The sequence below is a fragment of the Plutella xylostella genome, chromosome 16 (genome assembly GCF_932276165.1).
Source record: "Plutella xylostella chromosome 16, ilPluXylo3.1, whole genome shotgun sequence".
NCBI classification, from domain to species: Eukaryota; Metazoa; Arthropoda; class Insecta; order Lepidoptera; family Plutellidae; genus Plutella; species Plutella xylostella.
Window position 1 is genome coordinate 3,418,867 of NC_063996.1, and position 144,179 is coordinate 3,563,045.

A 144,179-nucleotide genomic window follows, 5' to 3' on the forward strand; every position below is an offset into this window, starting at 1 on the left:
ACAGCTCCATAAAGTTCCCTGGTCCGGCCTGACCAATCGTTTGATCCCCCATATTGATTCGAGGCTCAGCCGCGACCTCCGACCCGATGCTTATCATTGTTTTAAATGAACAAGTTAACTGACGACTGAATGGTGTCGTGGTTAGTGACTGCTATGCCGAAGGTCCCGGGTTCGAGTCCCGGCTGGGACAGATGTTTGTTTAAAGATAGATTGGTAATCGGGTCTTGGGTGTTGATGAATATGTGTCTACCTGTGTATTTATGTAGATAGTCAGTAGCCCGATACCCTACTACAGGCTCTGCCTAGTTTGGGGTCGGATGGCCGCGTGTGAGATCTCGCCACATATTATTATTTAAAAAAAAACTACTGCCGCGGATAACTTGTCTAAGTCTTTCAACATTTCCGGGTTGGTTCCATATCCATAGTAGAAGGAGCTCAATATGTTGGGTGTATAATGACTAATCTAAAACTAAAATAAATAATAAAAATCAATTCAATATTTAGGCAGTTTAAAATTGGCTTATTCGTGGATAGTCAGGGGTAAAAAAAACTGAGATCTCTCTATCATGTACACTCTGAGAGAGGTCAGCTCTCTTTTCCTTAGACTATCCACCAGTCTAAGTGCCAATAACAAACTTGTTATCTGTGCGAGTCAGGAATCAAACTCGGGACCACAACCAACTGGCTACTACGCCAACCGGTCACGATCAAAGTCATTAGTTTTCAATTTCAATTCAAAGCTAAAGTCGGCACTTTTGAAGTCTAAACTAACAGTTAAATTTACCAGCCAGTAGGTAAGTGCCGTAGTTAATTCAGAGAAAAGGAATGTTGTCTTCAAATCAATTTCACTTCATGGTTAATTGATTTAATTCTATCGAAGTCATTTGTGTTTTCGTCGGTGACTCATCGGAATGAACCGCCTAGGTGAGATCTGTGTGAAGTTTATCCCTTGGACTGGCATAGACTTCCGAGGCCAAAAATACAGCCAAAACAAACCCTTGCTACGTCCAATTCTCTACCACACGCCTTTAAAGTCGGCTGTGAGTGGCACGTGATATTGAAATAATACTAGGGACCAGGGGACTAAGGGGCAATGAATTTTGGCACACGTTTCAAAAAGCGAGCAAATAAGAACTAGGTATACTAGATCCTCGTTTTTTTTTAAATTATAAATTTTACGGGATAAGCCCCAGGTTGTTTCGCACCCCACCTAATTTGAAATTCTCAATTCCAAATTTAGGTAGGTACCTACCTACTTCCTTATTTTAATGCGTCACTTCCTTTATTGATGACAGTGTCGGTCACATTAATCTAACTTAGCCAAATGTTAGCGAGCGTCGACCAAGAATTATGTAAAATGGTATCCTGTGAAGTAGCATTTTAAGGATTATTATTTATTTTTAAATGTAGATGCCTGGATATAAGTAATGCAAAAGTAAACTACCTAGCTAAGAGCTATCGTACTGTAAAATCTCTATTCGATTTAGTTTTCAAAGGTGTAAAACGAGAATTACTGGCCTGAAAGAATGATCTTGAAGTTTGTAGCCTCAAATGAAGCCTCGGAATAATAACTTATTCGAGCCTAATCTCTCCTATCGTGTTTATAATAATTCTTGGTTCTTAACAGATTGCCTGACATAATTAATCACTCAACTTACAAACGGTGATGTGAATCAGACATGGAACTCTTCGTGTTTTTTTTATTAAGCCTACTTATTTGATATTTAATTATGTGCTAACCAATCGTTTCTGTGCAAATCTGATTGTGTTTTGTAGGCCTATTCCAGATTTGGCCCTGTGATTGAAACTAAAGAATAATCGGTACGTAAACATAGCGAGAATTACTTAGATGTTTGGGCACGAATCATTAGGTAAAAAATCATAAAACAACTATTGAATTCGAAATGTATGATACTTACCGAGGTTCAATTGAAGTTGAAAAGTAAGTAATTAGGTATATGCATATGCAATCGTGGATTCCAATTGAACGTTTGTAGTTTTTAATGGTTTACCATTTTCCGGAAGATTTAGTATATACCTAATTATATGTATTGAAGACAGTACTTATATATACCAACTTATATAGGTAATTTTTTATCACGTGGTAAACAGTAAATAGGTACAGAAGTTGAAAATCCAAATTAGGCTCAACGGAATATCCGAAGAGAACAACTCTATGCCTCTCTAATGGCGTGAACATGATGGCAAATTGCTTCTTACAACAATGAGAACTGATACGATTCCCACCGCGGCCTATCAACAGCATTCCTGCTTTTATTACGGCAAATTAAAACGCAGATTTTTCAGTGACAGATTTATAACGTAATTTCATTTAATAGTCGAAATTTCTTAAGGTTTTCATACCATTTTCCGGAGTAAAATCCCCTTTTCCATAATCTAGCCTGGGACACAATGCGGCGTCATAATGTAAGACGATCTATTGTACGTTTTGAGGAATCGACAAATTGAATAGGTACCTATTCAACTTGTCGATTCCTTTACATCTTTTTGTGTTATTTAGGTATAAAACCCACGAGATTGAAATAACGGGATAGCGGGTAAAAACGGGATTAATGATAAGGTTTTAATTAGGAAAACCTCTTAATGCGATGCAAAGCTCGGGTTCCGCTCATCTGGCATAATCTTTATTGACCAAAACTCATTTCGCATAACTCGTATGGTCTAAACTTTTTTGGCCGAACCATCACTTTGCCAAGACTTATGTGGCATAAGGCTCGTTTCGTCTAAAACTCTTTAGGCACAATCTTTAAACACCTAAGTTTCGTTTGCTCAAATTTATGTTCGTCTATACCTATGTATAATCTTGTTTCTCCTAATGTTATCTTAATAAATAATATATTAAGTATGTAGTAAATGTACAAATTGTGGTATTTTTCTCCTACATCCCGAAAATCACGATATTGTATGATCAAAAAATCGAAAGTTAACGACCAATATAATTATTACAAACCCCATGTGATCGAAACCTAAAAATAGGTGCGACGACGAGCAAAGCGAGGAGGAGCGTGTTAGGTGCACATGTTCATCAAAACCAAAGCGGAGCGCAGCGAAGCGGAGCGGAGCGACTTCCAAACAGCGGAAACAATACAAGGCACCAGTTTGCGCTATGTAGGGAGACGCTCCGTCAAAGTTAAAGCCAAACGAATATTATTACTTTGTATAAACCTATGCCATAGCATTATTAGGCTATTCAAGATTTGGCCATACCATTATTAGGCTAAACAATGTTATGCGAAATAACTTTTTACTAAACGAGATTTATGCCATACGATTTTCGGCGTAACGAGACTTTGACCAAACGTTACTATGCAAAACGAGATTAGGCAAAAAAATCTTATGCCAAAAAAGGTAGAACCGCAAAGCTCACGTGCATGACCACTCTAGTAATTTATACAGGATTGAATTTTACAAGCGAAATTTCCGTTTCCCGTTAATGTAATCGATGTAAGCACTTACTGAGCAAATCAAAAAAATATTATTAGAGTGCTTAACAATTAATCTTTGTTATTTCTAACGACCTCGACAGGTTTTTGCCTCAATGGCAGAAGGAAGCACATGATCGGGAACGGTGGTCAATTCATAACGAGGCCTTTGCCCAGTAGTGGGACACTCACTACAAAGGCTGTAAAAAAAATCAAACACTATAATGTGGTACCTACATTTTACTTAAAAAAAAACTTTCACCCGTTGCAAAGACAGGCTGATTTATAGGACTCTATTCTGTCTCAGACGTTACAGAAGAGTAAAAACTCTCCATGCCTGACTAGGCTTTATAACCCTAACTATTCCGTATTTATTTATAATAAATTAAATGTTGATAGGGTTTATTTTATTGCTTTCAATGCCTACTCACGCTATAATTTACATTTGAACAGTGAGGGACTATAGTGTCCGGTTGATAGTCACAATCGATAGTATTGTTTATTTGATTTTATTGATCCATATAAGTATATAGGTATAAAGGGTAAGTTTTACACATGACTGAAAATGTAAGTATAGACCGTACGTAGGTGTTTCTACGTATTCCATCACTGACTCTTGATATTTCTCTGATCGTCACAGTGGCAGTCATTGCGTCACACTTAGATTAACGATATACGAAGATGATGTCTCACATACAAAAACAAAGCAAATACACTGTCCGCATTTTATTTACTATCAAACCTAACTTAAGTTCAACCTAATGACAACCATGAATAGTTACAAATATGTTCTAACCGAACTAATTCAATTTAAGAGCTCTAGCTCAGTGGTAGAAGTGGGATATTAAGTATTTGTCCAGAATTTTGCACTGACACTCTATCTAGTTCGTATATTATTAATCTAAGGCGTCACGGCAATAAATACAGTACAATTAGAGGTTATAAAGTGTCGCATCCCGCCGGTTGGCGCTAAATGGGGACGGGTAAAAAACGCTCCCTGACCGCTCGACCGCGCTGATTGTGGCTTGCGCCTTATGTTATTTCATACTACCTTCACGATAATGAATGAACGTCACCCTTTTTCTAAGAATTATGCGCCTAATTGTTACGTCGGCGTAGTGTAAATACCCGTGGTGCTGCCGGCTCTATGATTAAATAAAAGTGGACAGTGTATTTTGATTTGTGCCACTGAATACTTAAGTTGGGTACTGCAATTTGTCCTCAGGAGGAGATACTATTCTTAGATTTATTATTTAACTATTCTAAGTTACTGTAAAAATGATTTACCTCAGAATTTCTTAATACACTTATAAATCGTTCCAGCTACCACTCCTACAACAAATGTAAGTAAAACTCAAGTCATATGTCAAAAATCTACTATATACTACTATATAGAGTTCTAGCCACAACATTATGTTCGAAAACCTGACTAAAACCAACCAACCTACACACTATCCTCAAAATATGTCAACAAATTCACATCGACACTTGAAACAGGAAGCGAGCAGCAATTTGTTAGCATTAGATTTATGTTCTGAGCAGCAGGGCTCGGCCACACTGCCGTCGTCGCGGTTCGCAGCGCCAGTTTTCACGCCTGGCTGCAACTATTAATATTCAAATTGGACCTATGTGTCGCCGTTTCGATGACATGACGCGATGCAACGCGTGTGAACCGAACTCTGTAATTTGTTTAAATGTAGGCTCGTTTTCAAAGAGAATATTGTGGAAATGAGTTTTGTTGACGCGATTGTTAGTTTCGCTTTGTGTCAAGTGTAATTGGTAAGTAAGATACAAAGTTGACGTATTCAATCGAAACGGAAATTAGTTTTGTCATATTGACTATTGTTGTAACCTATATTATAACTAATGTAGCTGATAGATAGCCGGTTATTTATCTGGTTGTAACATGCGGACTTAATGAATAAATGCCGTAAAAATAAAGTTGTGTGATACAAACCTAAAGATTAGTTGGAATTGTAAGTAATGTTAAGCCGTATGATGGTACCTACTATTTTAGAACTCGCGAATTGGCTGAGTCAAAAGCAGCTAAATGTGTCTGACTGGTCAGAATTGGCACAGAATAGAGAAGATTGTCGCAATTTTTTGTCGGAGGCCAAGATCCACTTCGGGTCGCTGAGCCAGCAGAGTAAGTACTTAAGTAAGGTAAATGTGTTATTTCCTGGAGTTTAAATCCTCTATAAAATTTAGCGGACTTCGAACCCGATGCGTCTTTAATAAACTGCCGAAGAGAAGAATATTTAGATGATGGTGACCTAAATTAAAGTTCACCACAAAATTCTATCCGTCAGTCCCAAAAAACATTGCTCAAATGAATATGCTCTCAGCAGTCCCTCTCGCCAGTGACCATTGAAGCGTGTCCACACGACGCGCACCACAATGCGAGCTGGCCGGTGCCGGTGGCGCGTGAAAACCGTCGCATTGTGCGGCGGCCGTGACGCCTGCGCCGCGCGATTGTGGCCGCGCCCTTATGTGTGTTGCGGTGAGTCGGTGACTGCTGCGCCGCAATCAGGTCTGTATCCAACTTGGTACAATTGGAGAAAATACTTTGCGACAGTAAATACTATACCTTATGTACTTATCTAATCTTTTATCTGTAGGTAAATATGTACTCGTATGTACCTCACTCCACTGATCCAGACTCACGCCGAGAAGTCTCGGCAAGAGGTTCGTCGAGACTTCTCGCAATCTCGGTGAACTATCCACACTAACGGTGTGGTCTCACTTGTGTTAGTGAAATCCCTTTGTCTCGGGCCAAAAGACCGACACCAATCGGAGAACACCCGAACGAGAAGGCGAGAAACTCGTGACACTATCGCGTCTCGGGTCTTCTCGGCGTGAGGCTGGATCAGGCATGGATTAGAAACCGGGACTTCCGATACAAGATCCTCCGTCCTCTACTTTTCTTGAAAAACCGCTTCCCTCTGGAGATTTACGAATAACTATGAGCATTGTGTGATAGTTTACCCCTTTTTTAACTGACTTCGAAAAAAGGAGGTTTTCAATTTGAGTGTATATTACAAAATAATAATGTCTTTACATAAAACACCTATACATGTAGCGTACTTAGTATTATTAGTCTACCGCATCCCAGAGTAGACGGGCACGGGTGGCCCGATCTATTTCCGGCGGGCTTACCGCGAAGAGCACTCTACCACAGATTAACCGCCGAGATACACAAAATTAATGGCTTTCAGACCCGATAGATGTCGCTCAACGCGCAGACTCACATCGGTGTAGACGCAAGATCCACTATCGGTCCCTTAGATTGACGATATACGGACAGATGGTGTGTCACATACAAAAACAAAGCAAGAAATTGACCGCATTTTTAATGTAAAACTATTTTAAGTTCAACCTAATGACATCCATAGTGCCAATGAAGAAAGTCACACTTCTTCTAACCGAACTAATTCAAAATAAAAGCTCAAGCGTGGTGGAAGTGGGGCACCATGTTATTTGTTGTGACGTTTTCTTTTGCGCTGACACTCTATCTAGTTCGTAAATTGTTAATCAAAGATCGGTCCAGTTTAGCTTGACCCGTTATGTTTGTAATTTTCAAACGATTTTCTCCTGTAAAGTTAAGGAAACAAGATCTAAGGATGACTTTAATGCCGAGACAGACTTCACGGATGCACAGAGCAGATGAGAGAGAGAGAGAAAGAGAGAGGGAGAGATGAGCAGATCTATCTTATGTGACTTATTGGATCAGTGATCGTGAAATAGAATCATGCTATTAGCACTAGCCATTGTTCATGATGTTAATCTAACGCAGAAGTATTTAAAACGTCGTCGTCGCGTCGTCACCAAATAACTGTAAGGTCTTATTCTAACGTCTGCTGCCGCAACACGGGTTGGTTATCGACTTAGACAAACGTTACCATATTGCGAATATCACGTTTCACCATGATTACGGCGCTATCATTGATGGAACGTGCATTTAACGATTTTATCGACCATAACGAATCCGTGTAGGGGCCGCAGACCGCTTCTATCTCGTTGCATTATACCTATCTGTGATTCGTTACGTTCCTCATGCAAACGTTTTCTATACTTACCTAGCTTTAGTGTTTGTTACCGACCGGCGACCCGCTAAGAAGAACTTAACATTAATTTGTTAAAAATAACTCACAATAAACGGTTGGCGACACTTGCCGTGTTCCCGGCTGGAGTAATTTCTACTCTTATCAATCACCCGAAAAAACAGGGCTTATTCGTTGGGTAATTCGCTAGAATTCCGGCGGAGATTTAGGGCTTTCGGCTCGTGCTAACCCGGCGGGACGCCTTCTGCTAACCAGTTTCCCACGACGGACACCACACTTTCTCAGCAAACAACTTTATCATCATCATCATCAGCCTATAGCAGTCCACTGCTGGACTGCAGGCCTCTACCAAAGCAAGTTACTGGATGCGATCTATAGCTTTTCGCTTAATCATAACCAGCCACCTTTCGCAAGTTGTCAGCCCATATATATAGCCGGAGGGCGTCCCACACTGCGTTTGCCTAAAACAACAACTTTATACAGGGGGAAATTTTATCACTGAACTGCACAAAGACAGGTTAATGTGGCCGACATGGTTGGTATATTGCATAGGTATTGGGTAAATCTTGACGACGAAATTAATAACATTAGTGTATTGATAAAGATCCACCTTGTATACAATTTATATTATGTATTAAAATATTTATCACAGAAGGAAAAGTATTTGCTGTAAGAGTAGATATTTGAACTAAGAAATAAGGTCATACAATATAAACTGTTCTTAGCTAGCAGTGAACAGTGACTGCTGTGGGTGTGATTCAAACAGCGGAATCGGATCCAAAGACGAAATAATGAGCGGCAACCCAACCTCATTGTCCAGACTTAAAAAGAGGAGATAAATAACCAAATGAGAAAGGAAAAAGGGCAAAAATGGTAAAATAAAGGAAGCTTCAATTGGACAAAGGCGCCGAAGAGGGATAATTCGTCGGGGATATGCACCAATTGTCACCGTTTTGCTTGATTTTCCCCAGACACTGACAACTCTGGGAACGGAGGTACGAATGCGTTGAAATTATCACTCTAAGGCCTGTGAGGATCCTTGACGTGTTTACGCGGAGTGTTGGAGTCTTGATGGAGACATGGTAAGTGTTGTGTGTCGCGATTTGGTTTCTCTATTGGAGTGGAGAGCCGAGAATTTTAAGGCAATTGTCATTCATTTGGTCGTGTCTTTTGATGGTTATATTTGGTGACGCTTCAAGATGGTTTCTTTGGTCTGCTACAAACGGCGTGTCTACGTCATCATTTGAATATCTATTACATAATCTGCTATTAAAAATTAAGACTACTTTATATTATTTAGTGCACCTATTGTAACTAGGTAAGTGGATATTATAAAGAATATGATTAATACCTAATTATCCCCTTTCAGTAAGTACTGTTTTGATAATAGATTTTGATAATAAGTCTAAAGATAATTAAGTAAATCATTTAATAAACCAAGTAGAGTTCTGAAATCTCTGGAAAACAAACCATTTTGCTGGATCCCCCCAGTTCTTATTACGTTTATCCCAAAAACCATGTCTAATCGATGCTATTGAAGATATCAAATAAAAATAACGTTTAATATTCGACACCAGACGCCACTAACAATAAATGTCCAAATATTTGTCACACGGATTTTAGTGAATCCGAATAAAAGTGTAACGAAATGGAGGGTTACTCTATACTGACGAAAAACGAGCGAACGAGAGCTGTCGTGCAATCGGTACTTTTATCACAACGAGATAGAGTCGTGGCTCGCGCAGCAGCGCTCCAATACTTAGTTTTTCGTCATATCGAGTGACACCCTTGGTACGAATCCCTAGTGACGGGTCAAGCAACTGGGTAATACGGACACAACTTACTAAAGCATTTTCAACTTTAAGCTAAGCACCTTTACAGTACAAAATCAAACCAGCTTCACTTACTTGATGGTATACAAAGAATATTGAACCTTCGTAGTAATGAAACAAGATTCTTTATCATTAGATAATTCACTTTTAGGTCTTCTTCGTAGTCTAAAGAAATAGCTACCCTATTCGCTATCGCGTTAGAGGTTTAATTTTCTTGACACATAGAATTGGTCAAGTTATAACCTCAAAGATTCGTCTTGGCTAATATTTCGCGGTATATTGGCTAGTGCAAGGAGACAGATAAGATTTATTCTGTGTTCCCGCAAGTGGTCACGGTGGGTTACATATCGAAATTAAATATCTGGATGGATGGAATTTGTTTATTGCACTTTCGGGTGCGTGTTTATTCGGAGGGTGGGAGTCTATCTCTACGAGATTGCATTTAAATAAAATAACCTTTGTGATACTTACCAAAATAGTAGCAAACTGATAAGTTTATTAATTGGCAATAAAGGTAATCATCAAACATTATACTTAGATCAAAAGAAAATAAAACCTGATGTTCTTGAAATAAAATTAAAATTCAGGTCTCGATTTTAGACAAATAAGTGAGCACATCACAAAAAAGCAATTCATTAAAATTGACGGAAAACAGCGATATACCTGACGAATTTCCAAAAAGTGCACTCGATCGTACATTATGCATGACGCGGCCATTGTCTCACAGATGCGGGCAGGATGTCTATCTAAATTACTGGACGATTAGTTTCTGAGTAAAAATGTCCCGGCCAGGATGACAATCATGAATGTATAGTTATACTCTTGTTATACAACGGCTTTTTAGGTTAAAATTTGCTCTTTGTATCTTTATTTGCTTTGGTTTCCATTCACATTCTAAGAAGGTAGGCTAAGGTAAGGCTATGTATTGCCTAGGGTCTCAACAAAATGTATGAATGTAAGTACTTACAAAGTTCTGGTTCAGTACAGTTTAGTTTTATAGATCCACAGTAAAGATGCGTGTAGACGTGAAACACATCACGTGAGAGGAATCTTTATATGCACACGGGTGACCGAGAATTATTGTGAGAAATATTAACAGTCAGAGATCACCACGCTCCCATCTGTCGTGACGAGACACTACATCACGATCAACAGCTCAGAACGTGATATAAACCTACAGCCAACATTCCGGCCCCGGCGAGACAATCTCTAATTTTACGGGCCATCGGCTTCCAGCAAGAAATGAATAACCCCCCTTACATAATAAGACAACGCAACAATCGGCTTCCTCAATAAATTTGGCGAAAATGACAAAAACGGCTCGCTGACATCGGAAAGTGTCGACGACGAACATTCGTTTAAACCCGGCGAGGCGAGAGTCGGAGCGCCTCCGGTGAAAATGTCCAAAAATTCATATTAAGTTTTTGTGTCACAGCAATTCGTCCACGCAAAACGGTTGAATACGTTGCTCTGTCATTTTTTGCGCGGCAATCGCGTATTTTGTGGCGGGAAAAAGGAGCCTTCTCTTCTCCCTGATGTATTTGATGATGACTTTCTGGTATCAATCACGGGAAGCATCGCAGTTTACGTGGTTGTGTTTCTTTACAGGAAATCCCCTTAATTTCTGACCAATTAAAAGGGCTGACAATTTGCAAGTGAAAAGGAATTTCGTGGTTTTCAAAAGTGGAGTTGCCGCCTAGCGGATTCAGATCAGATAGGATTTAGGTATATTAAAAATACAGCAAATGCATGCAGTTGTTTCTCAAAACAGAGTCAATATGAGTTCATTTTAGTTCTATTTTTATTAATATGACAACATATTTAGGTATCTAGGCACTAAAGTAGGTACTATCGAAGTAGTATTTCATGGTAAAATTGCACTTTTAATCAATCTGTTGATTTTTTCCGCACTTGATAGCTCTCTATAGGTCTGTGTTCTCTGCAGTCTACGCTAGATCGCCGGCGGGGTCCACTCACTTGTCAGGTGTTTAAAAAAACAACAACCGCTCGTCTTCGCCTCCGTCGTCGCCGCCAACTTTATTTACTTTTTCTGCGACAAGTTTTTGCAGCCGCGCCGCCGACCACGCTGACGCCTCCGTGAAATATCTTCAATAAAACCTCTTTACTCTATTTTTAGGTGAGAATTAAAAAGTTTTTTTTTATTTTTTTATTTTTTTTTAGGTTAAAATTAAAAAGTTGTGGAAATTAAGTAATGAGAACTCAGAAATTATAAGATTAGGAGTCAAATTGCAACATGAATTTAGCCCTACACGTACTAACAATCATGTATAACAATCTTACACGATGTCTATCAAAAGTTGTTTCTATTAGTGAGACCCATCTGAGCTTACCGGCTTATACTACCACTTTCCGAAGTTACGCCCCGGTGCAGTGTAGAGATAGAGACTGATTATGCTTTGGCCATTGTCAGCCTGGGATCTGGGATCATATTGACGCTGGAAAGGCGATTAAGTAGATCTAAATAGGCTAGAATTTTATCAAAATATTTGCTCTTTTAATTGGCAATATTCAGACGCGCGGTAAAAAATGTTTTTCAATATTGCAGACGCCCGTCATTAAGCTATTATTTTCGGTTTAGGAGTAATATGTGCTATTGTCACTGGAACTTTTTCATTACTCGTGTGTATTATCATAGTATAACGAGTACTACTGTACTTGTTATTCTATGGTATTATGTATATTTCAGAAAAAGGAAACAATATACGACTTCGCGGCCTCGAAAGACAAAAACGGAAATAAACCAAAAATTGTTAGTCGCTAAAGACAATTAATTATCAACCACCATCGCCTATCGCTTATTTCATAGTTTTTTTTAGTTTAGTTTTGTTTGCGTGAGAAATCGGATTCCTAAAATTCCCATTCACACTGAATTTTAAATTGGCGTCCGACTTCTGTCTGATGGATTTATTATGTTGGCTACCGTTGTTGTGTTTGTGTTGGACTTGCGGATTTGTAAAATAACTTGGAGTGTATTTGATTAGATAAGAATTGGGATAAAAATAGTGGTTGGCAACAATAATAATTATTATAATGGTAAGTATGAAATACCCGTAATACCGTAACTTATTTGTGAAGAGAGCTTTTGACACCACCTAGGTAGTGGTGATCGACCAGTTGGTGACCCCAACATGAACACATTAACATAAAACTAAAACACTTAAAAGTACGGGGCTCACTCTAGGTAAAAACGAAAGTTTTGGAGCGTTAACCATGACTTTATTTCGTTGCAATAAACATACCGATTGCCAGACCGCTCATATTTTGTATATTTTATTAGTTCATATCTTGTATAAGTACCTACTTAGATAGATAGAATATTCTTTAGTTGCACACATACATGAAATAAACTTAAATACTAACACATATGTACAAAAATGGCGGCCTTATCGCTTAAAGCGATTTTTTCAAGACAATCTTAGGGTGGAAGGATATTTATCATCAAAGAGGGGTCAAGTGTACTAAAGAATAAAAGTAAAATTAGCTAAAGTAACCACCCAGGGTGTAAAGGTGCCTATAATCTAAAAGATCACCAGCAAAGCTTGATGAAGTCGCAACGTGAAACAGATGCACAGAGATACCCTAGAATCATCGTCTTCATAAAGTAATAAACACGGTGAGTCGACATGGTACTGAGAAAGCTGCGTGAGTCACCCAGAGATGGCGTTGATTTGGAATACGTGGGTGGCAGCAGTAGCTGGATTGTAGTTAGTAGGTAAACACATTAAATGTTGATAAAAATAAGTACAATTGGCGATGGTAGTGGGTGTCTTACTGAGAACCCTAGCTGACACAGGTCGTTTTGGCTTGGGAGGGAAGTCGCCCACAAAATGGACGGTGAACCGGTAAAGTCATGTTGCTAACTACCCTCGACTACAAAAATAAATTTTTAACAATTTAAATAAATCTTCATAAATAAGCAAAGAAAGACTACTTACTTGTTCTATTAGGATTAACAGCCGCAACAACTCTTCTCCACTCTTCATTCACAAGAATTACAATATAAATGAGTTCTCCAACATCCATTCATTCACAGAGTACACCAAACATTCTCGTTCTAAATTCAAACACTTGCTCCATATCTGCACAGTTTATCACAACGACACTACAGAAGGGTCACTCTAGGTTACGAAAAACGAAGTTGCGGTGCGCTTCTGCGTTTACCACGACCACGACTTTATCGCGTTGTATTTGACTTAACGATTGCATCAGGGCCGCGATCGAGAATCGCGAAGTCAAAACGAAGTATAGTGCCACAAACTTATCTGTTCCGGTGACAGCTGAAATAAATCTCTCATATTTCTTAATTCTATAAGATTTTAAGTTTGCTCGTATTGTTATTTCGCTCTTGCGGTGTTAATAAAGCCATCTAATGTTTTAAAATATACAATTCATTAGGTAAGTAATGAGATATGGATCAATTTAGTTCGCTGTCACCGGAACAGATAAGTTTGTGGCACTATATCATTTACTTTTACGTAAAAAGTCTCAAATTCAATACAATTTGAATCTGAAAATCGCTGTCAAAACAAGTTCTCGTCACGATAGTGTGCCAATTTTAATTCGTTCGTTTTTTGAAAAGCTAGAGTACCCACACTTCCAAGTTTATCAGTTTCGATCTACACAACGTTTCGCGTTGCACCTCATCGTTTTTATCGCTAGTTGGAGCCACTCATGCAGAGACAACTGGTTTAGCATACAAATCTGGTAACTGAGCCCCGCGCCGGGGGTCACAGTGCATTGATGGAGAAGACAAATAACACACGTTTGGGGGCACATATGTCACAATGAACAAAATGTAGGTATGATTTCTTGAAAAATACAATCAGTTTATTAACTGTATTTTCCAGTTTATCGTGCTACAAAATACTGATCTAGATCAGTATTAGCGATGGCTGATGGCTATGACGTGACGGGCTTCTGCTGTTAGTAAAGGCAAAGATAAATGAGAGACCCTATAAATTGAATACCGATGCATATTTTTGATAGCCATTAATTCACTATTAGTATATGTATATTCAAAAGTTTCTACTTTTAAAATTGGTAACTAGGTACAGTAAGGTGCAGATAAACCTGACCCCCCTCAGAAGCATTGTTACTATGAGAGGGGGGTCAGGTTTCTCTGCACTTTACCGTACAAGGTAAGTGTAAGAAAAGCTCAGCCTCTTCTTACTTATGCAGAATAGGCGATCAACTCTTAAAATAAATCTAGACAAGATCGAAAGCAGACTTTAGCACGTAAGCTCCGCGGAGCCTGCCCTCGCCATCAGATTATGCAAACGCAATTAAGTACGTGACGGAACCACACCTCACACGTCACGTAACTGTGACGGATGAGATGGGCATCTGTGCTGTGTGACTGCAACCTTAGAAAGTGTCACTCCGCAAGCTAGCATGCGAGCGAAATGTTGCTGAGGTCATATGACCGCATAAAAGAAAAAAAGGCTCGCAAACATCATTGGTGTAAAAAGTATTCCCTCTAGTGAAAACTTTTTAACAGAAGAAACTCGTTTTTGCAAACTATAAAACGACTAACGATTACTAGATCCTCTGAGTCTCTAGTATGGATTTTTCAATTTACGAAAACAGAAATTACGTTGTCTCCTGTCATCTGCATGCATTATCTGTAAAAAAAATAATGATAGTTACCGCTAGAAACGCTGCTTTGTATGCGAGAAAATCGAGAAACTATCAAATATGTACTAGACGTAATGTCATGCACTTTTGTCAGTAAGCATTCAAGTTAGGCTGTGGCTCGCTGTGAGGTGAAACGATGTTCGCTCGCCTAGCTCGATCGCATCGCTGGCTTGCGGTGTGACCTGCGCTTTAGGGCCCTTATTCGCTATCAACCATCAGGAGAGATGCTTATGTCTTTGGCGTAAGGACTATTTTAGTCCAAGTCATATGGTTTTTACTTTTTATCTATGTTATCGCGAATGGGTGTAGTGTTGGGAGCGACGCCAATTACCCGCAGTTTTGAGGCGATCTGCGCACGCGCTTGTTAAAGTTAAAATAATAAAAATAACGTATGAGTCCGCTCATAGAATTTTACGGGGCTTGTACTGCTAGTACCAGTACGTAAACCAGGGATGCACAGACTTATCAAGACTAGGGGCCACTCGGACAAATTATGAACTGATGGCGGGCCGCCAGCAGTACTTATAGGTAATTAAAGACAATCAAAAATTGAAAATAAGTAGGTACTTAATGTTAAAATTGAAAAATAATTGATTTATTTTGAAGCGTGGCAGGGCTTTATAATCTTTTATTTAATTATTTGGCTTCAATTTACACGTAAAACTGCTTCCAAACATTCCTTTGCAAGGCGGTTTCGATTTTTTTGTCGATTTAGTATTGAAAAACCAACCAAAAAGCTGGCACATTTATAGAGCAGAGTTTATAGGCAACTCTTTGTACGTATTTTTATCAATGCAGTGGTAAAAGTTCAGTAATTTTCTTTCGTTGAAGTAGCTGCGTAAATCTTGGTCGTTTTGAATGTCGATAATTTCTAGCTGCATTGATCAGGATTTTTAGATTCCTGGACATCCCTTTGCTTTTCTGCCAGAAAAAATCGAATTTCTTCTTATTAAATTAAGAAATCGTTCCAGTGTCAATCCACGACTTAGCCACCTTATTTCTGTATCCTTAATACAATAAATCTCTATATTCGCTTTCAATGTCATCAAGGAATTGTTAGAATTTCCTGTGATTAACTACTTTTCGAACATTGTTTTTAGAAATAATATTTTTCGAATGTACGAGGGTAACTATTATTTTTGCTGTCGGCGGGCCACTAGTATTTGACCGGCGGGCCGCATGCGGCCCGCGGGCCGCGGTCTGTGCATCCGTGACGTAAACCTTTCAAATATGAAAACCAAAACTTATTTAGGAAAAATAAAGTAGGTAAAACTTGCCATGTATTCTATTCTATTCTATTCTCATAGGGGGTGAAGTTCCTGTACGTGGCTCTCTCGAGTGGAACCTTTGTACATATCCCCTTGATTTCAGCTCAGCCAGCCTAGCTCCCGAGTAAACTGGAGTAGCAGGCCTGGGTGTTGTAATAGCTGAGGTAGGCGCTCTGTTGGTCCAAGAATAGATAATCTTGTTTCTGTAGTAGGTGGACAAGCTAACAAAATATGTTCAACCGTCTCATCTACTTCTTTACATGTCCTACATAAGGGACTAGTTGAGTTACCTATGGTATATAAGTGTTTATTCACGCAACAATGTCCTGTTATTAATCCTACCATTAATGATATATTACTACGGGACAGGTTGAGTAAGTAGCGTGTAAGTTTATGGTTGTATGATACAATAAACGCTTTACTTTGTCTGCAATCTACACGATTTATCCACTCCTGATTGTGTTCAGATAGTGTTTTATCGGTGAGACATTGCCTTATTGCCTTTGATGACAAACTAATAAATGGTTCTGGCCCTATTGGTAGGGTATTTGATCCCATTCTTGCTAGTCGGTCAGCCTCGCAATTTCCTATGTTGTCGTTATGACTTTTAATCCATTGTACTGTTACATTATTTGAAATGCTTAGGTTTTCAAGTGTTCTGTGACATTCTAAAATTAATTTAGATTTTGTTACAGTTCTGCCTAAGGCACCTAAAATTGCCATACTGTCTGTGTGGAAGCAGATATTGCAATTTTTTGTGTCTTTTATTTGTGTAGCTCCGTCAAGTAGGCTGGCAGCTTCTGCCTGAAAAACAGTAGCTTTGTTCCCGAAGCTGACAGAGTATTGTAAATTAAGTTCCGGGCAGAAGACACCTCCACCGCTGCCCTTCTTGTTCTTGGCTCCGTCAATGTAGATATTGATGTCGTAATTGTTTTCGTCTGATGTGCCACACTGATCTCGCTGGATAGTGTAGCTTCGGTTGAAGATAAACGTCTTTATAGTAGTGTCGCTGCATTCAGTGGACCCGGGAGCCGACAACTTGGCAATGTCAAGTATGCGACTGTGTCCCTGTGCAGTAGTATTCGTTGACCATAGTCCCATGTTACTTAGCCTTATCGCTGCCGCTTTAGCTTCCTGCTTGATGATAATATCGAGTGGTGGAAGTCCTAGAATTATTTCTAGGGCGGCTGTTGGGGTTGACTTCATACATCCGGTGATTGAAACGCATGCAAGCCTTTGAAACTGTCGTAGTTTGTTTTTCACAGTAATGAGGTTCGATCTTTGCCACCAAACCACTGCTCCATATGTTATTATAGGTCTGACCACCGCTGTGTACAACCATTTACACAGCTTTGGCTTGAGTCCCCATTTGGATCCAACAAGTTTCCTAGTTTGGTATAGGGATATTGTTGCTTTACTTAGGCTTGCCATGTATTTCGAACCCAGGCGCGGATCCAGACCTCAAAATAGGTGATGGGCAAGTCAAAAAAGTTCTTTTGCCTTACCATGCGTAAGTGATGATTATTATGGTTATGCTGAATGAAAGTTTTGCTCTCCAAGAGCCCTCCGTATCAAAAACATTGTTAAATATGTAATTCAAAACTGTAAAATTTTCAGTTCTTGAAAATTTTGACCTACAAAAGCCTGCCTCATTTAAATGAGGTTAATTTCATCACAATAGTGGCCTATTTATGATACCTACAGCTATTTCAAAGAAAGCCTTTTCTTGACAAAACAGTGTTCAGATTTCATAAATTTTGACCCAAATACAAACGGAAAAGACTATCTTAATGACGACGCGGCGTCTGCAATATTAAAGCGCATCAGAATATTACCAACTAAAATTAAAAATATTTTAATCAAATTAAATAGATAGGTAAGTATTTTTTTAAATTGGTCCGTTTAGTGACGAAATTTTATAAGTGGAACTTTTTTATTGCTCGTGACTCTCGTGAATTAAACTCAAGAAGGACACTTAAGTCTAAAAAAAATTGCACTTTGATGCTTAATATTTCGTAAACCAATCATAAAAAATGGTTTGAGGAAACCTATAATAATTTTGAAATACCTATTCAACGATATCCCACACTATGAAAGAAAGGGAAAAAAATATTTAACCCCACGACACAGCGGTGCCCCGGTGTATATCTTTGCGCAATAGAGAGAAAAAGGATGGTAACAAACAGACAAACGGACGGACAGCAAAGTGATCCTATAAGGGTTAAATTTTTCCTTTTGAGGTACGGAACCCTAAAAAACTATATTATAGCCGATATACCAAAAAGTAGAGATGCCACGAATATTCGGCAACTATTCGGTATTCGGCCGAATAGTAACAATAATAAAATATCAATCAACATTTTAATTAATATTTAAAATTCATTAAAGGCAAATTGTGGTGAATAAAGAAGATTTTTTCGGCATTTGTTCGTAAGAGACGAAATCGCTTTTCTTCATAAAAAATACAATACCTTCTGAATGAAGATTCTCTCAGAGGTTTTTTTTAACAAAATATATAATGTTGGCTACTGTTTCGAGTTCATTGACCACCTTGTATGGCCGTACGATTAAGACGAGCACTCTTTAAATAAAACTACAACTCCTTTGAATTATACTAGATCACCCGCCGAATATTCGGCGGCCGAATATTCGGTATTCGGCTGAGAGCGCCGGCCTAATATTAGGTATTCGGCCAAATCACTATTCGTGGCATCTCTACCAAAAAGGTTTTCTTTCAAATGACATCACAAAAACTACTTATTTTTCTTATCAAACTAGTCTCGTTGTAGGTATACCTACGTAAATTGTGGCTTTGGCCGTAACCCAGAATCATGGTATGACTGAAAAAAATATGGTTTTTTAAATCCTTAACAACTATCCGGACGACTTTCGGGGTGGAAATTTTTTATTTAGCATAACCCGAAATGATCACCACCGACATATAAAAAAATAGCAACACCTCTAAGGTGATAAAATCACTAAATTATAATACCTACCTATATAATAACCCCTGAGTTTGATATGGCCAGTCATTTAGGTGATGGGCATGCCCACCTTGCCCATATGGGTGGATCCGCGCCTGTTCGAACCTATATTTGAAATCGGGAAAATGTGGCACATAAATATTAGGTAGGTACTTCTCATAATCTTGTATGTGCTTATGCTATTTAATGGCTGTACCATACGATAGATAGGCGATGTAATATAAACTTACCTAAGTAGTCGACGTAAAACTGTGACCATTACAATTAACTAAGTTTGAAGGTACATAAGGGTAAAAAGTAAAAAAACTTGTTAATTTTTGTCAATAGATTTATCTATATATATTTTAATGAATAATTCTCAATACAGCTGTTGCACAATTTACAGTCATTTTCCATTTGAATGTACTTTAACAAGCAGTTTTATTTCTTAAGTAGAAAAATGGCAAACTAATGATTGAAATAATAAAGTATCTTTGACAGGCCAAATAAATATACGTAGTTATGCAAACAATATATTTAACATTCAATTTCAACTTTTATTGCGACATGATTCAATGGAAAATTATATTCATTTTATAATATATTTTGTATTTTAACTAAAATATTTATCAACTATATATTACAGACTTTAACTTATAATAACTTTTATCAATCGTTTTTTGCAAGCAATGAATTGGTAATTCTTATTTCTAAACATAATTTTGAATGTTAAATTCCTTTGTCGTGCAAAAGTTAATGATATAAATAAAAAATATGAAAGATAATTTACAGTATACATTAATAAATAAAAATAATAAGATTTTTAAGAAATAACAATTCAATGCCTGCGGTCCTCACAGCACAATTGACAAAACATAATTTCAAAATTTAAATCTATATACGTAAACACGTAAATATACCTTACAAATTGTATTTACAAAATTAAAATATAATAATATACCTTATTATAGTAAGTAAGACATGACATTAAACAAATCAATGATCAACTTAATTCCACATTACTAATTTGTACAATTTTAGATAAATTTACACATTCTTCTGGCAAGATATTTAATTTATTATACATATATAAAAAAACATCGATTGTATATCAATTGTAGTTTTGCTTTTTAGTACATAAGGTGCCATAAAAAATATGAATCATAATTAATATACTTAACGACATATTTCCAAAGACGACGTACTATGTTTAAATATACATAAGACCTAGTAGTTTTAAATATACGAATGACAATGATCTTACATGCACCTCACCTCTAACCAGAAAATGCGTACAAATATATATTTTATACAAGTACTTAGTAATGACGGAAAAAGTTGCGGAATGCAGCCTATTGCTATTGCAGTGGACACTATCGACTATTGTGGTTTTTGTTACTAGATGTGGCATATATTAGGTGTTTGATGTTCGGTAAAATGAATTAAAGATTACGTACGTTGTTGCGAGAATAAAGATATTAGAAACGGTTGACACTTAAAAACTTGAAATATTAATTGAGTATTAATTAAATTTAAAATAAAAACGTAAATGTTACTATGAATCCGAATTCTACCAACAACGTATTTATAAACAGTAGCATTTACTACTCTAGTGGTTTTAGCTAACCGTAACGATGACGCCGGGTGCTGTGAGCCAACTACGTTGCCAGACCCGGGGGATCTCCGACACACGTCCCACTTCTTACAGATGTCTAACAACCACGTAACGCTAAGCTTATATATTTACAATGTCTGTATAAGAACGACCCGAGTACCACTCGACAGAAAACAAAATAGGAACGATACAAAATGATGCCACCCGCCGCGGCTCCTCGAGATAAATACAAGACGCTATATACATACAGAGCACTAGGTGAGTCAGTCCTGCGGCTCCACGTCCAGGCCGTTGACCATCCGCTCGATGGACTTGAGGTCGGAGGCGGGCGGCGTGGCGGCGGTGGCGGCGGCCGTGGCGCCGGCGGGGGCGTCCGGCGGCGGCTCGGCGGACGCGGCGCGCGCGGGCGGCGACCCCCCGCGCCCCCCGCGCGCCGGCGACGAGCTGAGGCTTCGCGCGCGCGGCGCCACCTGCTCGAAGGCCGACCCGAGCCCGGGCAACGCGTAGGGCGCGAACCTGTGCGCCTTGGAGAGCGAGGGCGCCGGCGCGTGCGGCACGGGCGGCGGCGGCAGCGAGTACTGCTGCAGCAGCGGGTGCAGGTTGAACAGCAGGCCGGGCGGCATCTGGTGCGGGGGGAAGAAGGGCGGCGGGTACAGCGAGGGCGGGTACAGGTAGGGCAGCAGCGGGGGCTGCACGGGCGGGCCGAGCGACACGTCGGGCGCGGGCGAGGGGCGCGAGGGGCCGGCGGGGGGGGAGGCTGCTCGCGCGCCGCCGGAGCAGGACGAGTCGGAGCCCGCCTCCAGGGCCTCCTCGGCGCCCGAGTCCGCACCGCCGCCACCGCCGCCGCTACTCGTGGAGCTGAACCACGCTGTAATAGAAAAACACAGTCAGTCTATGTCTTCATCGTTGATGTCTTTTCAACACAATCATCATCATCATCACGACCCATCACGTCCCTACTGCTGGGGCATGGGTCTCCTTCCAGTGAAGGGTTTTAGGCCTAGTCCACCACGCTGGCCTAGTGCGGGTAAGTGGGCCACCCGACTGTCAGATGTTTTCAAGCTGCCCGAAGGCCTATGACTAAGCTTAACGACTGCCGCCGAAGCAGCAACCGGGACCCACAGCTTACTTAACGTGTCGTCCGAAACAAGGAAACGTCCAGAAAAGTACCACTTATACTAAAGTACCTCAGTGATCTAGCTCGACTACGAACGCTTCTTAAGGGTATTGTTCTCATTAATCATAAGTAAATATACTCACATGAGGAGTGTAGGGCGGCGGCAGCGGGCGGCGGGGAGCCGGGCCCGCCCACGTCCAGCGGCCGCTCATCGTCGTCCTCCCGCGCGTCCGCCCGCGCCGTCAGCAGCGCCTGTCTGCGGTACACGGACAAACTGCGACGGTTAGTCAACTGTTTGTTGGGGAGCTTTTTAGTTTTTACTAACCCCCAAATTCAAAGATCCCGACGAATTGAGAACCACCTCCTTTTTTTTTGAAGTCGGTTAAAAATTGGTTTAAAATTGATGTGATATACAAATTTACACGACTTTCAAACTCACGAGTCAAAACTCATGTGTTTGAAAGTCAATTTTAACATTTTATAAATTTATTACAATACGGTCTATGAATTTGAGGGTTAGTATAGTATTCAAGGGGGTTTTGGGTTATTGGTCCTCTTTTAGGGCTGATTTTTCAATAGACAGATACCTAAATGTTATACCTATGAGAAATACAATTATTACTGTCACTTTCTTGAACGAACAGAACAGAATTATTCCCCTTATAATTTATATCTAAGCATTGAGAAATCTGCCCTAAAATCATAATCATGTTTAGCATCTAGTGTTAAAAATAATGCTCTTAAAGAAAGTAAAAATATGTATCAAGGTTGCTAGTTTCATAAGAATATTTTATATAAATAAAGTACAGCTGAGGAAGATACGAAGATCAATGACGGCATTTTTGAATTTTTATTTACTCTTACTTGCACCAGTTTATGTTATCAATATATCAGCAAGTTAATTTTACATCCTGATTACCGATAGTGTGGGTTTTCCGATAGGTACTAGTACCTGCTTCACTATGTTCGGGAAAAAAGTGCTGCAGACATTGTGAAACAGGCCCTGAGTCATAGGGTTTCTATCTATCGCAAAACGGATTTATATTACCTAGTGTCTAAGTTAAAGAGCTTAGCAGCAGCTTAGTGGATTGTGTCACATTACCACCATCAATAAGCTCAGGTTGATGTACTTTGTAATCAAATGATTACAGAAGCTTGTAAAGTCTGCATTTTTATCTCAGATACTAAATTGACCGATTCTGAACGGTTCATCAAGATTCGATTATCGTTCCTTTGGCAGGACCATCGACTGTTGATGAACCATTCAGGCTCTGTCAATTTAGTATCTGAGACTACAAAACAGACTTTAATTGAAAATCTTGCATAAATATCAGGTGGTCGGTTTTGCCCTATACTTTGGTCGTTTAAAGAAGCGCAAAATTAGGCCTTTCTTATTATGATATACGGCAATTTGACACTTCAACGTCACGCATCGATTACGGAGGGTGTCAAACGTTTGACATTTGACGGTAATGATCGCGCGACCCTCCCGCGCCGCAAAGGTTAATCATCTCCTAATGATAGTGCTGAAATATTGCCCGTGGTGTGGCCTCACCGGTGTGACGCACATCGCTCGATAGAAGATTCAAATTAACTGTTTAAAAAAAAAGTCAATTAAGTCTTGGTTTAAATGGTAAATGTCTGGTCTGACCAGCTGCGTAACCATAACAAAATGATTGGTAGAGTTTTGGTAAAAATATTGATTTATTGATGTCTCAATTACATTAAAACGCTAGTCAGCCTATGGAGACGTTTAGCCAACAATAAAACAACCCTCTTTCCATAAGACATGCAAAACGCATACCGATAGTACGACCACTAACTAATAAAACAAACAGTTTTAATATGCCACATTGTTCTAGGGCGAGGCCAATACCAGTGTCACATAATTATATTAAATATTCCAACAGTCTTCATCTAGGTCCCTGATCAGTGGGGTCCCGTAAACTCATTTTATTAACTCATCTCATCGCGGTTTCACACAATTTAATTTGTCGCCACCCTTAAATTTATAGGGTTGGTAGTTTGACGGTGACGTCACCAAGTGAGCTACAATGTTTCGGAAAATAAAAAAGGTGGCAGAATTCAGTAAGTAACGTACGTAAAGGCAATCGTAATTATGTAGACGGTACTTACATAGTTTTTTTCTTAAGTTTGAAATCACCAGTAATGGGTAATTGATAGGCTACATTAGTATATAATAGGTATATTTATTCCTCAATTAACAAGGTATCAGAATATTTCTAACCAACTAAAAAAAATAGTTTGTTAATTTTTTTATTGAGGCTTTTACGGTTTTGTAATTTTTATATTCTATTCAATTTTATTATATTTTTTCATTTTCATAGCTCGCGAGTGTAATTTCTTCAATAGAATTAATGCCGTTTACACAATTACTGTAGAACCATAAATAATTTTATTTCGTACAAAAATCTGTGCCCCTACGTTATTATTTCGGAGCCAGCGAGCCGTAGCGCTAATAAATAATCGTCGTCACAATATCTGTCATACGACACTAAAAACTTATCGTCAATTTGGCAACCCTACCCGCTCCTACAGGGTGTTCGCATTACAATGTAAACTGTTAGAGACTGGAGGGTCCCCTCGCCTTGTAATTTGCCCAAATTTTTATCCCCAGAATACAGAGTTTAGTCACCATTCACACTCTACTGTCCCCTAGGGTTATAGTGGCATTTCCAAAATATACCTTATACCAAGCCCAATACGGCATCGAATAAGTTTTCCGTTCTATGTCAGAGGACTTGACATAATGAACGAGTGGTCTTGCATACCCCAGGGGATCTTTTTATCGACAATATTTTTATCTGGACACATGTTTTGGTTACTAAAGAGATGTTTTGATTATTTCCTTTGTATCCCTCGGCTTAGGGAGACCAAGAATCGAGAGAGAAGAGAAGGAATTTTGAGATGGAATACAATTTTTTATGCGTTCCTTGCACATTTCATTGGAAATACTTAACGTTGTCCGAATAGTTAAATAGAGAACGGTTGTAGAATGATGGAACGGACCAAGGCAGCTCGACCATGAGTCCATCGCAAATCATAATATATTTTTAATGTTTTTTTATTGTCACTTTTTCCTCTTCAACAAAACTGAGCACTCGCATGTTTTTACGTTTTGTCGCATAAAATGAAAAGCCACACAATGGCATTAATTAGCAACATCTCCGCGGTAACGTAATAAAGGGACATGTTCACGGCACGTTACACATTGTCAAAGTGTTGGTCCTTCGTCCCGCCACCGTCCCGCCGCCCCGCGTCCCACCGTAGGACGCAGTTGCGCAGGAAGCAGCGACCCGGCTAGACAATACTAGCGCGATATTACAAAGGAAAATGATCAAATATGCGCGGCATGTGTCTCCGTTTTTCCCGAGCGTGGCGTTTGTCAAAACGCTCACGTTTCCCGCCCTTTCGTCCGGCGGCCATTTTGAAAAGATCCGCTTCCGGCCGGTCGCTTCCGTCGCGGTCTAAAATTCGGAAGCTGCGGCGCATGAGCGCTTCCGGTGCAAAATGTTGTGTAAGCGAATTAAGAATTCCTTTTATTATTTAAAATGCCACGCTGTTAAGCCTTCGGCGTTCCGGTGAGCACATTCGGCTTGGAAAATTCAAGTCACACTAATAATGTCACAATGAAATCCTAGCTTTATCCATTTCAATATACTTAAATACCGGTTCAGGGGCAAACCAGCAAATTGAAATGAAACTTTCAATGTCAGCTCCTTATCCAATTTTAGTAAGCTGACAGCAAAATAGCAACTCAATTACGAACTTCGAAGAAAAACAGCTAATGGCGAGGAAAAGAAAAACTGGGCTCTAATTTAGCCCGAGTCGATGCGATTCGTCTAAACCCGGCGGAAGCGCTACCTGCCGGAGCGGCGTAACCAAATTACGTGGCGAAAAAACTAAAGCCGATTTTATCGCGGAAATCCAATTTTCTCCCTCGCACGCCAAAAGACATTGGAAAAAAGCGGCAAGGCGAATGACTCCGCCATTTTGAGCCGTTAGCCGGCATGTTTAAACTCGGAACACGAATAAGGAGGCGCCCGATTGGTTTAATTTGAATTTGGACCGGCGCCGGGCGTGTTGGCAGCCGCGGCTCCGCTCGGAGTCGTCCGCACTCCTGCTCTAATTAATTTGGAGAGATCCTCAGATAGGACGCTAATTTCGTTAGCTGTTAACTTTTCTTTAAATAGTCGGTTCTTTAAATGCCGTCATTAATCTTACCCTCTTCTTTTAGAACCCGCTGGGTTATTCAGCGATGTAGTGGGACTTTTCCAGTGGAAAACGGGAGGGTTTTATTTGGAAAAGGTTTAGATACTTACTTCTTTTCCCGTTTCCCCGCGCCGGTGTCCCTGAAACCTTTCGCGAACGGGTTGTTGTCGATTTTCAGTTGAGTTATCTGAAAGGAGGAAATACGTTAGTATCAAATTTGATATCGGAGAAAATTTTAACAAGAATGTCGTCAATAAAATGCTGAATGGTCGACTGTAACAGGAAAATTTTAAGTATTTTTCAACAAAAACTGATATCATTCATTCATCATTAGGGACTAGATATCTAACCATAATGATGATGATAAACGAAGGAAGATTCTCAATCAAGTATCTTACTAACCGTAGAATTTGGAATTTATGTTTTTATTTTAAATCTCATTTTACATTTATCCATATTAAAGTTTTGCCAACAGTGCTATTACAACTTAACATTTTCATAATATTATATTTGCCTAAACAATTTGCTTCAAACGAGTTCATTAAAATACACTTACGAGCAATGAAAAAGTTCCAGTGACATGAAATCAAAGGCAGCTGGAACATATTCAATGCTCTTGAGTGACAAATATTCTTCTCACCTTCTCATTCTGGTAAGCCGTGACGGCGATGAACTCGGTCTCCTTGAACACGTAGGTCCTGAACGTGGAGTAGGGCAGCTTGAGGATGTCGTTGGCCCGCACGAGATGGAACCGCGGCTGGTACTTGTGCATGGAGTTCAGGATCGTCTGTGTGACACACTATGACAGCTTAGGATGGTATCTATGGACGAGTCGCTACGAAAGGAGGGATAGCATGGGGCGCAAGACGCGCACGTCTAGACGTGACGTGACAAAAGTTTGGCATAGCGCGTCACGTCTTGATGTGCGCGTCTTGCGTCTCCAGGTCATTACTCTATCTCGTGGTTTTGGCGATCGCGGCCATTGCACCACAGCTCTTGTTCGTTCGTTTTTCGTCAGTATAGAGTAACCCGTCTACCCAGTGTGGTACTGCAGGATTGTCAATTGCTAATGTTCAGTGATGGTAACCACGCTACTGAGGTTTATAAGTACGATAAAGACGGGTATATTTTAGATTTAAGGAGATAGGACAGATCCGACCCACTTTGTGTAACATTATGAGATTAAGAGCTTTGAAATAATAAACAAAAGAACCAAAAATACCAATAGTGTAGTGCAGCATAAATTACGCGCGTATATTTTAATCTGCGCCATTGGTTTTTATCGGATGCAGTGCGACAGCTATTTAGATAATATCTGCTGACATTATAATTTACGTACGACATCAGGAAACAGAACTGTGCAGATAAACACTTCTGTTTCTATGTAATTTACTCAAAGAGGGACGTATTAAGCATTTAATACTACAGTTTCGACACGAATTGATATATTTTATTCACCAATATATTCATGGAGTGAATCGATGTCGGTTATAAATAAGTAGTTATTTTTAGTAGCTTTTTAATGCAACAATTCATCACAATAAGTAGGATGGCATGTCAACCACCTACCAGGGCAGCAGGTTAGCATAGGAAGTATTTAAAGATATCGATTTATAATTTAAGGCTGGCCGCACACTTGATGCATGGCGCTCGGATACGACAGCTGTTGAGAAGTGACAATTTTATTAGTATATTATACTCGGTCGTTAGTAAACTCAGCCATTAAGGGGGCATCTACCCATGTAGGCATTATTTTCATTTGAATACAATACGATGACAGTTGAGCGAGGAACGCAGACCGTGTTTTAGTTTAATGTCAATTGCGGGATTAATTTTAATTACTGTAAATAAATAAATAGTTCATATTTATCATAGTTTTTAAAGTAAGTATTTAATCGCATTAACCTAACCTAACCTAACGTTTATAATTTATGTATGAAGGCTTATAAAAAGCATACCTATTGGCATCGTATTGTATCGTATTTATTTGGACCCTATTTATGGTTATGCGTACCAAAATTTCACGAACTATTAAATATATCATTTGAACTAAGTAAAATACTCCATAGCTTAGAATAATGTATAAAAAAAAGCGATTCACTTAATTAGCAACCTTCCTTGAATAGTTTATCAGAAATTTACATGAAGGGTGACCCGATAATGATAAAATATGATGGCTTCCCACAAGGCGCCCTATTAGACTTATTACCTATCATTATTATAGTACTGCATCATGTATGAGCTAAGTCACTGTCGATCTCTTAACCGGAGCAAATGGTAGAGAATTACATGTAATTGTTAGCGATATAATATAACAGTTATCGATGCAGGAATTATGTAATTTTATTGTGGCGTACAGTAAGTGGGTTAGGAGCTTTAGGTTTTTTATGTTGCGTAGAAAGCATTCTGAAACTGAAAATAAATTAAGTACTTATTGAATTTATTATTTAAGAACGTGTTTGGATGGAACCTTGGTTTCAATGTAAGTATTAAAAACTTAATACCGAACAAAAGATATTCAAGAAGAATAACTTTTGGACGGCTAAGTCGATTTTGATAAAATATGGTTAAGAACACTCTGGTTCATATTATCTATGATCCAAAAACAACTAAACAAAAATTAGTCATAAACGGCACTAATTTGTCAAAATACATCAATTTCCATTATAAGCCTAGTCCCTGTTCAATAACATAAACATAACATATTCCTAGATAGGTACATTGTTAATAAAAGCTAGCTACTGAAGAAAATTGTCTCCTCGTCCGATGCTAAACAACGCATATTACGACAAGGTTCCAAAACGACACGTTAAAAAGGCTAAAACACTGTAATTTGGTAACAATAGGCCGGGGTCACCGCACCTTGTCATTATCTAACCAAAATCGACCGAAAAAACCCCGATTTCGCCCCACAGCCGCGTCCCGGGGTTATACTTAGCGTGGCGTAATGTGGGGGCACGTATGACCGATTTGAATATTAAATAGAATGTGCTTTGATGCTCCTGGTTATTGGGAAAGTAAAAAACTTTCTTTTTTTGTTTCTAAAGAAACGCACACGACACAGCTTTTAATGAGACGGCAAAATATAACATTTTCCTAAACGATAAAAACTGGATACAGACAAAATAAAAGTTTGGAAAATTTAAAAATAAGATAAGAATTTGATTTATTCCGGCCATTTACGCTATTAAATCGCTAAAATTAAAATTGATGCCATTAGAATCGCTACTATTTAATGATAATTCTAGTATCGTAAAGTTCAAAATGGTATTCATAACGAACTATATTCGAAGCAGACCACGACATAAACAGTGAAATACCAGCACATTGTGTTTACTATTGATTTATCAGAACATAGTTGTTCGTTGAATGTTAATGCAGTTTTTGCATACAAACGAAATTTTTGCATTGCATGCCTAGATAGACACAATGGGTGGTATGACATTGGGATTTACAGAATAACTATAATATCATTAGTTTGTTTGTAGTCTTGTAGAGTCATATAATGATTCCGGTCGGTAGACTAAACGGTTAGACTGATTTTTCTACGGTTGTTGAATTTTTATAGCCTAATTTAAATGCCAATTTCTCAATAGTTGGTTAGAGCATAACCAGGGAGCAGTGGTTGACTTTTGATACATCTGTCATGAATTTTATATGGAGCGATGACGTTTAATTTATAAATCAATCCCTGTCGATTAGATAAGCGACTATGGTAAAATTGGCACTTAAAGATGTTAAACTTAATTGTTCTTGTTATTATGTTTTTTAGTTAAAATTTCAGCATTAATTAATAGGCACATAGCAGTAAGTGAGACCACCAAAGACAGGCGAAATGGCGTAGAGAGAGCTCATATATCTACGTAGGTTTACTTAGTATACTAGTTAGTCGGTGTCAGCGCAAATAAGCGTGTTTATCCCACGGTTTCTCACTTAGGTCGCCATTCTCACTATAATGTTTAATTACGAAATAATGGCACTCCGCAAACGAGATTTCATTAATCTAATTAAGCGTCAACAATGCGAATACCTACTTACTTCACTAAAGAGACGAAAAAAAAACAATTTCGCCGGCAGTTTCCTTCGTGATAAAAATAATTATATATTAATATTGACGTTAAAATAGCGTTGTAGAAAGCCATTAGAGTGACAGGAACAATTATAGAAAAGGCTACGGCGATCGGTTTTGCTATTGTCTGTCGATTGTGAATTAATATGATGGCCGCAGTCCACGCACCGTCGACACAGAGGATGTCTTATACAGAATGTTCAAATGTGGTATTGCTAGGTAATCTAGGTATATTTACTCGGCAAGTCAGTGAGTTTTTTTTGGTTCTAAGATCACAATGTATAGAAATTATACAAAAGTAATGCGGCTAACAAAGATAATAATCGGGGAAGAAAAACTATCTTACACGAATTTCAAAAGTCATAGATGAACCTAAGTCGCCCCCTTTTCGGCTTACCATGATAACGATTTTAAAGACATCATATTTAAACCGTCAATACCTAAAATTCTTTGTTAAAGGTTTTACTCTAATTTGTCAATTTTTTGTTTATAGGACAAATTTATAGTTTAACATTCTTACAATCAAATGTTGTGCTTTCAGCATGATCATCATTAACTTATTTTAACACCCTGTATAACCGCGCCGGTCGCAGCCTAATATGGTTCTTACGAGTCTCGATATCGCGACAGTGTGCACACGACTGTTCATTGTTCATGTTTTATTAATTTATAATTTTTATAATGAGCAAACTTTTTATTGATGCGTGTGTGGCGACACCCTTATCTGCATCGTGATCGTAACAGTCCAAATTCTTAGTTTCTTGCGGCCATCCACCTAAACATGGCGACTGTATGCTCTCCTACCATATAATTAAAAGCATTTATAATAATAATTAATGTTGTCAAAACACCTTCCAAATGTCCGTGACCCCATTGTCCCGAGATGGTAACGACACAACATAGTATATAATAATAATATGTGGCGACATCTCACACACGGTCTTCCGACCCCAAAGTAAGCAGAGCCTGTAATATGGGTATCGGACAGCTGATATAGTAAGCCGGGGTGACTCATCTCGTCGTTCTAAACGACCTTTGTTCAACATGTTTTGAAAATACGTGAAAAAATGGTCGTGAGCCAATAGGTCCTTACACGATTAATTTCAGTGCCTTTTAGCCAACATATTAAAATAATTATACATATATGTACTTAATTCAAATCCTATTGTTATCGTGTCGATGAGAGACCGATATTACCACAGAATAATAACAAATATTACCTAGGGTATGTCACCGTAGTGAAAGGATGTAAATCTGTAATTTCTCGTTATGTCCTCACCCTACTCAAACAGTCATTATTGTCATTAATTTAAACTAAATGAAGTGCCTTATTGCTGGTAATTTGATTAAATAATCTAACTGATGGCCGCTTCCGCTGGGGTGCCTGTTGTGATGGGACTTAATTATTTTATGTCCAGATTTTGATTGAAATCTTAAGTAGTTGCATTGTGTGATTGATTAAAATTAATTTAAGTTTAAGTACTTGTTGATTGAGGCAATGAAGATGTATATTAAAGTACCCAGAAAATAATTTTATATAGGTACTTAGGCTTAGGATTTTTTAAAGCCAATTTGATGAAATATCACTTGAGTACAAAATGAAATGTAACTCTTAATTCACTTGGGATTACAGCAGATTCAAGTCTGGAGTAGGTACTTGTACAAAACAATCGTGGAACTAATGAACTGTTAAACCACTTTTAACGAAACAAAAAAAACGATCACAAAACAAAATGAGACTGTATTCACATAAAATACAATCACCACCGCTCTATCATCATAGCCCTGACGTCTTATTTTCTCCAACAAACGCCCATCATCAAAGGGTCGGTTGAGAATCATTTGACGACGGTTAGTTAACTAGCCTCCGTGTCATTCAGTCATTCACATTAGGGTGCCCGCACACGACCGATTTTTTTTTAGGACATACTAGTTCTGACCGATTTTTTGAAGGACGTGAGCGTTGCACTATTGCGCTATTTTTTCGGTTTTTTTTGTTGATCTCTTTTAAACATAGCAATCTTACCAAACATATTTTTTATTTTTATTTAACGTACACATGTACTTTATGCCCACTACCGCTTATCTATGCGTCGGGTAAACATGACAGCGACACGACTCCCGCGCAAAGTGGGTCACCGCACAAGTGGCGCCCCCGCGCGGCCGCTCGATAACGCGGGAATTACAAGTATCACCTTAATAGCCCCACTTTTAATCGGTCGAATTTCTTTATTTTACGGCCGACAACAAATTAATATGTAAATGGAGATGCCCGGTGGTCTGGCGCCGGGTTAGATGAGCCGGGTAATCGATTATAAATAATTAGTCGCATCGCAGCTGTGATAACTAATGAGGGAAGCGTTTGTCTTGTCTTTGCTTTTTGGGATTCGTGTGTTTTTTTGATTCGCTTGCCTTTGGTTTTGGATTTAGTTGTTACCTTTCAGTAAATACGACAACACCGAGGTACCTACGAGATTGTGGATAAAGGTAAATTGACAATACTAAACATCTAATTACTGCATGTATAGGTTTCATGGTAAGACCATAACGACTGTACCTAGCCGTGGTAAGCCTGCCAACAAAACTTACATTAAACGATAAGAGGCTGTCACATCATACTTTGTCTATTTGTTTAAAACCCCATTCTAAACTCTCGTTAAAGTTAATTTAATTTAATTGCGGTTTGAATACCAAGTGATCTATACGAAAAAAATACAGTAGGAAGAATGAGCTTGCGCTACTCCACAACAGATGGCGCTAAATGTAGTTAAGACTCGTGATCACACAGTGTTTCGACCATGTTAAATTGGGGATTCGGTTTTTTTTCTCTCTTGTTATTTAGTTCCGTCTTATAATTACATACACAATATATTTCAGTAATTCGTAAATAACCTAACCTGTTCGCATTGCAGGCCACCGGGCATTTATAATTACTTTATTGACTAGGGCACCAGCTGTTATTGCGATATTAATGACACAGTAATTAAAAGCGTTAATATTACTTAATATTTTTTAAATAAATTGCAAGATTTTATAATTGGCACGCATTTGATTATAGATTCAGAACGCATTCGCGTCAGCGGCGGCGGCGGCGGCGGCGGTGGCCGGCGACGCCGCCCCACACACTCGCGCCAAGTGGGTAATTTACGCGGGAACATACGCGCCATAACTCATATCAAGTAACCAATACACGCAGCCGACGAAACACTCTCCATCCCCCTCTAGCCCACGACAAACACGAGAGAAACCCACCGCAATGTTTGTATTTCCTTTTAGTTCCTTTGAAATCTTATTTTGAATTTTATTCCTACGGGGCGTGGATGCGGTGAGATGTCGCATTGTTTGCTACTCGCTCTCGCGTATGCAGTTGCAGCTAGGCTGTCCTTGTCTAGATTTTTGTAATTTTAATTCGCAGAACGCCATCGAAACGTGATTTGACTCTATAGGAAAGTTTTTTATTGCGAATGTTTGGAATTCGCTGAAATTTAGACGGCGATTCGGCAAAGTCGGAGGATGCTTGTAACATATCGATTGAATTTAGAGATATCCGAGTTGAGTTTTCAATTGAAGACGTTCGAGTCACTAGGTCCATACTACTCCATACCTAAGTTAAGTATTTATCCGAGCTAAGAGGATTTTCTAATCAACATTACGGACTTCGTGGAAAGTTTCGGGAGCTTTTTTCCTGCTCAGTTTTTTCCAACTACTTTTGCGAAGTACTTAAGTCGAGTGAGCTTTATAAATACTTTAACTGAAACTGGTTTAAAGGTAAATGGCGTACGTACCTACGTGGGTAATTGTCATAATTACACACATATAGGTTCTTATGTTTGTTTATGTTGTCTTGTATGGCTAGTTTGTTTTCTATACTTAAAGCAGTTGTTAGTGGCTTAGCTGATGTCTGAAAATAGAAATGAATGATCATAGAGAATTTTAAATTAGTCTAAATAAGATCACTTTTTTCATAATTTCAAAAGAAAAGATCCTTAATCTTGCAGTTAAAATGAATATTTTAATATTTGTGCATATTCTAATATTACCGGAACGCAAGCTGGACGATTTCCAAATGATGGCCGAGCACAATTTAGGGTTTATCTTTATCGACTAAATAGGTGCAATGTGCATACCTTGTATTGATATTTTTTTTTTATTTTTTTTTAAATAGTCTATGTGTTTTCCCACTGCTGGGCAAAGACCTCCCCTTTAATTTTCCACTTCTCCCGATCCAATGCGGCTACCTCCCAATCCGGCAAATATTTGACGAGGTCGTCCCGCCACCTCCTTCTCGGCCTGCCTCTCCGCCGGCGCCCGTCGCCCGGCACCCACTCGGTCGCTATCTTGGCCCACCGGTCCGGGTGCATTCGGCAGACGTGGCCGGCCCAGTTCCATTTGAGCTTCGCGGTCTCGACACCAACATCGATTATGCGGGTTTGGGAGCGTAGTGCGGTGTTCCTGACACGATCTGTCAATTTTACACCTAGAATACTACGCTCCATCGCTCTTTGGCAGACCTTCAGTCTGGTCTTTTGATGTTCGGTCAGTGACCATGTCTGTGCGCCGTAGGTTAGGACGGGCAAGATACACATGTCAACGAGTTTGCGCTTGAGTGACAGTGGAAGGTTGCCCTTCATCAACTGCTTCATAGACCAGTAGCTCTTCCAGGCGTTATCGATGCGTCTATCGATCTCCTTGTCTTGCCTGTTTTCGAATGAGACTAGCTGGCCTAAGTAAATGTACTCGTTGACATATTGTATATCCTGACCGTCTACCGTGACCCTATGTTTCACGCTGTTAGACATGATCTTCGTTTTGGACCGATTCATCGACAATCCGACTTGAAGGCTTGCCGTGCTGAGATCTTGCAGCATGCGTTCGAATGTTGATGCCGACGGGGAAAACAGCACGATATCATCGGCGAAGCGAAGATTGGTTAATCTTCTGCCACCGATGTCGATACCTTTGTTTTCCCATGAAACCGCGAGCTTTCTGAATACCTCTTCGAGCGTGCAGGTAAATAGCTTCGGAGATAGCGGATCTCCCTGTTTCACGCCTTTTTCTATGTCAAAAAGTGGTCCAGGTGACTGTAATTTTATTTTTGCCGTGCTATTTTGATAAATGATTTTGATGAGGTCTATATATGTGTTGGGAATTTTTTGATTTTCTAGAGCTTCGAAAATTGAAGAATGAGATAGGCTGTCGAAAGCTTTACTGTAATCTACAAAGGCTAAATATAAAGGTGTGTGGTATTCGGAACACTTTTCAACTATCTGGTTAAGGGTGTGGAGATGATCTGTGGTGGAAAAGTTGGGTCGGAATCCAGCTTGTTCAGGCGGTTGATTTGCGTCCAGTATGTGGGAAATGCGACTTTCTATTATTTTTATAAAAATTTTGTAAATGTGGGATATCAGGCTGATAGGTCTGTAGTTACCTATATCGGATTTATCTCCCTTCTTGTGAAGTAGTACTATATTAGAGTGGCATAGCTTTTTCGGAACTTTTCCAGTCGTCAATATAATATTGCACAGATTTGCTATATAGGGTATTAAGACCGACTTCCCCACTTTTAACAGATCTGAGGTGATTCCGTCATCTCCTGGGCTTTTGTCACATTTGAGGCTCATAATGGCGCGATGAACCTCAAAACCTGTTATAAATGGGATAGAGTCAGGGCGGGAGTATGTTTTATCTGAATCTAAATTTGTATTATTTTTGGCGGGATCTGAGTAAAGGGCTTTATAAAATGAAGTACAAATTTTAATGACTTTATCCCTTCCTCCTTGTTCATTGCCATTTTCATCTGTCAATTTTGTTATCCACGATTTGCCTTCGCTTATGCCATTTTTTGCTGCTCTAAGTGATTTATTGTTCTCTAATGCTAGTTTGATAACCTCCGTGTTAAATGCTCTAATGTCCCTCCTTATAGCACGCTTCACCTGTCTATCTAGGTTATTGTATTCACGTGAGCATTTTGGGTGGGATTCTCTTTCTTCTAATAATAACAATGTATCAGGGCATAATTTGTTTAAGTTAAAAATTTCAGCATTCATAATCAAGTCGTCTTTACTTATTGTGTTTTGATTGATTGATTTTGTATTGATATATACCTACCTAATCATGCCATTTGTTAGCCCATATATGCCCAGAGGGTCACTAACGACCTACTTGAGTTTTTTGCATATTTGCACTTAGAATCTGAATCTTAATCATATCCCAAAGTAAAACAACTAAATAAAAAAACTAATAGAATCAAATAAAATTAAGTAAATAAAAAGGGTTCTTATAAAAAGTTAAAGTAGGTAGTCATTTTAATTGATACCGGGATATGAAATACCACAAGTGACTAAAAGTTACACTTAACATTTTTATTAATAGGTAGTGGCTTGAGGTTATATTCAGGAGCGCTAAAGAAATATCTGCATTATACCGCCTACCAACTGTACCAACTCAATTAACTTCTGAAGTAAGTACTAACCTCAAATTTCCAAACCGACTGTGATAAAAAAACAAAAAGGATATTCCAATTTCAAAAAATATGTCCACTTCACTCCGCTTCCCGTGAACCCGACACCATAGTGTAAAAGAGTAAAACGTTTGGCGGCAAAAAGATTTACTTAAAACGGATTACGTTAGTCAGAGGAGCCGCCGATCGACCAATATTTGTCGAAACTGTTGACACGCAAACCGTCTTAACTGAGTGTCAATAGAAGGGTTCACTAATGCCCTTTTTACCGAACAAAAAGGTTCGGTAAATAATGCACAGCAGCGACACGGAAGCGCTGCGGCGGGTAGCGGAACTAAAATTCAGTTGTTTAGTTTGTTTATGATTATAGTTTAAAAACGCAGTGATTGCTTGTGTTGATAAGTTTGATAGACATGGTACTTATCTTATTAGTAATAAGTTATAAGATATAGAGAGGTATAAAACCTTCATTTCAATCATAGTAGGTAGTGTAGGTACTTAATATGTTTTTTAGTTTAATGATATTCGAACTGTGCGAAATGCTTACAAAAACCCGGTAGGTATTCAGTGTGTCTAGATATCTGCATAAACTGAACCGACAGGCAAGCGGAGTGAAAACAGGAAACTCCAGTTTTTGTCAAACAGTAGACGAGTACAGTCGCAGTGTAAAATATGTTACGGGCGAGAGACACCGCGTATTGACACTTCTTGCTCGCGACACGAAAACTCAATCAGCTATGTTGACTTGGTAGCGAGGCGACGATTTCGAGAAAAAAAAAACAATGTCTGCATTTAGCATTTTTCGACCCACTGTGCGACACCTGAAGATCACGTCATGACGTCATCACTCTGGTGACGCTGACGGTGACTGTGCTTTGTTTATGTTTTTTAGGCAAACTATAAAAAAGCTCCATATAATTTCCATTTGCCCATGCAAAAGTACAATTTTATAATATACTCGAGAAACGGGACCTCCTTCCCGTAACCCAATACAGCAATACGTAATGTATGTATTTGACAAATAAACAACAAGTACTAGTAATGAAGGTAACAAATGGACTGAAATTTCGGAATCGCATTTCGCCAGTGATATTGTTGTCAGCGAGTCACGTAACCTAAGTTTTTAATATATCACCCGACGATATAACGATGTTCTTCATTCATCATTGACGTCGAATACTACCATATTACCGTATTATTACAGGTAAATACGCTGTTTCCAGTTTACATTACAGTATGGAGCTGGAATGTTAGCTGGTAATTTTGTAGCTGAAAAAGTTTGGCAACTTTCAAGTTTGGTTCGAAGCAAAATACATAGGTTTGGATGGCGGTGAGCGATTATTCCGAATGAAAGGTGGCTGGTTATGATTGGATGCGGAAAGCTAAAGATCGCATCCAGTGGCGTGCTTTGGGAGAGGCCTACGTCCAGCAGTGGACTGCTATAGGCTAATGATGTTACCCTAGAAATTTCACTCTAGGGTGGATTCTTGGACAAACGTTTCCCACCCTATTACTTACATTCGTTTGGTTTTGTTTTACCCTATAGGGTAAATTCTTGGACACCGTACGTTTCCCGGAATCCACGGCGGTGAGCCTGCTAGCACTGTCAGGATCAGGATCAGGAATAGTCATTTAATCTACATTCTACATCCATTTTGAACCTACACCTTCTTCTTCTTCTTTCGTGTCAGTGAACATGCGCATTTATATATTTGTCTAGACCAAAAAGAAGCAACTTTGATAGCATTCTGGTTGGCCTGGAGTAAGCCTTCCCGTGTGCAGGTGGAAGGGCCTTCTTGGGAAATAATGCACACCCAGAAAAACTTTAAGTCATTATATGAACATTTTACAACATGCCTATTTTTTTAAAGAACTAAACCAAAACAATCCTTCTTTGCCTCAGTATTACGTCTCCATAGTAACGTTGGGTAAAACCTAAGAAATCCCAGCGTTTAAAAACAAGATTCCATTAGGTACTCATCCATCCTATCTAATGTATCATATAGCTACAAATCTCCTACCCGATTCACCCCTTAATTCACTAACCTAGAAACATACACGAAAATCCACCATCACTGAATGTCACATTTAAATCGTTCAGTAGCACGGACACATAAGTTGAGCAGTAAAGAACGATAAAGTATAGACCAGCAATGAATTGTGGCATTAGTATTCATATGTCGTACTAGAAATGGAGTTTTGCTGAATTATGAGGTTAAATATACAAGCTAAGTTGTCTCGGTAATGCCTACATGGAGGTTCGAAGAAGGAACTCAGTAGACTCGCGTATTAGGTAACTTGATTGATACTTGGATGATGGCATTGTGTTGAGAAACTTTGTTGTTCATGTATAGAAAGTAAGGTAGGCAAAGATCTATAACTAAGTAAGTACATAGTAGACTGCTTTTTTATTTTAAATAATAAATCAAGATACTTAGGTAAGTATATTAATTGTATATTATTTAAGTAATTGAAATAGTTTTCAAGTAACAAAAAATAAATAAATATAAAACAATATGACCGTCACATTGACCATCATCTTTAGTATAAATCTCAAGTACTTATATACTTACAAACTTTAAACCAAAATCTCAAAACAATGCTCACAGCCTCACAGCCTAAGCCAGTACAGTCAGAGACAAAAGCGGCTAGGTGCGCGGGAGTCGATCCATTAGCGATTAACGAGGGATCGGCGGCGGGCACTAAATTACAATAAATATTTGCCGGCGCACGCGCAGTCAAAGCGGCCGCGCTTTCATGTGCCGACACACGGGCCGACCACCGTCGGCAGAACTGCCGTCGTTTGCTCAATGGATTGTCTTTGAGAGGATATAGTCTATGGTTTGGATAGAGAGAGAAGAGATGAAGGAAATGAAGTGGAAGTTTTTATCTGTTCCATAGTTGGACTTAGATGCCACTGTCATTATAGCTTATAGACTTCGCTATCACAATCATCGCCTAATTACAGTTATATTAAAATCTCAAACGAACTTAACTAGTATTTTTTTCTCACTGAAAATCTTTGTTCACATTAGTAAAAATTGAACTTGGTTTTCTTCCATTTCAGTTCATTTTTATGCCAATCTATTGCCGTCATTATAAAGTAACACGTATGTGAATACCTGCCCATAACTTGTTTTGCCCACTGTACAAGTAGAGAGACGAAGGAAATATGAGTTCATGTTGACAGTAAAGATTTATTCGCTCTTTGTGCACTTATCAATAGTGTATTAATGACAATCAGCTCATCTCAGCATCTGGATGTCAAGTATTAAAGAGATATTAACTTGTATGTAGTTACTAGTTTTACAAGTGTAGGTATATAGTATGGGGTATGTTATAAATGTGCTCTTATGTGGCTGGCAAGTCCGAGTCTTATGTAGCAAGAGTCGCTGTTGTCGGATACGACGAAGAGGACATAATCATCATCATGGAGTATGTTCTTATTCTTATCCTACACACAACTACAACATGTTTTTATGGAACCAGTCATAATCGAGGAATCACAATTTAATAACTGTGTGCTTAATTTTCGCGTAAAAGACAGTTTTACACGATTTACGATGCTAATGAAATAATCGAATAAAGGAATAGCCTACTAGAACGAATCGATTTTTGCGAGTGAATGCTAATTGAGAAATTATACACGTTTTGCCTTTGATGAGTGCCGGCCGACAAAGATGTTCGAATTGCGCATCGGTTATGCCGAATCACTCGATTCTATCCAACCACATCACTAGCTAATTGTCTATGACCACAAATTTGCCGTTAAAATCGGTATTGTTAGGAAACTTTTTTTCTAGATACCCATTTATAGATATTTTTTTGTAATTTCTTCTCTCTATTTTATTAAAGAAACATGCACATGTACAGTCAGCTGCATAAGTAGCTATACTTACACTTTTGTACCTTGTCAATCTGAAACCGCCTACCAATTCATTGAAACATTGACGGTTCGTCAGTTTGACAGGGTACAGAAGAGTATAGCTACTTATGCAGCTGACCGTACTTTATATTAGTGACATCTGTTGACCTTTTCATCATGACTGTAGTGAATGTACCTTACCTACCCAAAAAAATCAGAGATTTGGAGTTCAAAACAGGAGTGTTGATATTTGGAGGACTCTTCAACAAATAGGCTTAGCTTCTTGAAGAGCCTTTGAAATTGATATGTCATCCATAAAAGGGTCCCAAATAAAAGCTGGTTGGTAAAAAGGAACGGCATAAAGGCTAAACAATTGTAGCTATAAAAATATTTTCAATATCGTATCTTACTTGGCTGTAATTTATTTTAATCAAAAATAAGTTCGGGAAAAATTTAGCCTATATCCAGGGTGTCAGCTACTTACAGTACCTAATCAAAATTTATGCCGCCGTTTTCCCGTGAAAGGTTTCGCGTTTAGTACGTATTAAGTACGATGTGTATTCTCTCATATTTTATCACCAACTGCACGTAATACATAGTAAACCTTTGAAGTTACTAGTAAAAGCTTACAGCTTCACACAAATCTATCTGCTTCTCCGCGTTATAGTTATAACACTATAAAATAAATGCGTGAACGTATAAAATTATAAAACCTTTTAGTTGAGAGGCATTAATCGTCATAGCTCAAGTACAAAATAGCGGGAAAGCATTATACATATATCGCCCAGCATACTTTGATCTAGCATTTTGATGGGAATAATGTGTATTGGGAGGTCTAGCACGGTGGAGGGTAGATAGTTCAGATGCCTCCTTTTATTTAATAGCTCTGGAGGCGCCACGTCATTTGAACGAAGCTTGGAGGGTCACTCTACCATACGTTAAACGAAGTTTCCAACCTCTGCCGCGAAGAACGACTCTATCTCGTTGCATCAAAGGTGCTGATTGCACGAAAGCTCTCGTTTGTAAATTTTTATGTCAAGATAGAATAACTTTCCTGTTCCACATTATAAAATACGTATTCGTAAATTGTTCTAGTAATGAATGATCTCTTCATGGTAGATAAAGTTCCTTCCTTCGTTTGAATGTAATAATTTGTTTGAATTCGTTTTTATGAGGCAAAATTTGAATGCCAGTCTTTATCATGCGGTTGTTTTTATTGAGACGTAGCTTTAATTACTTACATACTAATTGAGATATGAATAATTATTTAGGTAATCAAAATACACAATTATATTAAGTATCTACATAGGCTCTATACCTTCTGAACTAAGAGAGAAATATTATACTTACATTTGTACAAAAATCAAACGATAAAAATCTATCTATATGATACCCTAGTTATAGTCAGACATCTCACAAAATGCAGCTGATTTTAAAAGTGCCTCGCAGCGTTATTTACACATTCCTCCTAAATTACATAGTGTATGAGTGTTGGATATCTTATTAACACGATAATAAGGCATATATTGGTTTTTGGAAGTTCACTCACCACTCTCGGTAGGGTGACCATGATTAAACGGATGTGTCCGATTCTCAGGATATTAAAAGAGAACAGTTTATTCAGTTTCCAGAATAAAATTAAGCCTTGTCGTATAGCCATATAAAGGCCATAATTAGTTCTCTAATCAAATAAGGCTTACATTTTTCTAAGTGAAACTATGTACATAAGCACATAAAAGGTATTAATCGAAATCCTTCTGCCATAGATTCCATACATGTTATCTAATTTATATATTAGCTGTGCTCGTACAAGGCGAGTGGCAAGACAGGTATTATGTCAGCACAGTTCATGTAGGAACCAATAAATCAATCAACTTGGAAATAACAATGTGGTATTTCTGATAAAACTACTACAACTTGGCGTTCACAAAGTTCCACTAACGGCAATAGGTGAGACTGTTAATTACATTTATTGTATATGGCAGCGAACTTATTAATTTACATTAATAAATGCGATTAAACACCTGCAAATGCGCTGTACAGAGAACACGCAATCAATGTATTATTTAACTTCGGAGAGCTGAATTTACTCGCTTTAAAATCCGTTTTGACAGCTCATTGAATAATTTATTTTTTATAATATAAATGTGAGGTTTGTTTTTGTACAAACAGCCTGGTCACCGCGCATACAGCCCGCGGGACAACCGCCACTACACGAAGGTGTCTGCAGCCTAATTATATGGCAGAAAAACACACCAGAAACCCAAATATTTGTTAACTAAAACCCGCCACCTCCTTCAATCAACACAACACCTAAACACGGGTAATTTAGGCCCAATTTCGATCAGGAAGGTTAAGGTCGTTACTAAGATGATGTATGGTTGGAAAAAAAGAAGATTGGCGTAAAAACGGACTTAATTGCAATGTGATTAGGGGTTAGGTTTTGACAAAACTAACAGGCGTTTGTAGTTAATTAAGGTTATAAATAGTTATTTTGTCGTTAGGGTCGTCAGCTGCTTTTCTACAAACACAATATGTAGTCTAATATAGTTAATAGGAGCCACTTCCGTTGTTGGAAACAGTTCGGCCATTGGGCCTGGTCTTGACATATGTTACGGTTATTAAGCTCATAGTTAGCGGAGTAAACACGATCTCTACATAAACGTTAATTAATAAAATGTTAAAGTCTATCAACTTTATGGCAGGCATGAAAAAGTTATACGTTTGAGATAACGATATCATACTCGAAACATATACTTATCTAAGAATATTTTGGATTAAAATAGAAAACTTGTTTTACGAACCGTACTCAGATAAATTTATCATCATTGTATGAACTAAACAAATAGTTTAAGGAAACTACTAAGTAAGCATACCTAGATATTAACTTACAAGTCTCACAACTGAATATTAAATAAAAAATATAGAGCTAAATAAGTAAGCACGGTAAATGCAGAGGTCAATGTTCCCCGAACTCATCAATCACTGCGAAATCAATTACTATAGCGATGGCGGCGGCGGCGGTATAGTAAAACCCACTATAGGAATCCTTTTAGCCACTGCCACCCCAATGCGGGGTGCAATACCTCTCACTACTTCTTGTCACACGGATTAGGACAAGCTACCGAAGCATTGTAAGGGTATGACGGATAAGCGATACTGCTTAAGGATTGTCGAAACGGCTTTATGCTAGTATCTGAGAGAAAGAATGGGGAAGGCAAAGGGAAGACTTAGGCGGACCCTAGACCTACAATGATATTGTGCAATATATTTATTGTGCAATAAGTTTTTAATCCAAATGACGTTTGCGTAATCTTCAATACTATCCCTAGAGGATGAATTATATTGCACAATTGTCAATATTGCGCAATATAATTGATCGTCTAGGGGCCGCCTTAGGATTACGGCGCTTGATCGGTCAGCTTCAGTCTTCTCCGCACCGGTATCGTGTATGGTTGTGTATGCGGCTATGAATGTCGCACCTTCCACGCGCGAGGGCTATTCTAGTTCTTGTAATAATGAGTGAAATAAAAAATATTTCATAATTTTGATATAAATGGTAATCCAACCGAGTTAAGAGTCTACTATAACCCCGCTGTACATGTACAAGTCAGATTGCAACGACTGCAGAAATCAGACTAGTGTCAGTGTTAGACTTTGTAACTATGAATTGAGAAGAAACTAAGCTAAGTGACGCGTTGAAGTGAATAGGTTGTGGGATTTGATACGATTTTTGTAATCAAAGTCAATAAAGGAAAATGGTAAATAAAAAAGGGATGTAGAGACACCGGGGTTAGCAGTGTCACCCTTTCGTGTTGTATGCAGTTTACTAGAGATTCGCGAATATTTTACTTTGAATTAGATGCGTTTGGGCGCTGTTTTCAACGTAGTAGTATTGAATCTTTTGGCTGCACAAATTTATAGAACTAACTGTTATTTAGTAATAAAGGCTGGGGATATCCATTATTTCCTGAATTTGCCGTAAGACTTCATTATATCGTGGCGCATACTCTACTTAGGCAGCCTAGTTACTTAACTGTGCCATTTTAAACCTAAGTATACATTTATCATAAGAGTGTCTGATTCTCCCACACACACCCCAACGATATATTAAACATTGTGAAAACGTAAAATGTCTTTATAGTGCTGTTTATTCCGCAAAAAGCAGCTCATTATCGATTTGAGCGCGCCCTGCGGACAACTGCCAATCAGACGCGTTTCAAAAAACAACTGCACATCAGGAAGATCAAAATCACTCGTCCATCCACCAAGTAGCAATTTTCACTTGATAAATTCATACATCCATCGGCGCCACCGGGGAGCCTGTCCCTCAACAACCCATACTAACCCTTATCTCCCAACTCAGAAGAATCTAATTCCCATCACGAACCTGGAATACTTGACTCAAACTTTCCGTTTGCTTGTCAGGACTGTATTTTTAGAGGCCGAAGGTCGAAATTTGAATTTGAGTGGCCGGTGGCCGCGGCACCAGCAATTACATCTGCTACAAAACAAACAGTTGTTTCGTCTGGATCCCGGCAGGTGGCGCTGGCGCTACGGCCGCTGATCCATGGATCATATAATTTTATGGAGCTTATTTACAACAGGCATAAATATGCAGGCTTTCAGCGGCCCACAGTTGGCTCCGCCATTGTTTGGATGTTCAAATTGATTGTGTTATTTATTGGGCTTAGTTTGCACCTAAGCAGGACCGATGGCGGGTCGTAATCCTCATATACTTAATGGACATTATATCGTACTATGGACTCCCAAAGCACCATACTAAATGGCATTAAAGTATAAAAATTAAGCCACTGAGCAGACAGGGTCCCGAAGGGTTTAAAAATTGGAATTAGCAAGAAACTCACCTACTTGTACTAACCAACCTATGCATAAATATCGTATTATTTATAATATCCGACCTTGGCGCTTATAAATAAAGAAGCGAACAGTTAAAAAAGTATTAATTACTTACTCAAAAACTGTTAAAATAAGGTGGCGTCAGAAATTAATTACCCCCTAAAATAGAATAATAATTAGTATAAGCCTTCGATCGTATCATTGCATAGGTCAATGTCCCAAAATATTGTCTTTTGGTACTCATAGATAATATTTTTCGGTATAATAACATGTAATTATAAACAATAAAAATTACACAGCTGATTTAATGCTAAGCAGCTCGCTAGAAAAAAAAGTAATCTAAAAAAGGAACAACACAAAACGAGTCTAAATAAAAAAGGTTGTATAATAGGCGAGGCTCGACCATAAATAATAGAATCATTAACATCTGCCGGTATGATTTGGATCATCAATTTTTTGCCGCTAAAAAAGTTGTTTGTACAAACTATGAGCCTCAATTTTGATGGGGCGTCTCCGGAAAATTATGTCTTGTGCCGTTTTGACAGTTGCTCCAGTTATAAGTATTTCAAGTTTGTTTGCTAACTCACACAACACCGTAATTTGTATTTAAAATATAAAATGTGGCTGTAAAGGAACGTTTCCATGCCTTACCTACCTTCTTAAAAAACACAACTGTCAAAATACACACGTTATATTCATAGACTAAGGACTGTAAGGAGTCGAGTTCCGCATACCTTGAATCCTTATTCTATGGTTTATATTTTAGTTTGAAATAAAAAAGGCTATAAATCAAAAGGTCTACTAACCAAATGGTCTGAGTGGGGATCTCTTGGCGCACTAGGTGCCGGGTTGGGCCACAGCAACTTTGACAACATCCGTTGACTTTGGCTATAGATGAGCTCCTACGAAAAGGAGAGAAAAATATGCTTTAGTTTCAAATAGGAAAATCCGGGCTGAAGGACCACGGAGCGGGTTATTGGGATTTCGGAATGTTAAATTTAATATTTCTGATCTGCACTTTTCTAGGAATTCTATCCTCATTAGAGCTTCATTTGGGATTTAAAAAAAAAACAAAAATAATTATAAGGTCGTTGCCACACTTCACTCAACGTCATACATTTCATAAACCATTAAAAAATAAAAATATTAGATGCCAGCCAGTATTTTAACAGCACGTGAATAATAAAAAAGAAGAAAACACATAACATCGCGTGCATAGAGTATAACCTAATAACGGGTTAGGTTTTATCGTGACGCCTCTGTTTCAACTTTGTAACACTAGGTTAGAGTTAGTGCCTTCTCTAATGCCTAACTAGGGGTATCGGAGGAAATACTCCGTATTCATGCAGTTTATGTGTTTAAGTAAGCACGTAGGTACTGAGCGTAATATCTAATGCAATATTTGCTGTTCTTTTTCAATTGTATGCATACGACGAGAATAGTGAATATATGTATATAGTGATGTTGCTTAGTCCGTCCATGGTTTTAATAAAATTGTAGCTTAAAATTAAAACACTACCTACCTAACTACCTACTAATTTATAAAATTCAGTTTTAAAAATCCTACCCAAACAAAACAGTATTCGAACTTCGTAGAAGTGTAAACCTGCGGACTCCGTGGTGGAAATAAGATGCGTTATAAACGTGAATGGGAGGAATTATTATTAATAATAACATGTTTTTACCAAACCGCCAGGGCTGGCGCCTCGGGCGTCGTCAGGGGTTACCAACTTGTTCAGTAATTGTGATGAGTTCATTTTTCAACGACACTATCCATTTAAACTGCCATCGGAAATCAATTATTCGAATGCCTGAACGTAATTATTATAATTGATCCTATATGAGTAGTTTTCGTTTACATTGTAAAGATGATAGGTTTAAATGTGTTCACTTTACAGCAAGTAAGTATATTCTCATGATATCTTAACATGCAAAGTCTGGCAACCTTCTTTTGGCTAGAACGTGTATTCAGTTTTCAACTATAGGCCTCAGAATAATAACAGCCTGGCGCTTTATTCGTAGAGAAAGAAATCGACTGACGCCAAAAGTTGACAAGCGCAGGTTAGCAAAAAATACAGTGAGACTTTAATAAGTGGTTGTGTAAAGTTTTCGCGTAAAACAAACACAATCAACCAGTGCTGTGGCGGCCAGCCCACAGCCAGACAGTGTTAAATTACCTTTAATAATGTTCTCGCTGACCGCAACATGTTAAAACGGTATTATTTCATTGTTTTAGCGAGTACTTGTTATGATTTGTTTCGAGTACAAGTTTGTAGCTGAGAAGTGTTGGGTGAGGATGGGATGTTTGGTATTGAAAACTAGATGTGTATTTACAGTTTTATATTTATTTATTAAGTAAATACTCATAAATATTATTGTTATAAGGTGAATATTAATTTCAATTGATTTTAGGCATTTTATGCAATTATGCTCTAATGTATATTTTACTTTTATAGGTAAAGTGTCGTAATAGCAAATATTAGGCAAACTTATTTCCTTAATTTCAAAGTAGTGGTTGTATAGTGGAAATTGGAAGTTAATAAAAAAATGAATAAATATAAGTAAATAAATATATGTATATATAAACGTTATAAATATCTGATGTTAATAATTATTAAACTAAGGGCGTGAGTATCTATGATATTTATAGCAATATTGAAAGGTGTAATAAAGCAATCAACGCCTATAAAGATTGCGCTTTCAAATTTTATTCATGTCTATAACTTACTTGTGATTTTCTCAAGTTTACTTCGTCTATCGAAGCCTTGATTAAGATATTAAGTCAAGTTTTTAGCTAGTAATTAAATGTATCCTAAAGTCTATAATAGACGCAAGTTTTACGTCAAGAAAATTGAACTAAATTGAAATGAGTTGTAGCTTTACAATCTTATGATTAAGTCATCACAGATTGGTGCTTACTTATTACAGCGACAGGAAAATAAGTAAATAATATATTATTTATTACTGCAGGTCGTTTATTATTGAAATATTAGGTAGGCATAGACCAGTTGTGCAAAATAATTACTTATCCAGTTAATTACCGACCACTTTACATATTACTTAATCTGAATGATGGGTGATTTGTATCGACATAAAGAAATGTACCTAGCTAAGTATTACATATTTCTCGTACTTGGGTAGCCGAGATAAAGTGAACGCAATATTTAACAAAGCCACTACAAGTTCTCAAAGTCACAGACCACAGAAGTCGCAGCCCTATTCCGTCTAGAATGGCCCAGTTAATGCTATGACATCAAAATTTAATTTACAACTTGCCAAGCGGCATTTACGTGAGATTGTCGTCGCTCGGGCCGGCTAATGCGCACCCGCAGACCAGGCCTCAGCCAACAAGCTCCAACATAAATTCCGTAATTTTCTCTCAACCCACCTACTTAGAACGAACCACCCATTGTAGGCGCAAACAATAAATTATATCCCTCACCAACGAATCTCGAAGGTACTTTATCGATCGATGAATTCCAGCCGCAATAAGACCATGTTATTATTTGAGACGAAATAATACAATGTCAAGAACTTAATCACGACGGGATCTGAGTGAAACGGGCGTCGTGGGCTGTAATTAGTGGTCAGTTAAACAAATATGAATGGAGGCAGGCGCCTGCGCGGCCGCCGGGCCCGCGGCCCTCGCCCGCCATAAACTTGACCCGTCCGCGCGCCCGACCGCCATATTCTAAATATGGGATCTCGTCATCGGCTTTGAGAAAACCTTTTGCAAAAGCTCTCCGAAACAACCAACATTGTATCGGAGCTTGCATAAATTGCCGACCGAGACTATTGTTGTATTACTTCAGATGCGATCTGACCAGCATATTTATCAGCCGCGATCAGATCCAAACGACACGGTGACATTTATTCAGGGATCCATTGAAGTATCTACGATCTTGTTAGGCCATATTGGCCAATAAAGGTGAAGCGGGACTTATAAGGCGCAGGCCGAGACCGAGGCGAGTGCCGAGTGGCCGACAGAGTGAAAGATCAACGCTAATTAAGCGCCATAAAACCGAATATCGTTCTCATACCATCGTTACCTTTCACCGCAACACGTATCCGTCTGAGAACGAATTCTATTAGAGACGGGCGGCGCCCGCCGCCGCTCGTACAAAAAAACAGGTATTACCTCACATACACGAGCCAAGCTTACGATCCTCGTAATAGATTAATGATATAGCCTGTGAGGGCTGTATTTAAACGAAAATCCTTAAGAGAATGGTTTACCGTGAGCTTGCGTCGCGTCCGCGCGCACATAATGAGTCGGCGGCCGCCACCCGCGCGGGCGAGCGGGACGCCGCGCTAGCCGCGACAGGGACGGCGCTATAATCGATGGAGGCGCCACCAGCGCGCGGCGGGGCGGCGCCCGCGCGCCAGCGCCCGGGCCCCACAAGCACTACACATCTTATTGAGAAATTCCCAAGATGATGCATAATTCTCCTTTTGGATCCCTGTGTGGTTATTTTACTCCCTGTTAACAATATTACCATTTCAGTGACCGCGCTCTCAGACGCATATATTATCATAACCATCGTCCCTTTAGCGAAGTCTTGCTACACGTTGCTTGAATATATTCAGCTGATTTATAGCTTTACGATAGCTTTGACAGGAATCGTGTTATAGGAATTGCTATTATGACATGGTCTTTGGGCCGACAGACGAGACTCTATGATTACGTCTTAACAAATGAGCTACACTCGAAACTATCTTCGAGAATGCATTGATTTACGGCCGTGTATATTACAAGAGGGTATTATGAGATCGTAAAACGGAATCGCCAAAAGCCATCGTGCAGCCGTTAAAATAGCAATCACGTCTTATTAAACAGTTATGCTAATAAGACATGCTAATTCCCAAAACCAACAAGCGAAGAGCAAAAGGAGCAAGAACGTGAACGAGAGAACAAAAAGGAATAAATCGTTGATGAGCAGACGGGCGCCAGGGAGCAATTACGGGCCGCGGTGGCGCGCGGGCGGCGGCCCCGGACCAGCCTCTCACAGCCGCAGAGGTATTGCTGACAACTAGACTTGGATAGCTCGCGAGGGAAAGACAAAAATGAGTTACATCATCCCGTATTGCCTATCTTTCTGTTAATCACTTGAGACAAGTATACTTATTTATATCTTTTTATCAATTACTCAACAACGTACTAACCAGGATACATACAGTTAGGTACACTCACGACTCTCACGAGCAATGACAAAAGTTCCCGTGACGTATGTACATAACGGCAATGGTAGGTGGAACATTACGTTCGTCTTCTCTTCTAATCGACCTCTAAAATATTTTTTTTTCTATTCAGTTCTATTCAGAGATGCGCCACTGTATCGTCTCTATACTGTGTAGGCCCCGGCGCCCGGCAATGCTCGGAATGCGCAAGCAACTTTCTAGACTTTGAGATTTTTTGTGTCTAGATTGTTGAGATGACGAATCCGCTGTCGAAATTTGTTTCTCGGAAATAAAGCCTTGTGTTTTAAGGCTGTTTGGAAGAGCGCAGAAAAAATTAACAGCGATCTCGCGGAGGACTTTACAAACAAAGTTGTTAGAAGCAAAAAGAATGCGAAGAATTCTTCAAATTGTGTGCCTACTTACCAACAAACTATTTAGTTACTTGTTAGTTGGTAAACTATTAAGTTTACACGTATTTTTTATTTTACTTTAAAATAACGATACTTAATAAACTGTTGTTGTTGTTAGGCAAATCTCATGGGAACACCGGGAAAACAAATTATACCTCCAATCAAATATATAACTGAAGTAATAAAACAAATATTATCCTTTCAGTATACCTATGTTTCACAATTAAAGTTGTTCTGATTCTGATTCTAAGGCGAAGCTCGCGGGCTTAAGCTATGTCCTAAAAGTTGCGATGCCAATGCTAGACTTTGTACCTAAGTTGCAATCTTGCAATGTTTCTCGTTGCGGTCCAATTCTGCAATAACGTTGTTAACGCGAGGGTGGGCTGTTGGTTGGTAACTGGTTCCTCGGTTCACCACGATTCGGACTGCCCCGCCGCGTGGGATCCTAACGACGTGTTTATTACCTCTTCTGGGTTTTTTGTGGTCGCTTTTTTAAAAAGAACATTTTACAAAGCACTTGACTAAGTTTTATGGTCTTTATTTAACTAAGCTCTTCGAAATGAATAAGTAGGTATAAAATGTAATGAGACTAATAATAATAATTCATTTGTTTCAAGTAACCACGGCCTTACACCATTACACAGACTAATAAAATGTAAAGTATATTTTTACCTACGAAGGAGTGATATAAAATGTATTTTTTCAGATAAGTACTAAAGTTAATAACCGAAAAGTTTATTCATACTCGTATTATAATTTTATTCTTTGTTTTATTACTCTATGAAGAACTTACAGATAAAGTGTTACTACTGACCCACAGATGGCGCTACGGAGCTGTGCCAATTTTGAAATGCGATTAATATGGCGCCGGGTTTGTAGACGAAACCATCGCTAAATAATATCGATTAATTATGCATTAATATGAATTGGAAGTCGAAGAATGACAATACGATACTGTTAATATTGGGATGTGAAAGGGTAAAGTCTGGCCATACAAGGCAAAAAAACGGTAAAATACGTTAGTATTAGTAGTTATATCCATTAAGACTTAAAGTTAGAAATCCAATAAAATATTTAAGTATACTTTATTTCTAAGTACTTATCTCAATATAATATATGGAATTATGGACAATCTATCGAATCACGAAATGATATTATTATTATTGTGATTTAAAATTCATTTTATTATGTCACCCTAGCATCGTATTAACAGCGTGTGAGTAGGGTGCCAACATTAGGGTGACAACACAATGGGCAAACTCACGGATTAGAACTAACGGGTACTGTGTGTAAAGGGCTTAACCTATTACGTCACGCCTAGCTGTAATGGCTACCTATTACTATTATTATCAGGTTTTATAGTGTTAAAATATATTATGGCTAAGTACTGACGGCGATCAATAATTTATAAATAAAGTTTGTTACTTTAACTACGAGTATACCTACTCGCTAAGTTAAGTTTTTAAAGTTTTAAATGTTAGGAACTTTTATAGTGTCCGAAAGTGAAAAGAAATAAACTAACCTAACTTTATTAGACTACTTGCTTAGAAAAGGGAGGAAAAAATTATGTGCTTATTATGATTTAGTTTTCTTTACCATGGAAACTACCCTACTGAACAACACTTAAACAGTTAGAAAAACAAAACTTTTGATAGGAAATTAATATTTTCATAAATGAATAGGTACTCCTATTCTTGCAATGTAAAACAATTTCAGACTAAAACACTTACACACTTATAACGTATTTTATTAATCTTAAATAACCTTCTTATTTACTTAGTACAAAATACTATGTATAACAATTTTGACTTAAAGCACCTATACGAGTACGAGGCACCTTATCCTGATGCCGTCTCCTCCATTGGCTGGGCAGTTGTGGGGTCACTCCACCTTACGAGAAACGAAGTAATAGGGCGCTCGGTGCTGGGAGGTTAATCTATTCTGACGAAAAACGAACGAACGAGAGCTGCTGCGCAATCGGCACGTTTAATACAATAAGATAGAGTCGTGTCTCACGCAGTAGCGCTCCGAATTTCCGTTTTTCATCATACAAGTGACCCCCCTGTACTAAAATCGATTCTATTGCAATAGCAAACCGATAGCAAGACAGCTCTCGTTCATATTTTTTTCTGAACCTAGAGTAACCCTCGACCACTACACGGGGTAAAAGTAGTAAAAGTGGCAAGTGTGTCGTGTAGCCACTATCTTAAGCGTTAATCTATGCTCGCCGGCGGCCGCGGGTAAATTAGACTGATGCGTTACTCTGTGGCCATTAGATAGATAATGAGGTCGCTACCGGTGGTCTTAGATTCTGGGATGCTGTTTTTTTTTAATCGAGGGAACATAGTGATAGACAAAAGTAGTGGTAGACTGTTTGGATTTCAGTCGTTATGAGATTCAGTCATATTGATTAGTCAGACATTTCATGCGTGTATTATACAGGTGTTGCATAAAGGGTATACTAACATAACATCTCTGGCCACAGCACACGCTGAGCTGGTGCCTTTTTGACGCTCTGGACAGCAACCTTGTTTGTTTATATTGTATTGTATTATTTTCTGTTTTTTTCATATATATTTTTTGTAGTATTCTTTTGTTCTTTTTGTTTCTGTTTTTATTGTTCAGTGTGTCAAATAAATGTTTCTTTCTTTCTTTCTTTCATATACAAAAGTTGTTCAGAATGACCCCCTGAGTCACCCCCTTTCGGATTAGTATACCATTTTTGCAACACCCTGTATACTTACGGCATAATAGACCGGGGGGGTTTTCAGTAGGTTCTTTATAATAATACGTTTTCTATGAATCTTTCAGAATAGGTCTACTAGCAAATAGGGTAAGTATAAAATTATAACTATTTCTACCTAAATTATTTTGAGAGCTGCAGACAAGAACTCATGTATATTGTGATATTTGTTAGTTAAACACAGTATTAATCACAAACACCAAATTTTATGCTGCGTTCCAGATTAATAAATAACACTGATTCTAGATATTGCTAGGGTTCTAATGTAAAACGGTATATATGTTACTGTAAAAGCCCGAACAACGGTAAATCCTAGGATTTACCAGTAAATCTTAGGATTTACCAACATGAGTTGGTAAATGTAAGGATTTGTGAAAATGGGTCATTTTTTTCGGGCTTTTACCATTAGAATTTGGTAAATGCTAGGTTTTACCACTGACACCTAGTAAAAGTTGGTTTTGGGAATAGAACAAAGATTAATTATTACCTATTCATTTATTTCAATCAAAAACTTAAATTATTTTCTTTCAGAATTTATATTATTTTTTATGAACAGTCATTTTATAACCTTTAAATCTACATAATTATTTTAACAATGTGTAATAATCATATATTTTTTCATTTTGTAATTATTATCCACCTCTAAATTATTTCCTAAATAATTAAAATTAAAACTATTAAAATGTCTTCTCAAAAACATAACAGAATCAAAGTAAAATAATTTTCACGTATTATTATTGTTGACGTCGAGTAAAGTCGATTGCAATAATAAATATTTCTTAAGTTCGGTTAGTTATAAGTAATCATCATCATCACGACTCATTACGTCCCCACTGCTGGGGCACGGGTCTCCTTCCAATGAAGGAAGGGTTTCGATCTAGTCCACCACGCTGGCCTAGTGCGGGTTGGTGGACCCCAACACAAGCAAGCTTGTGCTGAGCGAGTTGTCGGGTAAGTGGGCAACCCGACTATCAGACGTTTTCAAGCCGCCCGAAAGCCTCTGACTAGACTTAACGACTGCTGCCGAAGCAGCAACCGGGACCCACGGCTTAACGTGCCGTCCGAAGCACGAAAGCCTCCAGAAAAGAACCACTTGAAATCGGTCACCCATCCAATGGCTGACCATGCTGGTTGTTGCTAAACCTCAGTGATCAGTTACGATCACTGAAGCCCGCTCGACTACGGACGCTTTGTTCGACTACGGAGGTTATAAGTTATAACCTGGCTTTTTCAACATTTACCGTGCCTTAATGTAAATCCTAAGATTTACCAAGTGAATAGTGGTAAAAGTGCGAATCGCAAAATCTTTCGGGCTTTTACCATTAAGAGTTGGTAAATCTTAGGTTTTACGCGTAAATCTTAGGATTTACCGTTGTTCGGGCTTTTACAGTAACATATACAAACCAAAATATATCCCCTTTTATCAGGATCTAAAACCATCGTGGCGGCCAGTGACCTAATAACTAATGCATTAACATAATGATGTGACAGATACAGAAAATTAATGTTCAATGAAAGTTTATAATTAAATACGCTTTTAATAAGTTTACTAAGCAGGTGTCATATTTTTAAGCAGATGCTATCAAATGGTCAATTTCATTAAAAACAATGCCGTCGTTAATTACTTTTGAAAATACGAACTCGGCTTCACAAGTCAAATAAGTACTTTAATTTTGTCACAAGAGTCATGCCGCGTAAACGGGTACTTTAGGTACTTAGGTACCTATTTTACACAAATGTTTCACAGGCATCTAGGTATGTCACTAAATAACTAGTCCTTTAGATACTTAAGTCATGGCTTATATGTGGGCAATCAAAATATGTACTGTAATAAATAGGCGGCCTTTTGTACTATTATTTATTTTGTAAGTTTTATTTTTGGCGTAAATAAAGTGTGTATTGTAAATCCATTTACTCGAAGTCGGAGTCTAGTCAGGGGGGTTACTACCAAAGTCGAACAAACGAATGAACGAGAGCTTTCATTCAATCGGAACGCTTTAAACAACGAGATGGAGTCGTGTTATTTTCCCTTAACCTCCCGTGTTCCATTGATGGGCAAAGATCACTCCCTGAACTTTCCACTTATCCCTTTCTTGGGCCTGCTCACACCATTCCCTGTTAAAATTGTCCAGGTCGTCCCGCCATCTCCTTCTTGGTCTGCTTCTGCGCCCTTCTGCGGCCGTTGTTGGGTCGTGGTTAACGCTGCATATATTATTTGACGGTCGAATGGCGTTGTGGTTAGTGGCCCTGACTGCTATGCCGAAGGTCCCGGGTTCGATTCCCGGCTGGGGCAGATATTTGTTAAAAGACAAATATTTGTACTCGGGTCTTGGGTGGTGATATTTATATTTAGTATCTATCTAGGTATCTATGTATTTGTGTATATATATCAGCTGTCCGAGACCCATAACACAGGTTCTGCCTAGCTTGGGGTCGGATGGCCGTGTGTGAGATGTCCCCGCATATTTATTATTATTTATATTTATTATTTATTTATTATTTGTTGTTTCGAAGTTAGCGAACCACGGCTCTATCTCGCTGTATTCAGCGTGCCGATTGCGTGAACATTCTCGTTCGTTCGTCGATTTAGAGAGTGACCCCCCAGGACACTTCAGCCTGCGCATGCTCAGCTCGAGACATGCGGGTGACGGCCGCATGCGGGCGCCGTGAATGCAGCTAGGCATGCCAGGCGAGCTGGGGGGCGATTCGCGACAACGCTGATTCAAGTCACTTTTAATTCAATTAGGTGTATGTGCTTTGTTTTAAAAGTTATTCCTTGTAATTTATTAGGTACCAGTAAGATGAGGGGCCTATCGCCAAAACTCGGGCAAGCTGGTAGCGATTTTCAACTTTCGGCCGATTCCGATGTAACATACGAATCATAAAGTTTGATACAAGAAGATCAAAACTAACTAATATTAATCAAACATACGCAGTTAATTTAATAACTGCGCGACTACTGACAACAGTACTAGTCTGACCGTTCAATATAAATCGCCTCTTACTTCATGGATCGCTGCATTAGCTTTCGACACTACACGTCATGAAACTAGAGACGGTTTTCGTCTGATACGCAAGTAGTGCCAGGGGACATCATGTGCTGAATTAAAACTAAAATAATGCGCCATTTTGAAAGGCGGCACGTTTGTACACTTCAAAGGAGGCCGATTTGTTTGGCATAAAGACTCCTTTATTCGCTCACTATCGGCGTTATGAGAAAATTATTCAGCCACATTATTATTGCGTTTCAATTAACGCAATCGGCTCGGCTCGCTCAGGTTACTCGGTCGCCGGTCGGCGGAGGAAAAGTTTTTTTTTTAATAATCTTAATTTTACCATTTCTGTTGGATTCGATTACGAGCGAAATGTTCCGAATTGAGGCTCCGGCAATTGGGCTTTTTAAAAGTGGTTGTAAAAGTTGCGATTCTTTTGTGAGCTTTTGGAATGAATGTCTGACGGTTGGCGGCCACCTACGCGTGGCTTATGTTGAAATTAAAATACATACAATTGAAAATAATAATAAATAAATTCATTTATTCAAGTAAGTAGACTCAGTTAAAGCTCGCGAAATTTGAATAAGTACCTATCTATTTGTATGTCGGGAAAATTCACTGTGTACCGTAGCGCATTGATAAAACAACACCCTGTAAACATTGCAGAAAATCTCTTCTGTACTCCCTGTGATGGCCCAGTAAAGCGTCAAAGGCCTTATAAGACGAAGCCGAGGTGAGGAACGAGGCAAAGCGGAGCGCGGGGGGGGGGGCTACATTAGTCCCTGTTCGGGCGACAAAACAAATGAGTGTTTTAACGCACTATCTCGCAAGGCTTTCATCTCGCCGCCAGTAGCCTTTCGTATTTAGATTATGATTCAACAGCTCAAACTGCACGTCTCTAAGTCGACGGAATAAGAACGGGTTTAGCGTGAGGTGGTAAGAGGGAATAAATTCACGGTTATCACAGCGTTGGAGTAGTTATTTCGGTATTTTAAAGTGTTTCGATGTTAATTGGTATTGTAAGTTAAAAGTGTATAAGGCAGTGGATATTATATTGATACTGGATATCTTCTTATCCTTAGAGAGAATATTGGATACGCTATTTTGTGCTATTTCTTCTGTGTATGAATGGGAAAGTTCGATGTGGAAATATTCGGCTCGCATACACTGTCCATGACCTACCAACTTAGGTATACCAAAGCAAACTGCGAGGAATAACAAGCTTTAAAAATGCTTTTGTCGTGGTATGTGTACTAAGAGTTAACCCTTGTGTACGTCTGTGGAATATATATATTTATCCCATCCAATATTTTTTTATAAAACACTACTTTTAATAAGCCCGACGGTATTAAAGGCGACTCCACACCAGTCCAATTGCACGGGACATACCTGGCGACCACCAATAGCCGTGCGATAAGCGATAATATGTTTAAATTCAACATGTTATTGAGCTTTTATCTGCGAGCTTTGAGCCCGTCCTCCCACACACGCGCTCGGAAGCTCGAAAGCTCGGGACAAGTCTAAAGTCAACCTAATTTTCTTCGTTCTGTAGGTGTTATCAGAAAATATGAATAAAGACGTTGGAGCTTTCTTAATAAAGCTTTCATGTAATCGTACCGAAGTGTTTTTTTTTGTAATATTAAATGGTTCAATGTACCTATTTGTTTGTTAATTATAAAAAGAATAATAACTCTCATTATGAAAGATTATGAATGACAAAATGTATTAATGCGGTAAGTAAATAAATAATTAAATAAATCCTTTGAAAAGCAAAAGTTTTTTTTGACATCCCCAAAAACAAAGCAAGGACCAAAGGAATCCTAATAAACGTATAAATTGTTCACACACCACTTTTAAAGGCTGAGTAAAATTAAACATTCCTTAAATGTTTCTTTTAAGTAAGTATAAAAGTTAAAATGTATCTTATCTGATAGCAATTATGAGTTGTGCTAAATAACTTTCCGTGTTTCCAGCTTAACGTAAATCGTTTGGTAAGATGGTTATCTGTTGAGATAACATTTTAGTGTTTAAGTGTACTTAAAATCGCACTCGATCTTTGATGACGCTGACACATCGGTCAGAAACGGCGGGTATATCCAAAACAATGTAATGCGAAAATTTTGAATTTTTTAACCTTTATAGATGATTACTTATATTATGTATATTCTCGTTCCATCGGTGACAAACACAAGAGCTAGATTAGGATTTGCCACCGTAGTGTAAATATTCGCCAGTCGCTGAGTGACTAGGGTGCGCCGACCGAACATATATGTATGATAAAAGCACATAAAAGTATGAGATACATTTCTTACCCTAAGAACTCCTTCTAAACAATGCGCCATAATCTATCCATCACCTGAGCTGTTTATCGCCGTAAGAGATATCTAACTACTTCTAGCACTACCAACTTAATTTCCCTACACCACTACCTTTATTCCCTTGGGTTAGGGGTGATAATCGTATGAAGAAACGGCAGATAACTCCCTTGCCGCATATCCCTGGCTAAGCACATTACTTTTTTTTACCGCCATCTTTTTAATGGTTCTCTGTTGAGCTTTATCTTAACGGGGTTACTCAAAGAGCTACCGGTCTTTAGCAGGAGATAATATAAAGGTATTATGGTATTATTGAAGCTTTGAAATGATGAGACGATATAGACAGATGTTATTGAGAAATTAAAATGGCGGGCGTCGTTTGATTTCTAATCCTATTTCAGTATATTTAAATTTGGAAAAAGTACAGCTTCCCTATTAAGTTAAACATACTTGATGTACCTACTTATTACATTTGTTAAGCTCTCTATAGATTAGGTATAGCTAAGCTAAATATTTCACATTCAGGCTGTTTGAAAATTTCATGAAAATACCTAATAGTAGTAGACTTGTGTCGGGGCTTTCTATATTCAGTCTTCATAACCTATGTTTAACTGAATATAGCCATACGATCGTGAGTCCGAACACTCGGAATAGGGTTGCCAGGGCGGTTGTCGCTGGCAGGGCGGGCGGGGGCGGCTCTGTGACAAATAGTGGGCTTGTCCGCAGCCCTGATTGATGATGAGGAGGCTGTATGGAGGCTCCGCCGCGTGCGGGGGAGGGGTGCGACATGTACTTAAGGCTGTACATTGGAGGTTGGTCATTTTGTATCCCTTGAATATGTTATGTCTACCTATTTGTTTTACAAAGAGGCCATTTTCGAAGGGAGAGCAGTTTGTAAAAAAAATTAATTCAACAGAACATTTTATATTTATATGATGAATAAAAGCATTTGACTTTGACTTAACTGTTAAGGCTCGGTAGCGCTGAGTTGCAAATCTCAAGTGGTTGTGGTAATTTCAGAGTTATTTAGGCATTATTGGACCGTAATTCTCTGTTAACGATACAGTTATGAAAATGAAAGGAAAAGATGTAAAATAAAACTAAACTTTGTCTGCTTAACTTCAGCTGCTTGTACTCGCGTATGTGTTTCACACATGGCATACAATTATCTATACCTCTACATATTCTTTTTTTGGCAATAAGCTCGCCTTTGTACACCAACTTTACTTCTATCTCTGTCATTTTTTGTAACTGTGCTTTAGTAAACAATAAAAAAACGACATCTTTCTCTGTAACTTCTGTATGTACATTCGGAGACTAATATGCATGACTTTAAGGGTTACTTTCGTAAGAACGGTCACACACTCGGCACTCCTGTCGCCAAAAATGTGGAAAACGTAAAAATGCCGTTTTCACGACTGAAGGGGCAGGTGCCAGGGCGAGGATTCTCATTTCCTCGGGTCTGGCTCAACTCTACATGTTACTGCAAAAACATTTAGCCCCAGTTTCACCATAGTCTGTTATTTATTTATTTTCACCATAGTCTGTTATTTATTTATTTATTTGGCAAACAAAACGGTTTACAGACAAATTGATAAGATAATTATATAGGGAGTAGTTATGTACAGGCCTGTACACCAAAGTATGAAAGCACATTTTATTTAATAAAAAAAGTTTTACAGTTTTATGAATTATTCTTATTCTATCTTAAAAATACTTATTCTAACATGCTAGATTGAGATTCTAACATGAATAGATGTTAGATTATTTAAATCCCTGTTACATTATAATGTCGTCAATTATATGTCATCTGCATATTAAATTCTTAACAGATGTGTCAAAAGTGTACAACTAATCCCTTGTTATGATCTAACAGAGTATGGTGAAACTGGGTCTAAACCTCAAAATGGACGACATTTTTACTCCTGACGGTTAATACTTATGTCCAACGTGTGTCTATAGTGGCCTCGTAAGACAAAAACGTGGTAGCCAACATCAAACACTCGTTTTTAGTGTCGCCTGTTAGTGACGTGTTATATACAATAATACAATTTACTCCCATACAATTTACTCTCTGTACCTCCTGCAGGTTGACTGGTAGAAAATGCTTTTAGCATTAAGTCCATCTGGTTGTACATAATTACTTTTGTATATTGCGCATTAAAGAATAAATAAATAAATAATGCAATAAATAATAGTTATCATTTTGAAATGAATTTTGGCACACGAATTAATTGATTAATTGAATTTTTACTAAGAATAAAGATTTTTGATTTTGATTTGATTTTTGATTTGAATATATTATTATGACCACCAACCCGCACTTGGCCAGCGTGGTGGACTAGGCCTAAGCCCTTCCTTCATTGGAAGGAGACCCGTGCCCCAGCAGTGGGGACGTAATGGGTCGTGATGATTATTATGACGATCTCAAGTCGAGTACAGTCAGACCCGAAATACGGACAAAATATTTGGCAGCAAAGAAAAGGAAGTGGGTACGGAATGGAGGAAAAATATTTCTTTATTGCGCTAACAAAAAGAGAAACAAACAAATCCTTATGATTTGTGACACGAAACGGAATTTAAATTTGAAATTTCTGAGAGAGCGCCTCTAAACATTCAGTTTTAAGATGTAATAAATAGAAGCTCAAGGTGGTATTTCTAGTACTTTACCCTTGAATACATGAGCAACCGGGCTGATACCTCATGTCGGATTTTCAGTTGTTTTTAGCCAGTATTTTTACAATGGCACATGCCTGATAAAAACAAATGAATAAATAGGTAAATCTAAAATACAAAAAATACTAATCGAGCTAGGTACGGTATGAATATATTAGGTGAAAGCCAATATATATATTTTTCAAAGCTAAGCTCATGTCGAGCCATTACACGGGCAATTTGTATACGCGAAATATCGCTATTGCAAAAATACATTTCAAATTTGGAATAACATGCATGCAGCCGAATAGCCCCGACACCATTCCCATGTCATGTTCGAGTACGTACACGGCCTCGGAATAAGGACTAAAACACGACTCTTCTTATCATCGATTCTGGCAGAGGTGTGCCAGAACTGACAGCTTTATGACATTTCTATGCAGATGAGCGGAAAATGGATGGGCTTTGACGTTTGCTGCGCCGTATATCATCGACGTCGAAGCGATGGAGTGACAGTTTTAAAGTTTGGGAATCGTTCTGATCGGATTTTTTCAACGTAGCTTTTTAGACGTTACTTCGATCTGACTATAGCTATTTATATGCTAAAGTACAAATTGTTATGTTTATAGGGAATCTTTGTGATCCATTTAAGTACTAACACATGTGTCGCTGGGACTGATCCATTTACATCAAGGTTTTCCGGTGCGTAAGATGTTAAAGAAAAGTTATGACAGCTCACCACTAACACAGCCTAATCAGAAGTAATAACGGCGTGCGTTTTCATAAAAATATACCAAATCATATATATAAAAAACAGTAAAATGTTCTAACAAGAAAATTAAGTGAAGCGTGCCGGTGGAACGGAACACATAAAAAGGAACAACACGTGAAACCGTTAGTTTGGCACCCCTGTCTAATAATGGGCAATCACCCCCCTCTTCCGCACCTATTGGGTAGCGCTACAGCCATACATAGGGTCACAGTGGCCAGTATTAACTGACCCGCGGAAGATCTACTACTCCTTCTACCTGGACGGAATTCTCTGAAGAGACAGGGGCAACGCAGGTCTACCTACCCTGGAGGTAAGCGTGCGTGTTTTCGGCCCATCCTAAAGCTCTAATGCCACTTGTGTGTCGGCCATTTTCTGTCACACAGACGCCGTGGAACTTGAAATGTGGGGCGCAAGTTTAAGGAAGTATACTGTGACGTTTTTATTAACTCTTAAACCGAATAAAAGTGGGAATTGCTCGAAGTTCTTTAAAGTATGCGGTTTTTTGAGTCCCAGTGGCGGCTGCCGCTGAAGTGCGTGAAATTTTAATGCCATGAAATAAACATTGAGTTTGGAAAGCTGTACTCAATGTTGGGTATTTTTAGATAAAAAGTGTCGGCAATTTTAGTGTATGAATGTACTATTTATGAATTTACTAATATTTTCATTTTGTAAATGAAATTTACTACTTTATTTAGTAATTATCAATTGCGAAAATATATGTAATAAATAAGTGTACAAACGGTGGAATTAATGACAAAAACATTTTCCACCAGTCAACCTACGGAAAGTACAGGAGAAACTATGTTTTAAGGACTGCAAGTACTTATTATCTTACCAGTAACTCAATCAAGTATAATGACGAAAATGTACTTACAGCAAGAAATATAAACTTCTAACCTTAGTCATAAACACCGACTAGAATCCGAACTATTCCGAAGATATTCGATCGAGTTGTTTTATTTTTTAATGCTTCCGTGAAAACTCGGGGTATGCGGTCGTTTGCATAAATTTCGGGCGAGCGTGCGTTTATGGTCCTGGCAATAGCTTCGACTTTGGAAGTGTTGTTTTCTTAATTTTCCCGCCAATTTTCGGGTCAAAATGGCGTCGACTCAGGCGAGGTGCGACACGCGTGGGCTACACACGCGATATCGTGGCGGGTTCCTGATACGAAAGCAAAACCATACCTACCTATTTATAAAAAAAAAGTATTGACAACCGGTAGAAAAAATATGGTAGAGCGTCCATACGAGTAATCTTTTACAAGAGCAAACGAGGCAAACCCTAACATAAAATCAGGCTTTAGCACTGACCTGACGACTAAAGAATGCAAGAAGAACTTTCATGTATTTATTTCTTTTTAACGATTAATCCATATCATCAGGTAAAACGTCTAAAAAAGGCACAAATATGCAAAACTTTAAATAAAACACCAGCACCCAACAACCCACAATTGGAGTTACCCGTACCGCCCAGCCCAGCGGAACTAGGTCCCTGAAGGTAATATACTGCCATTTCAACACTCCACATGAAGCACTGGGACACGGGAGGTGTGACTGAACGCGGCGGTGGCACGCACACACCCACTACACAATATATCACGAATATGAAGTCACATTCCACCGAGCCATGTGTGTGACGGTGAAAATAAATTTTCTTTGTTCCCCCGAACCGTAATTGCATCTGAGACGTCCTACGTTTGAAAGAAATTGAGTCTGCCAACGAATTGTTGATGCCCTAATTCTCAACGGCGTAGAAGATATTGCTCAAACAAAAGACTAACGCTATAATAAAGAGCATACCAAAGGAGAGCTTGATAGCGAATTGACAAATGAATTAGACCGCTGTTTGAGGTATGACAATAACAGAGAGCATGGTCAAATAATGACCACCCTAACAGAAACAGGCATAGAACAACACAGCAAAGTGCGATCCACAAATATTTGTGTTGTACATAAAAGGGCTTGCACTTCACTAAAATCATGTGACACTTTCGAGGGTAACAAGAGAGGAAGGTTTGGCAAATAATAAGCAAATGGCTAACTAGAGACTTTCGAGGCCATTGCAATTCGATCTACATGGTATTTAAGCTAAATAAGTTTTATTTAAATACCTCTAGAAAACAACCTTTACTTTATAAATGAATATGTATAATATAGCAAAAATTCTATGACATCTATCAAATCCATACATTTTATTTGTCATTAGTTATTTTTCAAGGTAAAATAAACTTTATTTGCCAGGAATATGCATATTTCAATGCAACGAATACCTAGGACTCATGCTATAATTTACAAAGTGTAGAAAGGCAGGCACTATAAATAGCTACGACAGCAGCCTAAGAGCAGCCTAAGGGCAGTCGCTATCGCTGAAATTTTTCCGAAGAACATGATCGTCATCATCATCATTATCATCTGGTGTGCCTGCCTATGCGATGACATTGCCCGTACAATCACTAGACATAGGTGCAGAAAATGTAACACAGTGTTTCTTCAAACAAGGGTCGATGTATCAAATGCGGGATCCGATAGCAAAATGAAATGCACTTGATCCCGAAGCAAACATTTGCTCCCGTGGGAACCGCCGGATGCAACGCACGAATCCGGCTACTTAGAGAGAAGGATTTATTTATCTATCCCGCTACTCAAATTTCGATATATTATCTGGATTTTCAGAAATGAAGTTTAGTACTTTTAGAGCTGGAGAATGGGTGTAATTTGTTACTATTATTTTTATAGCTGCCGCTTTTCTGAAGCTGCATTTTTCGTATCAAAGTGGAACATTTAGAATAGAATACTTACTGCTTTATTTATTTAACATAAATATATTTACTGACTTGAAAATTTCGATACCAAATATTCTTACCTCGGCGAGGCGCCTATATAGGAACAAACAGAGTAAAGATGTTTGCAAAAAAATATAAGCCAGGATAGTCAAGAATACTGAAGTGGATCCCAAAAAGGATTAAAATTTACACCTCAAGTGATAACTAAAGGCAAGCAAGATGCGGAAGCCTTTACCTTAGGAATTATACAAAAACTGCTATTTTCATTGTGAAGGGGTTTCGTAATCTTAGTAAAAAACTTCGAAAAGGGTTGAAGAGTATTGCCAAACTACACCTAAAGGTTGATTACGAGCAATCAGAACTTTTTGATGTTCTGAATCAATACAAATTCAAAATATTACACAACTATTTACCAAAGATGAAATATTTGAAAGACCAAAACTTGCTATTGGTACTTACAAAAGAGTTTCGAAAGCTCTCCACTAGAATGGATCCCCTATTCTAGTTTGAGACGGTACAGCGGTTTACTCGATAATTAATCCATTGCAACCCTATCGACTATCGAACCGAAGATACCGATAGCCTGGCTCGCCCACTTACCAAGAAGATTTTATCACCCCTACTTAATAGACAACAATTTGTGAAGGACCCGACCGCTGAGCTTCAGGGACGCCTCGGTGCCCCCCAAAGGACATCACCTTTTGATCAATAACTGTATACAAATTACGAGCATATGCCCTTTCCTGCTCAAGGAAGCGCACTGGGTCGCCGGCCTTTGTATCTATACTGCCGTATTTATTTATCGTGTCGCAGAGGAAATAAACTTTGCCTCTGTGAATCAGGAAGTTTCTAAAGAATTCCTCGTCCATTAGGAATCGAACTCTTTGTACACTAAAAAAATGTTTGGCTAAGAAGCCCCGAAATTTTCCTCATTTTTGTCGGTTTCAAGGTACGAAAACTTTCGCTAATTTGTTTTCCTAAACAATAATTACCGAATACGAGGTCAACCCGATCATGGATCGAGTAGTTATAACTTTGGGAATTTTAGGCGTTTGAATTTTTTTGTTGTTGTTGCATCTGTTATTTGTAAAGGTTCTACCGCGACGCAGCAGTCAACATTGTGCTACTTGAGATGAATTAGTCGCTTGAATGACGACGGGTGCGGATATCCCAGACACAATTAAAAGGAGGCCAGACGGGCGCTTTTCGCCGACTGTCGACGTATTACCGAGCCCCAGAATATACCCCCCGGCGACCGAGACGAACCAACAATGTCGATACAAGATGTTTTGATTTGTATAAAAATTACGTTTTGAAAGCTTCCGATTAGTCTCAGTTACGTCGCCGTTGAAACAGATTTTATGCTTGTCTATTTGTTTGCTTTTACAATGGGTTCTTTATAGTGATAATAACAAATGAATCCTTTGCGTCAGCTTTATTTATAGTCACAAAATAAAGACGTGCTTTGGTGGACTGATGCAAAGAGCCATTATAATTGATGATACGCTAATTCCGATGCGTTATCAGGCTATAAACGATACGCGAAATGTCCACTCTACTCCACTGTTAAGGGTGTTGTAAATTTTTAGAATTGCGGGCAATATATCGCCGGTTAGGCGCCGTGCGCGCTTGATTCACGGCCGCTGACGGACATTCTTTATTAGAGTTTTCGATGTCGTAAAAGGGCAGGCAAATGATTCAGTCCGAGTGTCGTGTTCTGCAAATATACACTGGCTTGTTGTGTGGTGAAGTGGCGGCATCTTAAAACTCTCTGTAGGCGGTAACAGTTATTACTCGCATATCAGTTTATTGCTTATAATGTCCGCGGCGTTCCCTTCACACAGACTTTCTTGATTCATTTCTGCACACCGGTATTAATTTTGCTTACAGAATGTTTATGGGATCGATGGTACTAAATGCAGAACAACAAAATGAAGATAATGTTAAACTTCCCAATTAAAAATGTCCTGCTTTTGATAGTGATCAACACATGTCGAAAAAATTTTAGCATACAAAGCAGCTGCCCGCTGTACCGACAACCTTAGGCAGGTAGCCGGTAGTGACTGGATGAGGAAGGCCGAGGACCGAGTGTTGTGGCGCTCCTTGGGAGAGGCGTTATGTCCAGCAGTGGATAGATTATTGGCTGATGATGATGTTGATGATACAAAGCAGCTGAAGATTGAAGCTGGTCGTCCGTTAGTAATATTGACGAGACATCGGCATTCGGCGATGATATCGCCTAGCCGATCTATATAACAAACTTTATAAGAGGAAACAACTTCTATACCTCTACATGGAGGCTACGGTATCATAAGTACCTAAGTACTTTGTAAAATATAGTGTGAGTCCTATGACGTTATATTGACAAAACTTTAAAAAAAATTGGAGTCTCTTGTAAATTCAAAAAATGACAAATCATCCACCATTGGCTTACTGACATTGGGAGTAGATACCTATTGGAAAATTTCGGGTCACCATTATACATGCATTTAGCCTAGTGTGGAGACCACTGTAATTGGTATTGTAGTCTCTTTTTATTAAATAAATTCTGATTCTGGAATGGGAACTTAACACAGGCAACAAGTATAGCAAGCTGCAGCAATTCATCTCGGCCTACCCTACAAGAACCAAATAAATTGCAAATAGTAAGTTTTTTCTAAATTTTCTAAAATAACATACATATTTTAAGTTAAACTCATTATAAATGAAATATGTATTCCGTAATAATTCATCATAGCGTCAGCTGCTAGAACATTCCAAGCATGCCGCGGGGAGGCGGTCATCGTTATTTCAATTACGAGAGTCCCTCGTCAAAGACAAAAGACCCTGACGCTTAAAAAACAACCACAAAATACAAATAAAAACTCTACAATAGTTTTATCTACGATCGGATCGCGGTCTTGTAAAAATCGCTCAAGTGGATGTCTAGAGAAACCGATTTCGTTTTCGAAGTCTCTCGAAATTTGTATTTTTTTACATTCACTACAAAATTTATATTCGTCCAGTCTCTTGTCCTTTGCCGATATTATTACAACTGTCTCAGATTTGATGGAATGACATAAAAAAGGTTCAGAGATTAAATTTAATTAAAAGGATGCATTCATTTATTTAAATGGCGCCAGTTTGAAAGGACATCGTTTCGACTTCATTTTGCACTGAATGGCACGCAAAAAAAAAAGTGAGATATTATTACTTTCCTTAATAAATGGCTCAAACCTGCTTCATTACGTTCAAAAAGAACATGAAGCTTACGTCGAACACGTGATGTGTCAATGTAATTTTGTAAAACAACGAAATTCTATAAATATGTATGTATTACTTCTTACAGGTGAAGCGCAAAAACTGTCCAAGAATCTTTATTATTTTGTATTATTGTGAACCAGTAAATGATACGAAGATTGGTGATTGAGGAAATTAATTCCTATTAAGGAACCATCATCTGTTTTTTTACCCGATAATGAGTTCAGCTGCTTGTCATTGCAAAACAAAGAATGAGGGTACTTACCTAAATAAGTGTATAATAATATTGAAATTGTTTCAAATTACTTACATCGTTGAACAAAAGCATAATATGGGAAAGTAACTTCGAAGGATCAATAAAAAATATGTTTAATTGATTTCGATTTCAATCGGACCTAATCAAACCTACTCGACTGTTAATGAAATTATTAAATGATTGTTCAACTTTCACGAATTCGATTATTTCATTAAAAAATCGACGTGGTATTTAATAGAGCGATTTTTTTAAGACTTCATTTTTTTTAGCAATGTTAAAAGTTTCACGGTGTAACTATAAACGCCCATCATTATAATTTTGTGTAGTTCTAAATGGCAAAGCTTATGGTTGCCCAAAGCAAATAGTTATTAAAATCATACACAATAGCCCCCCGCGGCTCGCCGACAGGGGGCCGGCCATCCATCCCCGTTTTAATTACAATATCACCCACATAAAAGTTTTTTTCATTCAGTTTTTGTTACCCAACAAAAAACATATAACAAAAAACAAACGTCCAAAAGACTGCTACCTTTTTTCCGCGTTTTTTGCGGAACATCAAAACTTATGTTCAGTTTTGACATTAAACCATTCTAGGTAGGTTTATTGGAGCGAATAACTTGCATTATACTCGTACTCGTACTTACAAGAATAGGTAATTCGGTAGCTCAACATATGCAAAAACTATTCATATCAAATATTCGCCACTATTGAAAAAAAATATGTTTTTTATAAGTAGGTATTTAACTTAATAATAATCATAAGCATTATTTCTCAGCTTAAAGGTAACGTAGGTCATAGCTTTCTTAATTAAATATTTATAACTACAAATACTACAATCAATTCCATCTTCGACATAACACACGATTGCACAAAATTGCAAAGAAACCTAATCTTTATGAAAAACCAAAAAAAATGTGCAGATGCTAAAACACTGCATCCAAAAGCAGACATACACGGTATCGAAGATAAAACCGACGATAGCGATGAAGGAATCAAAATAAACACTCACAAATCCGTGTTTGTCGCTGATGTTGTTGGTGAGCTTCAGCTTGTGGAAGGAGACGACCTTCTGCATCCACTGCTCGCCGGTGGAGGGCGAGTCCGGGTGGATGTACATCCGCTTCGGCATCTCGGGGTCCGCCTTGCCGGCCACCATCCACCGACTCGGGAACAGAACATAGGTTATGTAGACGGACGCAGAACATAATATAGCGGTACAGTAAGAGGCAGATAAACCTGACCCCCCTCAGAAGCATTGTTACTATGAGAGGGGGGTCAGGTTTCTCTGCACCTGACCGTACAAGGTATTGCAAAAAGGGTATTATAGGAAGCCGAAAGTAGTCATTCAGTACAAATTTTGCTCTAAGTTTTTTTTTTTTAAGTTTTGCTTCTCTTTATCAGTAATTTTATTAGTGATGACATTATTTTTACTATAAGTGCAGTATTTTCAAGAATTTAAAAGTTGTAGAACCAAAGTTGTTTAAGAGGACTGGCTGAGTAAACTGTAAACCCTTTTTGGCTTACTGTACCACTTTTGCAACACCCTGTAGAAATCCAAGATGTTGGAGAATTTAGAACGGTGTAATTTAGGGGATTCAAAGAAACTAAGTAAAGTAGGTATGATTTGTAAAAGTGGAATTTAAATATGAAAAGAATGAAGGAATTGCGATATTTCTGAATACCAGCAGATTGGACAGTTATAAAGGTTTTGATATATAGTAATTGCATTTGTAAAGAAAAAAAATGCTTTCAGCAACATTATCTTGTGCATGCAGAACGAAAAGCATCACACATCATGCACTTCTAACTACAACACAATGTGAATGAAAAGAGATCTGCGTACGAACAAACATAATAATAACGCTTTAATGTGCTACATGCACTGTACAAGAGTAGTGGTGAATGAGATGTGGTTCCTAGAACACGACCGCGGCGGCCGGGACCAGCTACTACCACGCAGATCCCCTATCGCTTCCACATTACGCCAATGCAAATACACGCATGCTTCTTGCCTTTTCCAGCTCAATGTATCCGAATTACATTAAAATAAGATCAGTTGAACACCATTGTTGACTCGAAAGACTAAGTAGGACTTTCTTATTTTAATTTAATTCCTACAGTTCTTTATTTGATTTATACCTGTTGTGGAATTTGTATCTGCAATCGTCGGCAGCTACGATGTCCATTAGCAAAATGTATTTTGCTTTTTTATCAAGACCAGATACGCGAACTTTGTAGGCAGGAAACATACGTCTGCAAGCAATATGAGAGAAAAACTGAGGTTGGGACTCGTTCTTGCGACAACGATTTGACATCGCGTCGATTGGGGAGACATGCTGCTCGGCTAGTTTTACTTTTTACAGCACTCAGTGATTCCCGAGAAACGAACGTTTTAGCTTGTGATCATGTACCGCACTAATTGAATGCTAGATTAACTGGACCATCCCAGTCATCCCTCAGGTGGCTTAGAAGTTCTTGCAAACATTTTAGAAGATGTTTCCGAAATGAAGGTAATCAGCGTGGAATAGCGCATTTAATGGGGTGTCACGAGGTATTCGCGACAACAAAAAGACCATGTTTCCGTCAAAGACAACCAAAAACGGCAGGTGCGGCCATTGTGCGGTTTTGCGTGGCCGGGAGCGTCGCGACCACCGCACGTGAGCAAATGCGACCTTACACGGAACCTACACACCTACAGCCACCAATTGAATTTCACAATCCACCCGAGCAGACATCGGACCGAAATATCGCGAGTTGGTGACGCGCCGAACAAATTTCATGACTAGAATCGAGAATTCCCGACCGAATAATTGATGAACAATTTAGATTCAAATAATTTTAGTATAATTAATTACCATATTAACGGCGTTAGGTGGTCCGGTGCTCTTTGTCGGCGCCAATATCGGTTTACGGCTGAGTCACAGTCGCATATTCGGGCGGAATGCTCGGCCGGTATTAATTAACGGATATTAAATCGGAGTTTTATCGAGCGCATCTCGATGTTGCCAAACCTGCGTGGCGGCGGGTTTGATATTTGACTTGGATCATTCCGGCCGGACATCAAGCGGACGCCCGCCGAACCTTATCGCCGCTTGTCATCGGGAATTAAACAATGTACACGATCAAATACTGATTATCGATCTCCAGCGAGCCTCCGCATCTCAGCACGAACCCGGAAGATTACTACGGGTTTTTTTGTCCGTGGATCCCGAACCAGATTGTTTTGTTACGTTTTGTCCCTAATGTCGTTGATTTAATAGAACAGCGCGATCGCGTCGGTATTTCTCACCTTCGGTGTCGGCTTATGTCGCGGCTCTTTTTACATCAGCCGCAGCGGCGTTTAAGACAAAGATATTTTAATGATATTACCCATCGGATGCGAGTTGAATCCTTAAACGTCGGCCATTCCGTGCGGTGCTCGCCGCGGTGCCTACGATGTCGATGCCCCGCAGATTAAGCGAACATTGTACCGGCACATAATTGTTTAGACGCAGCTTGTAATCGGAATCGTGTTTCGGCGTTTATGAACTGGGAACTAGTGCAGCAGTGACGTCACAAGCTAAATGAAAGAAGCGTGGTATGAAGTTGAATCTCCGATCGACGGTGTCAAATGGTTGAAGGATGGGGCTTGAGGAGCGTCCACTGTCCGTGCATGCCGAGCGACAGTTCCTCAAGCCGCATCGTCGATTGATGGTCGACAAGGAGTGAGGGTGACAGTGAGGGTGTTCCAACGAGCAGTGGACGTGGCTCTACCTGTTGTGGAACTTATATCGGTAGTCGTCGGCAGCGACGATGTCAAGTAACAGGATGTACTTGGCCTTCGCGTCCAGCCCAGAGACGCGGAACTTCATTTGTGGAAACATTTGTCTGTAAATTGGAATGGTGGTCTAGTTGCTTTAATTTATAATTATAATCTAATGGTTTATAATCTTCATTGACATCACGATCCATTACAAGGATATCACATATAAAATTTAATGGGTATCGAAACCCAATAGTTACCAATAACCCAATAGTACTGTCGAATTGTTTACATCTTCAAGCCCATCAGATCTGAGATACTTAAGACCACTGATTACTTGAAGGGTACATTTGAGTATGATGATAATGACAGGACATTGTACATCTTCTACTTCGAGCACTTGGATTACTATTGGGGCACCATGATATTGGTGGTGTCCAACTGTTTATTTCTTCATAGACAGACACCGCGCCCAGACACACATTTCACTGGGTAAATAATACAATCGCTGCAAATAACATCTTAACAATAACAAATAATAATTTAATGCCGTTGCTTGTTACACCATCAATATGCACATAAGATTAAACCATGTTAAAACGTACAAACAATCAAATCTAAGATTTCATAGCAACCACTGGTGAACTAAAAAAATTAAAAAAAACCACGCACCCACGCCTTGTACTAATGTACTCCCTTGCGGGGTAGGCAGAGGTGCATTGCTGCACCCACTTTTCGCCAGAGTGTTATGTTAGTCCCAATGTAATAGGGGGCGGGCCTATTGCCATTTTACGGGCACATCCAAGACCCGAGAACAAATATCTGTGTTTAAACAAATATCTGCCCCAGCCGGGAATCGAACCCGGGACCATCGGTCAGTAGTCAGGGTCACTAACCACTACGCCATTCGGTCGTCCACCACAACCACACCACCACAAATAAAGCGCTAAAAACTCGGATAATAATACCTGAAATAAATTGAATAAAGAAAGTAAGTATTTTTTTTAACTAGATTCCGCCTAATTTTGTTACTGCACCACAATTTAACTCTCACGTCTAAATGACTGACCTAGACTAGAAAAGCCTGTCTACTGTCTAGTACATTTCCGTGGTGGGCAGTAAACCCCAAAAAATATTACCAACTTTACGATTATCAAAGTTTCTACCGTCACGGTCGCAAAACGATTTTAGTGCTGAGAGCAAAATAAAACAAATTATTGTTTATGGTTTTACAGCTAGGCTCTAGTCAAATTATGGTATTATAACATTTTTTTATTTGTCAAATTAAGCGTGTGAAACAGATTTATAGTCTGATTTAGGGAAGGCTGCCTAGTTTTACTGTTAGTTTATGACTGAGCCGGGTTGGATCGTAAAAAGTGGACCTGATTTTCAGGTTATAATTGGCCCACACACAAAACCTTTTGATTTCCTTGTGTAAATTAGTAATAAATTTTTCATTAACTACTTTCGCTTGATTGTGGAACAGTTAAGTTTTTGTTTTCGGCATTGGATATACTTAATCTCTCGCCATATAGTAGGAGGTATAATAATGTGACAAATGGCATAAAGTCATACTCATAATAATCATCCTATAGGTACATAATATATGTATATGTCGCAGGCATCTGGTTTAATCTCCTGTTTGATTGAACCGCTAGCCCGTTCATTGGATGACGCTACTCAGTTGAATGACTAAAGAACAACTCGTCAAGTGGTTGACTGTAACGTTCAACGTCTTGACTGGACGTTATTCAGCGAAGTCGTTAAATGGGATATAGTATAGCAACTTTGTAATGTCTGGTTAGGATTAGGATGAACATGACCAGACAAGAGTCAACAAAAAGACTATGTTACAAAGCTCTCATCTCACAAATTAACTAAACAATAACAATAAACCTACCTTGATATTGTTGTTCATAATTATCCAGTTTCACCAGCTCAGCACATTTTTTTATTTGAAACTATCCGCCGGCGGTGTAATAATAGGTAAACACTTTAAAGCTAATTTATTTGCAAAAAATAACAATACAAGTGCTTTTTTTGTCAGCTGTTCGCTGTTAGACGCCATGTTTGTTTTATTCACCACCTGACTGATTTTAAGTCCGCTAACTAGTTGGATGTTTTGTGACGCTTGTAGAATCAACGTTCGGCCTAGTCATACAACTGAATAGCGTCATCCAATGAACGGGCTAGCGGTTCAATCAAACAAGAGATTAAACCAGATGCCTGCGACATATACATATTATGTAAGTACATAAAACTCAAATGTATAATAAATAAAATACCTATCTATTCATTCACACACATCTATACAATAAAACTATAGTTACAAAAAACACTGAATCTATTAATTATGTATGGATATACATACATAAATAAATAATTGCAATTAATAGACGGCGATCAATCATCGTCATAATTAATTACAAGCGAGTGTTGTTGTACTTTATACCTAGACTTAACATAAAATAAACTTTAACTGCAAAGGCACTTACTACCTTCTGCAGCAAGCCTGAAATGAGACGCAGGGGCGCACTGCGCACGCATGGGGTGGAATTTATCAGTGCTCGAGCCGAGAGCAGTTAAAAATGCCTGGCTTTGTATAAAAAATGCTTATGGAAACAGTAATACATAGGTATATTTGATATTAATTAATATACTTAAGTACCTACTACTTACTTAATATTTAAACACGATGGTTTTTTTATGTAAGTAATTAGTTTTTTTTTATTTTCAATTTATTTTTAACAAACAAGCATACCTACGTATCGGATATTTTGCTCGATCACTGATAAAATTCACCCCACAGTTCCCGCTCACCGTGCTCACGGTCTATCTGTATAAGGTCGTAACTGGCAGCAAAGTGTTTTTGCATTAAAATTTATTGAATTTGCAAGAACAAGCTGCCATTTTGTATCATGAATAGATTCAGTGTTAACTGATTGGTAATGAGGTTTTCTTATCAGAACACGAGTTTGCTGAATATTGTATCGCTTTGAGTCATTTAATTTTAACCTGGCGTTTTATCTATGCTATTTTCATATTTGTAATTAAAATGCTCTTGCTGCACAATGTCCGACTTTATAATATTATTGAATATTTATTTAATTAGTTTTTTTAATTCTTATAAAATTTGGTAGGTTGGTGGTACATATGGATAAAGATAATAATAAGAAAGAACTTATTTGTGAATGCAAACATGCAGAGGTTTTAGGTTTTTTTTTTTTTTTTTTTTTTTTAATAAATGATTATCACTCCACAGACTTTATGTCCGTGCCTTTTGAAGAGTGGGAATTTTTATGAGATAGTTTTTAATTCTTTTATCTACTTTCTACTCGGTAAGGAAGTTTAGTTTATATATATTATCTTTTATATATATTTATTTTGTCTTTAGTTTATATATTCTTTCTTATATATATATATTGTTCTTTTTCTCTTTTTTTTTTCACTGCTGGGGGAAAATCCACATGGACACCTGGGAAGAGGACCCAGGTAGTGTCGGGCGTTAACCGACTAAAAACCCCCAGCCGTGTATCTCATGATACAAGAAATGTCTTTTTTTTTCTTTTTTTTTTTTTTTCCTTTTTTTTTATTAATGGTTTTCAGAGTCACACTTACATTAGTAATGGCAACAAACTTAAGAAGGACAGGGCCAATGCCAGCTTTCTTCGGAGAACTTAGTAGACACCTGGCAATGGCTCGGCCCCTCAGTCGTTATAGGTCATGTTTTGCCTGATGTTAGTGTGTGACTCTGTTCTTAAAGATAACTTATTTTAATTGTTAGTTTTTATAATAATTATATAATAATCAATTTGGCCTATATTTTGCGCTCTTAACCAAAATTATATTTTATGTTTTATTCCGCCCCGTTATGCCTTCTTAACATTTCCCCAGAAAGTGCAATGACCTCTTCGTCTCGATTCTTAACTGCCATTTTTAGATTGTACTCGAGGATGCGTTTCTTTGGCGCTGTTATTGCCGTTTTAGCGAGGTTGCCGATAGCGTCCTCGGTGTCATCCGCATAGTAGGTGCAGGTGGTGGTGTGCCTCGACAGCGCCGAGGTTTTAGGTTTATTTATACTTTAATTCAATTTAAGTTTCTACGTTTATCTGTAATACCCATTAAGTATCTACATAGTCAACCAAATAAACCATATTTAACATCTATTTCCTACCTATATTATGTATACGTATTTTTAAATTTAGATAACGTCTCTATGTATTTTACAATACACTCTACAATAGCGTAACAGTTTCATAACTGTTACTACCTACTTCGACCAATTAACTCCTTGTCAAAGGTAATTGGAAATGTTAAGCCGTTAATTCTTATAAGGTAGGGTGGCCATATTTCGGCATTTTGTGGGTCAAGGTTAAAGGTATTTAGTTTTATATGGGCTGGTTCTAAATAAAGAAATAACTGGGCTGCCAAAAATTGAAATTAACAATGAAAAGTTCAAAAGATGTTTAATGTCTTATGAGGTTAAAATAAAGTAAGAAAAATTTAATTTGTGAAGGTATTAGTTAGCTTATATTACATTTAAGTTTTTTGCCTTACTTAAATTTGGTTTACCTACTTCGCTTCCAATTTTCAGCCTTTTCCATTGAATAGGTACTTTGAAGAATTCACGAAACCAATAAGAATTTCCATCATCATCTGTGATGATTCTCGATTCTCTGTATCTATTCTTCACTGTATCTGCAAAAGCCGTCGATGTTTCCGTCAAATCCCCGAGTCATTGCCACCGCCAGGGAGGGGGTGTGAGGGGAAGGGACGGGGAGGGGGCGGGGGGGGGGACTCTGCTTGCACATTGACGCATTCTTGTGGCTTCCCCGCGCTCGCTGACACCGACTTGATAAACTTTAAATTTCGAATTTACGTGCGAAAGGAGGACTGTCATTTGTTTTAACGTCAGTGATCAAAATGCTTTTGTGTTTAGTTACTAAGTTATATATGGACGGGGGATCGATCAATTAATCGTCATTGTCAATCGACATTCGAGTGGAAATGATTGAACTAATAGGATCGGCTACGATAACCTATTCACATACCACACTGTTAATGCTTTGTTTACAAAACTTATTATTTATTTTTTATTATTATTACTTATTTATGTGATGATGATGAGAGAAAGACATCTGAATTTTCTTAACCACTGCGTTTTCAGAAGAAGAATAAAACATCACTAAAAGTACAGAATTCGCATGTCATCGACTCCACAAGAATCAGCCTCCACTACATTATCGCACCAACAGAACTATACCAACCCGCTCCTAAACTATAACTACATCGCCACTTCATCAACACACTCCCAACACCCTTAATCCAACGTAACAGAGTTTAAATTAGCGGAAAAGAACGGCAGTCGGAAAACTTGTAGGTCTCAGTAGTATTCGCAGATGAGACGATGAACTTACGCGGCCGAAAGTAGTTCTTATACTTGGGTGTGAAAAGCGATTGTTGTTTGTGACTTCTGACTGTGTAAACTCTACTTTTGTCTGTAATTGGTGGCGTAGTTTTTCTTCTGCTGTATTTTACTGAATCAGCTTTCCGTTCTCTAGATTTTCACTGTCAGTTCGTTTTGTTCTTAATTTGAATACTTAGTTCCAGTTTCTCCATAGTCGGTTAGATCGTAACCAGGAAACGGTTGATCAATTATTACGTCATCTCCATATTAAATTCTTGACAGATGTGTCAAAATTCAAGCAATAATCCCTGGTTATGCTCTAACCAACTATGGAGAAATTGGCACTTAAGTTGCTTTCATCTCGTCACGTTAACGTTTTGGTAATTTTAAGTTATCGTATCTACTTATATAATGACTGTGTTAAAGGTTAGATTAATATTGAGCATAATATAATTTTTAATAACATTATACCTAAGTATTAAAAATAAAGTAAATTAAAAATTGCAGCACGTAGGTAACCAACGCATTACATTGGGACTAACATAACACTCTGGCGAAAAGTGGGTGCAGCAATGCACCTCTGCCTACCCTGCAAGGGAGTACATTAGTACAAGGCGTGAGTGTGTGTGTGTGTGTGTGTGTGTAACCAACGCATGATTTATATAACAATTTCACAATTAATTGTCACTTTCTATTTCACATTTCAAGTGTACATTAAAATACCTCTCTAATAATTACTTGTAGTACGCACTTGCTCACATTTTTCGTCGACATATGCGCGAGAACCATCCATAGCCCTACCTTTTTTTTAATTTACAGCTCCCGATCGACTATAAAGATAATACTTACTGAATTCCACAACTACTTACCACCTGACTAATTAATATTTTTTTCTAAAAACAGCACCATAGAGTAAGCTTACCGAAAAAATACTCAGAACACGTAAGCTAACTTAAAAAAAAGTTAAAAAATATTTTTCCAAAAACAGTTTAATAAGTAGGTATAATTAAATCTAACATTGGATTGTTATTTCTCATATTGTTTTAAGATTAATCATAATACTCGTACCAAATATACAAAAAGTATACAACGAGTGACGATAAAAATAGCTTTCTAACAGAAGACAGTTTTATTTAACTGTTACAGTGACGGTTCAGCAGCAAATAGGCAAAAACAGCACCTATATTCCAAGATATATGTGCATTCGCTCACAATTGCTCATTATATTGTAGTTAATGTGGTAATAAACGGTTATAAGTACTCTATTTCTACAAATCAACAATAGACACTTGAGGGTAATTGTGTACTTATAGTGGAGACAACGTGCGTCTAATGTATACAGGTCAAAGTGAACTGTTGACAACCCTACTAATTATTAGGGTTGTGGGAACTCTTATTTAGGCTTTTACGTTTAAGTTTTAAATAGATGGCTGTCTGTGCCAATCCTTATAAATAAACATCTGAGTTAATTTAAGTTTTTCTTATAATTAAGTATAATGAAATAGATTTTTCATTTCTTGGGTAATTTACATTAAAAGGAATTACATAAAAGAAAATCATGTGAATGACACTTACCTAACTTTAACCTAAAAGATTTTGAATAACCTCAAATTCAATCTGCTTCTTAAAAATCTAAAAACCTCTCTCATAGGCGGCGTTCTTTTGTTTCTACTAAAGGTAATTCGGTTTAAAAAAAAAGCAATAAATTTCGATTAACAAAACACCGGTGTCATCTCGTTTGTAAGGTTCTTATCGACGCCCGCACTGCGCTACTGACGGTAGCCCAGGAACAGAGACATGGATGGAGTAGCATTTTTTATTATTATAGAGCTTTTTTTTAAACGTACAACCTCATATAAAGTTTTGTTTTGTGAGCAGGGCAAATTTAGGATTGAAAATTAAATTTGGAAAATCATATATGTATGTTCTTGCAATAAAAAGGAAGGTTGGTTTAATGATACTCATAGTTTTACCAAATTGCGCTGTGGCTCATAATATATCGTTACAATCGCTAACTTCATCTCAACTAGTGCTGATAGCAAAATAAAAAGAAAAGTGAATACCACGTTGGACCTCCTATCCGTTAAGCACTCAAAGGTAAAAAATATATACATTATAACGATTTTATATCTAATAAACAGCTCATCGATCATAAAATGTCCTCCAAAAAATCTAGGTATACAACACACAACATGATATTTAAATAAAGCAATATGTGGAGATTCCACTGCTCTCCCCGAGATGTAGATAAGAGTGTGTGACGTCACAGAGCGCCCTGGCGCCGCCTGCAGGGTGGCCCTCGTTACCGCCTCGTGCTAGGCTGTGGAGGCTCATTTCACTATTTTCACATGTATCGCCATCATGTTCAACGTGATAGGAGCTGTAATGTCTAAGAGCAGAACGTGGGCGGCCAAAATGTTGTAAATTAGAATTTGAAAATATGCGTAAGTGATATCAGTAGGCAGATCATTTTTTTCTGTGAAGCAGTAGTATAAAAAACAAAATGTCTCTACAAAAACATCCCAGCAACGCTTCCACAAACCCTATCATGTCGATCAAAAATCCATTACGATATGAATAGTCAATAACGAATATGTCATCACTGGTTTCTAAAAACCTTGCACCGAGAGCAAAAAAGTCTTCCAATCGTATCGGTTCTTTTGATCGGTGGCTGCGACAACCGACAGCGGACAAGTGTCGATTAGTCGCTGGACCGACAAAACGACCACTGCGACACCGTGTCCTTGTCATGTCGTGTCAACGCTTACGCCGGTTCACGGAAGGTCCACTGATAATGATGGATAAATACGCCCGAATGTTTTGCTTTTAGTTATTCTTGGAACAGTTTCTGCGACTTTGATTCCTAAGAAGCCGTGGTGAGGAGGGCAGAAATATTTGTTAATAATGCACTGGACTCTGTTGGAGCAGAAGCACTACTCTCTGTTGAGATATTTATTTATTGCTAAAAGTAGCTTAATAAATAAATAAATAATAATAATAAATAAATATGTGGGGACATCTCACACACGGCCATCCGACCCCAAGCTAGGCAGAACCTGTGTTATGGGTGTCGGACAGCTGATATATCTACACAAATACATAGATAGATAGATACTAAATATAAATATCAACACCCAAGACCCGAGTACAAATATCTGTCTTTAAACAAATATCTGCCCCAGCCGGGAATCGAACCCGGGACCTTCGGCTCAGTAGTCAGGGTCACTAACCACTACGCCATTCGGTCGTCTTAATGTTATTTATCTAAGTCTTAATGTTATTTATCTAAGTATATACTATGTAAATTTCACAACATTTGTACGCATCCTCCTCATACTCATTTATTAAATTCATCAAGTAAATCCTCATACCAAAAACTGCTTGGAAGAAATCGCTTTTAGCCTTTTGTGTAATTTCCACTGGATAAAGTTACGTTTTGTTTTCTCAATATAGTAGTATCCTATTATTTTCTGAATGTTTAGGTCCAGTAACGCTTTCTCAATCAGAGATTACTTAAAAAGTGAATACTGAAGTAATTAAATTTTGAGAAACCTGTTATGCAAAATGTGTTGCACCACAGCGAGAATAAAGATCACTATCTAGAAATCCCACTCGATGTTACACACAATTTGTAAGTAACACAGATTACACTAATCACTTGACACATGTCATTACGTATGCAGGCCGAGTCTTCGTCGGTTAAGTTTCACATTTCTAAGGGCTCCATCAACGAATTGGGTTAATTACAAGTGAAAAGCAAATGAACCTCCAATTGGTAATAGACTTGAATTGAATTGCTCCATATTCGTGATCGGAGTTCTCCACTCTGTGGGAGTTTCGGTACCATCAGTGTTTATTGACTAATCAGTTTAGTAATTGATCGAATGAGGAAAGCAAATGAAGACGTGACGTGAGATGCATTTCAAATGTTATTAAGTTAGAATCTTTAGTATACTATTGTTTTATAACATTCATATTCAAAATTATTTCGTAAACTGCCTAACTAAACACAGATATCAAAAAGCCCGAAACCTAGCTCAGCTATTTAGTGGCTGGACAAAAACAAAACACGACCTCCGCCCGTCACGAGCCAAAAAAGGACGAGCAAGTTAGTGAGGCGAGGCAAGACTGGACGTCTTCAAAAATGTCCCACGTGGGCCGCTTCAGGGCCGAATGTAGGCCTCCCGGTGGTTTATTTTGCTTGTCTCCCATTTGTTATACATAATACATGTATCGTGTCGCCGCATCGCGGTCCTCTGCGGGAATTTCGGCCGGCGCCACCGATCCTCGCTTGTTTTGCGTCTACAGGGAGCTTTTTTGTATAAACACTCTTTGTTTTCTGCCGCAGTTGCTATGCTCTAAAGAATTACTGGGACAACTGGAGGTTTATTGAGCATCACGGTTTCAACTACTACTATTTCGTCTGTGTGAGAGTAAGTTATGTGATACTTGTTACTTATTTATACTGTGGCTTCAACTCTACATCCCCATGTATATGATGTCGCTGCGTCGCTATTGGTCGAAATCGAAGCCGGTCCCGAGAAGAATGCGTCGCGATACAACTTTTGAGTTACGAAGTGATTTTTTGTGCTGTCCGATGAAGGAGCGCGGGCTCGGTGGAAAATTAGAGATGAAATCATACGGCGCTACCTCGCAACCGCCATGTCAACTCCGATATTTTTTCACTATGCAAAGATAAATAATTTCAACAGCCCATAACCCTACTAACACTTTTAGAGCTATTTCTAGGAGTTGTCCCTGAGTCAATTCGCTAATTTGGATAAAACCCCGGGTTGTGTTTCTCGAAATTTGTAACGAATCATTCCACGTATCAGAACTATTGAGACGAGATGGAGACCTTACCGGCAGTGCCTTGAATACCTAACAATGAGATAATGTGTGAGAAAAACCCGAAAAAATACAAATTTCAAGTCACGCGCCATGAATATGGCGCTAAGAAATGACGTAACGGAACGATAATGTCAATGTTTCTAGATCGAAGATCTATATATTGTGTCTACAGATAATTATATACCTATATAAAAGTCTTTACAAAAATAAAGCATTGATAGGTAGGTATATTATTACGAAAAGAGCTTCTGGTCATATGTACCATATGTACATCCACTTCCATGTGTTCATAAAATATAGTTATATTAATCTACTTATACATGACTGAAACCAATACTGTTTTAAGGGACGGTTTCAGAATATTAATATAAGCTTCTGAGTGTATTGCAAAAATAAACACTTCGGTAAATTTCCATGTCCGGGAGACAGAAGCGGTGCGTTTATTGTCAAATTTACGCCACACACGTCCACATAATGTTCCTCAATCGACGCCTCATATATCTCTTAGTACACGACTATTTTCAACAATTGTTTAATCTGTTCCATCGTGACTGGAATCACTGTCACTGCCCAATGATTTGTGTGTTTTCCGTTTCCTACATAATCAGCAATTGTTATTAGTTCTAGGAGACAAGTTGTCTGGCGTCATGACCTTGTGCGGTTCTTTTTTAAGTTCTTCAAAAGGGTATGACACGCGCTTGTCAGCCTCTTTGATAGTCATGTCACGTGTGTCAGCCTTCACAGACTAGTGCACTAAAGAGATCGACAGTCTAGCGGCTAGACTCTAGCCGCACGCCCCAAGGTGTTTCTCGCTGAACTCGCAACAAAGCCTAGGAAAAATCCTTCAACAGTTACACAGAAAGTTTTAATAACTGCCTGAGGTCAAGTTTAACCATAAAAAGCTTTCGTAATAATTATTATAAATGGAGCATAACTTTACTTAGTTTATCATAATCGTAAATCATATAATTTTACTGCCTTTTAAGTGGACATTCTTAACTGATTACTATTACACAAAGATGCGCTGTATTTGATGATCTCTCTCATGAAGAGATCCTCTCTTTGTGACCTCGAGGTCGCGCGATACGAACCTAATAAGGATCCTGTAGATAAGAATATTGACTTTTATTTTATTTACGAGTTAACAGTTCACAGTCGCATACCATAACAAAACTTTCCTTTGAAAACAAAAGTTGAAGCTGATTATGCCACTTGAAAATTTGGGCGGCACAACAAAAAGAGCCACAATTGTCACAAACGTTTTCGGAAACAACTGAAAGGGACTCGACTGCAGTCAACTGCGCCCTACAACCTTTCGGCAATGAGCGCCGAAAAAAAATCTACATTGACAACCCTAAATTTTCAATAATCGTCCAGCATAGTTTGACCTGCGTCGGTGTTCTCGGTCCCTTCTTTTGTTTTAGCGGTGTAGTGGCTGTGGGGAGGCAGGGGGGCTCTCTTTAGAGTTGATAGTATTATAAAAGCCAAGTCGGTCGTGTCACGGTGCTAATTAAAGCTCTCGTAAAATGCGGCGAGGGTCGCTCGTCAATCACTGTTTAAGAGCAGAGGCCTGAGTTATTGGCGGCGTCAACCGAGGCAGCCGTCGTCGCCAGGAATGTACGAACATTGTGCGCAGCGCTCATGTTGATACGGTAATTTAGGAAAGTGTCTTGTTATCGTAATTCTCTATGCAGTCCTCTTTTTCCACTGTTTACTGGAGCACTTGTTGCAAATTGGATGTTACAATAGCGCTGTTGCTCTTTACGCAATTTCAGTCTCAATTATTGTCTCCTTTGTCACTTTCCGCATGAACTGTAATGATTGTCACTTTAGTCAACTCACATTGAGTTAAACTCATAACTTTTAGTTTTTATGTTTTTTAGATGTAGTCATATCCGATCGTTTCTGACATCGCTCGATCGACGCCACACAGGCCGTGGGACTGCGGGCCCAATCTTTATCTGCGGCTGTCTGTACACCGCGTAGCCCTCAATCGTCACAAATTTAATGTCCCAAACGGATGTCGTCGAACCTGCCCGCGGTTTGAAGGTTAAACAAATGATTGCACATGCAAACTTGCCTTTGATTGGATGACGGGTTAAATTTATTTGTCCTCAATTTGGTGAATATGATTTGAGGATGGCTGATGAAACTGTGGATTGAACTGTAGAGCTAAATAATTTGGTTTCGTCCATCACAATATTTCAGTATGCCCTGGATGTAATGTCCGCCTAAAACATATACAAAATTAAAACGATGATTATTAAATTAATTAATTACATAACGCTTTAGCTTTATACTTTAGTTTCTATAACAAGCAAACCTTACAGCTACAGCCTCCCAACCAACATGTCGGGAATTCACTGGAGGTGTGAAAATATCCCAGTAATTGATACAAAGTTCTCCCCTGCAATTAGCCAAAGAGGTTTAGCTCGATGCGCCCCCACGGGACCCGGGATTTAGGGATGAAACCGAAACTGCATGCTTCAGTTGGAGACTGGTATTTTAAGAGAAATCGTCGGAACTAGAGTTTTGATAAATCAAAAGTTCTAAAACTAAAAGACTTGTTGACTTCATTGAAATACATCTATTTACTTCTGGGAAATATAATTTATTGAAACATGGATCAATGGATTATGAGTATATACTGTCTTCAAATGTACTTAATGAATTAACGTTTTAATATTATATTATATTATATTAACGTACCTAAGTATAATGTCGCAAACACTTTTATGTTTAATAGCATAATAACTTAAATTCAAAATTCAAAAGCCAGCTCAAATCTAGCCCAGCCTTTCAACATTTTAGCCGTGTATCTTTTTCTGCCGTTTTCTTTGCAGATTTAGAAAGAACCCGTATGGTAGGCGCCTAGAGGCGTCAGGTTTTCGTCTTGCCTGCTTACCTATTCCCCTTTAGAGGGCCCACCGAGGAATTCAACTTAGCCCACAGTGGGGACGCGATTCTGAGGCCTTTACGGCGCCATATTCCAAAAACGACGCATCGCGTTACGATTCGCGACTTTGCCAAAGATCTTGAGATGTTATTTTTTTACTTTAGGTACTTATTTACTTCTTTAATACGTAGCATGCTTGTTCTTTAGTAAATTTACTAGATGTGGGCAGATTTGTAAAGGAAAGGGCCAATGTGATATTATATTTTGTCTATAAAGTAACGGACCACAATCATTACGAATTATTACAAAAACTGCACCCATGCACACAGTAGCACACAATAAAACAATCAAAAAACACACAGTTGAAACAATTAAAACACCTTTCTTGGAAAACAACTAATGTTACACTAGGTAATCTTTATTAATTAGCACTGGAACGGGCAATTCAGAAGGTCATAAGTGTGTAATTATGCCAATTAGTATTATGCTCAACGGTTCAGATGATAAGTTCTAAATTTATGTGGTGTTGAGAATGGAGTTGAAGCGTTTTGGTCTGTTGGCTACAATAGAGGAAAAAAGTTATTGAGTATCCAGCTCCATTGAAAATTATCTGGAACAAGTTATACCTAGCCGGCTAATAGTTAGTTGAAGCGTATGACAGTTACAGAAAGGGCCTTTACATTAACGCTATTACTTGTAATTCGCAAAGATATATTTTACTAAATTAAAACTAAATATTTAGGGTGGCTAATATTTATTGATTATTTGCTTTGACATTATAATGTCAGAGCAAGAGATCATAATATATATTTAATTTTGTTTAAGTTTCAAAAAAACAAAAAACTCGCACGCTTACCCTTGGAAATCAAAAACTAAAAAACTTATATAAATTTATTTGGCACGGACTACCGTACTAGTAAATACACTACTGAACTCTATTTCCCAAGTCTATTATATTACATACATAGGCGTGTGTGTATAAAATTATAAACATAGCCCTTGTCACTCACTCACTCATCTACCAGTCAGCTATAACTAGAACATACAAAAATGGAGGCAGAAGACTCCCTGCTGTGTGCCAACACATATTCAAAGGAAAACCCACCATACGTGTAGGGAATAAAAGCTATAAAATCTTGCACATTTTCTTTGCAAGAAAATTGAATTTTTCCTTCTCAATAAGGTGCTAATAAGAAACTGGGTTGATTTATTGCTTATATCGCGTGTCCAAGACGCATCAGGCATCCGTTGAAAGTGATACCTAACGCAAAAACATACGCAACTGACATCCAACTAGAAATACCAGAAATATGCCCGTTTTCTATCGCTTGTTAAATATTAAATACCTATTATTCAAAATATTCAATTGTTCCGTTTAATTATGTTACTGATGATCTTATTTGACGAATAACTTTTATATGCATATTACATACCAACTAAAAATTTAAATATTTTGTTCAAATTTTAAATCAAATATTTTGTTCAAGTTTTAGGAAATTGGGTTTTTTGGCATCCGGTATAGACATTTATTTGTAATTGGAACTTTTCATTGCTCGCGAGTGCATACATACTTAAACCGATAAAACCGATGAAAATACAATGGTTTATATTCTAATCATTTACCCAAACATCTGAGTAGGTACATAATAATATACACACATACATGTACCTAAAGGTATTGTAGGTAAACTTAGGTGTTTCACTTTTCAGCCTTACCCAACACTTCTGGGGGTCTAATACAGGTTTGCCTGAAAACTATAAAAGTTTACGTTTTATCGCATACTCAGTGGCGCCTCTTATGGAAACTATCATGAAACTTTTGATAAATAATGTATGCAGATGACAGGAGAAAACGTAAAAAAAAATAGTTTTCAAAAATAACAAATCCCGTACTAGAGGCCCTGGCTAGAATTCACTGTGCGAGGTTCGCGCTAAGAGGGTTGCTATTAAAACATAGCTCAAGCAAGTAAATTCAGCCACAGAAACCGAATCCTTAGTCCAAAGAAACAAGACCAGTATAACACTGTTAAATTGTACTGCTGGTGGTAAATGTATTAGCAACATAACGCTCTACAGTTGTACAAGTCAATTCTGGACGCACCAGTCACGCAACATACATAAATAGTGAAGAGACATATGAACTGGAGCCTGATTCTGCTAAAATAAACAGAAATGCTATGCCGTCAACTAACTACACAACGCATAGGCCTTTAAAGATGGTAGGGACATGTTAGCTTATAACTGTTACAATAGTTAATAAGGAGGAATGTGATAACTTTACTTTGTTTATTTATAAATAAATAGTATAGTATTGTGTGTGTGTGGTGTGTGTATAGCAAGCATGTAGTAAGTACCTAATCAAAATTTATTATTCAAGCTGCTATCGGATTTATAAAATTTTGTTTATCTCATCGAGGTAAGTTTAACATATGGAATAAACCCATGTACGGAGCACATGCAAGTACAGTGTTTTGTCGCTCTAAAAATTCTAGTAACGTGTTCGTGCGTAAAATACACAGATACAATACAATTGCTGATTAATTGTCCATGAACACGCAGTTTTGTTCAGTTTTCCTGGAAAAAACTAGTTTTCAAATTCTTTGGTTACGAATTTAGATTTGGGTAAAGTCTCTCACTGGCATAATCTACTCTTCTGTGTCTTTGGTACTTATTTATACATTTAATTCTACATTCTCTCTATTTCTTCAAATATCTATTACCTAACCGATGCTGAGGACAGAGTTATGAACGCTTTTTTTCTTTTTAACTTAGTAGTATTTAATAGTCGTATCTGCTATATAAAGTAAATGAATGGAATAATAATATTTCAAATAAATATTAATCTAACTCATTGTCATCATCGGCGAGACTCAGTGTCAGAGCGGTGGTAGCTCAGTCGGGTACGCGCCCGCTTCTCACGCCAGAGATGCGGGTTCGAATCCCGGCGCTGACATGTACCAATGAGTTCTTTTCTGAATTTAAGTACAATGTATACCATCGCTCTTACGGTGAAGGAAAACATCGTGAGGAAACCTGCATATCTAGATTTAGCACATCTAGATATGTGAACCCACCAACCCGCAGTGGACCAGCGTGGTGGGAAATGGTCCAAGCTTAGGAAGGCAGTTTAGACCTTGGGGATATGCACAAAGGTTCCATTCGAGAGAGCCAGGTGCAGGTACTGACACCCCCACAGAGAATAGAATAGAACATTGTCATCATCAAACATCCATATGGATAGGTGCATCAAAAAAACATAACAAAAATATACCTACATTAATTCCATCAAAATGAAGTTCTAAACTAATTTTTCATCGCCCATTAAATTAACATATTTCTAAATGTGTAGAAGCACCCCTCCTGGTGCTTCTACACTCTCTCAGATGGAAAACTAAGTTTTGGAGCGCTGCTGCGCGAGCTACGACTCTATCACGTTGTATTAAACGTGGCATTAGCACGACAGCTCTCGTTCGTTCGTTTTTCGTCAGTATAGAGTAACCCTCCAGGTGGAAGACATTATCGTCAGAAAACGTGGCCGGATCATGTTTCAGGCCGCACCCACAAAATGGCCGATGTCCACAGCCTGTGACAGTGTCAGGTAATAGTCAAGTCGGTTTCTGAGGTTATTAGTAAAACAGTAGATCAAAAACCGTCGTTAATCATTTTTTAAAATGTTACGCCCAGAGTTTATATAAATATATCTTTAAATTGAATTTAGTGATGATTGGCCAATGATCTGGACATCGAAGTCAGTAAATTGCTATCCACTGCTGGTCATATTTCTGCAAGTGTAAAGTTCTATTTCTTCAAAATTGTTGAGAATAATTCTAAGCTTTTGTCTGTTTGTCACTGTCAATTTATTATTGTCAAGTCGATATTTTACTTCAATTTGATCTAAATCGTTACACATTACGTTAATTATATTAATCAAGACTCTACAAGAAATGTTGGTACCTATCTTATATGTATAGAATTTTAAAAAAATACAACTAGACATACCTACAAATAAATATATTATTATTTTGAATACGCGGAAAAACCAAGCTCTTTTGGCTTACAAATAATTCCGTGCCTAGAGGTGATTTCAAACATGTGCAAGCGAGTTGCAGTTGGCAGCAAGTGTCATGACAATTGAAGACTACCTAATACTATAATGTTGACTAACGCTTATTGTTGAATTGATGCCATAAAAGTATTTTAAAGTTTTGAAATCACACTGCATGTTTAACACTTTTATGGGATTGTCGCTATACCTTATATGTATAGTTCTGGCGCACCCTTGAGAGTAAGCGACACCAGCGACTAATAACTAATCTAACTGGCTAATCCTTTCATCACGGTGACAAACTCCGGTTCAGCTCTAGTGCTGTCACTGAAACGCTTATAAGAGAACAGGCTTAGGTTTTATAATACAAAACTCAAAAATTAATGCAACACAAACAGAATGTCTTGTTGGACAGTTGATGCAATGAAAATAAAAAAGTGGGTATTTGGGTAAACTTAACAGAAGTAGATCTAGTAGTTTTTAAGTAAACAAAGAAATTGTGGCTGGCGCCAATAGATAGCATGTCAAGCAAGACATAAAATAAGTACGTCACAAACATCACAACATTGCGATAATGTCTGCACATTGTATGACGACTTCACGACCCTGCTACAATAATTGATAATGAGGTAAGAGGTACGACTATATTAGAACTGATGGAAAGAAGTAAAGTTTATAAAATACCGAAAACCGAAAGAATGACAGAACAAGTATGATAGACGTACAAAACGTAAATATACATCAGGATATCCTACGACTATTACCACACTTGATTTAAACCTTAGACACCAAAGTTTTAAAATGTTACTGCAGGAGTTTTCAATGTATGTTGAGATAATTTAGTATAAAATCGTATTAGTACATTAAGTTTAAGATCATTACGTATACGGTGCATAATATGAGTAAATAACCACTAGTAGCGTATAATGATTGGAAATTAGCTCTTATGAGTAATGTCGCTTTCATACATTTTAAATGATATAATGGTATTGACGTGACCTCCAGAAGAGGACAGTTTATAAAGTTATCTATAATTTTGCAAAACTGCTAGCACTAAACGTGAAGCAAGCCCTTTAATATAAAGGTTTAGCTACCAGTTACCAACTGAAGTGGTTTTGTAGGCTATGGGCGGGTCTATTTAATTTATTATAGGATACGTATAAGGTAAATTGTACCTGTCATTATTTATCAAAAGCCCAATAGAGTTAATGTATCTGGTTTGTAATTTTCTAAATTACTTAATTACCACACTTCGGTTTTATTATTTGCTCAAATCTAATTTTAAAAGTTTTCAAAAACTAGTAAAATTGATTGTCTGCTTTCTGAAACTGACAAATCAAATACTTATCTACCATATGTCATGAGAGTTCCTTAAGCAAGTAGAATTAATTATACGCCAATGGATGTCTTTAAGGACAGTGACACAAGAAGTCTTAATAACAGACTTGTGAAATTATACAGTGTGAATATTCACAATATTTGCCAGCAGGTTTACTTCTGTTATTAGATGAGTATTTAACTTTGATGACAAGAGAATTGCAGGTGTTGTTTATTTTCTTAAACATGTATCTGCTGCAGTAACTAGGTACTTTTTAATAAGAGCCTACGTTTGAAAAACCAATTCCCCGACTTTATATTTTTATAAGGTACATAAAATATTCTACAATTATGAAGAATAATATTATCATGATGCATTCTAATAAGAATCCTTTTTATTATATTGTTTACCATAAATTAGGTAATTATTTAATATTTAAAAGTGATAAGTACCTATGTTAAAATGCTTGTGATGAAAGCGAAAAGTTTTAAAAAGTTTAAGAGCTAAGCCGAAATAAAAACATCTCTTTTTGCTTTTCTCACAAAGCATTTTGTTGTTTCCGGAAAAGTTGATTTTATTTTTTATAAAAAATGTTTGCCACTAGTTTGGTTATAGAGATGGCGAGAAATTGTTATATGCATTTTGATCTATCGTTAGACAAAAAAATATTTGACTTTTAAAAAATCCTCTTTTTTATACCATTATAACTTACATCATATAAATAAATGTTTTTTAAAATTATTATGCCAAAGTTTAAAGAAGATATGATTCGCAAATTGATTTTTTCGCTACTATTTTACGATGCTCTATATCAAACCTATAACTAGTAATATTTTGCGTGTATCTTTTTACTACCTTCGTTACAGCGTATTTGCCAGTGTAATTTATGTCGGTTACAGCATGTTTATGTCTGATTTATTGGATGTATTATGGATATTGGATATGTTGTAATTTTTTTTTACAAAAGATGAATGTTTTGTGTACTGTGGATATAATCAGATAGATTAGATGTTTTTTATTCATATATTTTTTTCGAAGTGACCTTACATAAATAATTAATCCTGTTATTTAAAATATGATCATTCAAAGACATTAAGAGGTTTCTATTTTTGAAATTATTGTCTTATCCAATATAATATTTCAACATTTTACAAAAACAAGAATAATAATAAACAAATAATAATAATAATATGAATAAACAAATGCAATCTCCTGTATAAAATACATTATTTTCTTTCGATACAAAGCTGGGATATATCCAAGTAAAAATAGTGTACTCCAAGTTTAGCGTTAACTTTAAATAGCGACGGGAGAGTTGGAGAAAAAATGCGCCTACAGCAGATTGTCTTGCAACCCTTCTGCACAGTTTGATGAACCAAATTATATCCAAATTCCATATTTATTTTATGTCTATGATATATCTAGGTTTTTAGATGATATTATAGTTAATTGTTTTATTTGACATTTTATTTGCTATCGTCTTTAGAACCACAAATATTTTTTTAATCTGATATTGATAATGCAATGTTTGGATATTTTGATTTCATCTGAAATCTTGAACAATTTACATTGGCGCTGTTAATTGATATTTCTAAGTTTGCCTATAAGCCATCCATTCATCTGATTTCCTTAACCAAAACAGTAATATTATTATGCCACTCAACTTCTTAAGTAACGATTTTGGAAATGTTTAATAACTATTATTTAAATACTACGGAAAACACGCAAATATGGTTATTGCATTTGTTAATGCATATCTTGTTATTATATTTGTATCTATAGTGTCACCATTTTAAATTGAATATTCTTACTTACCATATTTAAAACTTCATTGAATAAAAAAATACTAGTAGGCATATAGCATCTTGATTCATGATTTGTAAACATGATCACACACATCACTTGTTTGAACGTCCAAAACATGGTCACGAGAGGAGCGCTTGCGCTGGTGTAACAAGCAACGGGAGCCGAGGGTCCGTACTGACCTGCCACTCTTGGTGATCACCATTTCGGTGCCCAGCTTGTGGAACTTTTCCCAGAGGTCCTTGCCCTCGAGCGTGACTTTGGGGTCATCGACGACACCGTCGTCGTCTGGCGGCAGCGGCGCGTACGGCGGCGGCGGCGGCTTCAGCAGCGGGCAGGGCGCGGACAGCGCGGCGGCCAGCGCGGCCGGCAGGTAGGGCGGGGGCGGCAGCGCGCCCGCCGTCAGCAGCGCCGACACCGAGAAGTCGCTCGGACGCGGCGCCAGCAGGGGATGGAACGCGACGGCGTCGCGCCGCTCCCCACCTTCGAAGCGCATGCCCGCGCCGCCCGGGGCCCACGGCGAGCGCTCCACGACCGGCGTGCCCGACGGCTCCAGCGGTCGCTCATGCAACGTCCATCACGCGCCGGCCGGCGGCAGCTCGATCGCACGACACTCGTAATCCCGGCACGACACCCGCTCGCACGGCAGGCGTCAAACGACTGGGTGCCGGCGGCGCCGCGCGCGACACCCCTCCCCTCCCTCGCGCCGCCCAATGGCGCGCCCCGCGTCGCGCGCCTCCCGCGGGCAGGCGGGGCTCGGCGCCACAACGCGTTGTTTTTTCGTCGCGGGCGAGGTGTCCGCCGCCGCCGCCACACCTCGGGCCGGCGCGGGGCGCGGGGCGCGGGGAGCTCCGCTAATCTCGTTAATGCGGCGCGCGGGGGCGACGCCGCCAACACGCCGCCGCCGCCGCCGCCGCCGCCGTCGCCGCTGCCGCCTCCTTCTAATTGGACACGTTTCCGTTCGTTCATCAATTGAGCTCGTTACGTTCTCGCAATATCTTTTGTGTCGAGCTCTAGTGCTAGGCCTCTATTAAGATCTCTCATCCGTTGACTAGTCTAGTCTCTAATCCTTGACTTAGATGATGATGTTGATTTCAAAAGATGCTAAATACTTAAGTACTAAAACTCTTATCTTTCAATAATTCAAATCATGCTCATGCTGATGCAATGATAAAATTTTACTTACAAGTTTTTGATATCTCCAGCACCTATATTTTAAATAGTTGTTATAGTGCGATTTTGCTGCATTTTAATGTTATGTATTTGATTGGGTTTAATTAAATTTTATTGTCTACGAGCGTTCGCAATTTTTGATAGATCATTTATAAAACATGAATTAATCATATATCGGACTTTTTTAAGGTTTTTTTATTAGTTAATAATTTATATATATATAATATCGGACTTTAATATTTAAATAAATTACATATATAACATTACAACTATCTTATCTAAACGGAAGTATTTTAGATTTCATAGAAATTATGGGTGCTCCTCAAGGATCTATCTTCGGTCCATTGCTTTTTCTACGTTATGCTGATAAATTGAAGATCAGTGAAATATAAAAATATACCTACAGTACAGACAAACACAATATTTCTGATCATACATATTTGACATTTTAAGAGTAGGTAGTTTAATATAGGTATATACTTACATTCAAAATAAAAAATATAGTATTGTCTCAATTTCTTAGCTGCAATTAAAATTTTGTTATACTTACTAGATAGTAAATAGGTACTTAATTATTTTCTTACTTACAATAATTTAAATTACCTAACTAGAGTATAAAGTTTAAAATGTCTGTATTATTGCGGTGAAGGTAGTAAGTAAGTTATTTCAATTAAGATTCGCACTAAGTAAGCATACTTGCTTCCTTCAGTGTGTGGGTTAAGAAAATTTCGTACCTAAAGCTAGTAAAATTGCATTTTTATCTTTTTATCTTTAAATATTTAGTAGTAGTCTGTTAAAAAAATATATTTCACAATGAATGGTAGGTACCTATTTTTCAAACAGCACGACGAATAAATGGACTTCACTACCGCCACCTAGCGGCGAGTAGCTAGAACTAACCACCACGGCTCGCACAGTTAAGAATTCATTTTAACTACAAAAGATTTTCCTTTTACCTCTCACTCAGTAGAACCGAGAGGAGCACAATAATTGGATCATCTCGATATCTCGAAAACGAAATTCAAATCTATTAACAACGGTATTTTCCTGTAAGGATTTGAGAGTTTGTCCCTCTTAGATGTGGCTGGGTATTCCGTCCCTTACGATTTGAATTGTAAATTATTATGGGAAGGTTCCACGACGGGAAATTTTGGGGAAATTCACAGGTATGGAATCAACGGGCTTTCTTGTGATTGAAGAATTAACTCTCATGGAGGTACGAAATGGAAATACTAAGGGTCTGTTTCACAATGTCAGGTTAGTGGCTACCTGACGGATAAAATACATGCTGTCACTCTCTGTTATTATTTTTTAGACAGTGACAGCATATATTTTATCCGACGGGTAGCGACTAACCAGACATTGTGAAACAGGGGCTAAGCTTATTTATTTGTGTAAATTTACGGATAGCTAGTAATTTTTTAAATACATAAGAAGAGCTCTGCTACTGGCTGATCACAATTATAAGTATGTAAATATAGCCTAGTTCTAGTACATTTGATTATTGTACTATACATTTTACACTAGGTACTTTTAAAATATCTATGTAAAAAAGGTATTCAACATCCTTGACAGTGAAGATAAGAATATAGAGTTTATATACAGGTTGTTGCAAAAAGGGTATAGGTAGGTACTAAGCCGAAATCTACGTGTGCAGCATGGGCCGAAAATTAAAAATAGAAGTTTTTTACTATGGATAAAGTTTTTTTTAGAGATTTTTGACGTTCTGATTTCATTTTCGGGCTTAGATATAACATGCTGCATACGTAGGTTTTGGCTTAATATACCCTTTTTGCAACACCTGTATAGGTATAGGTACCCAATATAGGAGGCACATAACATAGAGTTTAATTCAGATTTTAGCATAGAAAAGCAGACTCCTGAGATTTATATTAGTGAGAAGTAGCAACCGTTTTCATTCCTATCTCCATAGAGTTCGTCACCACCGCTCTAGAGGGAGAGGTGTTCCAAATTTAAATTGTGACCGCCGAATATTTCGCGCTCTCGAACCACCCTCAAGTGTTGCGATTGTCTGTGATTCCTTTTGCTTTTTAATTTGAGTTTTCCACGTTGCCAGTGCTTTATTGGAATATTAAGCACGATTCGAGTGCTTGGGGGAAGTTTTAATCTTTTTATTTAAATTTAGAACGTTGATTTGTGGGTGTGAATACAGTTAGCGGAGTATTGTGAGTAGGTATAGGTAGTCTATTTTTTTAACTAACGAGTACCTACTGAGAATATCTTTCGAAATTTTCCTATATAAACAGACTAAGGTGGGTCATTGTTAGGACTGATAGCAAAGTAGTAAGTAATAAATTACATGGACCAATATCAACTCAATATAACAATTTCAGTAGGTACCTCTTTTGTTAAAAAAACTGAGTATAGACAATCTTATACAAAAAAAACGTGTTAATTATTCAAGAACTTGAAAAATACATATAATTACCTTTCTAGAACCTGTCGGAGGTGGGGAAAGTATACTTAATTCGTTCTCTTAATTACAAAAAAAACACCAGCTACCACAATTTATGTATTTTATAAACAGTCGTGTTTCCAGCCAAGTGCAAATTTATGAGCAGAATCGAGGGTTTCCTCAGCTCCGTGCAAGGATGAAATTGAACACATTTTTTCTCACCATCCCATCAAATCAAGTCGCTGTAATCTGTCCCATCTCCTTTAATTAAGTATACTAAAGCGCGCCATGTTAGTAGTTCCACTTATTGCAAGCACGATCATAATTAAACAAAGAAAGACCTAATTTCTGTAAGCCCCAGACATGGTAGACAAGTCACATTGTTTTTCAGTTTGGTGTGGCCATGAATGAGGAAATTTTACCACTGCTTTAAACGGAAAAAGATACAATTAAAGGAGTAAATGTACCTATAGTTAGTGTACAGATAGGGTTAGCTAAGATAAAAGAGGGAGTAAGAAATAAGTGTGGCTGCTAAACATAGAATTAAAGACCACTATTTAATTGTGTCTAAGACAGATTATACTTTACACGACATTAGGTACTTACAGATATTTCGTAAAAAACATCCATGTGAGCAAGTATATTTAAATTTGACTTACACAAATTGACGTTTGAAGATAAAACTTGCCACCGAAACGGGAAAATCAATTTCCACTGGCAACACTTGCCAACTAAGCAATTTTTATGGTCGTTTTCGAGGAACCCGCAGGGTGGCCCGCCCAACGGCCAGTTTTTGCCACTCGCAACCATCTTATTTATTGTTATTGAATTATAATGTGCCACTAAGTAGATGTATGTAATTGTTGCTTGCCTACTACATAAGAATTTTATGTGTTTTTTTTTGTTATGTTCGAGTTCCAGTTACCTACCACATGCATAGCGAAGTCTGTTTCAGGTTATTAAATTATATATTTCTATCGTGTTTACAAAGGGGCAACACTGTAAAATTGTTAGCATCTATGGTGTATGTTTTACCAATGTTTAATTTATTTTGTCCCCCATATCTTTGACTGAGTTATCATGATTCTCTTCAGTGCTGATGTCCGAAATAAAAGAATAGACAGTGCTGCGGTAATACCCTCGTTACATCTACCGAGTAGTGTGGCGAGACAGTATCCTCGGCCGATCCTCGACCAATGAACGGCTAGCAATTGACCGAGTGCTCGGCCGAGGGTACTGTCTCGGCCTCTACTCGGTAGGTGTAATCAGTAGAGCGATCCGGAAAAAACGCAGCACATTCTATTCGAAAGTGCTGTCAACCTGTCAACAACAAAATGGCGGTGTATAGATTTGCGAAAGTTTGACAGCTATCATTCCATAGGTCATTGTCAGAATAATATTATGTACTCTGTGGTCATTCTTTTCGAAACTCATTCGAAAGGTAAAAAAGTGTTCGAAAGTGCTGTCAAGTTGACAATAGTCGCACTCGCATTCGATTCTATTCGTTAGCTCGAATTTTCGTGATACGGGTACAGGATTTGAAGGAGGCGGCACACCCTGGATAGTCAGCGACTGACGCTGTTCGGAATGACTATTCTTTACCACGGTGACAACTCCTAGCTCTAGTGGCTCGTGTTTGTCACCAACGCGCTAAAAAGATCCAAGTAAGTACTTATCTCTTGAGTTGGTAGTAGGTAGGTATAGTTATTAGTAATCACAGAAGCTTACTCTTAAATATATTTAAAGTTATGTAGTTAGTATCAATTGATCAATAACTTGATTAGCATAGTATTAAAAATAAGTGTTGAAGTTAGCTATTATCAAAAAAACGCATGACAAAATATTATTATGTACAATAAGACAAAAATGCACACACGACCTTTTCCGTTACAAAAAATATCTTAGCCAGAGGTTTTATGCTTCGTTGACGCTATGCGAAAGATGTGAGACCACTTGAGAGAGTGTACCTAGGACGAAGGGTTAGGGCACGTTAGGGTTCCTAGATCTAAGTGCTGAGTGAGGAAGGGGAACCTACACTTTTGGCTCGGGTATGTCGCATAAGCTAGTTTGGAATGCAATAAATATTGCTGTTGGTTTCTTATGCTTCCTACTCATAGGAAATAGGTAGTCCTATAAGCTTGAACCAAATGATCGTCTTAGTTTTACCCCCTTATTCATAGAGAAGTTACAGAACGTTTTAACTAATAAACTGTTTTGTCCCTCTCCGACAAAGAACAATTTGTTCTTTGACAGAGAGGGACAAAACAGTATATTAGTTAAAACGTCTTGTAACTTTTCTATGAATAAGGGGGTTAGTATTCTAGCTGTGTTTAAAAATAAGTTCGTATTCTCCAGCCACATCAGAGCACATGCGAGAAGATAGACAGAGTCGCTGTCGAGCTATAGTTAAAGTCATTAGTGTATAATAATACCTAAGTGTTTGCACTGGGGGTGGATACTTATCTCTTTAGTTCAATGTGTACAGTCAGTAAAAGAGATTATTGCAACCCCAGTGTAAATAGTAGAATTTTGGATCTACTATAAATATATAAAGATCGTAAAGAATGGCGGCGCTTCACTTCGGCCCTTTGCTCCCCAGCGGAGATTGGGAATAAGTAAGTAAGTATAAATATATAGTAGGTATACTTACTAAAAATACTTATACTTAAAAATTATTGTATGTATCGATAAAGCATTATTTTGAACCATTCTTCCACCCAGAAGTCTTATCTTGATGCACTGGGGTGGTACACTATAATTATCTTTCGCTGACTGTACCTAATCAATGATTTATTATACGCTAATAGCGCCACCTATTGATGAGTAGTGAAACACTATATAATATTTAATAGAATCTGTAATGCTTGCGAATATTCAGCATCTTAATATCATAAAAGTATTCATAGCAATAAACTAATACTTACATAGGTATACTTACAAATATTTCAAAAATGTGACTAAGTAAGGAGGTCAGGTAGGCAACCTACCTACCCAAGAAACTTCTTAGTGTTTTTTCATAGATACATAGGTAACTACCTATCTATGAAAAAAAATGACCATCTTTGAAGAAACGTTTTAAACGTAGAATTCGCAATCCGCATACATATTTTCGTCTAAAACGTGTAGCTTGTCAACTCGACCAGACAGGCGCCGTTTAGAAAAAGTAAAAAATAGTTCGCAAAATCCGACGCTCGCGAGTTTCAGCGTCCATCCCCAACTCACTCTCAAAACTTTCAAATTAGAAGAGTTCGGCCGCCGGTAAAAAACGTTGCATCCGACACAAATATTGCACACGACGACGGCGGCGACGGCGAAGCGAAACAAACAAAAATAAACCAACTGACATCCTATTTTTCTCTTGAGGCTGCGTCGGCGCAAGCTTGCTGGCCGGCGCGCGCAGCAAAGCAAACAAAACTGCTTCCTCGCGCAGAACGGAACAAGCGTAGCTCGAAAGCGCACGAACGAAAGAGATGCATATAGAAAGGGCGTTTCTACATCGAATTTAGCTTCCAATTAATGCTCAGTGGGCTTTCAAGTGGGCGGGGCCAAATCGATCCGAGCTAATAGGATCGAGCTAAAATGATCTATAGATCGCTGCGCCGGAGTGCATTCTGCATTGTTATCGCTAATATCGTAAACTTGCGTAGGTCTATTTCGTTTTACGCGGATTTTATTTATTTGTACGATGAATCAAATTTAGTTTTTTCAAGTGGACTGGATTGAGATTTAGAATTTCAAAATTATATAAACGCAATTAAATGCCTATTAGGTAAGTAGTAAAATATCCTACCTAGGTACTTAGGTATTAGGTACCTTCTATTATTTTTGTAGTAATTTTTGGTGGTTCAGTGGGAAAATCATGTATTTTTTTGTACCTTAAATAGTGCCTACCTAAATAACGATAGAGTTACCGGGTTGCATGGTAGGAATATTGATCAACATAGATAGGTACCTAAAGTAGGTTATAATGCGCGTCCTACCGATACCACGTTTGTATCGCGAATATCACGATAATATCGAGTCATTTATCGACGTCGATAAAGGTGCCATACAGCCGGGACAGGTACCGACAGAACCTAAGTGTTCATAGCCAGTTGGCTTGACCTAGGTTAATTCTAGATCGAGGGCGAACCTAATAATGAAACACTCATTGTTAATTTGTCTTTAGGTCACTCAATTACTTGCCTAGTGTAGTGCCAGAGTGCAAGAGCTCTAGTTCAAACCTAGTGCCTACTTCTACCACTGGTATCATACACACAGGTAGTTGGATATTATGAAGGTTTGATGATTGTGTAGATTATGAAGATTGGTTAGAACATTTCTATAGTGTGACCACGCTAACTTTGTAACGGGTAAAATATGGCAGATTATATTTTTAAATTAAGATGATAAGTTTATATATCAGAATTAGAAATCACATAGAATAGTGGTTGCCCGGATATACTTTTGTTGGTGTTGCTAAACGTGAATTGTGCATAAAAAATGAAACCTTGTTTAATGGGTGATTAAATCAAAATTTTAGTTAAAGCGTTTGACAGCCACCTGCTGCATTTAGCATGCGTCTAAGTTTTGATGGTAAAGCCCAAAGGTCCCGATTCCTGGATCACAGGTTTGATTAAACAGATATTCATTCTCAGGTATTGGCAGTGCCCGATAAATTTAATGTCAAGGGCTAGTACGGGGCGCATTTAAGACGTGACAAGAGTTTTGCATTGCACTCACTCACATTGCGCAGCCTCAAGAGTGAGCGAGACGGAAAACTCTTGTCACGTCTTAATAGCGCCCTGTGCTACGCTGGCAGGCTGGAGCTTCAGAGATAATCTCCAGTAACGATATAACTTTAAAAAATCTTTTTCTGGCCATCTCTTGTAAAACTTTCAAATCTCTTTGAGAGTGTAGATTTTTAGTGGACATGGTAGGGGAGATTTCAAATGGAGACATTAACCTATACTTGAGATGTTTCCGTACCTCCGGTATTGAGTTCCTATCCTCTAATAAGTATGTATATTGTGCAGCATGCAGCAAACTCATGCACGGATATGTTATATTGATATATGACGACCGAATGGCGTAGTGGTTAGTGACCCTGACTACTGAGCTGAAGGTCCCGGGTTCGATTCCCGGCTGGGGCAGATATTTGTTTAAAGACAGATATTTGTACTCGGGTCTTGGGTGTTGATATTTATATTTAGTATCTATCTATCTATGTATTTGTGTAGATATATCAGCTGTCCGATACCCATAACACAGGCTCTGCCTAGCTTGGGGTCGGATGGCCGTGTGTCAGATGTCCCCACATATTATTATTATTATTATTATCTTAGCATCAAAGCTGGAGGCCTAGAGCTTGTCACCTTTATGATAGAGGTAGATTCCGCGCCACCACTGAAGTCCAAGTAGGTAGTCAGAAAAACACCAAATTACTCCAACGGAATATTTGACGTAACTTGCATGGATCTGACAGATGTTTGACAGGTGAGTGACGCAGCTTATAGATTGTTATAGTGCCACAAACTTATCTGTTCCGGTGAGAGCTCACGTAAATGTCTAATATTTCTTCATTCTACAAGATTTTAAGTTTGCCAGTAGTGGTAATTCGCTCTTGTGGTTTCAATAAACCCATCTAATCTATATCAATATATAATTCATTAGTAAATAAAGAGATATGGATCAATTTAGTTCGCTTTCATCGGAACAGATAAGTTTGTCGCACTATAATTGCTAATGTGTGGGTGGTGGTACCGGTAGCAATTCATACTTCGAGCAATACGCATAAAAGCAACCTCCGCAGTTAGCATTTGTCTGTACATACTAAAAAATATATATATATATATATATATAGTGTGTATATAGAGTGGCACTTTACATTACACTCATCAAATAGTGTGTCGGTGTCAGTGACTACTAGGTATACAGTTTGCCACCATAATCCATACCATAGTGAAATTTAGTCGATTAGATTAGCAGCTAATATTGTCTGGAAACATGCACACTGCGCATATAAAATATAACTAGATATAGTGAACAAATTAACAATAAATGACTCCTGAGTAGTCCTGAGGTAGGTACCTATTTACTCGCATTCGACCATCAACCAGTCAAGTTTAGAAAAACTTTATAAATTCAAATTTCGAATGATGCTAGGTCGGCCGCAAAACTACTACAATGTACAGAAATACTAAAACAAACGGTAGGTGCTACGCCTAAATTCTCTTAAAAGTAATATAGTTATGAGTATTATGTATGAGTAATGTAAGTTTCATTTATATCCATTGTCTTTTGGGTACCTAAACTGTCTAATAAAAACCGAGCGCCTCCGTGTGTTTTATTTTAAATATGAGAATAGACAAAACTGATTTTCGTTATATAGACACAAAACGGATTTTTATAAATAGGTAAGTATCATAATTTATTGGTAATACTTAGCTACCTAGCTACTACATTTACCACTCTCATGTTATGCGGGTCTCTACGAGTAAACTAGTCAAAAGTGTCCGGTTACAACTAATTTAGTTTAATTCTGGTCTATTCCATTCGGAGAGTGGAAGAGGCCACTTTCCCAGTAGGTATACTGTTCACCACCGACTGTGTTAGCGGCGAGGCGCAGAGCAGCCTATCACCTAGTTCAGAATACTGCATTGGAAGTTTTTACTCAGTAATTGCGAGTAAAACACACGAATTTGTGTGCCGCGGGAGAGTCGCCTAGCGGTATCTTGGCTGTCGATTTTCACTGCTCGATCGGTTAAGAAAAACCTACACTTGGCCCTCTAAGCTAAGTGTTTTTAGCACACTTTGCTGCTAGTTTTGAGCTCTTCCTCGAAAATGTGCGGCGTTACGCGAGCCTAATGACGAGTGAGGAGTTTGATTTTTATTCGAACATCAATATAATTGGATATAATGAATAATGATAGACCTGTGATCGTTCAACTCACACAGTCCTTTAAACCAAACAGACTTTTTGTACACCACGAAATAATAAAAATACAGCAAATTTTACATACTCGTAAATAACAACAACAATAAAGTTAGACATTTCTGCACGAGGTAGGTATTAGTAGTACTTGATCACAATATTTGGTAACGTTACGTCGTTCGAACTCTAGATATGCCTTTTAAATCCTTCTCACATTACGATTCCCACATTTACAGGCAGATAATTAGATATTAATACAACTGTCGACAACACTACAATCTATCTTATTTACTTAAACGTATATTTACCATTACCACCACGACAGCGACCCGCCCGTGGTTTGTCACGTCAACAATACATAGCGATCCATAAAATATAGCCTTCCCCTATCGACGCAACGTGTTATTACAATTGAGTTTTTTTTTCATGGTAGCACAGATTTTGAGTTTCCAAATTTGAACATCTGTCGTCGTTGAAAAAGGCGCGTATTGTCACCGCAGTTTTAGGGGTCTGTTGGTGTTTTTTTAACGTAAGTAGGTAGGTCTTATGTCTTAGATTCAAGTCTAGTGAATTATATTGAACCTAGGGACTAGGAATGTCAGGTATCTGCTTGGCGGACTGGCACTTAAACGCAGCTACCTATGCCAATTATTTTTTACATAGGTATTGTATTAATTAGTAAATGATTAATCATGCTCATCCAGATATTGTTTTGGAAAATAAACCGCCATGTTTTTTTTAAGTTTTGCACTTTCTTACTTGTAACTGTGTTACTGCTCTCTTTACTAACACCACAGAATAATAACCAGTCTTATAGAACTATTATTTTTGTATATCAATATGTTCCAAAACTACGTTCACGTCGATTAAGGATGCCTCTACATATCTGGAAATTATAAATTAGTCAGAATATTTATACTTAGTTTTGCCTCTACCTTGGGTATCGACGTGTAAATGTAATAATGTTCACCCAAACAAATTATAGACTGAAAAATAATATTCAAATAAGATAAGGTTCTAAAGTTGCATCGTAGACTTGTAGAGTACGGCATCGAGCCTGTTACCGTATCAGCCGTTTAAGTGTCAATAAACCATCGCTCTTACGGTGAAGGAAAACATCGTGAGGAAACCTGCATACACATCATCTAGATTTGTGAACCCACCAACCCACAGTGGACCAGCGTGGTGGGAAATGGTCCAAGCTTAGGAAGGCAGTTTAAACCCTGGGGATATGCACAAAGGTTCCACTCAAGAGAGCCAGGTGCAGACCAGGTACTTACACCCCCACAGAGAATAGAATAGTGTCAATAAACGGACGGAACCACATAACATTTAATTACCACACATGTTTTTTTCCCATGCGTTCAGAAGTGTATAGTGGGATTATTCAAGTTTTTACGGCTTCAACGGTGGGGCGGCGTTTGTAATCCAGTTTTAGGTTACGAACGTTTGTATCGAAGCGGAATAGGCGTACGTTTCTGAACGTATCAAATGTCTAAAGGCTGTTCGGGAGATCTTGTTTGCTTCGGTTTTTTTTCTTAACAAATTTTGATTTGAATTTAAACTGTGATCATTACCTTGTTATAGTATTATACTTAAATAATTATAAGTACCTTCTTACATAGTACTTAGAGGTAATCTTTTTTTCTTCTGAATTTTCTTTCCTAATACCATAGAGTATAAAGGAAACAAAATGTTAGGCCTACTGTACATTTTCGTTAAATTTCTCTGTGCTATTGTATTTTTAATACACATATCACAGCTGTAGTCCCCGGAGGAGTAGTCAGAAGTGTCCCGTAAGCGAGTCACCCGCTTTTCGCTGTACATATTGTTCTCACGTGATAGGATATAAATGAGTACAATGCACTTAGGGTATGTAAGGTTCAATTAAGAGTCAGGGGTGACTTGTAAGTCACCCGATTGTCGCTGTACATTTTGTGAAAATAAATAAAAAATAAAAATATTGTTGTTGCAAAGGTAACATTCACATCTTATATCAGATACGAATATATTTCCACGCAGCTACTGTAGATACCCTACAGTCTGTAGGTAAGTTTCAGGTAGGAAACACGAAAAGACTTCAAAGCTCCTTGAAACATTTGTATTTTAGTTTCTGAAACCTTCCCGGGGCAGAGACAAGACAGCAGCCGGGATGCGGCGAGGCACAATGGCAGGAACCCTTTAGACCTCACAATAGCCACCTTTACCCGAGAAATAGGGTAATTATCCCGGGAACGCTTACGTACCACGCATTAGAGAAGCGGTCGAAGCTTTGTATACCTCGTATGGACGCGATCACCCTAAAATGGAACTTAATGACTCCAACGCCGACAAATATGCAGATCCAAGACTAGTACTGGACATGTCCGAAGAGCCGTTTGATGTGACGGAAATATCCGTAGTCCCTAAAGCTCACATTCCTACGGCAGAACGAAATGCGATGAGGTTTTCGCGATAAGCAAAAGTGAACGTTATGGGCAAGCGGCGAAGGTTGTTACGGTGAGTGAAGATCTGCCTTCCTAAATGCTAGTTGAGCAATCAAACGTGACGTAACGGTATCTGGTTATTTGGGAGAAATCCACGGCGAACCTACAAGGTATATCTTGGAGCCAAATGCTTTGGTGGCAGCGTAAGGTAAAAGCATCGTGATATTTTCGTATATAAGTACTTACAAGATTGTTTTGAGAAAGTGTATCGTGATATCTTCCCATCATTAGCGTCTCTTGTCTCTTGGAAGTGTATCTTTCGGACAGTTACGCATCGTATCACTTAGAAGGTAGGTGGTTGTCATGATGTCATCTTCTGTGTTTTTCCGCTTTCATTTTCAGTTTTTTTTTATGTTATTGGAAGAAAGAAAGCTGCAAAGGCGATTTTATATTATGTAAGTACATACATATACATAATATAGGTAATCATTTTTTTATTTACTATTCTGGTTCTATGTCACAGTAGGTGATACCTCACCGTTATAAAAGCTTTCATCCTGTATACCTAGATACTTAATTTAACAAAAACCAATCAACCTCATTCATCCCGTCTAAAATGAATATGACAGATTTGAAAATGGAATCGTCTCAAGTCTCGACCGCAGTCTTGGCGGCAACAGTTGACAAGCGGTCCTCATTAAACCCGAAAACGGTTACCCAGCGAACAAAAGACAAGTAGCCCGATAATTCTATTTGATTTGCTGTTACAAGCCTCACAATAGAAGTGGTGATTTTAAAGGAACCCTCCAGAGTATTACACTGGCCGCCAAATTATAGCAAAAGAAGTATAATTAGGGATGTTCCCGGGTAATTTGGCTTCGGCTGCGGTCACCGTTTCCTTCGCTATTGTTCGATTCACTTCGAGTCCCAACGTCTGCAGGAAGCATCGGATGTGTATAATCGATTTCGATATTTCTGACAGTTGCGGTCGTCGCCTGACGTCTGACAGCGTTTTGGGAATCGCTTTTTTGTGCGTTTCCCGCGGATGAATAATAATATAATATTAATATCTGCCTAAATGCTAACTTTGTAAGACCGAGCTTTCATTCGAAAGCTAAATTGTGTTGATCGTGTTTTTACTTTGTTATGTTGTGGTGCTCCACAAGGAAGTATTCCGGACCCACATCATTACCCTACAGTTAAAAATTTAATCAGTTCTCTCATTAAAAACACATTTTCTAAACTGCGGTAGTGGGTTTTTAATTATATAAGATCTTATAACTTGTAAAACTGTCGAAGTAAAATTATGATACTTATAGCAAACTTTTAGAAGTTTCCCATGACAGTGTAAGTACCTACATACATAAATAAAAATTAAAATCACTAGTAAGCACTTCAAAACCTGCTCATAGATATTGCCTATTTAAGTTAACCTTTGTTTATCTATCGCATCTCATATCCTACACACAAAACGGAAAGTGACATGTCGCCGACACGCCGTCATAACTTAGACGCGAGTCGAGCGAACGTTTTACGACGTTTAAATATGTATTTGTACACGTTTATTATGAGCACCGGCGATACATCAGAGCGCGTTCTCGGATAAATAATGAACCGGCCGTGTGGAGCGGTCTAGGCGAGCGGCACAGGGGAGGAATGGAGCGGCGTTTAACAACAGATCGCTAGTTCATAATTACCTACAAGGTTCTATGTTAGTTAGTTTTTTAATTGGCAGTTATATCATACATATAACTCTATATAAATATTTTTTCGTGATGAATGTTGTATCGGTTACTGTTTCCAACTTTTCTGGTCCTGTGTTGCTCTACGCTTTTAACTATACTCATACAGGTAAAGAAAGTAGCAATAATACATACACAGACAGCAATAAAAAAGTCCCTTTAACAGTAATACATGTATCAAAAAAATATATGCCATTTAGTGTCGGTTTTTGTAAATGGTACTTTTTCATTGCTCGTCGCGTCGTGAGTGTAAATATGAGAGTTGAATCTCGACTCCACGCGTGTCCCTGTCCGCGCGCATGGGTGGCGCGCCCACCGCCGCTATAAAATTCGGACAGCGGCGCGGAATCCCACAGATTCCAACTTAATATTAATTGACGATCGACTGCCCCCCCCTCCCCGCCGTCCCGACCCCCCGGCTTCACCCCCCCCGCCCCCGCCGCGGGCCGGCATGAGAAATATTCGGCCAAAACGAATTTTTACGTCAATTCTACGAGCGACCTCTGCCTGTGATATCTTCGTAAAGTTAGGTTTGGTTTTGAACTGCTGTTGAAATATTTAGCTTTACTAGCTTATTATCTAAAATGTACTGTATTACATTATTTCCAGCATTTGTTGAGACAATGACTAGATGGGGCCCCTTTTAATGATTGTAACCCTAACCTAATTAGGAATTATTACTTAGAACTTAATATGCATGTAAGTACTAACTTATACACACCTAGCTACAAGTGAAAAGAGTGAATGACTCAACTAGCAAAGGAATTTCACTCTACTTCTAAGGTAAGATATCAAGTTGAAAGACATTATTACACAAATTAGTAATCGATACACCCAATCGAATCGGTAACACGAATCGAGATTAACCCAACGTGATATGTGAACATTAATCGAGATAGAAAGGCTGTCTTGTAACAGATACTGCTCACTAAGACGAAGATAAAATAAAAAAAAATGTTACGACCTCAAAAAAAGTTTAAAGTCAACCTCCGTTATGCAACATTTTTTATAGCATATTTGTTTTTACGTAAAGTGAAGGAAGACTAAAGGCTGTGTGTGGCAGTTTAAGGGTTAAACGCAATGTAGAGTCAGCCTTTCGCACCACCTATCATCTTCTCCACATCGCCTAAGGTTAACTGGAACAGAATGCTATTAGCATTAATTTCGCCTATGTAAAAAAATATTTATGAAAAAAAGAATGTAAATAATAATCTGGTACGCAGATATCAGGTATCCCCTCCCCAATAAATTATTAGGTACCTAATAATAGTGAGGTAATGAAAACTATTGACTAGCTAAGAAGAAGAAGACTAAGTCAATATTAAACTATTTAAAGCTCAGTGCGGGTGCTAATAGTGCATTAAGTTTTCTGACTTAGAAGGCTTTTAAACGCGAAGAGTATAGGTATAGGAGTAATATTTTAGAACTTGATTCTAATCAGTACCTAAAATTTTAATATCAGGAATTAGTTGTGTCACTCGGTATTTTGTAGATAGATTATGGTTAAAATTTGAGTGTTTATCGTGTACCAATTATTTTATTCTATTTTATTAAAACCGTTTCGAAAATTTTATTTTTTATAAAAAAAAAACATACCAATTAGGTATGCACATAGGTACTGTTTTAACGTCTGACTTTTGTCTTGTTGGTAATGATTATAATAATATCCACCAACAGGAAGCAAGAAGTGACGCTCTAAGTGTTAAATTTATCACCTTCAAAATAATCATAACAAAAAGTACTCTACACCTTTGTGTTTAGATTCAATATCACTGACGAACCATTTATCTGAAAGGATACTTTTTGTTTAGCACGTACCATTGAAAAATATATCGTACTGCATTGTAATAAAGTACTTTATTTCCATTTGTTCAATAGCGCGCAACGTTTCTCTTGGAGGCGTAAATTTTCACACCTCCCACTGCAATCCAACATCGACTCTATAGCAATCTCTCTACGGCTCATTATCATTTGCGGCACATTTAGGTGTCTGGATTCACACCTCGTTCTTCAGGCCAAAAGAGCTTTTGTGTCGCAGAGCTTTGGGTTTCATTTAGCTTGTGTTGTGACGAGGTGTTGGGTTTCACGCCTAGGGTGTGAAGGGTCGTAATGGCGGCCTCTGATTGGTGGGCTGTCCCTCCATGCTGCTTGGTGTTGATTACTTATGATGCTAGATCGCAGTAGATATAGCTTTGCCTTGCAGTGGCAGCGTAGTTGATGGCATACCCATATTACACATACATGTATAAACAATAAGTGCCAATTTCACCATTCTCGGTTATCTAACCGACAGGGATTGATTTATAAATTAAACGTCATCTTCATATAAAATTCATGACAGATGTGTCAAAAGTTAACCATTACTCCCTGGTTATGCTCTAACAGAGAATGGTGAAATTGGCACTAAATCTTACTCCTGTAGACAGGGTGTTGCAAAAAGGATACCTATACTATGCCGAAAGGGGGTGAATCAGAGGGTCATTCTGAACAACTTTTCTTCTACGAGTTTTGGAAATTCGCGAAAAAAAAACATTTTTCATAGAAACTTTGTTGGTCACTTTTTTACTATGGAGAACGTTTTTTTTTCGCGAATTATAGGAATATTTTGTTTTGTTTTAAAATTTTAAGACCTTTTTCTATATAAATAGAAGGTAGGTACTCACTAACTTAGGTATATTTGGCCTAGGCGTATAGCTACGCATTAGGTGCCTTTTCCATAACATGTCACAAGACTTCTGAGAAGACGTTAAATCTTAATCTAGCATCTCTAGCACGTCTCGGTGTAGGTACTTACGAATTGTTTTTGTCACGAATTTAGTTGAACTGGATTCAAAGTCTTTCGAAATCGCAATCAGGTATACTTAGTAGGAAATTTTATCTTGCGCTAATGATTTGGTAAAACATGTTTTATTTGTTACTAGCTGTCCCCGCGCGCTTCGCTTCGCCTTAAAAAGTTTTCCCGTGGGAATTCCGGGATAAAAAGTAGCCTATGTTCTTTCCCAGGGTCTAGACCATATGTATACCAAGTTTCATTCAAATCCGTTCAGTGGTTTTGGCGTGAAAGAGTAACAGACAGACAGACAGACAGACAGACAGACACAGTTACTTTCGCAAGTAAGGATAGTAAGGATTAGATCGCTTTCATGACGGATAACGTAAATCCGTCGAATGTTATCAATACCTAAAGTACAGAACAGATTGATTATGTAAGTAAATAAAATAGCACGAAAGATTATCCACAAATCAATAATGCTGGTTACAATTCATACAATGTCCCACCAATCAAATCTAATCTTTAAGTACAGATGCAATCACTGAGTTACGTGTTCGTGTTATTTTCTGTCCTCTTTTCAATTTACTTGTAAATTTTATGATTATATATGTTAGATAAAAAAAAAGATTTTTAATGTTATGATGCGTATTAGTAAAAACAACGTCAAACCTAACACTAACGACTCCCTGAATCAGTCACTTGGCGAGTGCGTGCAGATTCCCAAGAACACTGAGAACAGTCGCCGTCGCGCCATCTGCCGGCGGCGCGGGCACTCACGCGCGGCGCTCGTCTATGCGTGCGACGTCACTCGTGATCGATGGGGTTCGCGGCCGCGACTTGGCCATGGATTAGGTAGTATTTTTAAATTAAGAAACGTAGTGTCACGAAAATTTTCTGTGTTGCCAGTTCGTTTGGTAGGTAAACTTGTTTGTGAAGGTGATACTATGGTGTCACATAATTTTCTTTGTTGCCAGTTTGTTTGGTGACTTGTTTACTTTTTACTCGAATTAAATATAAAAAAAAACAATACACTTTGTTTGCTCTGAAACAGTACAAAGAGGCGGCCTTATTGCATAGGTACAGCAATCTCTATAATTTGGCCCGAGTCGACTCACTGTTCTGTCACGCTGAAAATTACAATTGTCAATCGACACGCTGTCACTCACCGACATGCGACATCAATAACATTGACCACACAACTGAAACACTATCAAAATCCCCAGTTTGTACTCAAGTCTTAATCTCAAAAATTCCGTCCACTATCCCGCCGGTAAGTCACTAGCGCCGATCTCAGATAGGGGGCGAGCACAAAGGAAAACCTCCCCCCCTTAGGGAGGTTTTAGGGGGGGATCAATTTCAGTGGCCGCCCGCGTGGCAGAATAATCGCCTTACGCCGGACCTGTGTCGTTATGCGGCCAGTTACGCTAGATACCACCGGCTTAGCCTCGCCGACCCCGTACCAAGGGATAAGCAGGGTGGTGCTAAAGTGGTATTGTAAAGAGGTAAGTAAGTTATAGTTCTAGGGCTTTTGGTAATTCTTGAAATTACTTACATATTTTCCAACACCCTGTGTAAAAATATGCGACTCTCTTATAGCTCTAAGCTAAGTCAGTTGTCTTAGTGCCAATATCTTCATAGTGGGTTAGAGCATAACCAGGGATTATTGCTTGACTTTTTTATGGAGATAACGTATAATTGATCAACCTTTCCCTAGTTACGATCTAACCGACTATTGAGAAATTGGAGCTTATTTTAGCGTTGTCTCACTGTCAAATTAATGCTATGTCACTTTGAATAGCAATACCTAGATAGCATCGCTCAAACAGATCATGGTAGGGGGTTGGCTATACTTACGTGTGTCCAGTTTTCGGTTGTTGGAATAAAACGCTCTTTTTTGTGACGGTTCTTTATGGGTTTGTTTTCAGGTGTTTTTTTCTTTTGCACGGCAGTTTTGTGGGCAGTTGGGCTTCAGCTGTCTAATAAGTAGGGCTTTTATTGAGATGGAAACAGGACATGGTTTCCTGTTAGACCTACTGTGAAGCTGAATAAAGGTTACCAAAGATGTCAATATAGGAAAAAGTAGTCTTAATCTAGGTAGATATAGGAGCTGTGGGGTTATCGCGAAAACAAGGTATAATAAATAAATAAATATGTGGGGATCTTACACACGGCCATCCGACCCCAAGCTAGGCAGAACCTGTGTTATGGGTGTCGGACAGCTGATATATCTACACAGATACCTATACATAGATAGATAATACATAGATAGATTCTACATATTAAATGGATAAACGACAACCAGACACAAGGCAAACACAAGTGCTCATCAAACGAATGTTCGAAGTATAAATATAAGAAATTTGTGTCAGATTCTATACGACTTGAATTCGAAAATCAAATTAAAAATATTAAAATGAACTTTCACATTCATAGAACTCACAAAGTGGTTTGTGAGCTTCGTAATTCGGCGACCAACATCTATCGTGACATCAGAAGTACATTTCTTATACCCGCGGCCCTATCGCGAAGTCAAACCGAAATAACATTTACGAAGTAATGGTTATCAAACAAGTTCGCGATAGGTACACCACTGTCTTGTACAATTACTACCCGGCTCACTAACTTAATTTAATAAGTAGCTCGTACATAATTAATTACTTGTTATAATAACAATATCGTCACGCTACCGTTGGGCCGGGGGGCGTCCCACGATAGACCGCCGATCCGTTTAGTAACAGCTCGCTAGGCAATGTACCACAATATGTAATTATCAGTTGTTAATGGCGACCCTGCTATATTAGAGCGTATACTATTATATTTCAAGAACAACCTCTAGGCTTGGCCTATTACAGTGCAGTCACTAAAAGTTGAAAGTGATTTGGACTTTCGACGTATTTGGAGGTTTTATCTGTAACGCTTGCCAGTTACATCAAGATTTTTAAGAACGCTAGTACTAATCTGAAAAATTATATTCTAATAAATCAATAAAATAATAATATTTCATATGACTATAATAACAGATTGTTAGTAGGTATTAATTGTAATGTGTATTGATAATTTTGCTGTTTATGTGTTGAATAAATGTTTTCTATTCTATTCTATTATATTCTATTGTTACATAATACTACATTTCAAAATCGCATGAACCTACCATTGGTCATTATTATTAGATTTAGAACCAGTTATAGTCCAGATATTTCATATAACTCAGTAGTCTAAACTAGAACTATCATTAGTCTTCGTTTCAAAATAAGGGTAGGCAACTAGGCATGCCTTTATTAAAACTATAGATCTTCCACTATGTTATTGTATTTTTGACGTTTCCTTATGTCTGGTAAGTAAAGTTGGTTTTCCTTTGCAGTCATCAAATATGTATGGGATTTCGAATGTTTTAAAACTAATAATATAATACAATACAATACAATACAAAACACTTTATTTGCACCAAGAACAAAAATTACAAAAAACAAAAAAAAACTTAAAAATAAAACAGTACAAAGAGGCGGCCTTATTGCTTATAGCAATCTCTACCAGACAACCTTTGGATGGAAGAGAGTAAGTCTATATAATGGACAGAGTATAGTGAACAGACTATAAAAATACAATTTACATGTGACTGCATTCGGAAGTGGCAGCGTACCGTGAACCATGTGACAGAACGTACGTAAGGTGATTAAATAGACGCCAGATAAAGCCATTTATTTACTTGTAAGTATGTACATTAGTACGTGTATAACATACTTTTTCCGCTGTGGAATAATGTGTAATTTTATTTATCATTGTGCTACATCTTAGGTAGGTACGAAGTCTGTCGGTGTTGGGTGTTGCGATTTATTTAACTGTATATCGCACAAATGTTATAAAATAAGAGTTCTAAGGGTGGAATTAATTATAAAAGCATTTTCTTCCAATCAACCCTCAAGAGGTATAGAAAAAAACTGCCTCCCAAAACAAACTAAGTATAACTCTAATACCAAAACTGCATTTATAAACACAAACCCCAAGACAAACAAAAGATGCTACGGCAGTCTCTTGGCAGAACAGTGGGGACAGTCTCACTAAAGGGTCACTCTACCTTACGAAAAACGATTTTTCTTCCTAAGTTTAATCCAATTGACATGCTATTGACATCTCTATAAGGCGGACTTCTGGCCCAGGTCTCTTTAGTTCGTCTTTATACCTCGTTACAGCTAGTATTATTACTGAAACCATTTATTTATTTATTTAATACTTTATTGCACAAATATAACATAAGTGTACAAAAGGTGGACTTAATGCTAAAAGCATTTTCTACCAGCCAACCTATAGGAGGTACAAGAAAACAAGTAGAAAGGTGCAAAAAAAAATTACAGGAAGAACTAAATATAGTCACTAGATAATTAAATTAACGATTAATTATTAATTTATCGATTTATTATGCAAAAATATCTGTGTCAATTCATTACATTTCATTCATTGCCATGGGATCTGGGGGCACGGTATATATATTATCTAAAACCGTAAAACTATAACATCACAGGAATCATCTTAGTTGAAACGAGGTATAGTCTTGCTAGAGAAACCTGCTGGCTCGTGGGTTCACCACACATTCGGCGTATAGACGGGTACAGTTGCGTACACAAGCCGAAACGCGCGGGGCGCGGGCTGGAATCCATGCCCCTACTCCGATGTTCTCCTTCCTATCGTGACGGTAACAAATAATAGGGCTGTGGGGTTACCACCACCGAACATTAGCAATAAAAAAAAACCTTAAGCCAATAATCCTTGTCCTCCTTAATACAAGTTCAGTCAGATTTGACAAGTGATCGGCGATGCTTAAGGATTGGTAATTGCTAATGTTCGATGGTGGTAACCCCACTGGACTAGCATTTTTCACCGTTGAGCCAGTCAGATGAGTTGTCTGCCCAGGGTGCGCCGGACATTTCTTAGCCTCAGGTGATAAGCTTCACTTTTTAACCCTAGGTGTAATTTAGTCGATGTTTAGTAAGCGTTGTTTTTCAAAATTATTTTTTACTCGCCTGTTATTGGAGTCAAACCAAACAACTACGTTCGATTCCAATATTTCTCAAGTTGGTAGTAGGTCCTCGGGGGGGTGACCCCCGCCCCCGCCGCCCCCGCCCCCGCGTCCGTGCGACGTCCTGTCACTGACAAATGGCCCGGCGGAGAGAGCTCGACCCCGCACCCTCTTGAGGCTCGCTGTGTAGTCAGACTGAATACATTTTTGTTTATTTTGCAAACTATTGTTTTGGCTGAATGTGTTACGATCTTCAGGGGTGGCCAAATTAATATTAATTAAGTACTCGTTGATTGAAGTATAAGTGCGTATGTGCAAATAACTTGAATTCCTTTTTAAGATAAACAGACGATGTGCTTACTACATCCAGTTATGTTATTTCTAATTGAATAAAAAGTCAACCTCTGTCTATAATGTCCCAACGTAATGATCTACTATCGAAAGCGTAGCCTCAAAACCTGTACTAAGAGCTATGCCATAGATAAATGAAAGAAAAACCCCAAAAACATTAAAAAACACGAAACTCACAACCAGACTGCGAGCCGTCGTCAGGAGGGCGCTATAATTTCATAGGACGGGCGTCGGGCGTCGCTTATCTCGACGCTCGCTGCAGGCGCCGCGAGCAGCGCCTCGCCGCCCCCCGCGCGCCCCCGCGCCCCCGCCCCCACGTCCACTTGCCCCCCGCCGTATGGAGTTATGTGCGCGACTGTACATTTCGGTATTGGGGAATTTCGACTACAGGAATTAGTTACCAGTGGGTGTTCGGTAATTGGCGGTGAAATATTTGTTTTTGGGGTAAACTGATTTTGCTGTGTACCTAATCTTAAGAATTATTAAGTACTTAAACTTGTCATTTCGGTTAGAAGCAAGTGCGACGTTTTTTTTATTGCTTTCTAAACTCTACACCTCTATTAGCAAATCTGAGTAATCGACAGAATCAAAATCAAACCAGAGTCCAGACAGAGGTCGAGAACATACCTAACAGAATTCATAGACAACACACGAAATCGCTAACGACTCCTTAACATAAACAAAAGCCGACATAACAGTAAAGCAAACTGCACCATTTCATCAGAAAACGCTGATCCGAAGCCAAGTAGTGGACCTTCATAAAAAACTGCCCGCCAAGAAACTGCGCGATATATAAAATTCAGCATCGGATGAAAATAAAAATATAAAATAAAATATGAAATGAAAGTGGCGAGGGACGTAAGAAGCCGGCAGCCTCTGGATGTGTCCTAGGAGGACAGGGGAGGCGTGGAGAGGAGTTTTTTTTTATAAACACGAGCAATGAAAAAGTTCCAGTGACGTAAATGGAATGTGGATCATTTTAATTGCTCGTGAGAGTCGTGAGTGTAGATAGGTTATTATCTAAGCAATTCATAAGCTTATCGACGGTTTTATCAAATAATATGACATCGATTTTTCCCGATAAACCTGCGATTTATTTTTAACAAAATCTTTATATTCTATAATCTTTATATTCCGAGCGTCTCCTAGCAGCGGCTAGGAGACGCTCGGAAAATTTATAAATGCCTACAATACCAAGGTACATTTTACATTGCCATAATAACAAAAAATAAAAGTTAAAACAGTAGGTACAAGGTAGTTATTTATAAGTTGGATAGAGTAGAACTCATAGTCTCTTACTAAATTATAAAATAACATGGCAGTATGTTTGCATGAAAACTCCTTATTAGTACTTACTACTGTAAGTAATCCCAGTTAACAATTTCATGATGATTTATTTCCTTACAAAAACACTGTTACAGTTAGACCGGAAACTGATAGCTAATCCGATCCGGCAATCCCACCGAACTTCTCGCTAAGCCCTGAACTTTCTGCAACTCTCGAGATCTCCAAACTTCTGTGGTCGGGCCACTCCGCGCGTTTCCCTCATCCCGTAGAGTGTTTCTTTGGCCGTAACAATCTGAAGGCGGCGCCACGGGTCAGCAGCTCCCACCTCCCCCCTGGGTATGACACGACACACACACACACACACCACAAACACACAAACACACACACACTGAGGGGCTGTGGACACACATGGATAGCTTCTGTGAATCGTACAAAGAGCCGGCATGTTCTTGGAAGCATTGTCATCTGCGTAATGGTAAGCTAGGCTGCTTCAAACCTCTGGCGCAAGTATCAATGCAACTAAAACTGAATGTTGAATGAAATTCGTTGCGTCCTTTTTTGATATTATTGCGTCCAGGGATACATTTACATATGTCCTGATTGATGACTGGTGAAATCCAATTTCCTAACTTGATTGTTGGTCCTGGCCGTGACAGTCAGAGTAGGGGGCTACGGTGACTGTTTCAACAGATTTAGGGAACACACACACTTGCTCATGTCACACACACACACACACACACGGAAGCAGGCGGGGTGGCAGTTTGCAGAAGAATACGTGTGAAGACCAAGTAGGGAATTTTATGTCTGATTATGTTTTATTAAAGATTTCAGCAGAAATGAAAATTTCAGTGGAGGTCGTAAAGTTCGGCTAAAATAACGACTTTCAGTGTCTGTGTCTGGATAAGAGGTATGTGTGCGATAGAAATGATTATGTCACTGATGAAAACATAATTTCAGAGAGCGACTGTATGAAATAAGCATTATCCAGCCATAACTTATGAATTATGTTGAAAGGCAAATACATTCAGCTAACAAGTTATGAATTCGATTGAGTAGATGAAAAAAAGCTTCCGTATTCATGTAAATTTCAGTTTACAAGAAAGAGGCTTTCAAATGATCCACGTGATGTACGAATTTCAACTTTTTGACTGATACAAAGAGTCAAAACTCCAGTTTTCCTCCCATATTTATGAAGCTCTTAATGAACTTATCAAACCCTTTGTAAGTGCTATGAATACGGGGGTGAGAATAAAAACGAATCTTGACGAAAACAGAGGAAGAAACTCAGGAAAAGGGTAATTAAGAGACCGGCACCCAGTAACTGCTTTAACAGCTACTTCTAACAGTTAAGTTGTAAGGAATAACTGCCGAAGTTGGAGTGCTTGCTAACTTTAGAAGGCGGTGTCTATTGCCATTAAGAATAAGGATTTTCCTGGATATGACCGTCTTCATTTTGAAAAAGTTTTGAATTAAAATGCCTTATTATTAATAAAATACTAATTTAGCTTTTGAATCATGAAAACTAACTAATGTTAATTAGCTAGGTAGTTAAAATATCTCAATGCAAAATGTAATGTTAGTGTAAAACTTATATATATTAATAAGGTGTTGATAATTTAATAAGGTGATTAATGGCTATTTTTATTAATATTTTTTTGATTATGTGACGAAGTTATGCTCTGGAACTAGGGTTACATAGGTAAAAAGGTAGTACTTACCAATTTTTCTACATAGAGCAGGTAATTCAAGATGTCACTGAAACAATGAAAGTTTCATGTAAATTATTGTGCTACTAACGTTTTCGAAATAATTTCGTTCCATTATTGTGTTCTCTAGAATGTGAGTTTTTTAAATATAAGTACAACCTTTATTACGTACGAATAAAATTAATGTAGGGTAAAAGTACTAGTAACTGGCAGTTTAAGCGACTAGCAACACAAAAAAATATATTAAAAATAAAGTATTGGCCTGATTTAAGCACTGGTAGGCTTGAATTACTGGCAATAAGATGACGAACAATTATAGGCATAAATGGTAAAGATATATGATTAATATTCGATTTTAATGAAGTTTATATCCACTACCCCCAAAAAACCTAGTAACTGGCAGTAAAAATTAGTAACTGTCACATGATGTTTCAGTAACTGGCACCTTTTAAAAATTATGCAATTAGGTCAATAAGTACTCTAAAATCAATAATATATTTGATATTAGGTAATGTACAATTACCTGTCTAGGTTCTGTACCGGTAAGACTCAAAATCACCGTTGTAATGGTCGACTTCTACGACAAAATGACAGTACAAGTGTGCGACGAATCGTGGGTCCATATGAATGCAACAAATCGAGAAACCCTTGGATTTGGAAACGGAAATGGAGAAAGCAAATGCTTGTGGACCTTGATGTATTCATTCAGCAGCTTGGGAGAAGTGACCTGGCTAAGTTGAAGACTGCTGACGGTAGTATAGTTGCCTGTAAGCTGAAATTTCATGCGGAATTTGAAGGTTTCTACGGCTTTCAGCTTCACATGCACTGGTTAAAGACAGAATTAGTACAGTTCTTCTGAAAGCTATTACTATCCTCGAACAGCTTCAGAAGCTCTTTAATCAATTTTGTTTATAAGTCATGTTTTCAAGCTGTTTTATAAGGTCATCACGAACCGTGTTGCGACTATAAGAAAGCCTTAGATTCCATTTAGACCTGGGCAGTTCTGGAATTCCCTCGTTGTAACATGCTTAGCAGCCTTAATGCAGCAACAGTATATTATGTCTACCTTGGACAGTCTATTCGACTAGGCAGAAGGAACTTCGAAAACGAAGCTATAAGGTGCATAAAACAAAATATTACTGGATTGGACTGCAAGGGGAAGATTTGACAAATTTTCACATAAAAATGCCTGAAGGCAAAGGTCTTCAGTCAATGCGTCTTACTGGTGATGACGTATGGATCATAGACATGGACAGTGACGGTTGGACTGGTCCACCGATTCAAAATCGATCAGCGGGCATTGGAAATTTTCTTGGTTCTTTGAAGGACCATATCGGAAATAAGGTAATCCGTAAGAGAACTTGAGTAACCGATATAGCTCTTAAATTCTGTATGCTCAAGTGGCATTAGGCCAGCCATAGCTGCCGAAGAACCGATGACCAGTGGGGCAAACGCGCTCTAGAGTGGAGACCACGAACAGGCAAGGGTAGCGGCGGATACCTTCGGGCCAGCTGGACCAACGACCTTATAAAGCTGACCGGTAGTGGCTGGATGAGGAAGGTCGAGAACAGAGTGCAGTGTCACTGCTGGTGAGAGGTCCAGCAGTGGACAGTTACAGACAATTAGATTGCCTTGATTTTAGTCATTTTTCTGAAAAGAAACATGAAAGAAATGTTTACCGCACCAGTAAGTGCCAGTTATTGGTACGTAAAAAAAATGTATGCAGATTAGTAACTGGCAGCCCCGTGCCAGTTATTGAAACAAAGCTGCCTAGACACTGGGGGTTTTTACAGTACACTTTAAATCGTATTTTCTGTCGATAGAAGGTATAAAATAGCCTAAAATCACAAAACCCAAAATATTAGTAACTGGCAGGGGGGTGCCAGTTACTAAAAGAAGATATAAATTACATTTCAGTAACTAGCACCCTCAAATATAACTCAAAAGCAACTAAAATCACAGTGAATCGGGCTATTATGATATTGTTTAGACCTTCCCCTACTTCTTTGTTATTGTCAGACTATCAAAAACTTATTTATTTTCGCGAAAATAGGCCATACAAATTTTGGTGTCTCCTTAAGAAAAACTTAACGCACGTGCATTTTTTTGGCGATCTTCGCCGCTTTGACTGAGATAATTTCCAGCGCCGGAAAATACACACCTAGCGGCGTAAAATTCAACTATAATATCAATGAATAATTGGAGATTGCTGTAAACACATCAAAGATGGTCTTACTATATCCAAAAGCTTAATATATTTAGTTTTATAGTCACAGTGCCAGTTACTGACACATGCCAGTTATACCACGATTTACCCTACCTACATAATTTATAGGAATACCTTTTTCTAAATAAAAATGAAAGATAAAAGCTTTGACATTGCCACATACCTACCTGACGGCTAAATAATTTTATTTACCTCTGAGGTTACCGATACCTTAATGCCTTGATAATCTAGGTACCTGTACGAGTCCCACTTACGTAATAACCTGAATATTTAAGGACCGCTAATCCCAGAATCCAGTCTAATACTCTGGCGTGTTCGCAGTGTTATTAACAAGTGGTTCCAGTTAAGCGAAATTACTTTATCTACTCACCTCCGCCAGTTTGCGGCGCCCCCCTACCCCCCTCCCTCTCCGGAAATACCCCCCCACCCGGGGTGATATCAGGCGGCGATCTTCTTTGTTTCCCAATGATATTTGTGTTTGAAAATTTTCTATAGGTTGCATAGGTATTATTGTTAGAAGCCTTTTGCAAATAACTTACCTGGGGGCGCTTTCATGAATATAATTTTTAAACTATCATATTTGTGAGCTTTGTATAGCTAGCAGAATAATAACTAGTAATGGTATGGCTATCGTTTATAGTATTTTTTTCTCCATTCCATGGTGTAGAAACTTTATACAGATACCGATTTTAAGTCGCTTAGCTTAGGTATGTTGGGGTAGTCAAACGTAGCTTTTTCTTGTGGGGTCACCCTGCAGTCTGTTGGACTAAGACTAGAGACGTAGTACCTATAGCTCGACAACTTCGTGCGCGACCCTCCTTGCGGGGTGACAGACGCGGAGGGGACGAGGTACCCAAGACGACAGCGGGTAGCGGGTGAGGTAGCGGGGAAGGACAACGCGTGCACTGCACGTCATTATTATGGCAGTCTCGGCCGAGCAGTCGAGGCGGCCACATGTGTTGTAAAATCTGTCATAATCTGAGTTCGACGCACATGACACCACTGATCCTGAGACCATTAGTCTTAGTAATGAGTGTTGAGGCCAGAACCGCCACAATCCTTGGAATATTTACCTTTTGAATTTTAATAATCATATCATTATTATTTATGATTCGTCAATAAAATAACGTCAAAAACCACAAATCGTAATTTTCGCAAATAGATTAAATCGCATTATAAAACTATGTCGGAGTTCAAGAAGATTTTGAGTTTACCTTGCTTTATAATAAGGTTTACTAAATTCATTCGATTAATCGAAACGTCAAATTGTCACTTGAAATATTGGCAGTTTGGCTGGAATCTGTGGACGGTGCATATTAAAAAGTAAAAAGCTAAGGTGGGTAGTCGGTTGAGTAGGGACGGACTGTTAATCTGATTTAAATTATTGAACGGGTCGGTTGTGAACCTTCCGCAGGGATCACCACGTTTCGCTATCAAAGTTAATCCTACTGTATCAAGTGCATCCTCGTGTATTTTGTAAGATTGATCGATAATTCCGAATAAATCGAGTGTGTACTACCTACCTGTGCCTTTATTTCTGGGGTGTGATGATAAATGGCGATACCAACCTGGCTCATCGAATCATGGACCAACCACTGCTAGCTCGTGCCCACTCCCCGACAACTATATAATCTTCGGGGGTTTTCTCTAGAACCGTGTGCCGAATCTTGGTTTGGCCGAGGTTTGGTAGAATACAAAATCTGCTTACTCCCGAGTAACTGGTAGTGTACTCGTGAGTAAAAAGTTACTCGAGCTTGGTCGAATCCACCCTAAATAATGAAACTAGTTTTTAGAACCTTTTTATTGATCAACATAATTTACTCTTACATTACGTCACAAATAGTGACACGTTATCGCAAGATTTATCCGGGCACAATTTTCTCCGTGTGTACTCGTCTTCTAAAATGTCGTGCTACCTCGCCCCCGCCTCTTCTTTCACCCCGCAAGGAGGGTCGCGCACGAAGTTGTCAAGCTATAGCTAGTAAGTAGTGTCGGGATAAGGGCGAGGACAGAGGGTTTATCCGCACCTTAGCTTTGTAGAGGCAATGGACGATAATTGGCTGATCATGAAGATTAGGTACATAATGCAAACTATTCTTCCAATAGCATCTACTTATATTTTTGATCCACTTTTTTAGCTGAACCCTCTAGATATGATATGCAAAGTGCATAGGTATTAGTGAATGGTAGTTTATACAGTATACAGTCTCTACAAAACAAACTAATAACTCCATAACCAAAAAGGTTCTCCTAAGTTTCCACACCCACAAGAAACGCAAGTACCAGGAGCACAAAGCATCGCAGCACGTATCTCTTCCTCCTCGCGTGACGTCACAACCCCTAAACGAAACTACGGGAGCCCCCACACGCTCTCTTGACCTCATGAAGTCTGAGCGAAATTGCTCAGAAAATCGTCCAGCGGTGATCGCACTGCCTAACAAATCTACCCCTATAGGCTATACCCCAAGCGAAATTCGCCACTATTACTATCACTTTATAACATCTAGTCCCCGCAAATGGTTTGCCTCCTTGTCAATAGTATTCCCGTAGTGACAAAGGAAAATGTGACCTAAAGGGATGAGTAAAGGTTCAAGTAGGAAGTAAGATGCAATGTGTAATTTTCCCTCTAAGGCTGTGTGTGACTGACGATATGTTTGGGCCTAGGGATGAAAATAATATTGTATTTTGATGATCTACTGAGGTAACTATGAGGTACATCACGTAGGGAGGCTATATCGGTGCACCCCATGACCCATGTGGTGAGGTATGCTTACACCTATCAGCAAAATTAGCAGCCGTTATCGGGGTTTCAGGGTTCCATACCTCAAAAGATAAAAATTTAACTCTTATAGAATCAATTTGTTGTCCATCCGTGTGGATAGGGATCCCTTATTTTTACAAGAGATAATTTAGCATCCAGTCTGTTGGACTTTCAACATTTTCAAACCAATTGAATCCCACTACCTACTTTCTTATATTTTCGTCGTCAAATGACAAATTAATCTATTCAACGTTACTGTTTTTTTTCGGCAAATGGTTTTGGAGGCAACGAGGCGGATATGATTGGCCTGACGTTTTTGGGAGCCGATGTAAGGACTCGTTTAGAATGGCTATCTCATGAAGGCATTTTTGTTGGGCACAATTGTCAATATTGGATCTAAACTGTCCCATAGTTCACATTAGCAGAAGATTTGCAGCTTTTTGAGTAATTTGGCCAGGTATATTTAGTTGAAATACGTTTTTTTATATATATAAAATGCGCTTTAAGTTTATATTCAACGAGCTTTGTAAGAATTGATTTATTACCGTGATCGTTTTTTTTCAGGTGGTGTGAGCAGAAGTGCGTCACTCTACATATATAGGTATGCTATCGAAGCGTGGTTCTTATACAAAATACCATCATTTTCCTAGACTGCCTAAGAGTCATCTTTCTTCCTTAAAAATATTTTCTGACCTAATCTGTCGACCTAATTAACTAAAGATATTAAACGTGGATACTGACATGGACAAGACGTTATTTTTGTTTTTAAGAAAACGAACATTGAAATGGGTACGTTATGTAAACTGTGTCTACAAAATGTAGAATAGAATACATATAGATGTAAGGGAGACTTTAGCATTCCTTTAAACGTTGGAGTGTTAGCTCAACTGTGGTTCACGAAAGATGCCATCAATGAAATCAGTTAATTTATTTCGTTTTATTTTTCAAGAACAATGCGTGAGATACGCATAAATAAAAACCGCAATAGATAGATATATGATTCCTAATTTGTTCACAAAAGGCAGCACGTTAGACAAAAAATCAAACACCCTAAGCACTCTTACAGTTTTTAGTTTGGCTTCCAGGGGCCAGGACCCACAGCCGTTTCGGCATTTCACGATCTTACAGTAAACGCCATTTTCGGACACATCTTTCCTCGGCTCCACTCAAATGAACGAGCATTTAGAAGAAACGTTTAGTCGTTTTAAAGCTAATTTTAAAATTCGAATGTCGTTTCGCTATTGTCGTTTTTTGCCAGGATTAGTCCAATCCAATCCTGGCTGGCGGCTCCTTTGCCGCTGGTTTCCGAACGGTTGCGTAATGCAGCGATGCGTTTTGTGACATTTGCGAACGTTTCGGGACGTTCCTATGTGATGCCACGAAATTTTAATAAAATAAATACTATACTTTGTCTGTATTATTTTAAGCTGCTTTATTGAGTATTTTTTTGTGTAAACAGTTACTGCAGCTGTAAGCTAATGTACAGAAAGTAGATGTTATTTATAACAAAAAAACATTGTAATTGTAATGGTCAAGTTGCTTCTGAGGGTGCTGTAATGCATATAAAGAATATTATAATAGGTGTTTAACTTGTTTCTCAATTTTGGAAACGAGTGGATCTATTTTTGTTGGCTACATAAAGGTTATCTGGAAGAGATCGCTTTTAGCGATAAGACCGCCAATTGTGTATCACTGTTATTCAAATAAGATTTAAGTTTATTTTATGGTGTGCAAATAAAGATTATTGTATTGTATTGTATAAAGGCAAGCCTAACTCGTTCATAACTATAATACCTACAAGGATAAGGAAAGTTAATAAAATAAATAATGTAACTATGAAATAAGTAAAAAACAAAAACACACACACACACGCACTCACGCCTTGTACTAATGTACTCCCTTGCGGGGTAGGCAGAGGTGCATTGCTGCACCCACTTTTCGCCAGAGTGTTATGTTAGTCCCAATGTAATAGGGGGCGGGCCTATTGTCATTTTTCGGGCACATCCAAGACCCGAGAACAAATATCTGTGTTTAAACAAATATCTGCCCCAGCCGGGAATCGAACCCGGGACCATCGGCTCAGTAGTCAGGTCACTAACCACTACGCCATTCGGTCGTCTACTAACCACTACGCCATTCGGTCGTCTACTATCCACTACGCCATTCGGTCGTCTATGAAATAAGTAGTGATGAAAATCTTAAATATTAATCAATTTGGAATAAACCTCGCAATACTGTTCAGGTGCGGTGATTTTCAAGTGGCCTTCCGAGGATTAAAATTAAAGACATTTCTAACAATTACTGCAATGCTGCAGTTAAAGATTCTTTTGTAACCTACTTAATGTCGAATAGAGTTATACAATTTGTCACTTGAAAGGAACTTGTTCACGTAGAAATGTGCAAACAGACGAACTATTAAGGTAAGTGTACATATTTCGGCATCGTACGCAACGGACGCATCGCATTCAGTATTCTTTGTATAAATTTAGAAATTCACACGAGAGCGTCCACTTCATTAACAATCGACGCCATTTCTCCATACATTTATGATAATCCGTTTGGTGCGATGCGTAGTTACATACGATAGGTGGACTTATGTACCTTTAGACTCACTGCTTGGGGCCATCCGTAGTCGAGTCAAAGATTTCAAGTACCTACAGACTTATTTTTGAGTAGGTAGGTATTTATATTACTTAGACCCATTTCGCCATTGCAGAATAAGGCTAATCCGAGAATAAGTTGACGTATGACGTTGATTAACAATGTAGTAAAAAAACGAATTATTCTCAGAAATCTCAGATAAGTCTAATTATTAATTCTATGTATTAATTCTTACCTATAATTAAATAAATAAAAAATATATACATATATTCTTCAATGGTGAAATTGGGCCTTACGCTAACTTGCAAGTTTTTTTTCAGTGTCGCAAATGTTTACAATACAATGTTCCAGCCAACACAAAATCAATGCTCGTTGCCAATTCAAAAACATAACATTTCGATGCTGCATTCTCATTGCTATCTTCATATCTCCGAATATTCCGATATCAATCTTATATAAAATTCAAGATCGATGGGAAACCTGTCTTACCAAAACGACTGCTGCTAATTAGCAGTACAAAGTACAGTTCAGCATTGGTTGACAGCATCAATCGTGACCAGCGACAAGACAGAGGCAGGGCAAATTAAATCATGTGCTGAACTCTTAAAAAAAATAAACATGGAACGTTGGCGCCAACGCGCCCGCGCTGCGTTCTTTATTTGAATGTCTGAAGAATTTAAACTTTTCTTTTTTAAATGTTCCGTGTGTTCCGATTGTGTCTAGCCAGCCAGTTTGAGTTAGACTTGTAAAAAAGGTTTGCGATAAGCATCGAATCTTTGTTAAAACAAGGAGCTTGGTCGATATCGATGTTGATAATGTTCTTTAGGTACTTATTAATATGCAATGCAGTAAGTATATCTTATAAAAGTATAATTTTATTACATGTAACTTATGGGTATTTAACTTAGTATAATTACTTTTTCTTCTTAGCGTGTCGATGACAAACACTGGAATCAACAACATTATCAGCATGTAATCGTTACTGGGGAAACCCCATTTTTTCAGAATTTTGGAATGGTATTAGGAATACGTATGTGCGGCGAATGATTGTTAGTCAACGAAAGTACATAAACCTCATACACTCGCGAGCAATGAAAAAGTTCCAATGACACATACATGTATATGGAAATGTGAAATGTGAAATGTCAATGGCAGGTGGAGCTTCTTCACTGCACGTGAGTGTATCAAGCATAAAAAGTGTGTGCTAGAAGCGGAAGTGTAGGTATAAAATGAAAACATAATATGAAAGTGATTATAATTATGTATACTTCACTGAGTTCACTGATAAAATTGCTGCCTGTTCCTATGCTATCCCAGCGGGAAGTGGCGTCAGAGACCACCCACCTACCAATAACGGACGAGAGGGTAGGTATTTTTCAAATTTGGAATTCTTTCTTTTAATTTTTATGTGGTCTCCCACACATTTCTTGATGGCCTGATTACGAGGCAATTAAATTGTTTGATAAATAGAACCTTCAAGTGGTGATTAAAGAGTTATAAATGTGTTTTGTTAAATGATGTATCATAAAGACGGGAGGAAGTAGATTCTAAGTGTAGATTAAAATCTCATAAATGTCTAATTTAATGTTTCAAGTACTTGCTACCTACTTTAGAGTTGAAAACGTATTCTATTCAACTTAAACTATGAAATGATAGAAATTGTGTAAGTACCGGTCTGTCTGTACGCTACGTGGGTAGGAAGTATAATTATGTTATTAAGAAAACAACACCATACATTGACATAAACATAGTACATAATATGTTATTCACATACGCTATAACCTACCTACCTAACACCACATTTTTTCGGTTGAAGGTTAAAAATACTATAAATAAAGATATATTTCCGTGAAAAGCGCGAAGCTCAATTAGCATTAATGCACTTTTCATGCGTGGCGGATTCCTGAAAACGCTTTTTTGAAAGCTCGTCGCATGTTACAACCTGTGCGCTCAATGCATGTGCGCAGTCCGTGCTCAGGGAAGCAACGGAATCTTTGTAAACAAAAAACTTTTAGGTGACAATTAGATACATACTTATTGGTTTCAATATTTGTTTAAAAAATCGAACATGAAGTAGGTATAACTAATAACTAGTTACCATCAAGGATACAGCTAAAGCGATGAAAAAATATCAAAAATACTACAATTCTGCCGCTTGCCAATCCCAGCTAGTAGGTACATGTGTTATTACTTAACATACTACCATGCTATAAGAGATCGTTATAAGAGATCGAGTTGGAGTAAAAGAAGACGTAGTGACCAAAATTGAAAAGGGAATGTTGAGATGGTTTGGTCACATTGAAAGGATGGATGAAAGAAGACTGACGAACGAAATTTATTTTGCGAAGATGTATGGTTGTGTCGGTAGAGGACGTCCTAGGCGAAAGTATGTCGACCAGATAGGCGACATACTCAAGAAGAGCCAAATTAGGAGTTTCCAAAACCGACATGCGTGTATGAAGAGACTTATGAATGTGGAGGAAGCGAAAGAAGTATGTCAGGATCGTGGCACGTGGAGATCCATAGTCTCTGCCTACCCCTCTGGGAGACAGGCGTGAGCATATGTATGTATGTATGTGCACTACCATGCTACGCCTATGATGCTACGCCGCCGTATTAATATTTTCGTAGCAAGTTATAATGAATCAAAAAGTTCCACTTACAAATTGTCGACACCAAATTAATGATCATTATTTTTCATTTAATTTAAAATTTGACAATTTTTTTTTTTAGTAGTTAATTTTCTGATGCTCTGTTTCAATATTGCAGACGGCAACAAGTCTTTTCCGTTTAGGAGTAATTTGTGCTATCGTCACTGGAACTTTATCATTGCTCGTGAGTGTAGTTGTTTAGCCACCCAACCAAATCAGTGTCCAGAATACCAAAAAGCGACCTAAGTTCTCTATCACTTCTAGAAGACACCCAAAAAGCTCCACCCTTAATACGCAGCCTAATTATCCGTACAGAGTACAGTCAACGCCACATTTCAGTACAAGCTGCGCCGGCGCCACGCGCGCTCCCACGGCGGCGCCCTTTGTCGGCGGATCAAACGCCACGCGCCGCCGCCGCCGCCGCAGCACCAAACTGTAACTCACCAGTGTAAAATGACAGTAAGTTAAGATCTTGCTCCGGGGCTTTGAGAAGCCAGTAGATTGGAGAAATCGCGGAATTACGCTCGAATTGGTGGAGAGTTGCGTTTGTTTGTGAGGCCGGCGAGGTGATTGGTAGATAGATAGATACATTCTTTATTTGCTTGAATTGGAACTTGATTGGTTGCTGTCAGTTCGATTATGATTTAGAAATGAATTTAACAGATTCTGATGACTTAGTTTAGGTCAGCAGTAGCTGTAGACTATTTTAAATAATTATAGTCCATCTACAAAGCCATGAAAACGGAAATGTTTCCTTACTAATTGTTTAAGCCGGTATTTTATTTAAACACAAATCTGTTAAAATAAATAATGATACGTCGCAAAATCGCTCTTCTTAATTTCATGAATTTACAGATGGACTGTAAGCTTTACGATGACCTATTCCCCACATCGGAACACAAAACTATTTATACCACTATAACATGCGAATGCATATTGACCTTAAAAAAATATGTAAAGGTGTTTCCACCAAAAACCATTAAATTAGCGGAATGCTGCGCTCAATTAGGCGATGTTCACACGTGAGGCGCGACACAACCGACTGAAACACAGTGTGTCACAGCTTTACCGTGAAATTACTGAAGTTATGGCTGCTGAAACATGCCCTAAACACGGTCCCCAGACAAAATATGAAAATACACTCGCTAGCAATGAAAAAGTTCCAGTATTTGTAGCACCAAATGACTCCTAAACCGAAATAATGCTTAATGAGCAAGCGCGACATAACTTTTCTCACGTCTTGCGCCCCGTGCTAGGCTAGCTGGGATAGCTTAAAAATTGGTATTGGAAATACAAGGGGCAACTCTCGCGGAATTGCTGACGCAATACAAAGTATCGGCGAGTTTTCTGGAATCAGTATTTTTAATGCGTCGACATAAAGTTGCGGTTAAAGCAGAGTTCAGAAATGATGAAAATAGGAACATTTGACCTCGAAGATAAGTATTACATGGAGGCTTACTATGACATACTACCCTCATACGCTGAGTATAATAAATCGCTAATCTAATTTACCGCTCTTTACACAAATACGCATTGATATTCCTGAAAATCCATGTAAAGTGTAAAGCATCTGTTAGCAGCGGGTAGCAACAAGCTCTACAGACCCGCCGCTCGCAGGGATATGTATAAATACATGAATAAGGGCAGACAAGGTATAATAAATAAATAAATACAAATGGAGGCTACTGGCGCCACACTCGCCGGCGAGCGCGCTCTTCTTGTTGTGTGGTGCACAGACAGCGCCGGCTGTGGAGACGACATTCGTTTGTCCGGAGATACTTAAAATTTTGAGAGGATAAGAGCCTCAGCACATACAAGCGTAAAGTAAACGGATCGCCTTTTTTCTACTGTCATCCAGGTTGTGGCGGACTAGCTAGTCCTAAAAAAGCCTTCTATTCTATTCTATTCTATTCTATTCTATTCTATTCTCTGTGGGGGTGTAAGTACCTGCACCTAGCTCTCTCGAATGGAACCTTTGTGCATATCCCCAAGGTCTAAACTGCCTTCCTAAGCTTGCACCATTTCCCACCACGCTGGTCCACTGCGGGTTGGTGGGTTCACATATCTAGATGTGCTAGATCTAGATATGCAGGTTTCCTCACGATGTTTTCCTTTACCGTAAGAGCGATGGTATACATTGTACTTAAGTTAAAAGAACTCATTGGTACATGTCAGCGCTGGGATTCGAACCCGCATCTCTTGATTGAGAAGCGGGCGCTCACCCGACTGAGCTACCACCGCTCTCTTAATAAAAAAAAGCCTTATTAATTAAAACAAAAAAAAAAAACATTGGAAGGAGTCCCTGCCCCAGCATTGGGGACGATATAGGTTGTGATGATAAGGTCCAGCAGTAGATGACAACGGGCTGATGATGATGATGATGATGCTCAGAAGACAAGGTAGATAAGTGGCATGAGCTGGTTTGGTTATAAGTACTATTGTACTGGATACAGAATCAAAACCGCTCTAAAGTAAATTAAATGGCATGGAAATTCAATACGAATTAGCTTATTTATGTAATTTGATAAGATAAATCATCACTAATTTAATAAGATAAAGCTTCAAGATTTCAATAAATTAATTCAGATAACAAAAAGTTTAAAATATACTCGAGGAGTTTCTTTCGCCATTTCGTTTCCTTAGTAACCGAGCCTCTGTAAAATGGTGTTCCACCATAATATTTTATTATCATCAATATCTTGACAATCTTATTGTAAATTCTTACATGGAATAAATGATAAGGGAGGCTTGCACCAAAAAAAAATCAAAATTAAATCTATGATATGATTTGACTGCGTTTAAATTTTTGGTACAAGCCACCCTAAATCTACATCTGAATCTATTATTATACTGGCAAGAATAACTCTACTCCACACCACCCCTTGTCTGATATAGGCTTATCCGATTTATAAACGCAATATTGTATTTGTACAAAAACAATGGGCTTATTATAGTTAGTTCGGTCGTGTCTGCACTTTCATTTGTTTTTTGTTTGTGGGGATCGCGGGCGAAATGTGAAAACGGTAACTTTGCGAATTGACGAGTTTCTGTGTGACTTTGTAAGTTGCTGACATACGAAGCCTTACTCACATCTCCGCATTAGTTTAGAAAGGTGCCCGAAAGGAGACCTCGGGGTCGAAGTGGTCGCCATGGCCGAAATCGGTCGGACCAATCACCTGTCTTTATCATCATCAGCCCATAATCATCAACTGCTGGAGATAATCCTCGCCAGGGAGCGCTACAACACTATATTTGAATTAATAGTACCCTCCCTGTAGAAAACTAAAGTCAGGGACACCCAAGCCGTGAACCTTATGCCAATTTTGGCAAAAAATTCACAGCTAAAGGAATTATACATATAATATGCGAGCCAAAGGCACTGAATCTACCAGATGAATCAAGATTTTCTTTGATTGAGTTTGACGCACCGCATCGCTATAGTTTAATATATTTTTTGAGGCCTAATAGTAGTTTGAGCATATTTTTTCACAAAACAGAACGCAGGTATTATGCCATAACATACATATTCTTAAAGAGTCTCTATTTATGTGTCATCAACTGTACTGCGGAACATTTATCAATGCCCGAGACAGAATCGCCCTTAACCGGTTATCTTTGACCGGGTCTCGCGAAAAACCGGGTTCCGAATCTGTTGTTAAAATGTTTACTTTATTTTGTTATTAATAAATATCATTTTTAATCGGTATGCGGTCTGTTAGTTATAGTTCGTTGATTGGTCTGGGAATTGAAATGTTGCAAAATGGTTCCAAGTTAGATCGATAACAAATTGATTGTTAATTATCGTTATATTACTAGCAGTTAGAGCCAATTTAGCATACGTTCTTGTTATTTAACGGTTACAGTTAAATATAAGGTTTCATGTCTTCCTAATTGCATATGTTCAGGCAACATAATTAAATTGTTATTGAGGCATAACTCACGTCTAGGTAGATAGAATAGAATACTACTTTATTGATATTTTTTCGAATTTAGAAGAGTCGAAGAACAAAAGTGTTTCAGAGTGACCCCCTGACTCCCCCCTTTCGGCTTACATTTATTGAAATAAATAATAAATATAAATAAATATGTGGGGACATCTTACACACGGCCATCCGACCCCAAGCTAGGCAGAACCTGTGTTATGGGTGTCGGACAGCTGATATATCTACACAAATACATAGATAGATAGATACTAAATATAAATCTCAACACCCAAGACCCGAGTACAAATATCTGTCTTTAAACAAATATCTGCCCCAGCCGGGAATCGAACCCGGGACCTTCGGCTCAGTAGTCAGGGTCACTAACCACTACGCCATTCGGTCGTCTTAATACTTTTGCAACATCCAGTTTGAAAGGTTTATTCTATGCATATAATTATATTCGTTGCTAATTAAATCCTACATACGAGCACCTTGTAGTGGGGGAAAATTCTATGACTTTTTAATAGGTTTTTAACACTAATTTCTAAATACAAAGTACTTACTTACCTACAGAAGTAACTTCAAATACAAATGCCTCGATTGACCATAAACGACCCCCTTTAATACCACCCAGAGAGTCTAGTTGTTCAGGACTTATCGGAGCTCCTTCGCTTTTATTATTTCAATAAATATAAATCGAACATCGCCTGTATTCGCCGACCCTGGGTTAAGAATCTCGAAGAAGTGGCATAGTAAGAAGGCTTTGTATTTTAATCAAACATAGATCACGCGTTAACTCTCGTCTTTATAATATTTTGACTATTGACCTGCTATGCTTTACAAGTAGGTTTTTCAGAACTGAAACTTTTAATAATATGTATAATAATGCTTAATAACAAGTTAGCTCTTAATATTTTCTATATATTTTCGGAACTTTTTAACATGACAAATATTTTTTTTTTAATAAAAGTACTTTGTAAAATATAGCATTTGTAAGTAGGTACTTCGTTTTTTTAAAACTGTTTCAACTTGATTTGGCGTCTTTCATAGGACGTGTTAGTCTAAGCTAAGTCATATCTAGACAATACTTAGGTCTACATTATCATATGCGCACGCGTCCACAGGAATTCTTTTACAGCGCCGCGGCGCGTCACGATTGGCCGGCCGAGGCTGGAATCACTCTTTATTGGTCGTTTCGAAATTCGAAACAAGCGCCGTAACGGATGGATCTGGCTTCACCGCCGTGGAGGTGGACGCTAAATGGAGGTCTCCTGGGTACTAGCAGCGAGTATGAAGGAAAAACATTGTAGTATTCATATTTAGGTACCAAGAGCTAGTAGGCTTTTCTGTAGATAAAAACCTGTAGTAGGAACTCCATATACAAAAACTTATAAGGAACACTTAGGTACTGATTCATTTATATTTGTTTTATAATAACTTCTTGAATTTTCACCAAGGGTTCCAAAGGGACAAAACTAAGACAAATAGAATAGCTCCTTTCCATATTGACGTTGCTTTTAAACTAGTCTCGCAATACCGACAAGTCCTTAGCTACCCTCAAATCAGCCACCAGCCGTATTCCATCAATAATAGAACAGCCATCAAATGTGCGTACCACTTAACCCTACAGTGCAACCCTTCCTTCATCTATTATTTTTAACTCCCTCGGGCGCGAATGTTACGCCTCTGAGTTTCTATTTTAAAGAATCACTAAACCCTCTAACTATCGAATAAAAACTTAACCTGTAAGACGTAAGGTGTAGTTTTGTGGAATCGCTGGTAACTGGTAAGGGTTGACGGCGGTATACACACACGCTTTTTAACTTAGAATAAGGCTTCGCTCAGGTGACAATCGCGGCCATATTGGTTTAAGGGGAGAGGGGGGGGTAAACTATCGTGGGGTGACTAATAAGCGGTTTATACGCTTTTAATTGGCTCTCATTCTAAATTTGTGTTGCCACCTTGAAAGGTGAGGTTGGGATATAAATTGTGGTGTAACGTTAGGAAATCTGTTATCGATTTTGGAAATAAAGACTTAACCGGACGATATGGTATATTAAACGGAACTTTACAGCAATCAGAAGGTATTAAAAAAATTACATTGCGTTAAGCACCTGCCTTTTATTCAAATTATAGAAGTCACTGATCCCATAACCATACGTCTTTATAATACCGCAAATTTTACAACTGCAATTGTAGTTATAATTGAATAAGCTCACTGTAATTCCTGAAAAAAGTTTATTAGAGGTAAAAGCTACTTCTAATTACCTACTCTACTAAACTATAGAGTCCATTTGATATATTTAAAAGTATGTACTTACTCGTATTTAGTCTATTTGTACCTAGTTAATATATAGTTTTTATTATTATATACTTTATACTCTTAATCTCAAACTAAACATAATGTTACTCTTGTTAAAATAAATTTAAAAAATGTTTTTTTTCGGCTGAGAACACCAACTAGGGCCTTTAAATCGATAAGCTTATAATATTAAAGAAGCCAACCCAAAGTTCGGGGACTTTTCCTTCCCGAAGCTTCTGAAGTTTTACTTCAGCCTGTAATTACGTGACTATACTTTCCGAAATTGTACATACCAGCGAATGATAGCCTCTAGTTTGTGAGTTGGGGAATAGGAAATACGTGTAAGACAGCCGACTTGTATTGTTTGACTGATTAGAAGGTGTACCTAAGCATTAGCACAATACGAGTAAGTTACTTACTTTTTTGGGGAAAATCCACTAGGTATACACTATTTACTGTATGGATGGAAAAATCATTGATTTTTAAATCAAATTAGATCAAATATCGTTTACCCGGCGTAAAATTTTACAATTTATTGGTTGTCAGAGGCCTTCGGGCGGCTTGAAAACATCTGACAGTCGGGTCCACTTACCCGACAACTCTCCCAGCACAAGTTTGCTTGTGTTGGGGTTAACCAACCCGCACTAGGCCAGCGTGGTGGATTAAAAATTCCTAAAATCCTTCCTTCGTGCCCCAGCAGTGGGGACGTGATGAGTCGTAAATTCGTAATGACTTGTTGATAGTCATAATATTAACATCATTTCACAAAGGCTCAGTCACTACGAAGAAAAACTGGCGAAAGAAACTCCTTGGCATCTTTTCAAATCTAGGTTAAATCTTAAATCTAATTATATTTGTATTTTTATATTATAAATGAGATTTATGGAGCCAATTACAAAAAGAATTTTACATTGCTAAATTTATTATTATACCAACGAAAGTATATAATTAGAAAGAACATACCTAACATTAAAAACTTGTACCTCCTGTAGGTTAGCTGGTAGAAAATGCTTTTATCATTAAGTTTACATTTCGTACACTTATGTTATATTTGTACAATAAAGTATTAAATAAATAAAAACTGAACTTTCGCCTAACCTTGGTGGATTAGGCTAGGAATCCACTTGCTAGCTTTCAAGACGTCTCCAGAACTGTAGGGAAATTCACAAAAGCGCAAACACTTATGACCGGAGCCTTGAGCACATTCGGAGTGCTTCAGTGCTAATTTCAGTCTCCTCCAGTCAACACTCGAGTGCGGCCAGTACCAGTCATATTGGATAAGGGGGTGATTTAACCTGTAGGGTATTGAATATAATACTGTGTTGTGTGTGGTGTTCAATTGAATAGGACGTCTATTTTGTCAAATCGGTTAACACGTTATGGATCTACGCTAACACAGACAGATACACAGATATGTTAAACTTATAACACCTCTTTTTTCCATCGGTGGTTATCAAAAAATATAGCTGTTGGCACCAGCAAAATTAAAGTTTATAAGACAAGGATCCATGAGAGTCTCATGAATATTAAATTTTCAGTCGAGGTCTTTCCAGTGTGGGAAGTAGCCGAAAACGTGTCCCAACATAATTAACGAAAACAAACACACCATAATAATCAGAAGGATAATAGAATAACCGGGTGGAATTTAACCTCTTCCGTAGGTTTTTGTTATGTGATTTTTGTTTTTGGTGCAGTATTGATTGTAATTTCGTCCCCACTGCTGGAGTACGGGTCTCCTTCCAATTAAGGAAGGGTTGTAGGCCTAGTCCACCACCCTGGCCTAGTGCGGGTTGGAGGACCCCAACACAAGCAAGCTTGTGCTGAGAGAGTTGCTTGTCGGATGTTTTCAAGCTGCCAGAAGGCCTCTGACTAGGCTACGATTCCTGCCGAAATGCAACCGGGACCCACGGCTTAACGTGCCGTCCGAAGCACAGAAACGTCCAGAAAACAACCACTTTAAATCGGTCACCCATCCAATGTGTGATCGTGCCATGTGTTGCTTAACTTCATTGATCAGTTACGATCACTGAAGCTTGCTCGACTACGGACGCTTCGTATTGTAACTTTATTACTATCATTTTAATTCTTCTTTTGTTGTAAAAAGGAAACGTTTATATAAGTTAACTCTAATAATTAGAGTTGTAGAGTCTACATAAACGAGTACAGTATAAGGCAGATAAATCTGACACCTCTCAGAAGCATTGTTACTATGAGAGGGGGGTCAGGTTTCTCTGCACATGACCGTACCTACACCAATAAGACGTCGACAATCGATCACCTCATCCCCGTGTGTCCCAGTGGAAAGGTCAGGTCATCGAGTCAAGTGGATTTCCCGGCTCTTTGCGTCGCTCACGCGTTGCCATGACATCTCTGTCCAGGGGGCCACTCTCTAAATGGACGAACGAAGGAACGAGAATTATAATATCATCATATGTGGGGACATCTCACACACGGCCATCCGACCCCAAGCTAGGCAAAACCTGTGATATGGGTACCGGACAGCTGATATATCTACACAAATACATAGATAGATACATACTAAATACATATAAAAACCAACACCCAAGACCCGAGGACAAATATCTGTGTTTAAAAAAATATCTGCTCTAGCCGGGAATCGAACCCGGGACCTTCGGCGTAGCAGTCAGGGTCAGTAACCACTACACCACTCAGCCGTCGTTACGCTTAATACGATAACGAGATAGCACGCGGTGGTTAGCGATGCGCTCCAAAGCTTAGGAAAAGCAAAACTGAAGCGCTAACCACGACTCTATCTCGTTGTATTCGCAGCTTACCGATTGTATGACAATTCTTGTTCATCAACTTATAGAGTGACCCCCAAGTATAGCCTCTTTGGTAGTTGAAGTGTCAGGGGATGATTGGTAAAGATTTCCAGTAATTAAATGTCATGGTAATTGGGTTTGAGAGGCATTATTGTTCCCGTTTAACTATTTAAGTAAGTACTCACTGGAACCGTAGGCAGTAAGTTACGCTAATCTGGCTGGTTAATCCTTTTACCCCAGTTACAATGCAAACCCATATCTGACTCTTTTACTCCTCAACTGATAATAATTAAGGCCATTCGATTCGACGTCGCCATTTTCTAAGTGGAACGTTTTCAAGCTTGGGAGTGTAGTACATAATAATTCAATAACACCTTTTAACATCCAACTATCGCTTGTGCCTCACTATAGTTACGGGGAGGAAGAGGGAAGGAGGGGGGGGGGGCACCTGGACACTGCAGGACAACGGCATAGATGTATCCCACTGGACTTAGCTTTTGACAACCCTACACATCACCCTGCTAACGAAACTAGACCATATCTCCACGGGATAACAAACAAACTACTCCAGCTTATTCTGCCCTCTGAATGATTCAGAAGGATTCAATATTCAGCTGTGTTAAGGAGATTTAGACCGTATAGTGAAGGGATAAGGTCTATGTTCGGTGTAGAGGTGGTAGGGTTGGGAAGTATGTTGTGAATTTGTTAGATTAGGAATGCGGTTACATTTCTGCGATAGGAATGTTTGAATTTAGTGTAAATAATTGTTCGGACTGCGCTTTATAGTGCAGAAGTAGTAATCGATAGTTCAGTTAGTAACCATATTCATAGTTTCCTAACTAATATTATAAATGCGAAAGTAACTGTGTCTGTCTGTTACTCTTTCACGCCAAAACTACTGAACGGATTTGAATGAAATTTGGTATACATATGGTCTAGACTCTGAGAAAGAACATAGTCTAGGCTTTTTATCCCGGAAATCTCACGGGAAATCGCGGGATCAGCTATTTAAAAATAAATGCGAAAGTGAGTCTTATATACTTAGGTAGGTATTTCCTTTTCGGGTAGGTTCAGTTACAGCCAAGTTCTTTTTAATACGCAATAAGTTTAGTGTCGTAATACCTACTGCAGCCAGTGCAAATTATCAACAGTTGTATGCTAAATCATGTTTATATTTGTTAAGAATATTATTAAAAATAGAATGTATCGCGAAAAGTGGGTTTCTCCTTTGCGAGTCACCTCTCACTACCCCTTCAGGTATTACAGTCATGTCATGAGCATATTATAATATGCAAAATCCAACAGACGTTACCATAGACACACCTGCAAACTGAATCCATGTTTGATCCTCACAGACATAAGACATCATGATTTCCAGGAGGTCCAATCCAATCATAACAAGAATACACTGCATAGTCCGAACTTCAGCAAAACGTCTTAACATCACTTACACACACACATACAACAATGCGATCACCGCCGCGGGTGGTCCGATTCTACTAAATAGGAAGCGATGCGGTCAATTACTAGTTGACTGCGACAATTAGCGGACTGCGACTCGTCTCCTCTAACTGGCACCTTTGACCCTGGCTGATGAATAAACTGACGTTCGGCGGTTGTTTAGAGCGGTGACATGCTGTACGAGTTCGCACTATGCCCGATCCAAATCCCATTGGAATAACTGTAGAACTATTTATATTAGTAATTCAGCTAAGTCGTGTACTCTCATTGCTTTAGATGGCATCAAAGAAAAAAATACATACAGACGAATAGAGAACCTCCTCCTTTTTTCGAAATCGTTTAAAAATAAATAGAAAGAGCCGTCCAAAATATCATCTAGATTGAGATTTATGTAGCCATTAATACGCTTTATAAAAAATTAAAATATAGGCAAAATTATCTTTCTCTAGGTTTTCAATTAATTATAAATATTATTTTGTTTAATTTAATTTTATTTCAGCCTGTGGCGTTTGTACACCGAATTTATCATTGCGGGTGCACGTATCAGAAAAGTAAAACACCACAGGGCAGGAGAAAATTATAGTGCACAAGTGTAGGTATTATGTGTACTATATGTGCACTACTGTCTTATAATATACTAAGATAACCCTTTGCTCTATAATTCTCATTCAATGCACAAAACATGCATTTACAAATTCTTCCTACAAAGGTTTTATAGATGTTATAGTGTAAAGCTATGAAGTATCAAATAATAAGTAAGTATCTATATACATATTACTATGTTGAAACTCTACCAAACTGTGACCACAACACCCTATCGCCTAAAATTGAACATGGCGGGACACACATGAAACCCCATCTGTCCCGAGCCGCCTCCACGTATTCATTACAAAAACAAAACACGATCACGTCAACTTTTTCCACCAACTAGGAAACCCGCTATGATCAGCCCAAAAAAAAAGAAACAAACAACCTTTTTTCATGCCAAAGTATATCAATTTCTAATCGAATCTCCAAACTTCAACTGGCTGGATAGAAAACAAGGGGTTCATTCTACCGTTTGAAAAAGGAACACGTTTTTTGGGGCAAAAGTGTCTCAATTCGAATTGAATGTTTTTAGAGCTGGCTGGATTAGAAGTAGCAGAGGACAAGACAAGGGTTTGCCGTCGTTCCATGTTTGAATTTAACAGTTGACTTGATAATCGGATGATCTCGCGGCGGCGGCGGCGGCGGCGGCGGCGCTAGTGATTTATAAATAAGGCTCAGGCGCCGTCTGAGGACTCGCCCGTGCTCTTTAACATTTTTTGTGGTTCTCAAACTTGTCTCCCCATTAATTCCTAAACACGATAGAATAAGTCAAATGTTTTCAGCCAGAAGAGGTTTTTTTAAGTTTTTCAAATCCATTGTTGGGTCATAAGCTCATAAAATATAATTATCCGCTTTCCTTAATCCAACTCTATGGATTGGTTTCCTGTGTCGTAGTAGTTAAGTTCCCATTGAACTTAACTACTACGACACAGGAAACCAATAGATGATTTTGTATTGCAGACAAACACTGAAATACAAAAAGAAATATACAACAGAGGCCTTATTTACTGCAAGTAATTTCTAATTAATTAAGAGTCGTGGTGGCGTAACGGATAAGGTTTCGGCTCTCATTCGTGAAGCCGATGGGTTCGAATCCAGGCATGTACCTACAATGAACTCTATAGAAATAAGGAATTTAAGTACAATTATACCACGTACTCTTTCGGTGAAAGCTAACATCGTGAGGAAACTTGCACATCCAGATTCTAGAGGTGTATCCTATTAATCTCGCAACATGTGACGTGAACGAAAAGCGGGTGGATGACTTGCGAGTCACCTCTGCCTCTGCCTACCCCTTCGGGGATTACAGCCGTGAGCGTATGTATGTGTAGTGATTTCTACCAGACCTCGGAGGAGATAAATTATATGAAAAAGGGAAAAGTACAAAATTAATATGAACAAGGAAAAAATACAATCTCTACTAGATTCAAATATATAATATATAAGAATATTGATTTTTCGTGTTTTCCCGGCTATGGTCCTTTTATGTAGATTTTATAGATTTTTGATGTGTACGATGATACAAAGGATTTGGGTAAGCCTCAAAATTTTTACTATTACTATTGCAAAATTTATTCTAGAGTGAGTTGTAAGTTGTAAAGGATACTTAAAAAGTAATTCTGGAAGTTGTAGAGAGATTCAATTAGGAACTAATTTATTGTAACGTAATCGCAAAGTTTCATTAATCAATTGAAAATGAAATATTGAAAACGTTTTCAGAGGTTTCCTAAACCCGGAAAGTTTCGAAGAATTTCATAAGACTTCGCAACCAATAAACTAATTTGAAATAATTTTCAACATTTCTTTTTATCACTGCTAGGAAACGATTTCATTTGAGAACTTTATATCGATCAATATTGCTTTGCAGCAAAACGATTTGAAGAAAAACGGTAGGTTACGTTAATTTACTCGACGTGGGCAAAGGTCAGTATTTACTATGGGAGACACTCTGAAATCCAAAATGAAATGAAGCATGTTTTTACTCAAAATACACATTATTGAATGTATGGAGTGGCTTAACTTTTTTAACGTAAATTATTAGAAACATAGATTTTAGATAGTAAATATGGCTGAATATGTCAAATACATAATACTCTAGGCAACGAATAACGTCACTGATTAAAACTCACCTCTTAAACCTACGCTACGGCTAAGGTTGAGGACCAACGATTTCACAACAAGTTAAAAACTGATTGTGAGATAGAAGCTACATCAATTCAAACAAACGATTTAGGGTTTAAAAAAGAAATAAATGACAATCGTCGTTCCACCAGACGCACTGAATTCCTACCAAAACTAAGAATTTTGAACAAATTCATTAGAGTCATTAGACCATGGACTCCTACCAAATTTGTCACAAGAATTCGGCCGAATAACTAGCACTCAATACCGTACGTTTTTTTTCAAATGTATGTATATTTTCTTGAGTTTCAAGTTGCCTTTAATCAAATTTAATTATTATTTGTATCTTACCAATTGCTATTTACCTATGTAATGTTTAAAACTTAACTTAATTTCTGCCAAATACATGTATCTAAGCTATTTAAGCTACAATGTGCATTTACCTATCTGTAATGTAATGCAAATTTAATAATACATTCGCGACTCATATTTTTTTATTTTACTTCATTAATTTTAAATAATTCTCACAGTTAAAAAATAGAAGGTATTATGTATTTATAATTATGTTGATAGTACAACTAGTTTTATAAGATATCGTAGCTCTACCAATCTTTAAAAGTAACTTAAGTACTACCCGTAACAATATTGGGTTACTAATGCCACAGAATACTACAAATATCTATAATAGTAGGTAACTACTGATGCCCAATTTAAGCTAATAATTTCTCATGAAATAACCATACGTATAGCTTTTGCCAAATCTATAATAACCTTTTATAGACAAACAATCATCTTGAGTTAATTTAGCAGGTGCAGATCCCACACGCAATTTCTGAAACTCATTAACGAAAACCCATTTCGATACGATCGTAAATGCTTCCTCCACGCTGCCTGCAACCAGCTATCTGTCACTATGTTAAAACAACAAATTTCGACCACCACGCAAACTCTATCCTGGGACCTCAAAACACTTATACCCAGGCAGTAAGCACCACTTTTGCCAGCAAAACTGAGGTGCACCTTAAAAACGCAACTCGCAATCTTCACAAACCCGACTCGAAGCGTGATCACGAGAAAGGAGTAACTTTCTTCACCCGTCATAATCTGTGCTGCATCGCACCAGACAGAGACGGCCGCACACGCCGCCAACACGTGCAACAGAGATGAAAACCACCAAGTCCACTCAAGCAAAAGTAGAAAAAGACAGCCTCATGGGAAAAGCACCGAGAGCAAACGGAACGGAGAGCATTCTGGGTGGGCACCCCCCACGGTTGGTCGATGACCATAAAAATGAGTATAAAATTGAAACATCAATATAATAAGCAATCAACGTTGCCTCGACTGGGCCTAATTATACGGAGCCAGGCCCGTTATAAATTACTTCATGAGCAGACAAACAGATTGTTCCAAAATCGATGCACGATGCTCGATTTAGAATCGATTTTAGACGAACCGCACGTGTATCGAGAGATCGAGTGGGAATCGGGAAACATTCTATTATAACTGCTGCTAGGTTATGATAATGACTTTCGTTTTGCATGTGTTCCGACATTTCACGGAAGTAGTTTTGCATTTGCCAGTAAACACAGGCATGGTTTATTTCTTTTCGAGTTTATTCTATTACTACTAACGACAATTGAATATTAAACAGAAATAGTTTCGAGCTAATTTGATATTTTACTATCTAGGTTAGCAACAACTCCTTAAGTTACAAGGGTTAATGGAAATTATGTTCTAATTACTAATACTTTGCAAAATTGGAATTCGCTCATAATAACGAGATTCATGTTAACCCCATAAAATCTTATGGGCGGAATAAATGGCACCACTTTTATAATTATAGCCTGATTGGCATCACCTCCTTAATAAGATTTCTTTACTAAAAAGGCAGCAGATTTAGGATACCACCACCGCGGAGAATGGCAACCTAACACAGATTATAATCGAAATAAATGCAAGCAACATTTATCACTGGGTCCAATAAAAATCGACAAAGACTCAGAATCAACAATTTAATTATTATTTATAGCTATATCATTCCGGGAACACACTATGTGTGGTTTTGGCCGTCTGTCCGTCATAACTGGATAATGTGTATGATTAAGTCTTGGCT

At 38.2% G+C, this 144,179-nt stretch overlaps 1 protein-coding gene across 8 annotated transcripts; it reads right to left on the reverse strand.

The window, feature by feature from the left end:
- Window positions 1-19,550: 19,550 nt before the first annotated feature.
- LOC105381771 (optomotor-blind protein) lies at window positions 19,551-93,541 on the reverse strand. 8 transcript variants are annotated; one of them, XM_038118420.2, is made up of 8 exons: window positions 93,030-93,538; window positions 70,925-71,038; window positions 69,795-69,948; window positions 46,248-46,343; window positions 26,828-26,986; window positions 26,298-26,374; window positions 22,098-22,228; window positions 19,551-21,705 (listed from the first exon to the last, which is right to left on the reverse strand). In XM_038118420.2, exons 1-8 carry the CDS (start codon window positions 93,341-93,343, stop codon window positions 21,101-21,103), a joined length of 1,650 nt encoding a protein of 549 aa, XP_037974348.2. In that variant the 5' UTR covers window positions 93,344-93,538; the 3' UTR covers window positions 19,551-21,100. The 8 variants fall into 8 exon arrangements, with proteins under 8 accessions (XP_037974348.2, XP_048482200.1, XP_037974345.2 ...); XM_048626243.1 differs by lacking the exon at window positions 70,925-71,038 and adding an exon at window positions 72,539-72,652 and having other exon boundaries at window positions 22,098-22,210; XM_038118417.2 differs by lacking the exon at window positions 70,925-71,038 and adding an exon at window positions 72,539-72,652 and having other exon boundaries at window positions 93,030-93,535.
- Window positions 93,542-144,179: the final 50,638 nt, after the last annotated feature.

Coding starts and splice junctions, on each gene's coding strand:
- LOC105381771 (XM_038118420.2), bottom strand. CDS start 93,343: ATGCGCTTCGAAGGTGGGGAGCGGCGCGACGCCGTCGCGTTCCATCCC. Junction 46,344..69,794: donor TCAGCGACAAACACGGATTT/GTGAGTGTTTAT, acceptor TCCTTTTCGTAG/GAGCTCATCTATAGCCAAAG. Junction 26,987..46,247: donor ATCCCCACTCAGACCATTTG/GTTAGTAGACCT, acceptor AAGCTGTCATAG/TGTGTCACACAGACGATCCT.